This window comes from Stegodyphus dumicola, chromosome 5, assembly GCF_044657685.1.
Source record: "Stegodyphus dumicola isolate Sdum_Otavi_A_Nest chromosome 5, ASM4465768v1".
Classification (NCBI taxonomy): domain Eukaryota; kingdom Metazoa; phylum Arthropoda; class Arachnida; order Araneae; family Eresidae; genus Stegodyphus; species Stegodyphus dumicola.
In genome coordinates this window covers 139688619-139832797 of record NC_140772.1, presented here as the reverse complement: position 1 = coordinate 139832797, position 144179 = coordinate 139688619, and the positions used below count along the sequence as shown (strand labels likewise).

Genomic DNA, 144179 nt, shown 5'->3' with positions numbered 1-144179 from the left:
AATTCAAACATATGAACATATATATTTAATAAAATAAAAATATTTCAGCGCAAATAATTATCGACGTGTATTTGAAGAAGAAGAAGGAGAAGCAGAAATATACTTCAGCGAACAATTACTACAAGAATTGGATCCCCAGTGTTTAAGATTGCAATACGTGTCGGAGACGTAAGTCTTTTCGGAAAAAATAATAAAACAAAACATAATGTTTCAGGTCCAGTTTAATTATACATTTAATAATTTTTTGACAAAAACGCTGGTCTGGAAAAATAATACGTTTTCAGATTTATAATGCTTAAAGTTTTTTTCACTCCTTCATTACAAAAATAGATTATAAATGTTTAAAATGGAAAATTACATTGTGAAGAATTCATATTTATTTGATTATAAGGAAACTTTATTGCATTAACTAATGAAATATCTAAACAGGAAGCTAATATACAAAATACACGTGTTTATACGGCCAGTTTGTAAAATTTGTGAATGAGAAGTAAATGTCAAATAGTTGATATAATTAGAGTAACAAAGACAAAAAGACTTTATGTTTATAAATAATATACATATATATATATATATATATATATATGTAAAACAAATTAAGTAAACACTGAAATCCATCCCATACTCTATTCGGAACAAATCTAATATAAATTGTTCTCCTCACCTCTTTCTGTTAGACTATATATTTCTAGATTTACAGAGATTTATGATATTATTTAGCTCGAGTTTTGACAATGTACTCATCAAACATAATAAAAATTTCGAGATTCTAACTTTTCATTGCAATTATTGTTTTTAATATGTAATATTAAATGATTTTGAATTAATAGCAAATTAAAAAATAAAAATTAATTAATTAAAATATATGTTTATGTAGATATATATATCCCCATCACATGATTTTTACATAAAGATGATGACTTAGCTAAGTGGGAATATAAAATTCCCTGAATCAAATATTTCTCTTATTAAACCACAATATTGTCGAACTATGCACATTTTTTCTATCTCTGTCACCGCTGACACGGCGTCGTACTACTTTATTCCTATTCCAACAATATGAGAAATATAAATATTCTAGAAATAGGTAAGTTTGGAATTTCAAATGAACTGGGGCCGCAAATGTGAATTGAAATAAATCTGAATATTTTATCTTATTCATCTGCCAAATTTGCTCTGTATTATAGATCAACATGTGCGATCAGAATTCCTAACATTAATTCACACACACACACACACACACACACACATATATATATATATATATATATATATATATATATATACGTTTATCGTATATATGTTACGGTGAAACACCGAAATCTGGAGAATGTCGACTTTCACCGGTGAATGTCAACATTCGCATAGTCGCTTGTTGTATGTCCGAAATATTTTCAAATACTCTTATTTCTGACTTACACCGGTAAATGTCGACATTCGCCATCTACTAATGCTATATATATATACATATAATCGTTTATTGCAATGCATTGTCGGAAACGCTTTCCTGGCGCCATAGTGACGAGAGACAACACAAGAAAAATAGGGTACGAACAGTGTAAAGATATTTGTTTGTTATTCTTAGCGCGGCGGAAACTAAGAAATAAGAACAAAAACATTGGATCGTCATCAAAAAAAGTATTCGAAAGTTCCTTCGGGAAGTATCCTAGACATGGGTTTGGTAGGGGTAGTCCAGTGCATTGTTCAGCAAGATCACGAGCCCTCACTTGCATTATCACTTCCTCTAGGGTACGTCAAAACATTAGTGCACGAAACCCCCGTTAGAACTCCAACAGGAACTTGTGGCACATATCGTGTCAGCTGCTGGGAAAGTCCTGGGGGTGCACGGTATTTTCCAGAACATCTTATGTTCGATGTGCGAGAGATCTGATACCAGCATCAGGGTTCAGGTCGTAATTTCGAAGAATTTCATTGAGGTCCATAAGTGTCTAAATTTGTTCCTATTTTTTAATTTCTCTTGTGCTAAGCATAACTGGTGTCCGTTCTTTCTTGTGTTTCGTGTTGCTTGTACCGACCAGGAAAGTGTTTTCGGTCATGTTTTGCCATTTCATTTTTCGTCGTCGTCATCTCTCTCATATATGTGCATAATTACCTATGACTCAAGTGTTACTACTATATCATGAAATTTACAAGCATAGTGTTTAAAATGCTACATATTCCCATCCGAAAATATCTTTTTTTTTTCTCTTGCCCTTCAAATAAGAAATGTGTGTCCTTCATTGTATAACCTCCTGGAACTTTAATTCTTCTTTTTTCGAGGACTATGGAGAAAATATTTCAGCATAGGCAGCTGTCAATATTCTAACATTACATTTTAAAAGCCATTAAAGTCTAGCCGAAACGCTGAGAAAGGCTTAATTCGCTTAGGATTTAGGAAATACATTTTGTAAGACTTTGCAAATATTCCTTCAATAAATTTAATGGAACAGACAAAAGAAATTACAGGGAACAAAAAACATACGAGAAAACAGATATATCTTTTAGTAATTTATTTTGCTTTGTTTGATTTCTTTCATTCTTCCTGTATAAATAATTAAAACTTTAAGAATGCAACTGAAGAATGAGAATAAAATTTTCAATTGAAAACGAATGGTGGCAAAAATCCTAGTGCTCCTCCGCTGTACCACGAAATAGACCAGCAATATATTCCGAATTTGGAATAACGAGAAAAAATTTGAAACTTTTGCAGCCAGCGATGCAAAGAGATTGATCTGACAGGAAGATGACTTAAATGAGGAAACTCGGAGATAATTTAATGAGGTGTCAGGTTACCTCTACTGGGATAATAATAAGAAAAGGTTAAAATACAAAATACGTAAGTAAATTATACAAAAATTGAAGAAATTTAATATATCTGGCATGCGTAAGAAATAGTAATTGATTCAAAAATGTAAATGAATCCAAAGCTTTCAAACTTATACTCGTTTAAATACAGATTTTGCTGATTCAGAAAGTACGTTACTTGTATATCTTCTAAAATGCTTTTTCCATCCTTTGTTTGTAGTTGTTTAATTTTTCATTTCAGTTTCATTTTTTCCTCCTATTTTGCAATTTTCGCCATTCTTTCCCTCTACTTTTAAGCCACCTGTTTATTAGTACTATTATTTATATTACAACTTATGTAAAAATTAAGTAAGGAAAAGTAAGGCACTAAAACTTTGCAACTTATTACGCTCTACGTGAGATTCATGGTGGTCGCTTATTGCATACAAATCATGCCAAGTGCTTTAACTCTTTCGCATCGAGGGACGACCAAATCTGTTTTCAATAAACATCGAAAACGCCCGTGTTTACGAATTTGTTTTGGAATAGTTTTCCTTTCCCCCTCCGGTTTCATCCATTGTGTGCAGTTTCACCTTAGGGCCGGTTTGCACCTGCGAACGTCAATAGCTTTCCGTTTTTCTCCTTTATTTGCTTCAAAAGAATGATTGATATGTCTTTTAACAACTCGCGAAACCAATGAGCCATACATACTAACGTGGAGGGGAAAGAACTAGGTAGAAAATAAACGAGGCGTTGCGGCGGTTTGCTGTTGCCTGAATGGACGGGCGTTTCGGGCGACTTCGATGCGAGAGAGTTAATTTCTCTGCTTGGCTTTAGGTCCTAACAGTGAAAACTAAAAATTCGCCCTTTGTAGAAAAACATTCTGTCAGGCAATGAATCTACGGTTAGATTTTTCCCTATGAAACTGAGCCAAAAGTGTTATATAGTATCTAAATATCGAAGTGTTGTACATGTTAAACGTGATCTTCGTTGCATTACTTTCACTCTTTTACTACTGAAATAAAGAGATACTGATTATTTTGTAAATTGGAAAACCCTCCTTGTGATCATGAAAAGGAGCAAAAACTGGAAAACGAGAAAGAACTAGAAAAGAAGCGAGAACAGGAAAAGATGCAAGAGCTGAAAAAGAATCAAGAGCTGAATAAAAAGGAAGAACAGGAAAAGAAGGAGAAACTGGAAAAGAAGCAAGAAATGAAAAACAAGAAAAAACTGGAATTGACAGAAAAACGAGAAAAGAAGCAAGAACTGAAAAAGAAGCAAAAGCTGGAAAAGATACAAAAACGAGAAAAGAAGCAAGAACCGGAAAAGATACAAGAATTGGAAAACATACAAGAATTGGAAAATAAGCAAGAACTGAATAAGAAGCAAGAGCAGAAAAAGAAGCAAAAACTTGAAAAGAAGCAAGAACTGAAAATGAAACAAGAGCAGAAAAAGAAGCAAAAACTGGAAAAGAAGGAAGAACTGAGAAACAAACAAAAACTGGAAAAGCAACAGAAACTAGAAAAGAAGCAGGAACTGAAAAAGAAGCAAACTCTGGAATGGACTCAAAAACTTAGAAAAGAAAGAAGAACTAAAAATTCAGAAACAACTGGAAGAGATACAAAAACAAGTAAACAAAGAAGAACTGAAAAGGCAGAAGAAACTGGAAAAAATGCAAAAACTAAAAAACAAAGAAGAACTGAAAAAGAAGAAGAAACTGGAAAAAATGCAAATACAGGAAACGAAGCAAGAGCCGGAAAGGATGCCAGAACTGGAAAATATAGACGAGTCAGAAAAGACGCAATACCTGGAAAAGAAGCAAAAAACGGAAAACAATACAAATCTGAAAAATAAGCTGGAACCGGAAAAGAACTGTCAAACCCGAACAGGAAACCGAATGAACTGCGAAAAGAGCCAGAACTGGATAACGACTGTAGAACGATTGATTTAATGACCAAACGAAGCAACAGGAAAAGAAAAATAGAACAAATAAATCATATACCACTGCAAATAATAGCACTGCAAACATTAAATATCAACGTCAAAAAAGTAAACACCCTTCTTCAAGGGGGCCTTGCAATACACTGTCATAATCCAGAAGATATAGTAAAAAATCAGTTATAACCTCATTGCCAAAACAGTTGCAAAAGATATAGTTAACATAAAATTTCCTGAAGCCAGAATACCAAAATGCAGAATTCATAATATTCCAAAAAATTTCAACTCTGATGAACTGATTCAAATTATCGCCCAAGAAACATAATATTTCCGAGCTAAGACCTTTATTTAAACTGAATGATCAAAATAATAAATGGATCATAAAATGTCACGGTAAAACTTTTCAAAATTTTATGAGTAAAAAACAAATATATATTGGATGGTGCACCAATAAAATAACCGAGTTTACCGGTGTACGCAGATGTCAAATCTGCCAGGATTTCTCCCATAAGACAAACAAACCAAAATGCTCATTCTTCATCGGAAATTCTCATGTTTCTTGCTTTCTTCCCAAACTCCGTACTGCATAAACTGCTGGATTAACAATGAAATGTATGAAGGAAACTTTGAGTGTAAACATCCAGCTTTAGCTATTTGCTGGTCCACATATCAAACAGAAGTTAGACGAGTAAAATCCAATACATATTATCAACAATAATACAAGATCCTTCAGACTATATATAGACCATTTCCATCAATAAAAAGAATAATAATGTCATCCGCTTTCTCAAAATAAATCTTCAAAGAGAGAAGACCGCCACCGACCAACTAAGTCAGTATCAAGTAGATTATCTGGCAGATTTTATTATAACACAAGAATCTTATTGCTTCCCTGGCAAAGTAGGAAGAATTCCAAATAACTGGACAATTATTCAACGTCATGCTTCAACCTTTGTTTTATCTCCTCGTACAGCCATATTCATTCCAAACAATAAATGGAATTCTACAATAAGGATTAATACTCGAGATATAATCACAATTTCAATCAATACTAATGCATCTCAGCTTCTTATTACTAGTATCTATATATCTCCGTCAAAAATCCAAATTAAACCTTATCCATACTAAATGAAATCTTACAACAATAATAATAGTCCGCATGTTATTAGTGGAGACTTTAACTCCCATAGTACTTAATGGGGATACTTACAAACCGATCACAGAGGAGAAATACTTGAAGAATTTTTAAATGCAAATAATCTCATTCTACATAATCATTTTACTGACCGACCTACCTTTGATAATACCTACAATAAAGATTGGACTGATCTTCTTATTTCTACAACACATCTTGATAATAAAATTAACAACAGATCAATACTAGATGAACACTGAATCTGATAACAAGTATATCTCTTTTGATATAACTGAATATACGTCCTTTACTGCACTTACAAGATATAAAATCAATAATAACAAAGAAAAGAAATTTCAACAAAAGTTCAATTCAATTTCAAATGACTTTCTAAATTCTATTATTGTGTGTACAACAAAAACAGAACTTAATAATATTACAAAGGAACTTATCAGAAAGTTTCAAGATACCTAAGAACGTACCTTCTTCAAATGATCATCAATTCCCATTATAAAAATCAACTGGTGACGAAAGAACTCCGCAAAGAAACACACAAAACACGAGCATTACGAAGAAAACTCAAATCATCGCAAACTGATGAAGAACGACTCAACCTACTTCAAAAATACAAAAAACGAAAAGCCTCATATAAAAAGCAAATAATATCTGAAAAACGTTAAGCATGGTGCAACTATTGTTCAAACAACCAGGATACGTATGGCTCATTGTACAAAATTGAGACCAACAAAATCTTCCACCCAACGCAACTTACAGTCACTAATACGGGAAATAATGATAAAAATGTTACGAAGATCACTTTAGAAAACATCCTAGATGTTATTCTACCAAACGAAAGCATATATGATGATTCAACTGAACAAAGATTAATTCGTTTTAATCTACTTCCACGAAAATGATATCCCATTTACATCCATGAAACTCAATCGAATTATTGAAAAACTCAATAACAAAAATGCTCCTGGACCAGATAGAATCTGCATTCAAATTATACATAAAAGCTCTTGGAGAAATTCTTGAACGTTGTATTATAGGAAGACTTGAATACCAATTTCAACATCAAAATTTCATCAAGGAAAATCAGTATGGATTTAGGCAGCAAAAATCTACCATTCATGCAAACAGTGCAGTCCTAAATCAAATCGATGTTAATAAAATCAATAACCTACACTCCGCAATAATCAGCTTAGATCTTGAATCAGCCTTTGATTCAATATGGTGGCCTTCAATTAAAGAAGCACTTAGAAATATTGAATGTAATTATAATATCTATCAAATAATCAATAATTTCCTTGATAATCGCCATAATCTCATTTTATATAGTAATACTTTAATCAGAAGAAAACAAGTTCGTGGATGTTCACAAGGCGCATGTATGAGCGCAGAATTATGGAATATTCCATTTAATAAAATTATAAAAAGTGCCTGGCTTCCTTTTCCTAAAATTACTGCTTTCGCCGATGATGTCGCACTTGTTATCAGTGGAAGGTCCTACTTAATCCTTCGAAGAAATTGTCAAGAAATAATAGCCATATTCCAGCAAAAATGCAAGAAAATTAAACTTGAAATTTAATCCTTCAAATCTAGAATCATGACAAATAATAAACCTAGATAAAATCTTACTAAGCAACTTTCTGTTAAAATAAATGGCGAAAAAAATCAAGCATACTAAATCAATCAAATACCTAGGAAATTATAATACATGAAAACAACATCTTATCGAATATCTCAAAGAACTTAAAATTCGCACACATTCTATAAGTCAAAATCTTCGACATGTGCATGGCACAAACTGGGGTTTAAATCGCCATATCACCAAATTACTATATCGTACAGTAATAACCAAAATGATTACCTACGGCTCTGCCATCTGGGAATTTCCTATAACCACAAGAAAAAAAAATTCTTACCTCAACACAACGACAATTTAATCTTAATATTTTCAGAGGCTTTCGAAATACCTCCAGTACTACTCTTAATATCTTAGCTGGAACTATTCCACTCCATGTCGAATCCATTCAGGAAGCAATTGATTCTACAATATATGAACTTCGCCATAATATTACTTATAACAAAACCATATACATCACAGAGGATTACGAAATGTGCCCTGCTCCTTACAATAGACATCTCCTGCTGTATCACACACAAAAATAAAAACAGCAATAAACACTAAAACTAAAAACAATTCAATTGAAGTATTTAATTATAGAATCAAATATTAATACTGACCGTCAATCTGCCATCTATGCTATCTCTAACCCAGAAAATCAGACTTCTATTGTTTATGACATCAATAACCTCTCTAAAACAACAGATAATTTAAAAATTCATATATCATGGATAAGAGGCCATAGTAGAAATGTCGGTAACTTAACATTTGACAAACTTACAAAGAAGCTGTTCCTAATCAAGAAAGCAATTTTCTATATACGAAATTTCCCAAATCTTATCTTCGACTGCCCATAAAAGAAGAGATTACCCAAATATGCCAAGAACAATGGAATAATGCATCTACAGGTCGATGAAATTACTAGTTCTACCCCTATTGCAATACTGACACCAAGAGTACATAATCCTTTTTAACATGTAATATTACTGGCCATGGGCCATATCCTGTTTATTTTCATCAAAGAAACTTAATAGACACTGACTTCTGTATATGCTGCTAGAAAGGAGACAGTGATCACTATCTTTTCTCATCTCCTCTCAAGAAAACGTATCATATTCGCGCACCCAGAAATATTGATATATAATTCAAAGAACGATCAGCAAACTTCAACATCTTCATTCTAATATGAAACAAATTCACCAAAACTTAACACAATTGGATTAAATCTATGCAGAGTAACCCAATCTACAACAGACGAAATATAACAAAATATTTAATTTTCACCTTTGTAGAATTTTAAGATAATTATCGATCATTGTCACAAATACTTATTTGTACTGATCGTAATAAAAAAAGCCTTGCAAAATCCATAATAAACAGATTGAAATATAAAAATTGAGTAAACTAGAACTGAAAAGGTGAGTCATGATATTGATTTGCTGTGTCATGACAAAAATGAGCTATGAATATTGTATGAGTCATGTAAAATATATGAACTTAAACGAGAAACTTTTTATGATCTCTGTAATTATGAACACTTTAGTCACTTATGAACTCTGCCTAATGAATACTGAAAACTATTTGTGATCATGAACTCTAAAATACAATTTTATTCTCTTCTACATGTTATACTTCTATTTTATTAATTATATTATATGATATATCATATATTATCCTATACTTTAGCACTTTATTCAAAATTATAATTTTATTATATGATATATTATGTACTATTCTATACTTTATGTATTAAGCTATATTTTATTTCCCATATTTTAAGTATTATTCAGTATTTGTCATGATATATTCTGTTTTAGCATTTTATTCCAAATTTGGAAAATTCAAAATTTTGTTATAATGGCACATTATGTGTTATTGTATACTTGATGTATTATTCTACATATATTTTTCTTCTATTTTAAGAATTATTCCAAATTTGCCATATGATATCTCTACATATAATAAAAGAAAGAGTCTGTCTGTGTGTTGTGTGTGTTTCTTTCGTTCGCGCTGCGCGTAAGCTAATAGACACAGGGCTACAAAATTTGCTACATGAGGTGTATCTAGACAAGGGCCAGTGCACCTCGAAGCGATTTTTTCGAAATTCGAATTCGAATTTTTTTTATTTTATGTTTTGTGACGAAACCGCGTCATTTTGAGACATAATGGGCTATAGGAAAGCGAGATTTTACTCTACACACTCCATTTTCAAATCGTCATGAAACGTAAGCACTTAGATATTTTACGAACTTAAAATAAATTTCTTGTTTCAATAAATCGATTAAATACGAATTTATTTAACAAATGGAGCTTAACACATTTTCAACGGGATATTTTCTAAAAAAGTTTATTTTTAAAAATGTACAGTTTATTTTTCTTTGATTTTTGGACACGTTAAACATTCATCCTTGCGACTGCTTTTACAAAAAAATTTTGGAAAACTGATAATATTTTGTACTTTTAAAAATATGTTTAAATGAAGCTTCCGAGTACACTTCGCACATCTCACATCTTTAAAAATGTGATTTTGGCAACAATTTTCCTGTCTTATTGTTGTTGATATATTTTTGATGAAATCGCATCATTTTGAATAGTTTCATTCTTTTAGAAATAAGGGTTTGGCAACAATTTTTCATCGTATTTCTTATGTCACTGTTTTTAAGAAATCGGCATATTTCATTGTCATGTATATATATATATATAATACATTTTTATTGATTTTTTTGATAAAGTTGTTCTGTAGAGTAAAATTCTGCGCGGAATTTTATGTTTTTTGAGTTGTTTTCATGTTAATTTTTGCTTATTTCACTGTTTGTAAAATACTGAAAAGTTTTGCATATTTTTTTTTTCTTCAACGGAAAGTTGGTTAATTTTTTATTAGGATAATAATTATTTGCATTAAGGGTGTAGGGTTTATATTTATTCTCCGGTTATATTTATATTTATTATACTCAGGTCCTACAATAAATGTCAGTTAATAAATGATATTAATTACAGCCCGGCCGGTACATTCGTGCTACATTTCCGAATGAAATTTTAGGCATAGATCTTCTTGGTCCTTCCCCCCAGAGTGAGTTAAATAAAAATCGTTTTCTTTTAGTAATTGTAGATCATTTTTCAAAATGGCCAGAAATTCTTCCACTTAAACGCGTGTCAGCCAAAACAGTCGCAGATGCATTCGTACAAAGATACATTTTAAAATACGGTGCACCAAAAAAAGTACATAGCGATAACGGTAAACAATTCGTTAGCCAAATATTTGAAAACATATGCACTGGACTTGGCATACGCCATATGAAAATGGTTCCGTATAGACGTTAATAAAAACATTGTAAAAATAATTCGAAGTTATGTTAGCACACATCACAAGCGCTGGGATGGCTACATAAATATGTTAGCTTATGCTTTAAGAACGGCAAATCACGATACTACGGGAAAACCCCAGCAGAATTATTTTTAGGACGAAAGTTAATTACGCCATTAGATAAATTATTCTTTGTGCAACAAAGAGACCAAGAATTTAAACAGAAAGATGTGCAAACACTTATTGACCAGGCGGTTAAAAGATCGGATACGGCAAGAAATAGGCAAAAGTTATACTATGATAGAAAACGCCGTGAAGCAGATTTTAAAGTTGGAGATAAAGTGTTGAAGCGGAAATTTTCTTTATCAAGTGCTCCAGACAATTTTACTGAAAAGTTAGCTCCAAAATTTGAAGGCCCTATGTAATTCAGGAAATCAAGGGAGTCGTATTGTACCTTAAGAACGAGAGAGGGGAAATCTGTAAAGCAAGTCCCGACCAGGTGAAAAATATTATAATCAAAATGATTTTGAAATCGTTGAAAGTTTCTTGCAGGACTCAAGCGTAAAAGAAGTAGAAGGTCGAGAAATAACGTCACCCGTTCCACAACTCAAGAAGAGAAACCTAGCCGTTCTATAAGTCATGCGACGGTACCGAAAAGAAGAAATGAAAACGTCAGACTCCAGCATTTAAGAAATACAAGAAAGCAAAGCCGCCGCGTAAAGACACTTTGGTAAAGAGGAAAACATCACTTACAACTTATCGCAGTAGAAATTCTACATCGAGGAGAACGCTTCCAGGGCCAGAGAGTCAGGTGCAAACAAGGCCGCCGTTCCCGAGAACGAAAAGACAGCAGGAGGAACGAAAAGACCACCACCAACAGAAGAAATCCAAGCACGATTCCAGACCGGAGGACGCCAAGACCAGCCGTCCAGGGGCAAAACGGAAAAGACAGCAACCCGACGACTACCACTCCAAGAGGCCAGCATGCAGAGGGCGAAAAAGAAGAAGCAACGTGGACGACACTCGAAGGACCCTAAGGAGACGACTGACGTCGATGAAATCTATAACATGGGAGCAGTTCTGCCAGAAGAGGATGTCGGAGTTACAATCATCGAAAACTCAAAGATAAGTTAAAATCTTCTATAACATTTTTTTTCTTTTGTTCCGAAATGTTATGCGTAAATGCAAAGTTCTATGTTTTGACGGAAGTCAATGTGTCTCGGTTGAGATTTAGTTTTATTTTACTTTATTTAGCTAAGGCAAAAGTATCATTTTCTTTAAGTATAAAATCTAGGAACAGGCAGTTTCCGTTGGTCGAAAGACTAATTCTTTTATGTTAAAGCCAAAATTTGGCCGAAGATAAAAATAACTTCGTATTCTTGTATTATTAACAACTTTAGTTTCAGTGCCTCGAGCTTGGCGAAGAATGAGTAAAGTAAAAATTTATTTTTCTCTTATTCATTTTATGGTAAATTGTAAAAATCATATGTATTAGAATTTTGTAAATATACGTAAATGCTTGAAAGTTATGTAAAAGTAGAATTTAGTCTAGAAGCATAAAATTTTAGATGCTAAAAGTAAATGCTCAAAAGCAATGAATTCAAATTTAAGTATTAAACTGTAGATAAAATCATGCTTTAGAGCGAAAGCCTGCATGTCTAAAGATAAATGAGGGGGAATTTAGAATGAATGTGTTTTGTAGGGTTCTCCATCTACATTTGAATTTTAAGAATGTTAAAGTAGCTCATCGAGCCAGTGTAAAGTTAAATTCATGTTTGAATACTTGAATGAATGTGAATTAAGCAGTAACTAAGGAAAATAAATCGTTCAAAAACAAAAACTTATTCAGTGTCAAGAAAGTGTAAATTATAATGTATTTAGAAAGATACTGATACTTATTCCTTCCAGATACTGGAAGGAAGAGAACAGATTGATTGCTGAAGTCCGGGAAAGGTTGCTGTAAGAAGAGAGAATTAAATAAGTATCTACAGAAATTTGTTCTACCTTTTGTGAGATAACAGATTTTTTTTATGTCAACGAGGCTCTTAAAATTTAGATCAGAATTGCGGAAACTTTCCAATAGGTCGTTTCTAGGACCTGCTTCCAAGTTTTCCAAATTCTGGCAGCGGCAAATGTAGGGTTTATATTTATTTTAACTAACATTTATTTTAAGTTTAAACTATCTTTCCTGTTAAGCCTTACTTTCCCCTGGAATTGCCAATGCCAGAGTATGTAACTTTTAGTAGAACGCGCAAAGGATTCAAATTGTCAGCGGAAGTAATCTGAGTTAAATAGAAGGGAAACGAGTTCGAAAGTGTGTTTCTTGCTGCACGAGCGTGGAGGTGGCTAGTTAGAAATCGAAGAACCACGCGTTTAGGCCTGTGTGCTTGCCTCGGCAGATTGTTAATTTTTCAACCTAATATTCAGAAGTTTGCTGAATTATCAGCGGTATCTTAGAACGCGGTGAGGTTAGTTACGTATAGAGAGCCTCGTAGTTAATCACATGTTATTATTCTTTTTTTAGTTTTTTATTTTTATTTTACCGCCGGGTCAGCGTAGTTTGTGAGCGTCAAGAGCACGCATTTGTAATTTCTAAAGTTGAATAAAAAGGGATTTAAACCCTTCTCAAGGATTTGTCTACTTTCCAGTTCTTAGCAGTCACCACTATTGTTGCGTGCAGGTTGGAAGCGCGCAACATTACAAGGGATATCATTAATTATACTTTGCATTATCATTAATTATACTTTGCTTTCCAGAATTTTTTTTTTTTGTTTTTTGTATTCTTTTGTCTTCTTTGTTGCTCATTTCACTGATTTTAAGACACTGAAAAGTTTTGAGTGATTTTTTTAGGAAACAAAGTTCTTAACCTCCTTTATACCATTTGAGTTCTTAAGATTTTGCAAAGGGAAGTTGGTTAATTTATTTATTAGGATCATTAATATTTGAATTAAGGGATATTGCTTATTTCATGGTAATTTTGTTATACGTAATAACTTTTTTTTATGAAGTTGTTCTGCAGAGTAAAATTCTACGCTGTTTTCAAGTTTAAAGTTTTGTGTTTCTTTCAGCCATTTTCCCGGTACATTTAAAAGCCAGACGAAGGCTGGCAGCTAAGCTGCTAGTATTCTGTACAAGCTTGATATAAAACTTGTTTTATTAGATTTCCCTCCTTTCCCAACAGCACAAAGTTTAGAGATCTGGACTCATCCATTGGGCTAATAATTCATTTAGCCACTACAATATTATTACTACTTTCTAATGAACCTTTTTCTAGATTTCTTCATTTCTTCTATAACCCGTTCTCCCTTTTTGTCCTCCTCACTTAAAAACTAACTTCTAAATCTGTCTTTAAAGAACTACCAGTAGGATTCTTCCTCTTCTGGCCTTCCCTCCGTGCTGTATTCGGTTAGTTATTGGGATGTATACCTGTGCAATCTTTAATGAAGCTCCAACACTTTTAGCTGTACATGTCTGTACCTAAATGAAACTGGTTCGTTTTTATGTTATACTAGCGAAACACCAAAAAAATCTTGATTTAAATGATGATGATTTAAATAATTTAGCTGGTATTTTAAGGATGAGGATTTATACTAACAGCTGATGATTTTTTATTTAAGTTATCGTGATTATATGTTATAGTGATGAAGAATGTGATTAAATGAGTATGATGGTAATAAAACTTTAGGTGATAGTACTTTGTATTCAGGTGATTTTATTATTTGACGACTTCAATGATGATGGTGTATATGATATATAGTTTCGATTGATTAGTATGGAATGATGATGTGATTTGTGTGATGGTGGTTTATTTTATTTTGACGATGGTGATAGAGATACGATGGTTTAAAATGATGATGTGTTTTGTGTGGTGAGGAATATTTAGATGATTTTGATGATGATATAGATTTGGCTAATGACGATTTTATAGCTGATATGATAGTGATTTATAGAATAGTTTAGAGGGTTTCGGCAGTGATGACGATGGTTATTTATATTTAGATGCAGCGTCTAACAGTTTCTCCCACCTCAGACAAGATCTCAGTCTGTGTGCTTGTTTCCCTCGTTTTGGAAGCATCTTTGATAAGCTGGGTTGACGCTTTTTCCTTTTTGTACATTTAGAAAACATTAACATATTTATTTTTATAACCATGGGTCCAAAGAAGAAGATGATGTCTATTGAATTACAGCGTGAAATCATAGAAAACCATGAGCAAGGTGTGCGAGTAATTGACTTGGCGATGATGTACGGTCATAGCACATCAATGATATGTACTGTGCTTAAACAAAAGGAGTTGATAAAGGGTATAACGCCATCTAAGGCCGATAAAATAATGTCTAAACTCTGGACCTCTCTCCGTGAATAGATGGAGAAACTACTGATGGGGTGGGTGAGAGAGAAGCAGCTTCAAGGAGGAACCTTAACATAAAGCATCATATGTGAGAAGGCACGAGCAATTTACAGTTATTTGCTAAAGAAGATCCCACACACTTCTAAAAATGAGGAATCGGAAGACTTGTTTAAATCCAGTAGGGCTGGCTTGACATCTTTAGGAAAAGGACCGGCATTCACTCCGTCGTCAGACATGGTGAGGCAGCAAGTTCCGATGTGAAGGCAGCTGAGGTTTACATCAAAATGTTTTCCTAACTGATACTAGCCAAAGGATACATCCCCCCAGCAAGTCTTTAACTGTGACGAGACAGTACTTTTCTGGAAAAGGATGGCGAATAGAACTTACATAACGGCAGAGGAGAAGACGATGCCAGGTCACAAACCCATGAAGGATAGATCAACTCTAGTAATTTGCGCCAATGAGATTGGCGACTGTAAAATCAAGCCTCTGCTAGTATACCATTCGGAAAATCCCAGAGTCTTTAAGTCATATAATATTTCAAAAGAAAATCTGCCAGGTATGTGGAGGACAAATCCGAAGGCTTGGGTCACCAGGAAATTCTTTGTGAAGTGGATAAACCTGGTGTTTGGCCCTTCTGTTAAAAAATACCCACAGAAAAACAACCTACCCATGCAAGCCCTTCTCTTCCTCGACAATGCCCCTACTCACCCACCAAATCTCGAAGATGCTTTACTCTAATAGTTCAAGTTTATAAAAGTTCCCTACCTACCACCCAACACCACTCCTATCCTGCAGACCATTGATCAGCAGGTGATTTCTAATTTTAAGAAATTGTACACCAAGCACATTTTTTGGGACTGCTTTGAGGTGACGGAGAACACAAACCTTACCCTTCGAGAGTTCTGGAAAGGCCACTTTAAGATCGTCATATGCCTAGGAATTATTGATCAGGCCTAGCTGGGTGTTACAACGAGGACCTTAACCTCTGCATGGAAGAAGCTGTGGCCTGAGGCTGTTGCTGAAAGGGCCTTCGAAGGATTGGAACCCAAAGTGGCATAGGTAGAGGAGCTTGTTTCTCTGGGAAAATCCATGAGTCTGGAGGTGGATGGGAGAGATGTGAACGAACTCGTCGAACAACAGTCTCAGGAGCTGACAACCGAGGAGTTACACGATCTGTATTTCCAGGTGTAGGAGCCAGAGGTGCAGGAGGTTATCGCTACAAGAGATATAAAACAGGTCTTGGGAATGTGGGAGAAAGTTGTAGAGTTCGTGGATAAAAATCACCGCGAAAACGTTGCAACTAGTCGTGCATACTTGACACGGAGGAAGAAACAAACCTCCTTGGAAAGTTTTTTTAAATGATCTGCGGGTGGAAATAAGCAGATCATGACGAAAAAAGCGAAGACCAGTGACAAAAATTAAGCTCTTCCGTAGGCACTTCACTTTTTCTTTTAATTATGTTTTTATAGAATATGTATTTGTTATTTATAAAAAATGTTTCTTCTTGTTTTTGATTCTTACTTAAAAACACTTAAAAAACAACTGAGGTCGTGTTTTGGGATCTGGAACGGATTAATGGCATTTCGATTAATTTCAATGTGGAAAATTGCTTTGAGATACGAGCAATTTGACATACGAGCAAGGTTACGAAACGAATTAAACACGTATGTCGAGGTACCACTGTACGTAATTATATAATCGTTAGCAAGCAGATAGTAATAAATAATTTTAAAAGTCTGATGCTATCAATATATAAATTATGTTGACTAGTATAATTAATTTAGAATTATACGCCTACATATAATAATATGATGTATGTTACTACAGATACGTATTAATATATACATATATAAGTCTGTGCATATATATGAAATCATAATTCTATTTAAACAAGTTAACAGTTAGAATTACTGAACAACCATGAAAGATTTCCCAAAAATGAAATATGGTGTAACAATGAACACTTAGTTTAGAAATTAGATTCTATTGTATATTGTTGTAAAAGCCATTGTAAGAGTGAAAATTCTTCATTCTGCCTTAATGCGATTTTTTGCGTTTAATGCGTTGTTTGGAGATTTTATGATCCCGAATTATATTGATGTGATATATTAATACTGCATTTGTAGACATACGTTTTCTGAGAAACGAGTCAAGGCGATTGATTTTTTGTAAAAATTTGGATTTATCCTTCTTTTATTGACGTGCACCAGCACTGAATTGAGAATGGCTTGTGCTATGCTTCGATGGATGAAAAAGCGTTCGTAAGTAATGAATATTATGAAAGTTTCAGCATATTTAAATGAATAGTATTAAAAGTATATATTTATTAACATATATCAATAGTTTATGGTAAATTTTTCATTATAAATCTCATGATAGTTTCATTTCTCATTCTATTGCATTTCTATTGCGGTACATAAATTTTTTGGTATACATATTGTAGATTGCATCAGTTTTGCTGCGCAATTTATTCCTCGGTATGTTACTTGTAGTGTTATTAGAAATTCCATTATTTTTGTATTTTTTCTGCAATTTTTAGTATCTTATTAAGAAATTTATGTTTTATTTCAAGATGTATATGAAGTTGGTTAAATCAAATGTTAAATAAACGTTGTTATTCAGGCAATAGCGTTAGCTTTATCCAGATACATAAATGCATTTCTTAAATACTCAAGATATAAAGACACACTCGGATAGTAGATTCACTGACTTTACGTTTTTTAAGGGTTATATATATTCATTAAGGGCGTGTTCAAAACAACCATTGACGGGTAGTCTTGGCGTAATTCGGATTCATACCAAGCTTATCCATTTCTCAGGGCAATAATTTTCGTTATTTTTGCTAAACCATTTACGAAAATATAATTTTCCGAATGCTGAACTCTTATGCATGAAAAGACAGAAGTTAAGATATTTGTTTTGCAATTTGATGCAAAATTCTTATTATTAAAACACTGATGTATATGTTCTTAATTTAAAACTCTGCCAGTATATAACATTATATAACATTATTGTGTTATCTCCATTTATAGATGTCGCTTGCTGCACAGCCTGCTGAATGCATTTTACTTTCTAGCTATCTACAATTACATCATGTTGTTTCGGTATGAACAGGGGCGAAGTATTCATTACTTAGATACATTTAAAGATAATTAATTAAATTTTTCTGATTTTGATATCTATATTATATAGACAGGATTACTGATAAAAAATTTCAGAAAATAGTAAATGAAGAAGTAAATAGAAAAATTTCGTTCAGGTATTGTGAGATGCTAATATAAATTTCATACATTTTACTAGAGGGCTGTTGCCAAAGCAAAATCTTTACTATATATGTCTACGAGCTCTATGTATACAGTGTGTTGCTCAAAGTAAACTTCCTGCACTGTGAAGAGTACTACGTGTATGTCTTGATGCGTTCATGAGAAGCTTGTTCCCTCGTATACGCTCTGCCTCTTCGAACAAAAATTGTCCGTAAACTGCAGCGTCTTGAGTTGTTTATATAGGTTCTTGAGCTGTTCTGGTATTTCCTGTCGAATCTGACGATGACGCGGACAGTCTTGCATCCTTCGTTTACTTGCGACTTCTTCCCGTCATCGCGCATATTCTTTTGACGTTCCGCTTGCCTAATGGGTCTCCGTTTCGCTTCTGCTTACCTTTCCGGAGCACGCAGTGATTCTTGGTTTTCTGATTGTCTTTTGCGTCTGCTACTAGTTTCTGATACAGTTTGAGCACGCGAAGTTTCTTGAGTTGCTGCTTGTCTGCTGGAACTCCTATTCGTTTCTTCTTCAGTTTCTTGAATGCGTAAGCTTTCTTGTCACTATGCTTGCCTGCTGAGTTTCTAGTTGTGTCTTCATTCATTTTTGAAGCTCGCAAATTTTATTGTACTTGCCTGTTGAGTGTCCTAGTGTTTTTTACTTCATTTTTCTGTAGCTCGCTGTACCATTTGTGCTCTCTTCTTGCGTTCAGACATTTTAGTAAATTGGAAAAAAAATTATTTAACTGTAGTAAAGTAACATTGCATCTAAAATACGTTAAATATCTACAGATGTTTAAACTTCTACTCAGAAAGTAAGTATACAATAAAAGAAATTAAATTTTTATAAATAAATTTAGAATAGCATAAATGCATAGAAACATTTCATTATGAAGAAAATGTATTCATTCTTTCCAAGCAACCAGCGATTCGTAAATACATTTTTCTTGCCAACTCAGGAAACAAAGACCTTTGACACTTCAGGTAATACATTGGAAGTTATGATTTAAATTTATTTCAATATAACAAATTTTCAAAATCTCAATAAAGGAATTAACGTAGCGATAGCATATCGTGTCACGTATCCAAAGGTGAAACATAAAAGTTGCCAAAAGCAGCTATTCATTTAAAATACTGATATTAACGAAAGATTTTCGACATACAATGACGTTATATGGAATCACATGCTTTCTTCAACTTCAGAATATAACCGTAAATAATAATAACAATAAGTTTCACGTTTGGCAATACTATTTATTTCATATTTTTTTTTTAACTTAAAAATATCTCTTAAACAAACTCTACGATTTGAAAGTGAGAAGGGCGAACAAGTAAAGCATTTTGATGTCCAGTGCGCTAGACTTCGGCCACTTGGAAAAATAAATACGAAAAATTACCGTTTTCCGAAATTTTATATAATATCTCGAGTGATAGTCGTAGGAAGATAACAATAGTCGGAAAGTTTTACCAAGAAGTTTTGAAATCCGGGGGTACCTCCTTCCAAACTCAAACTCCCCGTTCCGGAGATATGATGTTACGAAGAAAAAAACAAGGAGGCAAAAATCCACAGATATTTATATTGTTGATTCCTGTGTACAATATTCAATTTCCTTTAAAACATTAAGCTTCATTTAAATAAAAGGAAATTAAATTCAGGCATTTTTATTACCTTTCAAGCTTTTATTGTATTTTTAAATATTCTTTTTGTCACATTTGCGCAAGTTTTCCTCGGCGTCATTAGGAGCCGCAGGTCGAAGACATTTAAGTATCATTGCTGTAAATAATGATCATATGTTAAATTGCAATACATATTCGATTGTTTTGATGAGAATTTGAGTACAATTCTTTATACATCAGCTACTATGCCCCTTTATGTAACGACAAATATTATTTTCGATGATTATCCGATGAGAATGATTCTTTACAATGATTATTTACAACGAACATTAAAAGCTGATGACTATGATTACTTAAATAGAATATGCATGTCATTTGATGACAGCGATTATTTCCAAAGAATCTTCGATCACGTCACTATTGTATATCGCTATACCCGTGGGGTTGGGGCCGGTTGTGAATTGTACTACGGCCCTGTAATTAAGCGTTTTAAATGACGTCAAATAGTCTCTGATCCAGATATTTTTCTAGTAACTGCCGCGTATTGTGATCAAAACCGTTATTTGAATCTTCTGAATAAAATTTGGGATAATTCCTTTTACATCAGAGAATAAAGCAATTTGTAACACGAATTTCGACAAAACTACATGCATCGAATAACAAGAATTATATAAACGGAAATATCAGTACAACAAATCGCTCCTTGCAGCTCCGCTTTTGTCCGACACTTGTTTTTCAGCTATCGTATCTACCCATTTGAAGATACCATGTGAAGAATACTTTTTTTAAGTGTGTAAATTAATTACATGTATGTTATGTATATATATGGAGATATTTTTTGAATTAAGAAAGCACCAACTTCTTTTAACGAAAACAACCGAGACATTACCTCCAGTCCAATTTAATTTTTCATCTAAATCATTTCTTAATTACAAAAGTTAATATTAATTTTCTTTGCAAAGGAGACTAGGTGTTGCTGGAAACAAATGAAATACCAAACATCATAAATTTATTGAAGTCAACAGCAGAAAACTGTTAAACAATTAATAGATCACTTCAATGAAATGTAATTGCATTTAAACGTATTAAATTGTTTTCAGCAGATGTAATAATCAGGAACATAGGAAGATCCGAAGAGATATTTTGCGTTTAAATACTTCTTTTGTTTTCGCTAATTTTTTATACATTTCATTTAACGTGTAAATCTGTGTTTTGAACGCATGGCCCGTTAAGTGAAGAAGTCTGTAGGAAGGCAATTTTTAATCCTGTGCGGAAATTGTCCAAATGATTGATCAGTCATCGACTCAGCATACGCAGCCATCAGGTTGAGATCCCAAACATTGATTAATTGCGCTCGACTGGAAATTTGATCAGCATGGTCAACGGAAGCCACCGTTTAAAAAATTTTCTTGTTCTTAAATATATGCTTATTCACTTTTGTAATATGACTAGATACTTATAATCACGGTTCCTTCACTTTCAATAATATATTTCATAAATTGTTGAAGTGCAGGCACACACTTCATATTGTAGAAAAACGTTTCTCTGGAATTTTGATGCAAATCCTGGTTATTTTTTCTAAGAAGGGAAAGTAAGGAAGTGTGCCATTTATAAAGCTTAAATTTTGCTAGATTTGCAGGTTTTTCGCGCTCGCATTTTACGTGCTTCTTAAGAATCTCTGGAAATAAAATGGGAACTTTCCATGACTTGTTGCCAATCTAATTGGAGAAAAAAATTATTCTTTATAGGGATACTTGCGGGAGGTAACTGTCGAGCAATCTTCTTGTATCTGCCTCGTCCCATCCTGTTTGTTATTTTATTAAAACGTGTTTGGAAATTATTTCCCTCATTGCAAGGTTTGATTTGAGATGATAGATGTCAATCAGACCTTTTAATATGGCATCTTGAGCTGCTGGTGCCAGCAACTTTATTTCCTATTATACCTGTATATCCTCATAATGGAATTTAGGCTAATAAGACGAATATTTATTTCCATATTTATTGTTTTTTAAAGATTTTGAAGAAGTAAAGATATTTTACAACATAGAGCGTTTAGAAATCTTTGACAATCTGTAAAAATGTTCGCAAACTGTAACTTACTACTTTTGAGAAAAAACGTATAAGCAATCATTTATTAAATTAATTAATTCAAACATATGAACATATATATTTAATAAAATAAAAATATTTCAGCGCAAATAATTATCGACGTGTATTTGAAGAAGAAGAAGGAGAAGCAGAAATATAGTACAGCTAACAATTACTAGAAAAATTGGATCCCCAGTGTTTAAGATTGCAATACGTGTCGGAGACGTAAGTCTTTTCGGAAAAAATAATAAAACAAAACATAATGTTTCAGGTCCAGTTTAATTATACATTTAATAATTTTTTGACAAAAACGCTGGTCTGGAAAAATAATACGTTTTCAGATTTATAATGCTTAAAGTTTTTTTCATTCCTTCATTACAAAAATAGATTATAAATGTTTAAAATGGAAAATTACATTGTGAAGAATTCATATTTACTGTAATACCTTTTGATTATAAGGAAACTTTATTGCATTAACTAATGAAATGTCTAAATAGAAAGCTAATATACAAAATATATGTGTTTATACGGCCAGTTTGTAAAATTTGTGAATGAGAAGTAAATGTCAAATAGTTGATATAATTAGAGTAACAAAGGCAAAAAGACTTTATGTTTATAAATAATATGCATATATATATATATATATATATATATGTAAAACAAATTAAGGAAACACTGAAATCCATCCCATACTCTATTCGGAACAAATCTAATATAAATTGTTCTCCTCACCTCTTTCTGTTAGACTATATATTTCTAGATTTACAGAGATTTACGATATTATTTAGCTCGAGTTTTGACAATGTACTCATCAAACATAATAAAAATTTCGAGATTCTAACTTTTCATTGCAATTATTGTTTTTAATATGTAATATTAAATGATTTTGAATTAATAGCAAATTAAAAAATAAAAATTAATTAATTAAAATATATGTTTATGTAGATATATATATCCCCATTACATGATTTTTACATAAAGATGATGACTTAGCTAAGTGGGAATATAAAATTTCCTGAATCAAATATTTGTCTTACTAAACCACAATATTGTCGAACTATGCACATTTTTTCTATCTCTGTCACCGCTGACACGGCGTCGTACTACTTTATTCCTATTCCAACAATATGAGAAATATAAATATTCTAGAAATAGGTAAGTTTGGAATTTCAAATGAACTGGGGCCGCAAATGTGAATTGAAATAAATCTGAATATTTTATCTTATTCATCTGCCAAATTTGCTCTGTATTATAGATCAACATGTGCGATCAGAATTCCTAACATTAATTCACACACACACACACATATACATATCTATCTATCTATATATATATATATACGTTTATCGTATATATGTTACGGTGAAACACCGAAATCTGGAGAATGTCGACTTTCACCGGTGAATGTCAACATTCACATAGTCGCTTGTTGTATGTCCGAAATATTTTCAAATACTCTTATTTCTGACTTACACCGGTAAATGTCGACATTCACCATCTACTAATGGTATATATATATATATATATAATCATTTATTGCAATTATTATTATTATATATATATATACATGTAATCGTTTATTGCAATGCATTGTCGGAAACGCTTTCCTGGCGCCATAGTGACGAGAGACAACACAAGAAAAATAGGGTACGAACAGTGTAAAGATATTTGTTTGTTATTCTTAGTGCGGCGGAAACTAAGAAATAAGAACAAAAACATTGGATCGTCATCAAAAAAAGTATTCGAAAGTTCCTTCGGGAAGTATCCTAGACATGGGTTTGGTAGGGGTAGTCCAGTGCATTGTTCAGCAAGATCACGAGCCCTCACTTGCATTATCACTTCCTCTAGGGTACGTCAAAACATTAGTGCACGAAACCCCTGTTAGAACTCCAACAGGAACTTGTGGCACATATCGTGTCAGCTGCTGGGAAAGTCCTGGGGGTGCACGGTATTTTCCAGAACATCTTATGTTCGATGTGCGAGAGATCTGATACCAGCATCAAGTTCAGGTCGTAATTTCGAAGAATTTCATTGAGGTCCATAAGTGTCTAATTTTGTTCCTATTTTTTAATTTCTCTTGTGCTAAGCATAACTGGTGTCCGTTCTTTCTTGTGTTTCGTGTTGTTTGTACCGACCAGGAAAGTGTTTTCGGTCATGTTTTGCCATTTCATTTTTCGTCGTCGTCGTCTCTCTCATATATGTGCATAATTACCTATGACTCAAGTGTTACTACTATATCATGAAATTTACAAACATAGTGTTTAAAATGCTACATATCCCCATCCGAAAATATCTTTTTTTTTCTCTTGCCCTTCAAATAAGAAATGTGTGTCCTTCATTGTATAACCTCCTGGAACTTTAATTCTTCTTTTTTCGAGGACTATGGAGAAAATATTTCAGTATAGGCAGCTGTCAATATTCTAACATTACATTTTAAAAGCCATTAAAGTGTAGCCGAAACGCTCAGAAAGGCTTAATTCGCTTAGGATTTAGGAAATACATTTTGTAAGACTTCGCAAATTTTCCTTCAATAAATTTAATGGAACAGACAAAAGAAATTACAGGGAACAATAAATATAGGAGAAAACAGATATACCTTTTCGTAATTTATTCTGCTTTGTTTGATTTCTTTCATTCTTCCTGTATTAATAATTAAAACTTTAAGAATGCAACTGAAGAATGAGAATAAAATTTTCAATTGAAAACAAATGGTGGCAAAAATCCTAGTGCTCCTCTGCTGTACCACGAAATAGACCAGCAATATATTCCGAATTTGGAATAACGAGAAAAAATTTGAAACCTTTGCAACCAGCGATGCAAAGAGATTGATCTGACAGGAAGATGACTTAAATGAGGAAACTCGGAGATAATTTAATGAGGTGTCAGGTTACCTCTACTGGGATAATAATAAGAAAAGGTTAAAATACAAAATACGTAAGTAAATTATACAAAAATTGAAGAAATTTAATATATCTGGCATGCGTAAGAAATAGTAATTGATTCAAAAATGTAAATGAATCCAAAGCTTTCAAACTTATACTCGTTTAAATACAGATTTTGCTGATTCAGAAAGTACGTTACTTGTATATCTTCTAAAATGCTTTTTCCATCCTTTGTTTGTAGTTGTTTCATTTTTCATTTGTTTCATTTTTTCCTCCTATTTTGCAATTTTCGCCATTCTTTCCCTCTGCTTTTAAGCCACCTGTTTATTAGTACTATTATTTATATTACAACTTATGTAAAAATTAAGTAAGGAAAAGTAAGGCACTAAAACTTTGCAACTCATTACGCTCTACGTGAGATTCATGGTGGTCGCTTATTGCATACAAATCATGCCAAATGCTTTAACTCTTTCGCATCGAGGGACGACCAAATCTGTTTTCAATAAACATCGAAAACGCCTGTGTTTACGAATTTGTCTTGGAATAGTTTTCCTTTCCCCTTCCGGTTTCATCCATTGTGTGCAGTTTCATCTTAGGGCCGGTTTGCACCTGCGAACGTCAATAGCGTTCCGTTTTTCTCCTTTATTTGCTTCCAAAGAATGATTGACATGTCTTTTAACAACTCGCGAAACCAATGAGCCATACATACTAACGTGGAGGGGAATGAACTAGGTGGAAAATAAACGAGGTGTTGCGGCGGTTTGCTGTTGCCTGAATGGACGGGCGTTTCGGGCGACTTCGATGCGAAAGAGTTAATTTCTCTGCTTTGCTTTAGGTCCTAACAACGAAAACTAAAAATTCGCCCTTTGTAGAAAAACATTCTGTCAGGCAATGAATCTACAAGCATGGTGCAACTATTGTTCAAACAACCAGGATACGTATGGCTCATTGTACAAAATTGAAACCAACAAAATCTTCCACCCAACGCAACTTACAGTTACTAATACGGGAAATAATGATAAAAATGTTACGAAGATCACTTTAGAAAACATCCTAGATGTTATTCTACCAAACGAAAGCATATATGATGATTCAACTGAACAAAGATTAATTCGTTTTAATCTACTTCCACGAAAATGATATCTCATTTACATCCATGAAACTCAATCGAATTATTAAAAAACTCAATAACAAAAATGCTCCTGGACCAGATAGAATCTGCATTCAAATTATACATAAAAGCTCTTGGAGAAATTCTTGAACGTTGTATTATAGGAAGACTTGAATACCAATCTTACTTAAAATACTATGCATTACCACTAATACCTGAACACTACTTATCATTCATAAAATTTAAGTAGGCATAACATTACCTTAATATTTATAAAGATGCATGCAGGGTATAGTGTAAAAGGTGAACACGCAAGATGCCACAGTTAATGGAGCAAAGAGGCTTATAAAATGAAATGCCATATGAACAAGAATTTTGCAAGATATTCCATCAGAGGATTCTTAACCCATTAGCGACTGACGTTGCATTTTCACAACATTACTCAAGACCATTTTTTTTAAATATTCTATAAAATGTTTTTTCCCTTAAAACTTTTGTATATTTTAGATTAAGCTTCATTGTTTCATGGGGTTCCTCTTTCTTTAAAATGTTTTATGAAAATAAAAGATCATTTTGATACATTTTTGCAAATTTCTTTTAATTTTGAGTACATCTCATAGAGGGTACAAGTAATCAAATGATTTTATGAACAAATGACAGTCTTGTAGAAACATTAGATGATAAAATGGCATCAAAAGGTAAGGTAGTTATTTGACTTTAGTGGGAATAAATATGTATTTTTTAAATGCTGTGAAAACGCACCGTCAGTTTAAAGTGGTGTCTTTGTAATGTTTACAAATTTCATAGATGGTGATATTTTCTATTACAGATTCCCCAAAACAACCAATGTAATGCAAGTTCCAAAGTAATGGACTATCAAGACAATAGTCTTCGACATTAAATGAAGCATTAGAATTTATGAAGGTGTTAGATGAAGATAATATTTCAGAACTTTCATGAGATAATGATGGTCAAAATGAAACAGATTTAGTTGTGATTCACCCAGACATTCTGACTGATGAAGAATGCATAAATGATAATGTGTTAGATGATAATTTGTCCATACCAAAATATGTATCAGGCGAGATCGAGATTTTTTTATCTAAAAAAAGTAAAAATACATCAAATTTATTAAAAAATTTTAAAATGTCCGAAACATCTAAAAAAAGATATTTGTGTTCCTCTAAATGCTATTTATATCATTTTGATATATACTCAATAAAATCTGCAAGGAAACTGACTGATCTTGGACTAGATGGAGACGTAACACATGTCTTAAGTGTCGCGGAAGTTCCTTCAAATCATTACATATGTTTTGACAACTTTTTTACGTCACACAGGTTATTGTCGGAATTGAATGAGCTGGGATTTCATGCCACTGGAGCAATTTGTGAGAACAGATTAGGAAATTGTCCTATTGTATCTGTAAACAAAATGAAAAAAGAAGAATGAGGAACATACGACACTGCATTTGATAAGTAGAATGGCATTATAGTAGTTCGATGGAATGACAATTCTGTCGTAACTATGGCAACTAATTTTGATATGACTGATCTGCCTTCAGTAACCAAAAGGTACTCTAGGAAAGAAAACAAATCTGTATCTGTAAAATGCATCAAACTCATTGGAAATTATAACAAATATATGGGTGGCATCGATCTTCTGGACAATTTTGCTGCGATGTATAGAGTGCAAGTAAAACGTAAGAGATGGTTGTGGAATATTTTTACGAATTTTATAGATGTGCCTAAAACAAATGCATGAAAACTTTATGAGATTGCTGTAAACCAGCGGTTCTCAATCTTTTGCCTAACGTGTACCATCTAAACAAAAACTGAAAATCTTTAGTACCACCACTACAAAGTTCTACTACCCCCACCACTCTTGAAAAAAGCTCGGATCACATAAATTTATGAATGTTGGAGAAAAAACGCAATTAGGATGTTGAGGTTTTAGTTTTTGAATTTAATAGTTAAAAGTACTTCGCTTCTTTGCGTACCACTGGCCGAGAAACCTTGCTGTAGACCTCAAAATTTCCTTGTTAGATTTTCAAAGAAGTGTTGCTCAGGCACTGCTGAAAAAAAAAAGGAGGAATATTTTGACAATTCACAGCCTTCAACTTCATGTACTCATAGAGTTGGACGACCATCTAGTGACTCAATGCAAAATTCCGTTTGAAAACTAACAGCCCATCTGGGGTTAAAAAAAAACTTCCAATTAACAGGCATGTTTGGCCCAGAATGCAATGCAAACTAACTTTATTATCTAAGGATGGTCATGCCATCATAAGAGTTACAACAATTATGCAGAAATTCAGAAGCCACTGGTAACCTTGCAAAATGCTCTCTATTGTCTGAAAAGAGGCACAAGGGAACTTTTCAAAATTTTGCTTCAGTCCATTAATTACTACTAAAAAAGCAAAGAATGCTGTACTAAAACATCTCAGACAATTATACACTTCCAATACAGGGACAGAATACTCTGAGAAAAGTTCTTTCTTTTACCAGGAAAGTAATTCAGCATACAATATACCGCATACAATATCAATACTCAGATCAATCAATACTGCTGAGAATACATTACAAAACACAACAACAATTTTTGATTTGAAGCTAAGGTATTCAGATATTAATATTACAAGATTGCATGTATATGATTAAGCTACTTTCTGAATGAGTCCTCAAGAGTCCATTTAAAGAGGCATTTATTGTGCAATTGTGAAGAAATTTTAATGAGGAATGGTAAAATATTTCTGCATTTGTCTAACTATGGCTATACCAATAAATCTGCTTATTCATTTAAAAGTCTTCAGAAACAATTAATGGTAGAAATTCTTTTTCAAAATTTAGATTTAAGTGAAAATTTCGAAGCGATAGCTTAACACAATCTTTTCTGAATGAGGAATGGAAATTTTGATCTTGATAAACTTTGGCAATCTAGGAGTTTTCACAAAGCTGAGAAAAAAAATAAGTGTATGGATTTGCATATAAGATACATTTTGAACAGAATAAGTGTTGATTAAAATCTATTAAAAAGTTTCACAATAATTTAAATGAAGATTTTGGATGATCATATTTTTTGTACATTTTAATATGAATTTCAGGATAGTGAAATATTAAGCTTTTATGAGTATAGTGATATATGAGAAACAAAATATATGAGAAAATAAGCACATTCAAAAGACAAAGTGAAATTTCATTTTTATCATACAGAATATCCAGAAAAGTAGAAAAAAATAATTCTGTTTTAAATTATTTAAGAAAATTTGACATTACAACACTCTCAAACATTGAACTGTTAAAATTCTTAAATGTTTATTGAAATATAAACAATACAATAAAAATAAAACATTTAGCGTCTATATGGATGATAACCAATATTTTTTGATGCTGATGCCACTCCTTGACCACTGTAGCCCATACCTTTAAAAAGAAATTATTTTCAAAACAATTTCAATTTAAAAAAATATTCTAAAATACATTTAAAAAGCTTTATTTATGATAAGGTAAAGAAATTTCTCAAATGACAATACTATCTATGATTCTAAAACAAAACAAAACATTAGTAGAATATTTTTATGACGATAAAAGTAACACTAATACAGCACATATGATTGCAAGTAAAATATTAATCTTTCTACTTTTTAAATGTTAAACAATATATGATTTCTTAAATATAAGTTTCTCATTCATGTCTCTTGTTTAATGCAATGCAATGTTCAGTGGTCCTAATAAAATTTATAACAAAATAACGCACACTAATTTTCATTCTGAAAATCTGGTTCAAAAGGCACATCTCCATTATGTGTTACAGAAATTCTCACTTCATATTTTTCATGGCAATCCTTCTCATTAAACACAGCATTTTAAGAAAATTCTGTATTAAAAGTGGTTTCTCTGTATACATACATCCCACACATTTCCCCACATTACTCATGGCTATTTCTAAATCAAGAATGCAGTGTGTTTTCTGATCTATCTTTGCACTGTACATCATTTCTAATGTCATTTTTATGATTTGCTTTTCCAAGAATCAAAGAAAGAATTAAAAACAACCTACCATTTGTCATTTCGATTAGATAGAATCTGACATACAACGAGACCCTGCAACATTACTTAAGAACAATACTAGTAACTGCTTGCCACTTCCCATACTAACATATACACGGATTCCCTTGAAACCCTCAACTGCAAAAAACCAATTTGCTTAACAAATGGCTAATAACAATGTGAGCTAACTTAAATCGCTCCTCTGAAGAGTAACTAAATACGTCATAAAAATTATATTAATTAGCGAAGATTGCACACTGTTACAAAAAGAAAAAAAATCGTTATTATTTAGAAAGTGTTTTATTTTCTAGCTCTCTTTTTTTAAAAACAAATTATTTAATTGTAGAATGTTAACATCCCTCCCCAAAAAGATAATTTCTCTTTTTTTTTTTTATTCATGTGATAAAAAATTTGTAGATCTTAAACAATTTATCAGGAACAAAATTAAAATCAGTTCAATGTATTTTAAGTTTTAAAATCAAATCACAGAAGTTTTTTTATACAAACTTTTATACCGAACAGAATTTGGGAATAATATTTCTTAAAACATAATTTCATTCATTAAACTCTTAAGAAAGGTATTTTTTTTTAAATTAAAGACACTTAAAAAAATTATGAAATTAATTCTACAATACAAGCAAAGATGGTTAAAAAATTTTAAAAATTGCATTCAGAAAATTTCAAATTGCAGGGTACAGAGTTTTATCATTAAGCACAAATTATATCTATTGCTGTCAATTGATAAAAATGAAATTTTACTGTTATAAAAAAATATAAAAGGATGGCTCAGATATTTGTTTATAAATATGAAATGGTATGAATAAATGCATTATATTAAAAAAAAACACAGTATTATATCATTTGCATATAATAAAAAGGAGAATAGAAGCACAAAAATATAGACAGGATTGTAATTCGTATATTATATAAAATTTCATTACTATTAGATTTTATTTATATACAGATGATAATGAATAAAAAGATCAGAGCTGGAAATTTTGCAATTGATGTATCATATGTTCCTAAGAAAAACATTTCGTTTTTCAGACTTATGGCATATAATAATTTATATTGTAATATGTTATTAAGACATACAGATAAAATTATTGTAAATTCACTTGGTTATGCTCATACTTTTACAATACATAAGATAGCTGAAAGATAATCATTAATTGGCATTAAGTTCTTATCTTCATTTATAACTAATAAAAACCACTAAATGAAATGTGAGTTCTCAAACTCATGTTAGCAGAAATTTATCTGCCATATATGAACATTCGCATTTTTTATACATAAACTTGTTTCAGCATCAATCACTAAACTTCCATTTTTCTTTCATTTATTACACTTTTGTAAAAGAATAGATGTCAAAGTAACAACTATATTTTTATTAGAAATTACTGACGGTTTTACAAATCTAACATATAAAATTTATTAAATGTTCAATAAATTCTCTTCTCAGTTTGTGTATATAAGGAGCTTGCACTGCAAAATAATATTTACTTTTATAAATAATGGCAAAGCATACTTCAATATTAATTAATACAATTCGGTGTTGGGTGACTAATATTTTTTTAAAATCTTTTCGCATCTCTTTCCTTCACTTTTCATTGTTTCCTACTTGATCAACACAAAAATTAATCACAGCATATAACTGTTCCACAATTCTTGTTACAAATTCTAAAAGAAAAAGCCACCTCATACTGCAGTATTTCAAAATCTTATGAGATTTTGGATTCTGTCCCAATATTTATTCAGCAAGTTTGAAGCTGTGCTTCCGTTTTGAGCTTTCCTCTAAGTAAAAATATTATCTATTAACAACATTCCTATTTCTGAACCAATTACATGTTCATTATCAGCTATATGCAAAAAAGTGGCTGAAGAACCTCAGATGATTACAGCTGGTTGATGTAGTTTGATAAATGATACTACACCTTCAAATTTTCCCAACATATTACTAGCAGTGTCTGAAGAAAATAAGTTCTTCCATTCTAAACTTTTGCTGATAAAGTATTCATTTATACCATTAAAAATAACCTTTCCAGTATTATTTGTGCATTCTAAAATAAAAATCAATGAAGTAATTACCTCTTCCTTTTCTTTGCTATAATATGTCATAATCAAAGGGTATTTAGAGCAAATGATACATTTTATAACATCAGCAACAGTACTTTCTGCAAGCATTTTCGCAAATGCAACACATTTGGTATAGTCGCATCTAAATTTTTTCCTAAGACTGACAACACAACTGAGAAGTATTTGCTGCATACACTGCAATGCATGATTAAGAAAATTTCAGAAACTCTAATGCATGAGAATCCTGAAAAGTATGAATTTTAATTTCTGGCTTGATAATTTTAGCATTTTGGTTTGAGGCAGCATAATTCACAAAAAAAATTCCAGCTAATCACAATTCACAAGATATGCATGCTACACGCTCACTGCAATTTAAACAAATGGACAAAGCAGGGTAATCAAGTCTTTAACTGCAGGGAATTAAATTACAGAGATTAAACTTCGAAATTTACTAATCTACAACTGGCTACTTTTCAAAATCATAACATACTCAATATGTAATATATGATGTCATGAGCATTCAGCCAATCATCAGATTAATTAGTTGATTCCATTTTGCATACTATTCTCCTGTCCTTTTTCTGAATAATCTGTAGTCTTTTTCTCATTTTCCATACCTCATATTTTTCCAGGAACTTTTGGAGAAACTATGAAAAATTCCTAGTATTTGGAGTCTGTGTAGATCATAACTAATATTATAACATTATGTCAAAAATAATTTATTATTAGATTACATTCAGGTAAAAATCAGAAACAAGAAAACAGTTCTTTACTAAAGTGCATAAAAGTATTTGGATTCTTTCTTCATAATGATTCTAAAAATATTCATTTTGTTAACGAATTACACTACTTTTTCATTAATGGGGCAGTAATTGACAAATATGATAGCCTATTTATTTGTATCATGAAAAACTATGCAATGGCATCAGGGCAAATAAATGAGAATAAGAGACATCAACCCAGGAATTTTCTCACATAGATTTCCAGTACTTAAGTGGATGAATTGGCAGCAGCTGCTGGATTCAAAACCTTGCAAGTTAAAACAAATTCAATGTTATTGATTCTCATATGAGTAGTCATATGCAAAATGGTGAAATAAACGGTGCTGGCTACCACTATCCAGATTCCAACATCATCAAATTCATGTTGTGATGACTGCAAGAAAAGACACAAATGCTTTCGGCAATATTAAATTGGCAGCGGTGACTCGTGTATAATTAGAAATTAATCTGGTAAAATCTATTTTGTATTTATTCTGAATATAACAAAGTAGTCTTTTTTTGTCATGAAACTTTATTTATCATTAGGACTGCCACCACTTAGTTAAATTTCATGTCACCGTTTGATGTTAAGTGGGATTCTATTAACAGAAAAGTACTAGAATTAATTATGAGCTTTCTAAAACTCAATTAAAATACATACCATCTGTACTGGCATAAGTTTGTGCTTTGGGGAAAGTTGAAGTATATGCTTTTGGTGGTCCATAACCAGATGCACTTGGAGCACTTGAAGCGGCTCCTAGGATATAAGAGGAAAAAAGACAAAAGTTTTAAGATGCACCATAAATAAACAAAAAGCATGCATAATTAACTGAGCAGAAGAAAAAATATAAAAATACAAATGAACACTTAATGGTAATTATCCAAAACACATGACTTTAATAATAATAAATAACTATACATTACATAAATACAAAACTGGGTTCGGTCATGAAACTAAAACCTAATTTTATATCTCCAAATTTCTTTATTTTTAATATTAAAAAATATTCTCAAGAAAAAAGGTAAAGAAGAAAGCTGTTTCCTTTCTTCAAAAGCTATAAATTTAACTTCATTGCATATAGAGACATAATGCTGTTAAGTTTAATTATTAACAAAAACTTGCAATTTTATTAATATGCAGTGAATTTAATGCCCCTGTACATTCAATACATAACTGAGTTTTATGTAAGTACAATATTCTACAAATTTATTATGAAATTTACTAGAATTAACAGCAGTGTTATTAACATAACATACAATTTAATTAGGCAGTACTTTAATAATTCACTGTCAAAATGGAATAATTCATTGTCACTGGATATGGCAGTGAAACTGTTTAAATGCCAGTAATTTAAACTTATAATAATGACTAAAGATAATTAAAAAATTGTATTTTGAAAATTTAACTAGAAATAAGTTTTTAATATAGCAAAATATAACCCGCAGTTGATAACACACAAAATATTTTATTTATAAAACATTTTCTATAACTAACCCGTACTTTTATTTCAAATATAGAAGGCAAAGACAGAAAAACAAATTGCACTAAATACAAATTTTTTCCAAATACGACTAATAAACAACAAGTAGTGTCACATTTTTTGACTAATAATTTTGGAAATACAATTTGAAATCATGTTATGATGCAATTTTTAACAGATGTGCGCTAAATTTCTGATTCTCTCTCTGTCACTTTCTGCTGTGCCGATGCTGCTTTCGGAATAGGCCATGGCTCAGGATAGCAGAAAAGACAAATACAGTACACAGTCTAAAATCTGAATGTCCAGTATCAAGACTAATCTAAAATACAGACCTCTGGAGTACAAGCAACCCTTTTTAATGTTTTACCCATGCACATTTGATATTTATTCACAGTAAAACACGTGGAAAGTCCTGATTTTTAGTTTTACTTTGGCACCAAATAAAATACCTCTATAATGAAAAAAATCATTTGTTATGTTAGCATAAATCTGTATGACCAACAATTTGTCTCTGCAGTTGCCATTTTGCTTGTCATATATCTCAAAACAAAACATTCTAACACACAACACACACACACACACACACACACAAAAAAAAAAAAAAAAAAAAAAAAAAAAAAAAAAAAAAGATTTTACACCTACTGAATAATTTATATCCCTAACAACAACAACCTAGCAAATCAGTATTTATTATTTTTTGCTTTCATCACCACATAATTATCAATACATGGCAGTTTGAGAAATGGCTCTTGCAGTAACGTCTTTTTATTATTATTATTATTATTTTATATATATATCTATACAGAAATTTTGAGTACAATTCCGTTTTAAGGGCCGTAAAAAAAATTGCAGGGAAATGTATGCGCAAAAGCGCCAATCTAGCAAACGCGCCCATTTAACAGAGCGCCAAATCTAGCGTACGCGCCGATTTCAGATTGCGTAAGTTTATATAGTTCTATAATTCTTAAGATGCCATTGAAATACTAGTTTAATTTTTAAATCCTTTTTTGATATCCTATGGATTTAACAATTTGAGAATCGCCCATGACGAAAAGTCTGCAATAGAATTTTGGGTAACGTGCAGAATCACCCACTGCTTGACGCGTTTTTAAGAATTGCACATACTTGGTATCATGTATACATCATGTATTTCACTTTAAAAAAAAATCCCAGAATTGCATAAAAATGGCACTGCGCACACCCTTTATGTGTACATAGTGTGACAATGTGACACACTATGTACACATCGACCTATTTTCACTTATAAAGTAAAAGACAATTGACAAAAATCCAATTGTTTTTACCCTTGTAAAAAGTGGAAAAAAATAAGTGGGCGATTCTGCACTTTACCGAAAATTTTTTCAAAGAAAAGGCATCATTCATTATAGAAAATTATGTTTGAACCAACGAGATGAAAGTATGCTTTAGCAATAACTCGGTAACAAAATAGTGATGCAGGCATCCATTCAGTTATGTTTAGCAATTTTTATACAAATTATAATAATGATCTGAAATAGTTATTTACTCTTATGCTTCCATTCAGTCATGTTTAGCCTTTTTTATATAAATTATAATAATAAAAAAAAAGTATTATATGAAATTAACCTTTCATCTAAATTAAAACATCAAGCTTAGATAGTTATTTACTATACTCCCTTTCTTGTGTTGCGGTTGCCACAATTATTTTTGGCAGCAATGGCATCAACAATAGTTTGGCAATTTTTTACGGCTCTCAAAACCGAATTGTGCCAAATTTTGTTTCATGCTTTACACATGAGCATCTGCTATTTTTTTAATAAATCATGTAGAGGGTCCTTATTCTTAATTTTACTTCAGCATTAAATAAAATACCTCCGCATCAACGAAACAATCATTCATTAACATAAATCTGTATATTGGTTCCATAGCTGCCTTTTTGCTAGGCATGTATTGCAAACTGAAAAATTCTCCATCGAAACATCAATTTTAGAGCTACTAACTTATACGTCTGACGCTAACAGGTGAATTATCATTCATTACTTTTTGTTTTCATCATTGAATGACTAGCGACACATGGCAGCTTGAGAAATGACTCATACTGCAATGTCTAAAGAATTTTTCTTTTAAATATTAGTACCTGAATATCAAAGAGCAGGGTTACCTTTTTACATTGACATTATGCTTGGCAATGATTACAAACTTCAGCTAAGTACACTGTAAAATTTTAACGAAGAGAAATTACTTTCCATATGGAAAAAGGGGAGATTTTGTAATGATACTCGTTGACCAATAGATTACATTTTGTGCTATTTGAACTGAGAATAACTAATTTGCTATTCAGATAAGCCCAGTAATGGCATCAGGGTTGGTGTGGCCGCACCGAGCAAGGATGCACTTGGTAGCAGAATTTAGGATCTGCAAAGGCAAGCTGCAAAATAGCACCAGCACTGGATAGCTTAAAACAGCACCAGTGCAAAATAGCTTCAGCACTGGATAGATTTAGTATATGTAGGAGTTTAGAAATGAATAACACGGACACCTAAAGTAGAAGAGATGGTGCTTCATTATGCAGAAGGGAATCCCCATGTCAGCACATGAGCGATTACTACAAACTTCATTGTTTCCCAAATAACAGGGACAATTCTGCATCTGAATCACTTGTATGTATATCAACTCCTTCCTGCTGAAAATGCATCATGAGATGCATTTGTTAAACGGTACCTGAAACTTCACTTTAACTGATAACCTATTCATCGCTAAGACATACTTTAGTAGGGAAGGCTGCTACAATGCACATAACACATATGTATGTGCAGTGGGAATAACTGCACATACATATGTCATACTTGCCAACCTATGACACTCAAAAATCAGGAGATTTTCCACAATGTTAAAAAGACTTTTTAAATGATAAAAATATGGTTTTTAATAACGAATTAACTTTAATAGTAACTAATTCTTAAATGCAAGCAACACAAAAATACCTTACACATAAAAAAATTTTTATTACTTGCATCGTTTACGGGGGAGGGGGGAAGAGGGAATTTTAGTTTAGAAAATTAGGAAGTTTCTTTGTTAAAGAACTAATTTTGTTCACTGCAATTGACACGTAGGCCTGCTTTCGCTAAGAAAAGTTTTTCTAATGTGTCATCACTAATATTAGATCTAAATTTAGTCCTCGTTTACGCAACAACATTGAAAATCCTCTCACACTCTGTACTACTATCGGGAACTGTCAAGATGGCCAACACAATTCTAGACAGTTGGCTATATTTTAAAATTCCATCAGCACCTTTCAGTTTTCCAATTAAACTCCACTGGGTGTCAATCCTAGCTGATTTTATAACTTCATTCAAGTTTTCTAATTGTAAACTGCTGTTATGCAGCTTTGGAACTGTTTCAATTTTTCCTTCCTTTTAGAACTCCTTTCAAAATAATAATAAATATCAACAATGTGTTCATCCACATTTATTGGTAAAGAAGCTGCCCCTTTTTCAGCTGCTAAATTTAAGAGGTGACAGGTGCACCTCATAATCTGCAAATCTGAATTTTCCTTTCTTAAGATGCCTGCAACACCAGTCTTCAAGCCTACCAATACTGGTGCATTATCGGCACCAAGTGCTAAGCAATTATCCAGAGGGCCTGCATTTTCTTTTAAAGTTTAATAATTAGCTGTGGTAAATTAAAGCCTGTCAAATGTCCTTCTAAAATGGGGACAGAAAATAAACTGCACTCAATTTCTTAAGAATCTGGATTAAAAAAGGAAACAACAATTGGATACAGTTTTGAATCAGTATTATTGCTTCTATCCGTAGAGAGGCAGAACGGAGCTGTTTTGTGCAATCAATAACTGAAGATTTATTTTTCAAACTCATTTCTTTAACAATTGCACCTGTTTTGGTTCTTGCACTTGAGTATTTCTTAGCAATTTCACTATCGGGAAACATTTTTCTAAATAAAGCTGCAGCGTGATCCGATGCATTCAGTGGCAGGTTGTGCTCCAGTAAAAAGGCAGAGAACAGACATTCTGCATTAATAACTTTTTGGTCCTTTGTTTCCGAAGAAAAATTAAATTTTTCGTTTTTTTAAAAAACAACTCATGTTATCCTTGTGTTTTTGTGTTCGCACATGTTTGAGAACATCCACCCTTCCACATTGCGAATTCGAAAAATCGCAACGACAGGCGGTGCACATCGCAAATTTATTACATTTCCTTGAGGAAATAATGGAAGGAAAGTCAACTGTGTACGATTTTTGAAACGTACACGAGTATTTCATTCTCACAGACATAACAAAAGATGATAATTTCTAAAACTATTTCCCGAAGGCACGTGCACTCACACAACTCAGCACAAATTGAACGAAATAACTAAAGAACATCCAAATAACAGCTTGCCTTGTCCTCATTCGCTAATATATGCCAGCTGACACGCAGTAGAGTTCGATGCCCATTGGAGAACTGGAGAACGACGTTTCTGAGATACGTATAATGCTCTCACTCACAAAGCAGAAGTTATCTGATTCGTAAGGTTTTGGTTTAGATATAATCTAGAGAAAATTCAATTGCTTTCAGACGTCCAAAATCACTTTTGTTCATATAACAAAGTATTAAGCCAAGTTCCATAAAAACCGTGAGAAATTTTAAGAATAAGAAAAAGTCGGGAGAAATATATTGTAAATCGGGTTGGCGGGAGATCGGTCGAAAATCAGGAGTCTCCCGCCTAAATCGGGAGAGTTGGCAACTCTGATATGTGTTATGTGCATTGTAGCAGCATGTGCAGCATGCATAGGAGTATCTAAGCATGTGCAGCATGATACTGGTTTTCTGTCAATGTTTGGTCAGGCATTGTTGGTGACTGCCTTATAGGCTCATATCTCATGCCTGATTACAAGATAATTAGAAGATTTTCTTGGAGAAAATCTTGCCCAGACTGTTAGATAAGCAAGGCATATGGCAGCTGCAGCACAACAATATGTGGTCAAACATGGATTGGCTGTGGTGGTTGTATTTAACGGCCTGAAATTCACTGAGCCTGTCCTGTCCGAATTTCTTTCCCTGGTGATACTTGAAAAGTCAGATATAAAAAATACCCATGGCCAATGAGTATGATCATTTCATGTGAAGTAGGATAGGATGATCATCCGTGAGACTCTTCGTGTATTCCATACAGTCCATGATTCTATGCCGCACCAGTATCACACTTATATCATAGCTGGTCTCTGTAACTTTGAACACTTACTATGACCTCTTAATATTGCAACTGTACAAATTTGCTGATTAAAATATTGTTATTCATATCACTCTTTTTTACATTTCTTGAGTTTTTTTCTTTGTACACTAACATGTGTAGATTTCATTTCCATCCCAACACTGTCATGCAATTCTGAATCATCTGAAATTTTTGTTATTTAATGCAAATGTAGTTTTTCTACTTTCAGGATAATACAAATATATAATTTCACTCCTGAATACTTCTGAATTCTGTCATGTAGCTCCTATTGATATTCAAGTTCGTATCTAGATTAAATATTTTCATTTGTTTTTCTGATATTAACAAAATTCTTTTCAGATTTAGATAGCTAATTCTTTCACTTGCTTTACCTGGCAATTTTTTGATAACATACTAAATCATTTCTTCATTCGTTTTTCTGATATTAACACAGTTCTTTTCAGATTTAGATAGTTAATTCTTTCACTTGCTTTATCTGCCAATTTTTTGATAACATACTAAGTAATCAACTGTCTTGTAGAAGCAAAGAACCTCACAGGAAATCTTAATTATATAGTTCACAGCAAGGTTGTGGGGTCAGAGTCGGGCACATTTGACGGTTAAAAGGAGTTGGAAGTGGAGTCGCTAAAAACAGGTCAATTCTGACTCCAGTTTTTATTGGATAGTTTGAATTTGAAAAGAAATTAATATGAATTGAAAAAAATTAATGACAAGCTGAGTTATTATTTTTATTTATGGACTATAGACATTAATAAATAGTTATTTTCTATTTCATTGACATATTAGTAAATAAATATATGGAAGAACAGATGTGATATTTGCCATTAGTGATTAAACTGATTCATTTAGTTACAAATCTCAATGGTAAATTCATGTAAGTAACAATAGCAGCAAGAACTCCCAAAATTGATGCCATTCTTAGGAAGCGAGCGGGGAAAGGAGCAATTATTGATCAAGCAACGCGATAAGGAAGTACATATTTGATGATAAAGAGGTTTTTAGAAGAATAAGAACTTTTTTAGAAGATGTAGATAACCCTAATGTTTCACTAACAGAAAGACTGTGGAATGATCTTGCAGAATTGAAACTCTTCTTTCTACACCATATATAGCCATAAAAAAGCTGCAAACTGAAGAATTGACATCAGGCAAGAATGGAAGAACGGGATGTTTGTTCTTTCTGAAATGGAGGGTTTATAGCCGAAGGAATCGTTTCTTCAATGAAGAAAAGAGAAACTAGTTTGCTAGACAATCAGATCTTGCTGGATTCAATATAAGTAGATTCAAAACACCAAATTTTCTTGGATGACGAACAAATTAAAAAGGCAAATAAAGCAATCTGTGAAATTTCATTAAGAATGAAATTATTTTCAGAACAATTGCAGCATTCGAAACAGGACAGTCAAACTGCAGACATTGCAATTGAGTCTCTATCATCCTCTTCCGGTGACGAATTAGGTTTTGAGAAATATTTTTGGATAATATTGAAAAGGCTAAGGCAAAGCGGATGAAAATAAAGAACCAAAAGCCTTTAGATATAAAAATGAAAAAATACAAACAAGATTTCTACACAGCCTTTGAAGAAATAGAGAAATATGATTGTGTTTGCAAGACACCTCTTTTAGAACTTATAAAAATATATCCTGAAAAGTTAAAAGAAGTAGCTCTAACAGTAACAGTTCTTCTTCCTACTCAAGTTAGTGTGGAAAGTTCTCAGCTCTAAAGTTTATCAAATTGGATCTATGGCTCTCCAACAAAGAAGATCTTGTTAAAGCTATACTGTTTCTTAGAAATAACTAATGCTAGTTTTTCCATTTCATAATAAATGCTAATTAATATAAATAATGTGCTATGCCATCATTTTTTATTCTGCAGCATCTATTACTTCTTTCATATTAACAAAATAATCTGTAACTCATGTGTATATGTTTACATATATATATCTTTTAAGCATATTTTATTTTGGAAATAGACACAAGAGGCATGAACAGCAGCAAATCATTAATTTTTGCAATGAGATACCATCTGAACTGTATAATGCAGTGAATTCTTGATAAACAAATTCCATGGGACTGCCCCCCAAAAAACTCAATTTATACACAAAAGATTTCATAAAAAGTTCAATTTAGCTTGAGACATATTATACTTCAGATTACTGCAAAGGAAATATTTGAAATTGAAACATCCAAAAATACAAAAATAATACACAACAAAACCAAACGAAATGTTAAAATTGCTTACTCTGCTTAGAAGAAAGTAAAATTCTCTAGCTTTCTGTCATGAAATAATATAATAGTAAATAAATTTTTACCGTAAGCTGAAGACACATTTGGAGCTTTTGCTTCTGGAACAGGAGCACCCTGAGAATAACTATTAGCAGCAGGATTTGAATAACCAACAGGAGGAGGTTGAGAATAAGTTCTTGCAGCAGGCTGGGTATAGCTACTGGCATTAGGTGTTTGTGCGTAATTGTACTGTGTACCAGTTCCTAAAAATTATTTTAAAAGGAACATAATTTTTATTAGACACTTAATGAAAAAAAAATAGAGATTCATTTTTAACAATTCAAGAAATAAAGCACTCATTAGAAGTTATGATGATTATTTTTAAAAATAAAAAATTAGTTTTATGTACAGCACTTTTTGTATTTCAGTATTATGGAAAAGTAAAATTATACATAGCATAATCTAAAAATAGCAAATACCATAAGATGAATAGGATGACTGAGAATACTGTGCTGATGGCATGCTATTATACGGTGGTGCAGAATTTGAACCATATGCTGGAGCAACAGGAGGTGCATTGTAATTTTGGTATCCTCCATATGCGTTACCTGAAACATAATGTTTTACAATATGACTCAGTTTTTTTAACAGCAATGATTTCAAATTTCTATATATATATATTTTTTTTAAATCTAAAATACACGTACTATAAAAACACATGCTTCTCCAACAAAACATGAGCCGGGGGAGCCTTTAGTTCAAATAAAGAGACTTTAGTTATAATTTTAAATTCTTGAGAGTTATAATTTTAAATTCTTGTTTTATAAGCTAAGCAAAAGATGAATGGTTTCTTGGAAGTACCTAAACTATATATCCCCCCCCAGAAAAGAAAGGATTTGTTTGATTTAGATGTGATTATTTAATGTTTTATTAGATAACATTCAGATGATATGACAAAACATTAACAGAATGGTTACTCCCCTGGTTTAATTCGTTCTAGTGAAGCAAAAGTAACTTTTTTCATCTTTTCTCCCTTCTACTGCCCCCCCCCTTTTTTTAAGCGTTGCTTTGATATAATTGATTACTTTTATCTGTATGAATTTTGCAATCCACACATATTCTTTTAAAAACAAAATGACAATATATTTGAGGGTTTGCAAAAAAGCTAACAGTTCCATGAAACTAGTAAATAATTTACAGCAAAGCACCCAATGTCAGGAAGAATTTATGGAGAACTCCCAAAGAAAAAAACTACTTAAAAATTCCAGTATGTCCCCCCCCCCAAAAAAGAAAGTCACTAAATTTAATAATAAAGTTGCTAAGTCAGCAATAGTACAAGTGATTAATTTTTTAGAATTAGTTTCTGGACTGAAGTGAAGAATAATGTCTGTTTTCATCAAGACTTGAAGCCAGATACTTTTTGTAATAATTTGCACATGTCAAGCTTGATTTTGGTCTTTAATATGTTAGCACACAGGTGCTATTTATAAGAAAATAAACTTTCGTTTTTATGATTGGCAAATAAAACTGCAGATATAGGCAAAAGTTTCACAAGTACATTTCATTATTTTATCTTTGTTTGGTTTTATACTGCCCTAAAATAAATAGAGATAAAAGTTTCACCCCATCCTCCAAGTTATAAGATATCAAGCAATAAAATTATAAATAATTTTATTTATTAGCCATCTGCCTAAAATAATTATCATAAAAAGAAAAATACTATGATCTTAATGAGTGCAGCTAGTGTATTTTCATAAAAATATTTAATATTTCTAAGTACCTCATGATATAAATGCATTTTTATTCATCAGATTAAAAAGCAGAAAAAACATTCAATTTATTGCTTTTAAATTGCTTCTTTTGTTACTCAATAACAGATTTAATTTGATATTTAAATATCTGATAACATCTTATGAATGATCTAATGAATGAACCTAATGAATGATAAATATCTTACATTCTGCCAAACTGCAATGAGTCTAGCATACTATATATATATATATTTTTTTTTTAAATTTTACAGTGTGTTACCATTTCTTGTTTCAAAGCACCAAGTATAATGATCATAAATTCTTTAAATTCATGCAAATATGAAATAAATAAAAAAAAATCAAAATTCAAGTTTTGAGGTTTATATTTAAGCCTCAATGTGTTCAAAGAACGGGTTCCCTTAAATATTACTTTGGATTCATCCACCTAGTGATAGCTTTCATCTTAATAACAGAGACAAACTCTTGCAAACTAGCAGCGAAGATCACACCAAACCCTTCCTTTCTAGTTAAACTTTATGTCAGCTCAATATAGGAGCCGAGCAATAACAATTTGAGGCCTACGGAGCAGTAGAGACAGCAATAAGAACGAGTAAAATATAAGTTACAGAGTAGTAAAAACGAAGATATATTATAAGATATTGTAATGTCAATATTATTATATTATGTCTTCTTATTGGAATGTTGGTTTTCTTTATAGAAATAATATTGAGATAGTTAACTATAGTTTATCCATGACTAATTTTCATTTGTATATAAAATGCATTGTTGTTAAATGTAATTTAATATTTTAAAATAGCTGTAAAACAAAACTGTAATTAAATTCTCTTTCTCTAATTAACATGAAATAAGGAACATAAATTCTTGAAATGTTTATATTTCACACTTATAATAATGGACATATATTTTAAATGAGATTTAAATTATCACTATTAAAAAATCCCTAACTTTAAAAAAAATTTTCATTAAAAAGCACTATTAAAATCATAATCGAAAAAATTTTGTATTTAAAAGTAATAGGTAACCACATATATAATTTACAATGGTAGTTTTAAACAACTATAGGAGCAATTATACATCAAAAGCTCTGAAATATCCATAACTCTAAACTATTTGTCTTTTTAATTTGAAATTTCCTAAATATTTTATATAATTTTAGGCATTTCCTCCTCTATAAAACCTTAGTTAATGTATTTTAATAACAAATCAATGTTTATACTAGTCTTTGCTTCATCGGCTGATGCTAATAATAGTATCTTCAATAATATCCTTTTGAAAAATAAAATTTTTTATATTTATATAATCAATTTATTCCTCAATAATATTTCCATACATCTCTAAATTTTCAGATTTAGTTAAGAGATGTTTGTTGTTCTAAAAACCTGCATATATTCAGAATCTGTAGAAGATATTCCTAATCTTGTTTCTTTACATCAATACTGGAAATAACTCCAGAAAACTAGTTGAAATTGTATAGGGTGTACTGAAATATAAAATGAAAATGCTTTAAATTACCAGTTACCAACATCGTAACAGAAGTATTCTCTTCTGTAGATGCCTGTTGACGTGACAAGATTAAAATCTTTTTGGCAATGTTCCCCACTTTGGCTTATAAAGAAAAAATTAAAATAGAAAAAGAGGAAATTTTAAAAAAAAAAGGGGGGTTGTGTCAATAGAAAGACTTTAATAGAAATGGTCAACATAAAGATAAAAAGTCATCAGAATCTTTCTGTAAAATACATCAGTTCTGTATTAATACCATGGAATTTGTCACAGCTTAGGTATTTTTGGATTTTCAGTCATCAATGATGGGTCCTTGCTTTAAATCTTGCAAGAACCACTCCAGTCTATAGACATAAAAATTGCCTCAGCAGCTAACCCATTGTCATATTTGGCAATGTCATCAGAAAAATGGGGGGGAAGGGAGACAGAAAGGAAAAGCATTTAAAAAATATTAATAATAATAGCATCCAAATAAAAAATTATGACAAACTGTAACTAAAATTACCAAAATCTTGATAACCTGCCATATTTAGCAAGACACAATAAAATAATTCACATTAAAAAAGGGATGTTCTTTTCAATATAATAAAGAGGAAAGAATTTCAATGGTAAGCCATTAGTACGCAAATTAAATACATATTTGGTGTTGAATCACTAAACCGGTATTTTTGGCACTTTTATAAAAACTAAAAATTTATTTTATGCATAGGATGGCAAAAACTACAGTAAACATCTGCAGATATGCATTGTTCCTAATGGCCCTAGAGCTGGGGTAGTTAAAACTGACTATGCATGAATTCCCACCGATTTACATTGTTCTAATATTAGCAAATAATTTCAGAATAATCTATCCCCTTGTCCCCCCTTCAATAGCCCATTCCATGTGTTTTATACACATCTGTGAAGAATTTTTGTATTCAATATTAACAGCTAATGGAAGCATGACCTTGACTAAAATCACAATTCCCCCTTTTCTAAGGTCACACTTTTGTCATGAAACATAATCATAAGGAAAAGCAACTTTTTTAAAAATACAAACAGATAGCTTTCTGTTAATAAGACTTGTTTTTGAAGACAGCGTGAACAACCAACCAATCAGGCACCCTGAAAATTTCATTCTGAAATGGCTGATTGCTCTTTGTTTACAAGCTAGCTTGCAAGCCTCTGTTAAGCCATGTGGTTTGAATTTCATATTCATTCAAAATACTATTTCACATTCCAAATAATAGTTATGGGAAAGAGATAGAAATGTCAGATGAGCAAAATTAAAGACCAATAACAAATGTCACACAAAACTAAGGACTGTTGCTAAACAAATTCTGCAATAATCGCATTTAATTTTTTTCTGCCTTCATAATGTAACTAAATGTAATCACCAATATTGATAGTATTACAAAATAATAATACATAATCAGTGAGTAAACAATCTGTACAATTATACTGTAGTCATAGTGAACTCTGTTTTGCATATGTATATTATTACCTTGCATCATGTATGGTTGTTGAGGTGCATTCCATCCAGGGGTCTGATAACCAGCAGAATTTCCAGGTCCAAAAGAGGACGGTTTCATGCTTCCATTCTGAGAATTTTGGTATGTGTTATAAGGTTGCCCAGCATTACGGCGATAAGAATCCCTTGGCTCAGCTCTTTTGCATTCAATCTTTAAAATGAAAATTAAGTTATTGACTTATAATAGAAATAAAACATTCATCCGGGCAAATTCAAGAGCAAACACGATCTCGCTTACATTTTACCACTTTGCTTCAGGCATAAAACTTAATATAGTCAATAGAAAGAAAGTTACAGCTTTAAGATAGTAAACTATTCGTTTTAGAATACTGATTGTTAACACAATGCCCATTAATTAAAGCATTTTAAAATTACTAAAATAAAACACATAATTATTTTGAAATATTTTAATACATTTAAAGCTCCGGCCTCAAATTAGATGGTAATTACAGACGAAAATATATTTGCTTAAACGTTCACTAAATTTTTATTCAATGGCATATTCAGTAGGTGCACCATCTATACCAGCGGTTCTCAACCTTTTCACTAATGTATACCATCTAAACAAAAATTGAAAACATTTAGTACCAGCATTACAAAGTACTACTACCACTCCTTAACAAAGTTCAGATTGCATAAATTTACGAGTGCTAAAGAAAAAATCAGGATGTTATTGTTTTAATTTTTGAATTTAATAGTTGAAAATACTTTGCTTCTTTGCGTACCACCTATTTTTCTCTTGCGTACCACTGGTTGAGAACCCCTGATCTAAACAGCGGTTTCCAGCATTCATTCTATAAAATAAATACTAAACAGGAAAATTAAAGAAGCCTAAAAAATTAGAAAAAGAGCTTTTAATTTAGCTTTATAATACCAATTTACAATGTGCAAAAAGCAAAACTTAAGTTTTTTATTTTGATAATTATATAATTACCGAAATTTCTAAACAGTCACATAAAAAATATAACATTAAATATTCCAAGATTATAAACATATAAAATATCACCAAATTTTATAATTACTGAAGAAAACCTAAAAAAACCTTAGTATCACACTTTTTTATGAGGCAAACCAGTTAAAATATTTCGTAATTCAACAAAAGTTTACCTTTCCTAAATGACTCAGATATGAATCAAACATTATAAAGCAACATATTACCTGCCAAAAACTAGCATTTTCAGTAATAATTTCTTATTGTATAAAATATTTCTCAAACACATTTTGGGATTTCAAGATTGAGAAAGGGAAGTTATGTAGTGACCTTCAAAATCAAATGAATTTAAAAGGCTTTCAATTCAAAATCCACAGAACTGCTTATATTATAACAAAGTAACAGTTCAAAATGTATGTAAATCATTATATTACAGCAAAGCATGCTATACCTGTATGGCTAAAACATAACCTGCAAGATTACAAATTCCTAGATATTGCAGATCTAAGATTTTTGATTCCAAATATTCATTCTAGTAATGAATGGCAGGATCATTATCACAAATAAAATCTTGCACCCATAGGCATTATAAGCTATTATTTGTAAATATTGCAGGCTCTGAAAGATCTTTTTAAGAAGATTACAGAATCAACGATAGGACATGTATCATAATGGAAACTTTAACATTTTAAGTATACTGAACTCTAATGAATAAAAGATTTATTGAGAATTGGAGAAGAAAGTGTAGAAATATTTTTCCATTACGTGTCTTTTATCTCATTCATAATGGTTATATTACACTAGGAAATATACTGTGAAAGATTTGCTAAGCAAAATTATCTTACTTTGCTAGCTTATTATTCATTATAAAAAGAAACATGCATGCAAACATGTAGCAGAATATAACAATTATTCCCCTTTTCCGTTTACATGGTGGTTACATAATTTTGCAATTCAATCAGTATTTGACTTCCATTGCACAAGAGATCAAATCATGTTTAAACTATCAGCATTCTGTAGTTTTAGCTGTGCAGCCAAAGATGGGACTGTTTTGACTTGTAAAGATATGAAAATTAGAACAAATTGTAACTTCTCTGCTATACATTTTTTTACTATATAAAATACTAAATGTAATCATTTAAATTCAGCAGGGCAAAGATAATTTATGCATCAATTTTGATTACACAGAATTTGTAACAAATTTTAAAGTAAAAAATGCTATTCAATAGAAAATTACGCTTTTAATTACATTTTTGATAAAAATACATCATTCAACAGAAACTATATAAGACAAAAGTTTAATTCTTTTAAAATATATATATATATATATATATATAAATTACACATTAATAATTATTGACAAGAATTAAGATCCATCCATCTCATTAACAACAGATAAAGCAATTTTTTACTAAGTATTTTATTTATGAATAAAGCTTTTGTAATAACAACCCACTTTGATCACCTGTATAAATGGAATCTTGCCAACTACATAAAAAGCTATATTTTTAACTGTAAATATATATTAAACATATAGCCCAATTTTCAAGTTATTAATATATAATAGAATAATATATTATTAAGAAATAAGTTTCCTGACATGGTTATAACTGAAACCCAGATTTATAGACATTTTAGTTTAACGGCTGATTTATCAACTATATTTAGTAATTCTCTTTATAAAAATAAAGAATTTATAAACCAGCTGTGCAACAATGCAGTGCACATAATGCCTCTCAGTGTTTAGCATATTCATGTGAAGATTCACAATAATAAGAGATAATGAAAAAGCTTAACTCTCATAATCGAAACTTATTTACAGCAACTCTACGCTCAAAATTATAAAAATATTATTAAAGTAATGATCTAATCTGCATTCTGAAAATAAATTTTTAGTTTCTACTTTTCTCTGGTGCATAATGAACTAAATGAGTAATATGAAATACAATAAAATAACTAAAAATATTTTTAAAATTTAATTTATCTCACTCATTACTGTGAAGTAAATAAAATATATATATATACATAGGAACATGCATCAAACCATTCAAAAAAAAAAAAAAAAAAAAAAAAAAAAAGGCTTTTAAAAAAGAAAGAGAATCCTGAAGGGGGAAAAAAATCATTTTGCAAAATAATTTATAAAACAGTATATCATCCATAATAAATTAGCCTATAGCATTTCCGAATAAAACAAAACTAAGAATTAAATTGGAAGGGGAAAAAGTATTTAATTAAAATAGTTATTGTAATATATAATTATACAATGTAATTGCTTTTAAATCACATCATTCAAAATCATGAAGGGAAATTACACTTCTGAAAATATGTTACAGTAAAAACCAATTACAATTCTAAACAGAAGAATATACTGTTCATTAATAGATAGAGAAGAGAGGAGCTATGGGTTGATAAAATTGTTCCAAAAACGTTCAGAAAAATAGTTTGTGCTGGGGCAGCCATTATAATAACTCTTTGTTTGCTTCCTTTACACATCTTTTGCAGTGGAAGCTATCTAAACATTTTTACATTATTCAATAGCTACTCACTCGCCCAAGTTTGATGCTTTCAGAGTAACACTAACACATGACTCACAATTTTCTGGACATGTTGAATGAAGTGTTATTCTTTCACTGTATGAGTATCTGTCTTATTTGAGTTACCTTTCCATCTCTTTTGTGTAGTAACATCACCTCACTGCTTATTGCTATTAAAACTCTGTGCTGCTGACGTTCTCCATTACAATCCACTCAAGGGACAAAACTGAAAACTGGCAGTAAATATGAACCTTCAAGGAAAATATCCACCTCAACTAAGTAGGCAATTGTTAACTTTCTGGGAATTTAACACTCAGATGACGAGAAATTTTTTGTTAACAGAAGTGGACAAGCACAGGTGTTTCAGCAGCATGGACAGAACATATTTGAAGCAGACCAATGTCAAAAAGGCAACTTTTGTTTATACCTTTCCACGTGTTTTTGTCAACTTTTTTCTGATTTCCACTTTAAATTAAGTTAGCTGTGAATAATAAATTAATTTGATGCATAACTTTTTATATGTAGAATTGAATATCTGTCCAAGGAATAACAAAAAGTTTTGTTCTAAAAGTTACTCAAACGTTTTCCTTCTTGAACAGATAAAAAACAGTTAAAGAACCTGGAGATTTTTTTTTTTTCAATTTTCTTCATAACATACATTATTTAATTTATTAAAAGGTTATCAAAATTTGCAATATATATATATTATATATACAGGGTGATTCTAAATTGTTTTTACAGATTAAGAGGGGTGATAGTACTCATCCAGATGAGCAATAATAGAACATAAGGTCACATTCCACTCTGAGAGGCAGAAAAGAGGAATATTAGAATTTCAACCTGAACTTACAACAGTGTTGGGAGAGCAAATGAACAAGACCAAAAGCTGCACAATCAGTTTAGTGAAAAACTCGCAGAGTTCACAAAACAGATAAAACCCGAAAACGTGGCTTTTGAGCGTTAATTATAGCTCAGACTTTGATGACAAACACTCAAATGCACATCTTTGGTTGGCAAGGTCTCAACCTAACAAGCGATTGCAACAAGTTAATTATCTAAATTGTTAGGGGGAAATTATCTATTAGGGGGAAAGTCTGCTACCTTGATATCAAGTATCAAGGTAGCAGTTTTCTTAGCCTTCGCCATCTTCCATCTTGTCCTCCTGGACTTACTGTGCTGCACTCATTCTACTTGAAGTGCTCTTCTATGGGACACTAAGTTCTGACAGCCGGAACACAACATGAACTTTTCAGATCTAGGCATACAGAGAAAGCTGGAGTTAATTTATAATATTTAACCCTTGATTAGATAATTAACTTGTTGCAATTGTTATCAAGGTTAAGACCTTGTCAACCAATGATGTGCATTTGAGTGTTTGCCATCAGAAGTCTTAGCTCAAATTAATCCATTTTGTGCACTCTCTACGAGTTTTTCACTAAACTGACTGTGCAACTTTTGGTCTCGTTCATTTGCTCTCTCAACACTGTTGTAAGTTCAGTTTGAAATTCTAATATTCCTTCCTCTTTTATGCTTCTCAGAGTGGAATGCCATCCTATGTTCTATAATAATTACAGCTCATCTGGATGAGTGCTATCACACCTCTTAATTTGTAAAAACAATTTAGAATCACCCTGTATATAATATATATATATATACATATCTATTCTTTTCTTTTCTAGAGGCAAATGACAATTTTTAGCTCATAGCTTTTTACAGAAGAAATTACAGATGAAGGTTTGTTTAAGTTTTTTTTTTTTTTTTTTTATTCACTTGCTTTAATTTTGGTCATAGCAAGACCCAAATTGATATGCTTTTAGTTTTAATTAAAAAGTTTTTTTCCTTTTTTTATAAAGTTTAGACTTTTTAAGCTAGTAGGACCTCCCTAAAAATCATGTATTAATTGACTAATAGCAATTTGCTATTTATTTTATTTTGTACATTTGCCTAACCAGGCTTGTTTGTATAATTTTTTTCTTACACCATTTATGTGTTTCTCATTTACTTTTAACCAGCAGACACATCGGGAAATGAAGCAGAGAAATTGAGACTTAACTTTTAATAGGTTATTTTGTCAGTTAAATAGTCATAACGTTATTTCGTGTTCAGTGTCAATTCTTCTGTTTTGATCAAACATGATATGGAATTAGCTGGATTCGAAGATCATTGTGTAACTTTCCCCTGAAGAGTCCGTACTGAGATTCGAATTAGGCAAATTTACCATTTACTGCTTCTTTGTATTTTTGCTTATGTCTTAAATAACTTTTGTGTTTATGTTAAAATGTTTTAGGATTGTTTAAACTTTAATCAACATTTTTTAACTTCCAATTTGATTGAGTTTTACATTCACTTTTTATTTGTCAGCTTTCTTGTATTTAAATTTTTAATTGCAATTTATTTTAACTTAAGGTTAAAAATTATTCATGGGAACCGCAGTATCACATTTGCTTTAAAGCACTAGCATGAAGAATTTCCTTTTTACCTTGTTTTCAAATCTTGCAGCTCAATGCACAAAATTCTTGATTGCAGGTCTTTTTTAGTTTGTTCTCTTTCTTAAATTATATATATATATAATGGTCCTTTGCTATTGGCCATATTAAATAAATACTTTTTATCACTTAAAAGCGTTTGATGCTGTAATGTTAGATATTTTAACACTTTACCGACTGATTGCCTATTACTCTACTTTTTGTCACCGACTTGGCTTTAATGGAATCCAGAAGCAGATGTAAAAAATCAGACTGTCTAATACGAAAGCCTAATTCAGTTGTAAATTATAACAAATATGCAAAGGGCATAGATTGTGAGGACCAGTAACTATTGCATTATTCCATTTTTAGAAGTAAAAAAAAAAAAAAAGAAGAAGAAAAAAGTGGGTGCTAAACGAGTTGCAATTTTTGTTTTTTCAATTGTGCACTTTTTAATTTGTTTAAAGCGTGCACAGTTCTGAACGAAAAAATATTAAGCAGAAAAATTTCCTGCACAAAGTGGCAGTTTCGTGGACAGAAGATCGTGAAACTAATTGCATGGAATAAGATGATGATCTACCCAATTCTGAGCCCACAAGGAAAAGATTAGATCACCCAGAAAGACTGTTGAATTTAGGAAAATAAACTTATAAATATAGTGACCAGCAGTAGAAGTGTAAAACCCCAAAGACAATGTAGAGTTTATGCAGTTTAAAAAATCTGATGCGTACACCACATGACTTCCTTGTACGAAATATTAAATTATACGCATTTTTTTCTTGCATTTCACTTAAACTTATTGTATTGAATTAAATCTACTTCGTCAATAGCACATAAAGCACAACAGAACAAATGCACTCTTTAAAATTCACTATATTTGTTTACCATAGCGCTAGGTACTCTGGGCTAGGTTCATACTCTGGTGCTAGGTTCATGTAACAGCGTTATATTTTGTTCATATTATATAACTTATGTCTTAACTTCGGGTAAGAGGCAATCGGCCTATTGCGGCCTTTACCAATATATTATTTCTGACTTTTTTAAATCTTGAGAATCAAGGGAGTTGAATCCACTAGAATGGAAAGTACATGTATACATACATACTGTGCTAGAACTCAGAGATTTTTAATGATCATATTATAACTCAGAATGCACAAAATTTATATCATTTCAAGAATTTATCTAATCACTGCAAAATGCTCTATTCGATTACTATAATAAATCTGGAATGATGTATAAAAGAAATTAAGGAAACAAAAAAAGAAACAGTTTTTCATAGACGATTCAGTATTTCTCATTCAATTAATTCAGTTCTCACTTCGCAACAAGGCAAAAATACATTAAAACTCAAAATATCTATTAAAAATTACGAAGTAAATCTTAAACACTTATTTCCTTGAAAAAATTCCAAAAACGATTAAGCAGGATTTAATTCACAATAATAAATGAAGTCGTTATACGTGTTGTTGCGAGGCTTAGTCTCTCTAGATTAGCAACAAATCTACTATTCTGCTGTTTCAAATGTAAACAAACATGTCTGCCGTGTTATTTAAAAATTAGGCTTAACCACACTTTACAAATACTACTTGCAGATTTCCTAAAGACATGAAAATCTTAACCGGAAGATAAGTACAACATAATTCAATCATTTTTAAAGCAAAAAAAGCACAATTTACAAACATATAAGAATTTAAAAAATGAGCTCACAGAGCCAGGTTACAGAGTGGATATATACAGTCAAAAGTCTTTAATCCGGACTCATCGGGACTTTGGCGATTCCGGATTATTGGTTTTTCCGGATTATAGATCATCAGTTTAAATCTGGTAAGATGGCATGCAGAAATTATAAAATTAAAAATATGAAACCGTAATTTATGAAATAAAGAGCAATTATGATCTAAAGGGTATCAAAATTTACAAGGAAAAAAAAAAAAAAAAAAAGCTTAATATTTATTTGTTTACTTCATTAAACATTTCTTTCAACGCGTGCCTGCATAAAGCATACATTATGCATAGTCGATATTAGAAAATTGCAACCAGAAAACTATTTGATGTGTATTAGTGATATTTATAATGACGAGGAAATTTATTAAAATTATATCGTAGTACATTGAGATGAAACACTACATTTAGTGAGGAATTATAAGCCGAATAAAATAAAACATCTGCCCTGAAGATGAGGATAGTGCTGACAGATAAACTGCCAGTTCATTGTGCGTCGCGGCGTCCCCCCCCCCCATCTGCAGAACAGCGAGAAATTGATAAACAGATTACGGAATGGTTAGGGAAACAAATGACTTCTCTGTCACTTTCTTCATGCCTTTATCCATTTTTTGCAGCAGTTCCACTTTTTGTTTAATGGACATCAAAACATGCTTTCGCTTTGTGGATCCTTTGGCAGCTCCAGCATCGGAAATTCTATTTGACATAATCAAAAGTTCAAGCTTACTTTTATAAAATTGCTCTAACACTGTGCAAAAAATAATAAGCAGGATCCAATTCAAAAATTAAGGAACAACGCAATCTGAAACTTTAACTGAAATAGATAATTAGATAATTTTAGCTTAGCTTATACCGTTCGTTATACATTAAACGCGCATGTGCATATGTACATGCGTAAAGGTATTACGCACATGCGTGAACGCATTATGCATGATGCATGCACAGAAAGTTTGTAGCTTTGAGGTCCGCATTATAGATCATTCTGAATTATGGGTGTCGGGATTAACGACTTTTGACTGTATATTCTTTTTTTTTTTTGGGAGGGGGGGGTCCAATTGCAATAAAAATACGAGGTGCACATCTACATATTATAGCAGTCCTATATATAAAATTTCAACGTTCTGAGGCTACTCGTTTTTGAGTTATGCGAGATATATACGTGCATACATACAGACACTGCGAAAAAGTCTCTTCACAATTAATTTTAAAGCAGTTTTATAATTTTTTTGGAGGAAAAGTGTGTTTTATTCTGTCCTTATGTACAGACGTTACGCAAAAATATCATTAAATTGCATTAGATAGTGATCAAAATGGATATTTTCGTTGAAATATGCTGCCTGAAACTTTTTGCGATTATAATACTCTTCGTACAAGAAAGTAAAAAAAAAAAAAAAAAAAAAAAGAAAGAAAAAGGGAGGGGGAAAGGTAGAACATGTTTTTGTCTACATTTTGCAATGTTTCACGATACAAAGGCGACTGTTTTTTGAACAATGTTATAATTTTTTAAAAAATCTTAAACTACTTCTTATTTGAAGTATGTATGGTATATTATATAACTATTAAACTGAAGGTATGATATATTATATAACTATTAAACTGAAAGCCCTTGTAATAAACAGATAATTTAACATTACTACCATGAAAATAAAAGATTTAATTAAATCTAATTATCTTATAAAAACAGAAAGTGAACAATTTATCTGAGTATACGAAAAGCACAGATACTTCCGCACAACAGCCTAAAACAAAACTGAGCACCCAATCGGGCATACATATGTTGTTGAACCACTAGCAGCCAGTCAAAGGGTAATGAATTAACTCTTCTTCTCATTTTTATGTTTTGGGATCAAATTTTCATTTGTTGTTATTTTTTCATATGTTTGATTGTTTCACCTTACATTTTTTTTAATCATCTTGATCTGCTTAAACAGAAAATAATTATTACGCTTTTAAGCTTTTTAATGAATTTTATGCTACAATTTTGGGAAAAAAAAAAAATTTAATCTCTGGTCTGTATGGTTTCATTTTATGTGTGTGTGTTGGATTTTTATGTGGTTTGATTTTTTGGATTTGGTATTGCTTAAAAAAAATTGCTCATGATTTTGATGTTATAATTGCACATTTTTTTTTCCTTCCACTACTTATTATCTAATCCATAGGGTTTGGACTGATAAAGATATGTTACTTTATTAATTTTCTCAGATTATTTTAAGTATTAAACTTTAATTTGTGTCTTTGTTGGTTCGAAACAGGAAGATGTATTTGCTTCTTTCATTCCAAAATATGAAAACAGATTGAAAAAAGCTTAACGTCTTGATTGGTAATTTAAAACCTGAGCCAATGAAATAGCAGAGAAAAATATCACTCGAATAGGAAACAATTTGTCTGAATCGGAGAACGTTTATGAGCAGTGCATGAGTGTTAATTGTAAGCGTCACTCAAGCATCTCTGAATATCGTTTTTTGGGTTTGTTTTCTGTTTAATATCATTGGAGTTGAGTTTATTACGGTTTTTGCATCAAACATGTACGAACGATTCGGTAACTCATCATGCCATATATTTTCTTGTGCATTCCACTTCTGTATGCAGCTGCAGTTGAACTAGGAGAACAGCATCGGAATGTCGCTATAGTGAAATAAACCTAAACTAAAATTCAAAGAGTTAGCATTAATTCTAAATGTGTGTATCTATCAATAGATTTGATATAGGCAATATTATTATTTTTTCAAATATTTTAATTTCAAATATTTGTACAAAGTAAAGGAAGTATTGTACTCACAAAAAATTTCACGTATCATTTTTCAATGAAGATATCTATTTTGACCACACTTGAATGAATCTGAATGATGTTTTTGCATGAAATCTGTACTTATGCACAGAATAAGAGATTCCTAAAATGGTTTGTAAAATGGATTCAAAAGAGATTTTTTTATGATGTCTGTACGTATGTATCTCCTATAAATGAGCTCCTATATATTGAAATTTTGTATATCGGACTGCTATAACATGTAATGTGCACCTCCCTTTTGGTGGCAATCAGCAGCACCAAAAGTGTACATATACTTCGCTCTGTTACCTGGCTCGGTAAGCTCAGTTTTTATTCTTATATCTTCGTAAATTGCATGTTTGTTTTCCTTAAAATGATTGAATCATGTTATTTTCATGTTCCGGTTAAGGTTTTTATGCTTTTAATAATTCTGCATACAACAGTTGAAGGATTATCAACAATTTAAAAGTTCAAGTGGCACAGCCAACCCTAATGAAGCCACCATTTGTTTACATTTGAAGCTCTCAGTAGAATAGCAAGTTAAGTTAGTTTCTGTACTTTCAGTGTCTTTTTGCTGAGTGGGACAAAAAGTAAACTTTCAGTTTTGTGCACAAAAATTTGCCTTCTTGCCCACTGGTTGGAATGCTTTTTTTTGCGTAAAAGCTATAATTTCAAATGTAAAAATTGTTTTTTCAACTGTATTTGGTGTTTTCTGTTTTGCTGTATTTTACAATTTTTAATGATGTTTTGAGTTTTTATTTATTTTTGCCTTGCTGCAAGTGAACTGAACTAATTGAATGAGAAATATACTTCTAATGAAATTCAAGAAAATAAGTTTAAATGAAATGCAGCAAAAAAAAAAATGAGTATAATTTAATAAGCCGTACAAGGAAGTCATGTGGTGTCCACATCAGATTTTTAAATAAGTCTTAGCATGTCACAGTTAAAACTCTGCCGTGCCATGGGTTGATCATCCCACATCTAAGAGGAGAAATGTCTTTGTGAAGATTCTTCTAGAAGGAACTGCCTCATATACATGTTATATGAGGCAGTTCCATGAAAACGCTTATGGAGCCAGCCTGTTTGCCAGGATTTGAACCCCAGACAAAACTAAAAGTGTTCAATGACTCTATTGCTCAACTGTTGATGGGCTCAGCTCTAACACACTATCGGATGCATTGAAGCATCCATATTTGATGACAGCAACAGCAATTTTGATTAGAATGATGGATAAACTAACTAATTAAATATAATATTTAATTATAGTGCAGGAAGAAAAATACTGAAAATTAGGAATATATAGCTACCTATTTGTTTTCAGGCATACCCATCATCAATACAGCGAATGCAAACCTAACTGGAATCAGCCATCTAGAGGCAGCTATTATAATTTGCAGTAGTTATGCAGTATATATACAATAATAAACTAGGTAATTTATTCAGTATTTAAGCAGTATACTAAACTCCTTGTTCATTTTGCAATTTCATTTATCAAAATACATGTTTATAACACGCAACCGAATTTTAGAATAAAAATTTAGGGAGGGGTGTTAATTTTTGAGCAAATATCGTGTATTCAATAATAAAAGAGTCTGCCTCCTTAAATGTTTAAACCAATTTGATATATTTAGCATGCTTCACAGAGATAAAATGAAACTACATTCATTAGTTGTTAGATCTGTACTGAATTCAGCCTAGTTATATGGGGAGCAGCATTTCTATCATAGGATATCATGTACTAACCAGGGTGTGTAAAATTTATATGGTTGTGGGAAAAAACTGTTAAAAATTATCTTGGATAGTTTTAGAGTGTCTAAAATTTATATGGTTGAGGAGAAAAACTGTTAAGCATTCTCTAGGATAATTTTAATTATCTTTCATTTAAATAATTAAAGCAAACAAAGTGCTATTTATAGACCATCGAGTTATTCTACAGTGTACCTTTCTAAATCACAAAGCAAAAAAACTTCAATACAAGACTGAACTTTTGTTTAAATAGCATACTCTAAATCAGTGGTCTCATAGCCAACCCTCCAATTGATTTTATACAGCCAGCGAAGACATTTCAATTATGAATCTGTTTGTTGCAAATGCATTTTAGAAAGATTTTAATTATCTAAAGTCCCAGTTTATATAATTTTTATTACCATTAAAAACTAATCTGAATAACACATCAGAAAATGGAGTTAATTTACAATGTGATATAAATCTTATTCAAAGATTTGAAGATACAGACTGTATTAATTTCTAATTATACTTGTCAAAAAATAAATTAGTTAAAATTTTTGCACCAAGAATAATTTCCATGCTCGGAAATATTAAACATTTATAATTATATGTAAGCAGCATTTTTTTCATGTTGAAAATTAAAAGAAAAACCATACTGGCTGATTAACATCTACAATCTGTGATAATTTCTGGTCAAGGCTACAAACTTTATCAAAATCAAAATGACATCAAATGTCAAGCGATATTAAAAAATAAAAGAAGTTTATAATTACTTACATAAGCTATTTTTATTCATGCATTGCAGAAAAATACAATAAATAAAGAAAGAAACTAAGCTGTCATTTTTTTATCTCATTTATTTTGTCTTAGAAATTTTCTCTGAAGTTACGAAGGTTTCATAATTTCTTTCTGTGTAAATTAAAATAAGTTATTTAATGATTAACTAAACAAGTTAGAACTATTTTAGACAAACATCAGTCTGAAAATTTAATACTTATCTGTGAATATATCTGAATTACCAAGCTTAATAAAAAAATTTCTTGATGGTATCAAACTTTAGATTTAAAATAGAAAATAGATAAAAGTTTGAATTGTTTTTCCTCTTTGCTGCATTATTATTGCCATTTATGTATATTTTATGGGGGGGGAACTTAGTAAAATTTTTTAATTATTCGAAGTATTTTTTATTTTGCTAAGAATTTTTTTAAAAATTTTGTTAAAAAAGTTCTGGCCTGTCTATTGTTTTCAAACATGCACGCCGCAGGCAATTTGAGTTTGAGACCACTGCTCTACCTAGTAGTCCAAACTCTGAACTTTATTCCACAGAGATTTTTCTCACTGCATTTTCTAAAAAGTCCTGCAATGCACATGCACTGAGAAATGATATCAATGAATTCCAGATAAATATATTTTGATTATACACTATTAACACATTCTAGTTTAAAATCTCAAATTGAAAATAAATTTTTATGAACAATTCTAAGAGTACCACTGACTTGAAAATTTCTTTCTTCCATATTTTTCTATTCAGTTAAAAAATTAAAAATTCACATCTGCATTTTTATGCCAGTGTTTTAATATGCTCATGTAAAAATTAAAGCTGTTATTAGAGACTGTAATAACAGCTTTAATTTTTACATAAATAAACTAATGAAATAATGAAGGGAAAATTTTGTAAGAATAATATATCTGATTAAAAGTACCAATTATTCGTCTTGATGTGATACACATTCAATACTTCAGAAGAAGAAGAAGAAGGGGAAGGGGGCACATCATAAGAAACTTAAACGTAATAAAGAAATAATACAACAATATTTTCAGAAACACTTAAAAATTAATGGAAATTATTTTGCATATAGAACTTTTCATAAGACAACTAACTATATGTAAAAGAACTCTTTTTTTAAATGCATAATATTTCTTAAAATTTTACAGGTATCATAAGTAAAACAAGTAAAAGCTTTGTTATCCTGCATATTTTGATATTTCAATCAATAATAATATTTTTTACTTACATGAAAAAAACTATTTATTTAGTATTGAATACCATCTAAAAGTAAACTCTATAATAATTACTTGGAACTAAAAAATTTCAGATCTTTTTTAAATGCAACATTCATTTTTTCAATTAAAAATACAAAATAAATACCCGCAAAAAATCTAAAAATGGTAACTTGAAAAAATACATTTGCTTTATTTGAATTTAATTTTGAAAATAAGAATTTATCAATAAAATGATGCATAATTTATCAAAAATAATTCTTTTAAACACTATCCAATGACTTACATTTTTCCTCTTCCATCTAAAGACTGCATTCAGTTATATAAGAAACATTAGCTTAATGATTTTTATCAAATTAAATCTTCCACACCTTAACTTTACACACTAGGACACAACACCATTATTAAAAATAATACATTCTGAGAAACTTCTACTCTAGATACATTTTAGTCAGATTGGTTTAGTATAGCAAGCAGCTTTCAAGTGTGCCAGTTTTCTCTAGATCTGATTCATTTAACGATTCCAATTTTTTTTTCCCTGAGAATAAAAATGTATTTAAAAGTCTGTCACTTTCAAATTACCTATTAATATAGTCTTATAAATATGATCTAATTTTAATTTAGCTTTCTAACTAACACATAAAATTAATTTTACACATCATTAATACTTGTCTGTGTGAATAAAACTGTTCCTAATAATAAAACGGATTTAAAAATTTTAACACTATAATTTTTCTACATAATAAATTAGCAGAGATAGAAAAGACATTTTTCCTAATTCAAATGCATCTTACATCCAAATTAAACTTGTTAATAAACTTCTGCTATTGAAGTTCACAGTTAGATTTTTAAAAAATACATACAGTTTTAACATTTTCTGCTTTCTAAACACTAATTTTTTAAAAATGGTAAATATAATTAAAATACAACTTACAAAAATTAATCATACCTTATAAATTTTTTAATCACATATTTTACTTTTTAGCTATTAAATGCCACATTACTGTTATTAAGTATGATGGCTAAGAGAAAAATGCATTAAAAAGCATCTTTTTAGTTTGTTAAACACGCTATCAATGGGAAGCAAGTTTTTTACATATATTTAATAACTGCTGACATTAACAACACATACAAAAAGTCACTGCACAAGTCTGAATTACAGATATCATCAATCCAATTCCTTAAAAAGTACTTTATTATTAAATTAGAAAAAATAAATAGTGATAACAGTAATACTGACATTTTAAAACACATCTTCTCTTAGTTATTGAAGATCATATTAAATGCCATCTGCAAACAAATAGTTTTGCCTAGAAGTAATGAGAGAATATTCTTACCTAAAAAATACACTGCTTTTGAGAATTCGATGATTTATTGAAATTGCCAGTTTAATTCAGATTTATGTATACTTTACTCACCTTTCGGAAAATACAGAGTGTCCTGTAAGTCTGGACCCATAACAGAAACATGCATGCAATTACCGAATCAGCTCAACAAAATCAAGAGCTGCACTGCACACACAACTGAAGATGAAATATCTACTCTGAAATTATTTTACAGATTATCTGTGAATGTGTGCTGAAATATCTACTTCTTTAGATGAAAAATTATCTGAATTATTATTTCAGATGATAGCAAAAATTAATATCACAGAATGAGATCAGAAATAGTAACGTAAGAAACTCCAGCGTGTCTGAACTTACAAGACATCCTGTATTACAAGCTTTTTTAATAGATTCATATACAATAATACTGAATTTCTTCTGAATGTTGCTATAAGTTTTCTGTTATACTTAAAGAGTGCTAGATAACAAAGCCTTCACTATATCGTGTAAAATTTGCATTTTCATGTTACACCTCCAAAAAGATGCTTTTGTATGCAATAACATAAAATTCAGAAAAATTAGTATAAATATAGATTAAATATACACTACACCTGCTTGCCGTTGATGTTCACAAAACGCTGACCACACACTTGATCAATGCTGTCTTCAGATTCAAAAGATAAAAATCCAAAGCCTAATTTCAAATGAAGCACATTTTTATATAGCTACTCTTCAGCATACACGTAGGCACCACTCGCTAAAGCATTATTTATTGCATTTTCCTGAGTAATAAACTAATTAAAATGAAATATAACAAGCAAAATACACTTAGTTCCAAATACCATAATTTAATGCTATGGTATGAAGAACATAGTGTTCCAAAATTACAAAATTCCTAGTAATCCTTTCCAGTTCCCAACAAATAAGTTTTTTTAAGCTATTATTATTTAATTTTAATTCAGTTTCCTATTTATAAAATAAGATTGTACCCATACAAAACTACACCAAACTGAAGAAAACCTTATAAATTATCAGTATTCTTAATAGTTAGCTTATCTTAAACTTAATGAATTTAAAATTTAAACTTAAAAATTTCAGTTATTTAGTTCAAAATGGGTTTAATAACCAAAAGATATAAAATATGAATACAATAACTGAATAAAATCTGTAGAATTACTTAGTTTTACTTAATATTTATTGAATGTCTTACATATTATATCCCATTTTATTTTACACAAAGGTAACAAGAAAATAAATGACCACACATATTCATTTCAATACATAAAGAAAATAATATCACACTAATAGAAACTTAAAATATTCAAAAAGAATAAACATTAGTATCATTACTTAGATACCCAGTTAAGTTTTGAAGCTGCTTTCTGTCAAATTCAATAACAAATAATATTGTTCATTTAGAAATACGTATCATAATCATATACAGAATATACCTATTTAAGAAAAATTATTTTTATGACTATGCAAAATTTCAAATTCACAACTTATTTTTTACGTGTGTAAGGTTTTACTCCCTACGAAAGCCAGCATTTTGAAATGTTTATGATTCAGTATGGAAATATCAAACAGAAACCTAAAGAATGTGGATTTAGGGAATAGCTGGTAAATATATTAATAGGGAATTTTCACAGTTAACATATTAAAATATTTACAAGATAAAGAAACATACATTGTTTGAAAAGAATATTAAAGCAAAAATTTGTGGTCTTTTCTATCAAACTACTATTTTTACAATGATAATCAGCTACTCTTTACCCCCATTCCAAAGAAATCTGGAAATGGTAATTGATAACACGACATGCAGAAGTTAAGAATTTTGTACTTTACAGTTCTATTTTTGCAAACTTAATGGCGGGGAAGTGACCTTGACAATTGCATGAACTGATGAGTAACTCCTCAGTTATCTAATAACTAATTCTTCTTGGATACTAATATTACAAAACAGACCTTCTTAAACAGTTAAATACTATGTGCACACACCGTAGGCATGATATACGCCTCACTACTATAGCTAAAGTTAAAAAAGATTCATCTGCATAGAACAAATATTATATCATAATGTTGTTTTCTTTGAATATAAAAACTGGATATATTTATTAGATCTGACTAGAATCGCTATTTGTTTCCTCATTACCTTGAGATATCAAATTATTTCTATGCTAGGAGAACAATTTTATCAATAAAGTATGGTTTTTGACTGTAACTTATGTTTCTGCTTATTGAATAAATACGTTATTTCATAAATCAATAAAATTGTCATTAAAAAAATGAGGAAAAACATTTATAAAGTCCTATTCTTAACAAATAAAAAAATAAAAAAGTACATTGTATAATATTCATTTAACAAATTAAAAAAAAAAAAAAAAAACCATGCTCTCATAAAGATAATCAGAAATGAGATGCGACATTTGATCTGATTTTACATGACTGTATTTTAAAAAGAAATATATTTTACTCTGCATCTACCTGTCAGTTTATATTTTGTCGGCACAAAAATTACATTTTCATAAACAATGGTATTATATTCATAATGACATATTACTAAATAAATTGCTGAATTCCTCAAGGCCAAATAAAAGAGAAGTAAAAGGGAAAGGTATGATCTACACAAAAGAAATATGTAAACAGAATAACTCAGAAAACGTAATTACTAATAGTAAAAAGAAAAGGCTGACAAGCAATTACATAAATAAACAACAAAGCTATAAATCTCGTTACTTTTTTTAAAGGGAGGTCTGAAATTTATAATTAAATTTCCCTAATATTTTAGTTACCGCAGAAATTTGTTCTGGTAAATTAGCATGATAACACTGGGATCCAATAAAGCAGCTACCACAATTAGCTTTAATCTGAAATTAAAATTTAAGAAAATGTACAGAGTCAAGCTAATATAGAAAATTCCAAACTAACAATTCAAATCAGTCATAGGCTGTAAAATCATCTAGGTAAAACCAAAGACTTGGAAGTTAACATCAAAATGTTACTAAAGCACAAGAAATAGATGGAACAACTTCAAGAGCAGCTACAAAAAGCAATTCCATAGGAAGGAAAGGAAAATAATCCTAGTTCTTTGATCCACAAAATATGCCCAAAACAGGATAAAGTACAGTGGAACCTCAAGATACAAGCACCTCTATATATGAGAAATTCGAGATACAAGGAAAGTATGAGTGAAAAATTTGTCTCTAAACATGAGCACTGACTCGAGTAACAAGCAATGAGCCAGGCTGTTGGTGTGTGTGGCGCCATTTCCCGATCCATCTCGACTCGTCAGATCACTCGGTGTTCTTTGATCTACATGTTTGTGCGCTTGTAAGTCAACTGTTTATTACATTTACGTGAAAATAATTATTTTGTGATGCCTCCCAAGAAGACTGTTGCCTCAGATAGTCTGCAAAGAAAAATAAGGAAGCCATGGCCATTGAAATTAAGTATGAAATCATAGATAAACAGTGTGTAAGTGTGAGGGAATAGGCGAAGACTTACAGCCTTTCAACATCGACGATTTGCAGTGTTCTGAAGAAGCAGGAAGAAATTAAGAAACTTAATGTAGCCAAACGAGTTACCGTTAATTCCAAGCACAGTCCAAAACTCCTAGAAGATGTTGAGAAGCTGTTGTTAGTGTGAATTAATGAGAAGCATTTAAAAGGTCGGTGTCAGAAGCTATCATAAAGGTAAACTATGGTTATGTTACTTATTAGAAAAAATGATTTTTATGATGATATTTTTGGGGATGTGGAACGGATTAACTGCATTTACATTATTTTCAATGGAGAAGTTTGTTTCTAGATACGAAACATTCGTTATGGGAGCTCAATGTTGGAACGAATTAAACTCATATCTCAAGGTTCCACTGTATAAAATTTTCATGTAAGAATATCACGATAAGCTGTAACAAGTTACAGTATACGTATTTTCAATGACAATGCCAAGCCTCTCTTTAGAAACAAACATTTTAAAATATAAACAACACATGGACAAATTCTGAGTAAAACAAAAGTCTCACACAGAATTGCTAAGTGGTATTATAAGGGGGGCATGATGCCCCAGAAAGACAATTACCTGAAAATTTTATGCATAGAACCTCTTCTTCCAAATAACAATCTCTACCTTACTACTTTCCACTTATGCTACCTGTTTTTCTTCATACAGTACATTAAAATTAAATTACATTTTCATCTTACAAAGTTGCCAATTTATCTAAATCAACAATCTGAATTTTTTTCAACAACAAACACTGTGCATGATTTTTAGGTATTTGTTTTTTTCACAGACATAACAAAGATGAAAGTGTCCAAGTTTTTAAAACGTGACACTTCCACCATCAGGGCTGACTGTAAGCATAAGTGACATAGGCAACCTCTAGCACAAAGAACAGACAAGCTATTTAAAAGTCACGGGGACTGGAGTACAATAAAAAAAATCATGAAAGTTAGCATCTTTGGTATTATTTTATAGCTAATTTATTCTGCACTTACTACATCTCAGATTTTATTATTTCCCTGGCTTTGCGATACGAACCTGTATATGGACTAGGATTGCAAATATTAAATAAGTAATCATGTGTGGCCCAGGAACCGATTAATCTGTTTTACATTACTGCTTACCATGAAAATAATTTTAGATTATGAATATTTTGGAATACAAATTTACTTCAGGAATGAACTTCATTCATATATAGCTAATATCATAGCTGCCAAATTATCATATATAGTCTTGTAAAAACTTTTAAAAACATATTGAAAGGATGAATATAAAATTAATTACATAGTACTTGTTTTGATAAATTTTACGATGTACACTGTGCAAAAAAAGGGGGGACAGTTCTTTATCTCCCGTTCTACTGGGCCGATTAACGAAATTAAAATTGTGTTTTTCATGTCTCGAAAGCAAGACTTAATATATATATTAGATTTATATATAGCATTGTTCTAATATAGGTAGGTGTTCTGACATAAAATTGGGCTTTTTCTGAAATAACATAGCAATATTTTCCATACTTTCTATGACTTAAATTATGTCTAGATATTAAATTTTATAATTTTTAGCGAGGAATTTAAGGAGAAATTTAAAAATTTATCTTGCTAGACATTTTTCAGTTTGTGCCAAGAATAATTTTTCCCAACCGATTTTCCTTTCCTTTTTTCACTGCAAATGAGCGGGGGAAAAAGTCATTGTTCATACTTACAATACAAATAATTTTCAAATAATAGTGCATAAACCACATTTGGCGTTATTATCACTTATAACAAATACACCACATAGACTAGAAGAGAAACACGCTAATGTGACAATCAAAACCGTGAAAAACAACCTTATATTTAATACCTACGCTAAATATAAAGTTGTTTTTCACGGTTTTGAAATACACCACATTTCAAAACACGCCAATTTGTAAATTCATATATATCACAGGAAATTTTGAATATAAAATTCTAATTTTTTGCAGGTGTGCTTAAAAATATATCTACATTAAAATGACAGTAAAAATATTATAGGTCACAATTCAAAAGTTTTTTTTTTTTTTTTTTTGAAAAAATTATTTAAAAATAGTAATTTTTAAGAATAATTCATAAAAAATATGCAAATTTTATTTGGAATGAACCTAAATTTCGATTTCTGGAAGAAGGAATCAAGTAAGTTTAATAATAAAAAAAAGAGATATTAATAAATATATGTCAATTTCAATTAACACTGAGGAGCTAAAATTTTGAGAGCTAATTTTTTAAAAACTACCTGTGTGATTTTTACGAAACTCGGCAGTTTGGCATAATAGTTGTAGAATCGAAATATAGAAAAAAATTGGCACGTCATTTCAAAAAAAGTACGATTTTGTGTCAAAATACGTATATTAGATGCTTTATATAAATCTAATACATATCCTAAGTTGCGCTTTTGAGACATGGAAAACACAATTTGAATTTCATCTATTAGTCCAGGTACAGAACTGTCCCCCCTCTTTTTTTTGGACAATGTACCTTATACTGAAGTAAAACAAAATTAAATATAAATATTAACTGATTAAACATTGCTTGACTCTTCACACAAAATTCTACAAATATTTTAAGTGGATTAAGACAATTCAGATAAAATGAAATTTTACTGCAAAAAGATGCAATAGAGTTTAATAAGATACAAAAATGTGATAAGAAAAAATAATACAATCAAAATTAAATAAAATTTAATAGGAAATATTATTCTGAAATTCGCTAGGAGAGGGGAAAACAAATTTGTAGAATTTAACTTGCATCAATTCAGTAAATTTCATTTACTGCAGGGCAACATTTCCCTTCCTAAAAACTAAAAAATTAAAAAAATGAGAGATTCAATGATGTACCAGGAGGTCAGGAGATGTGTTGAAAAACTGGGAGAGATGGCAAGTATGGAATATGTTTGGGCATTTAAAAAAAATCAGCAACTAATTTTTAAAAATTATCACATGCAATTAGATCGCATGCAAAAGATGATATGATGTAAGACAGAAAACGCACAGAATATGCTGTACATTATTTTACAATGTACAAAACGCACAACATTTAAACGCTGCAGTGAGTTTGTCATATTTTAGTTTAGTTTTTAACTAATCAGTTTAATATTTGAATTGCATCTTTCCTTTTTGCCTCATTTCATCACATACTCGCTCAATCCAGAGATGTAGTATGATTTGATTTGAAAGCAGTTAAGTAGAATGTTAAAGAAAAAATATGTAATCATATAAGTTGCAGCAGATAGATGTTTGACAGTGAAAAAAGCCTGTCACACTCACTAACAATTTAGCAAATACCATTACTCTGAAGAATAAGAATCATCAGATGTTAGCTTTAATGTAGTTAACTCTTGATTTAGATTTCAGTTGTTCAAACCAGAGCTCATAGCACTGATAAGAAATGCTTAGATTTGCATTCAAGAGGCATTTACATTCCATCAAACCTAAACAAAGTAAAGGGCTGTTCACAATGAGGTTTTTCTGAGTTAATGGAAAAACAGCTCCACAGTACTGGAAAAAAAAGTTTTTCTTCAGTTGCTAGAAAATTTTAACTACACATATAGTGCAGCTAGTCGACGCACGGAAGAAACTCGTAATAACTCAGATAAAACCAGTCAACTGCAACAGAAATAAAGAGGCAAAATAGTACACTGCACACACACACACACACAAAAAAAAAAAAAAAAAAAAAAAAAAAAAAAAATAGGGGACAGTTCTATATCTCTCGTTCTACTGGTCCGATTAATGAAATTCAAACTGCGTTTTTCATGACTCGAAAGTGAGACTTACGATATGTATTAGATTTATATATAGTGCTGTTCTAATACAGGTATTTTGACAAAAAATCGGACTTTTTCTGAAATGACATGCCAATTTTTTTCCATATTTTGTTTCTACAACTTAAACTATGCCAAACAGCCAAGTTTTGTAAAATTCGCACGAGTAGTTTTTAAAAAATTAGCTCCTCAATGCTAACTGAATTTGAAGTATATATATTAGGCTTGTTTGATTCCTTCTCCCAGAAATTCGAAATTTAGGCTTAATCCAAATATAATTTGCCCATTTTTTTAGAAATTTTTCGAAACAAATTTTGTATTATAACCTACAAATTTTTTAACATCATCTTAAAGTAGATGTATTCAAGGCACACCTGCAAAAAATTTAAGAGTTTTTTTATTCAAAATTTTCTAAGATATACATGAATTTACATATTGGAGTATTTTGAAATTTGGCATTTTTTTTAGCAATAATTACGGCAAAAGATAATACGCACTTTGTTAAAATTATCTGAAAGTATGAACGATGATGACTTTTTCTGCTGGTCTACAATGAAAAAAAAGAAAAGGAAAATAGGTTGCTATAAATTAAGAAGTTTGCCAAGTAAATTATTCTTGAAGAAAACTGAAAAAATATGCCGAATAAATTTTTCAATTTCTCCGTAAATTTTGCACTAAATGTTATGGAAACAATTGAGAAAAAATTGGCATGTCATTTCAGAAAAAGTCTGATTTTGTGTCAAAATACCTATGTTAGAATGATGCTATATCTAAATCTAATATACATACCCGAAGTCATGCTTTCAAAACATGAAAAATGCAATTTGAATTTCTTCAACTGGCCCAGTAGAATGGGAGATATAAAACTGTCTCATTTTCTTGTGTGTGTGCAGTGTATATTAATGTGCAATGTTGAATGAAAGGAATGCGCTGTCTTCTTCATAATATAAGAAGTTCAAAAAAAAGAAGGAGGAAAAAGGAAGAAGCTGAACTATCGAAAAGAATACTCGAATTTTTATAGAAGAGAAGATTAAAGAGACTCTTCAAATTAAAGAGAAAACAAAAATTAACTTAATGGCCTTGTGGTATTTAGCTACCATGCAGAGTTGTTTCATCGTAAAGTTGACAGCATAATTAGTTACCTAAGCATCAAACCACTTTCAGAATGATTTTCAGGTATACTTAATAAAGATTTAAAATATATATATATATATATAACTAAATAAAATATGTTATTATTAAGCAGAACCCTTCTCTAATTTCTCTGATTCCTAAGCATAATACTTTTCTTTTGGTTTTCTCTATTTCTTAATACAATTTAATGACATATCAATTAATACTTGAATATGGAGTAAATCAGATGACAAATGGAAACTTCTATACTAACATTCATTTACTCTGTAAAGTAATTAAAAGCTCAAAATAAATTTCAATTACCTCTACATTTTTTCGTCTCCTGATCACACATAATCATAACTTGGGACACCTGTTTCAAAAAATTTTAGATTTTAGTATAGCATAAACTATAAAACAAAATCAACAACTGTTATTATAGTATTTTCAAATATTTTCTGTCATCTGTGGTTATATTACATATTTTAAAAACTTCCAACTTATCTCTTTAAATAATAATAATCATTTATTGCATAAAAAATAAAACAAATTTACCATGACTAGACTTTAAATTTAAATTTGGTAATTTGAATAAGACAAACTGTGGTACATTCAACTTAACATTTCTCTATGCAAACATATTACTTAGTATTAAATGCAAAAATATCTACAGCGTTTAACATGGTTAACCTTATTACAATAAAAAGGATTAGTTTTTTTCTTTTTTATTAAAAAGGATTACTATTTGTTTATTTTTGGTACGACATGCATAAAAGTAGCCTAGTTTATCTTCTACTATCTAATTATTCTAATACAAAAGAATAGTTTCACCAGAGCCGTGACCAGGCATCTTTCCATCTGAGACAGAGAGATGAATGCATGCACTAATTACAATCAAATTAACTATATCTGTTACATTAAACAAAGATAATTATACTAAATCATAGCATAGATCTTATAATCAAGTTTAATCTAACTTAATGCATTCAGAAAATTATACATGTAATAATTTATAATTTTTACATGGAAATGTTAGAGTACCTTTTCCATAAATCACAAATTACAGTGAAAAAAAACTAAAGATTAATCCAATTAATATACAAAGTATTGTACTAATATTCAACTTTTTTTTAGTTTAATTTTTCTAATACTAATTTTTTTGTTTCAAAACTATTCGTTCATTTACATTCAAAAGAGAAAACAGTGATACTTAAAAGTTCTGCTCTGACTTGGTCAGAACAGAACACATCTTGCATACTACTTCTTCGTTACTGTTTTGAATTTTCTGGAAGAACTTTCACCCTAATGATAATACTAGCAATATTAAAAATATTTTTAGTGCAGCTTCTAAATTTAAATATGGTTGAACAAACTACATTCCTAAATCATCTTTAAAAAATCTGATCGTGCTTGACCAGCATTTTTGAAATTTCACAGATTTTAAAGCTAAGTATTTCTAATGGAATATCTGAAGCATCTCTACAATTTGGATATTTAAGTAACTTATACAACAACATTCATTTTTAGATGTTAGAAATTAGAAATTGAAAGCTTTCTCTTTTAATTTTTCATATATCATTTTTATAATTGTGAGATTAAAATACCTATACTTCTTTCATTTCTATAGTGAAAAATATTTTTCGGAAAAATTAGATCGCTTAGCAATTGATTCTTCTTGACAATATTTATTAAATTTTACTTTTCATTTCTCTTCATGTTTTGTTGATAAATCTTTAGATAAATTTTCACATTTTTCAAGAACAGTGCTTCAATAATTCCATTTCCTTACAAACTAATCCTTTGAAAATAATTAAACACTCTTTGAAAAAGTATTAGCAATGTTTAGATTTAAAACACTAAAGTCTCAAATTTTTATGAAAAAATGTTTTAAACTAGTTTATTGTAAAACACTCCACTAGAAAAAATTAGTAAATTTTTAATATTCTTAAGACATTACATTTTTTAAAATATTTCCATAAAAACTTTGCAAAAGTATTACAAAAATTTACTGAAAGACTAGCATATTTTTGTTACACAGTAGGAACCTTGAATAACATAAATAAATGATGCAATATTATCATGGAATGAATTTTTTTTTTTTAATTCCAAAGTTTTTTGGGGGGAAGACAAGGCATAATTTTAAAGTAATAATTATTTATGGAAAACATTTAATAATCAGTAAAATGCAATATTTTCATAAAGTATCTTCTAGAGTGACCTGCAAACAGCATAGAAAATCTAAGACTGCTTAATTTGTTTATTTGATGGCTGAATCTTGAGTCCACCACCGGAAGAAGTGGAGATGATTGATCTATGTCAGTGATTCTCAACCAGTGGTATGACCGGTTTTTAACTTAAAAAATCTCATGAAGAAAAAGAACAATTGATAGGAATTTCCTGTGATTGAACTCTAATTCAAGATTTCAAAAATAACACACTTGTTAACTTCTGGCTGAATGTAAAAAAGAATTTTAAAAAGTTTCAAATAAAGCTATTACATTTTTATTGCCTTTTTGAACAACCTATTTGTGTTAACAAGGATTTCCTTCAATGTTATATTTGAAAAATAAATACAGAAAAAATTAAAAGTAGATCCTAATTTACGATTAAAATTAAGGGAAATAAGACCAGACATAAAGAAATTTCTCTTAAACAGGCCCACATTTCATACTAAATTTTTAGAATTAAAGTATTATACTTAAATTTTGATAATCAAAATGGTAGCCAATATTTAATATTTTATTAGTGCATATTTAATAAAAATAGACAATATGTTGTGCAAGTGGCAAAATATATATTTTTTTAATATTTCTATTGAGAAATAATCATTGTAAAATGTAACGGTGGTACTTAAGTTTTTCAATTTTTGTTTATATGGTACACATTAGTCAAAAGGTTGAGAGCGGCTGACCTATGGTTTATCATAGCAGAGTGGGTATAAAGTTTACTACTCTTACATTTGGGGGGGGGCACAAGATGAGTTTTCATAGAATTTTGTATTTGTGATAGATATATTTAGTGACTCTCATATTTAGAATCCATGTAATTTATCCTTTGGGTACATCTGACGACTAAATTTCATCATGCACGTTTTGTTTAAGTTATCGATCCGTCATTCAAACTAGGAAAAAATTAAAGATGTACTTTCTTGCCCCTAGCAAAAGTTATTTGTAGCAGTGAATAGTTGCAGTGAAACATTTAGAGTGAACTTCCATTTTTATGGCTAAGTCTATCCACACAGTTAGTGACAATAACGACTGATTGTTCTACATGCATTCTAACTATGCAACTATGAATGTCTGTGAAAATTAGTTTAACTTGTAAGTGGATGCTGAACATTTATATTCTATTTAAGAAGAATTTGCTTATAACTGATTTTTAACACTGTTATAAAAGTGTTTAAATTTCATCTCAATATTGGTATAAAGTAATATGAGAACAATTTGTTTTTGAATTGAGCACTTTTGAGTAAACCTATTTCTTTTAAAACAAAAAGAACTGCGTTTATTGTCAAATGTTGTCCAAATCTTACACTCATGCTAAATTTGAGACCTAAACGGATAATTTTAAGTACTAAAAATACTGAGCCGCAGACAACTGATCCAGTATACATAAATCATCTGATTTCAAATACAGGCAAGTCAGTAAATTATTTCTGGGAGTAAAAAAAATTCCCAAATGTACAATCTTTAACAGATGAAGAAAAACAGGCCGTTATTCAGTAGCATTACCATTCAAACATAATAGAGATGGTTTTAGGTGATTCCTGCAAAATGGCAAACATAAGATTTTAATATTTAGAGATCCATGTCAGAAATTTACAACCAGTACATCAATTTATGAAAGAATATTTTTCACTGGAAAACATAGAACTAGTTCCAAACACAGATCGTGAATTAAAGAATAAATACCATTATATCATACATCAGTTCATATTGAATGAATCTAGCTTAACAACAAAACCGAGAATAATTTTTGATGAGAGTACTAGGACAATCACAGGTGTTTCTTTGAATGTTACATTACTGATAGGCCCTACAACACAAGACGTTTACTAAGATTTAGACTTCTTAACACTGCAATATCCAGATATACGAATAATGTATAGACACATAAAAACTTATAAATAAGATCGAGACTTCAGGAGAATATTATGGAGAGATAGCCCAGATAAACAAATACCACTCTGTCATTTAAACACTGTCACATATGAAACTAGTGCTATAGAGGTAACCCTCGTATAACACAGTAGATTGGTTCCTAGAAAATGTCATGCTGTGTGAAACCGTGTTGTACGAGACCCAGAACCAGTATAAAAAGGAGGGTTACATGCCGAAAACTTATTAGAAATAAATATTTTTTTAATTATACATAAACAACTTAATTTTTATTAAAAATATATACGTAAGCACAAGCCAAAACCAAAAAATATTACATATTTTAATTTAATGCAACTTTAATAAACAGTTGTCATTGCTCAGTATAATCAACAGAGAACGTTTTTTCAGTGGAATGAGATCACTTTCACTTTCAGAATTTCTTTCTTCATTTAAAGTTCTGGCATTTTCTTCCCTCTTTAAAAAATCTGTAATTTTACTTTGCTTACTAGTTCTTACTGGGTCATTTTAAATTTCTCGATCTAGAGCTAGACAGTTTTGCAGTTTTCTCGAATTTTCAGCTTATTTCAGCGGAAGAGTCTTCACTCAAGAAAAATAACTTGAGATTTTCAGCTAAGCATAGGCCTTCTTTTAATTTTTTGAATGTTATATTATTAACTTCACAATCTTCATCAGTGGTAGCGTCCTCAGAAATCGATTTTATTTACAACTTTGGATACCATCTTCGTCAATTTTTTCTTTCCACTTATAAACCTTCACCTCCGATTGATTTAGCAAGTTTTAATACGCCACCAATTTCATTTTCTGACAATTCATGCACGTTTTCTATTTCAACTGAAGAGGGCCATATCTTTTTCTAAGATGGATTTAACCTTGATGCTTTCAGTTCTTTCAGCGACAAAGATATGATGTCGATTCAGTTCTTGATTGAAAATGTCTTCCAAGCTACCATTACATTAATTGATTTTGAATCGATTATGTCTAAAATCTACTGTAATGTTCTTTTTATGTAATATGTTTTAAAGGTGTAAATAATACCTTGATCCAATGGTTGAAGTAACGAAACAGTGCTAGGTGGTAGAAACAGTATTTTTGACATTAGGATGATTCAAATCTTATGGGTGATATGGAGCATTATCTAAAAGTAATAAGCGCCTTGTACCTCAAATTTTTCTGACTTAAATAACTTTCAGAGTCTGGCACAAAACAATTTAAAAACCAATCTTTAAATACATTCCCAGATACTCAAGTTCTTGGATTTGCTTCCCAATATACTGTAAGGTGTTTTTATTTATGCCTTTAAGTATATAAGGATTTAAAGATCTATAAACTAACAAGGGTTTTGTTATAAAGTCCAAAGTCATACTGCACAAAAGTAGCATTAGACAATTTTTAGACAACTTAAATCAGGATGCAATTTTTTTTCTTTTTTTGATATAAAGGTTCTACTGGGCATTTTTTCCTCACCAAAGCCCAGTTTTGCCGGCATCAAAAACTTGAACTGCTGTGTATCCTTGTTCTTCTATAATGTTTTGAAATTTTTCAGGAAACATCCTAACAGCTTCATAATTAGCCAATGCAGAGTCTCCTTGAATTCTTATGCTATGAATTACAAAACGCTTCTGAAATTTTCGAGCCAACATTTACTTACCAAAAAATCTGGGTTGATAGAGGATTCTCCATGTTTTTTGAGGTGCCTGAAAATTTTGAGTGCTTTTTCTTTAATGATATTACCATTCAACAAAATTCTTTTTTTTTTTTTTTTTTTTTTTTTTTTTTTTTTTTTTTTTTTTTTACAGCTGTTATCAATCCAAGTGCTGAGTGCCTTTTCGATCTTCTCAACTATTGGCGGCCCCGAGGGCGAACTGCACATTATGAGGATGTCGAAGATCCTGCATCAACTACACTTCTTATTTCTTTTTCATTCTTCTTAATAATCTGGACTGTTTCTTCATTCCAATTAAAACTTTTTCCAATGTGAGATGCCTTTTCTTCATTTAAAAGATGGATTAAGATTTGTATCTGTACTTCTAAAGAAATGAATTTCCTCTTAAACTTTTTTTTTTTTTTTTTAATCTTTATCAGACATGTTTGGGGATTGAAACTTAATGTCTTAAAGCTGAAGAAAAAGTTATTCTTTAACACAGAGTGGCTCAACGCAGACTGCCGACCAGCAGCGTGAGACACTTGTTTTCAGACCATAAAGACGACGATTTGAATTTTGGAAGCCGCACGTGCAGGTTGTGCGTTTTAGAGCACTTATTGTGATCTTGTGTTGATCACCTTCTGCAATGAGGTTTCTTCATTTTTTATCTAGAGACATTTGTTCATACGAGTCATATGAGGACATTTGTTCTTACAGGTAACAACGATCTCGGAAGACAACTGGCAGAACTTACGAAACAAGGATTCTTATGTGTTAAATGACTATATGGGTGCTTTGCACAATATGGAAAAACTTCGTTCGGAGTTCTTTAAATTTCTTCAGATTGCTTGGGCAATTTTCTTGTTGTGTTAAAGCGAAACCGTGTTGTAAGAGGGTTCTCGCAATTTATGAATTGTGTTATAGCGAAACCGTGTTACAGGATGCCATTTTGTAGAAGGGTTACCTGTACATCTTGAAGCCAAAGTTTTTATTTTCTGAAGGCAAAAAATGTAGTTTTCAGAGATTTTTACGCTGATGATTAACTGGTGTTTAGGATATTCAGGATAGGTAAATTGCAGCAAATACTAAAAAAAGGGTGGCTTCGAGTTCCACAAATGCACAAGTGAGCCATCATTGTTAAAAAATGCTGGTTTATGAAACTCAGATAGGGACAATATTCATCATGTAATAGAAAATAAAGCTATAAATCCTTGGATTGAAATGACATCCAGACAATAAATGCAATTTTGGTATAACAGATTATCCAAGTGTCTCGACTAAAAAGACTGTTCTGTCATATGAATCAAAATTATTCAATCCACTGGGATGGATAGCTCTTTCTGTAATTCTAACTAAAATGATCCTTCAGCAAGTATGGAAATTACAGTTATCATGGGATAACTCTGCACAAGAGATTGAACAAAATTGGAAAAATTTATGAAAAGAAGTTAAAACTCTTGAATTTCAAAAATATACCTAGAAATGCAGTATTACCTGATTATTCTCGATGTATATTTCATGGATTTTGTGGCATGTTTGAAAAGGTCTACGCAGCAGTTATTTACACCAAGAACAAGAACTCTAACATTAATATAAAATTTTTGATAACTAAAACGCATGTAGCACTACTAAAGCCTATCATGATTCCAAGACTTGAATAATATGCAGAACTATTATTGACATCCTTGATTCAGCTGTTAGAGCTACATTATTTATAAAATTCAATTCAGTGAAAGCATGCAGTGATTCATAAATTGTGTTGTCATAGCTAAGGTCAAATCCTAAAAGGTAGCAAGTATTCATATCCAAAAGAGTTTCTGAAAGACAGTCCACCTTACCAGCTGAGAACTGATGTCATGACAGAAAAGGAAATTTTGCTGACTGGTGATTCAAGTGGGTTATTTCCTGCAGAATTATTCTCTCATGAATTGTGCTGGAATAGACTTCTTTGGTTAAAGTGCAATGAGGTTCTCCTGTCTAAACATACTGCTATAGATGAAAAGTATTACCAGAAGCACATAAAACAGAATTTGTAGCTTCTGTATCAGTACAAGAACTTACTGCTACATCAAAGATATCCTCATTTTCAAAGTTATAATGCATAATTGCTTGGATATTAAGATTCATATCAAATTCAAAAATAACATATTCAAAAAAAAATATTCTATCTAGCAAAGAAATTCAAGCTGCAACACTTCAATAAAGAAAGTCAGTGTTTGGAGATGGGAAAAGATTAGCCAACAAATAGCAATCTACTTAGTTTGTATTCATTTTTAGATAATAAAATGTTATGAGTAAGAGGAAGACTGAAAGACATACAACATCAGAGGATGAAAAACATCCAATATTACCTTCAAAGCAGAATTTGACAAAACTCATAATTAGAACAATTATCAGAGGATGAAAAACATCCAATATTACCTTCACAGCAGAATTTGACAAAACTCATAATTAGACACTTTCATAAAAACATCAGCATGCAGGACCAGAATTTTTTAATCAAATAGAAATTTTGGATAATAGCTGCTAGGTGTGTTATTTGGAAATTAGTAAGAATTTATGTTATGTGTTGCAAATTTGCAGCTCAAACCACAAGTCAAAGAATAGCTGATCTACCAGCACCTAGAGAAACACAATCTTGACCATTACATCCAGTTAGAGTACATTTTTCAAAATCATTCATGATCAAATATTGTGCTGGACATGAACAAAAATCATATAAATCAAAGGAATACATCTTCAAGTGGTAGAAGATCTTTTAACAAAGGCATTTTAAGTGCATTAAAAAAATTTATTAAAAAAAGAAGGAAAACAATGGAGATTTACAATGACTGGAGAACTAACTTTTTAAAGGTACAGAGAAAGAAATCAGATAAATGCTTTTTGATGTACAAACAAATTAAGAAATTCAAGAATTTTTCTCTAGATGAAATAAAATGGATATTTAATCTGCCATCAGCTTCCCACTGTGGTGGACTGTGGGAATCAGCTATATGAAATTTCATTTAAAGAAAATTGTTGGTGATACTGTGCTGATGTATCCTAAATTTTGCATTCTGATAACATAAGCTGAGGCTTGTCTCAACTCTAGGCCACTATGCTCAACATTATTTGACCTAAATGATTTAACTTCTTTAACACCTGGCCATTTTCCAGTAGGAGTATCTTTAACTGGAATACTTGAACAAAATCTATATCACACAGTTCCTTGAATCATCTTGACAGATGATATGTGAGACAGTTTATTTTTCAACAATTTTGAAAAAGATGGAGTTGGAAATTCCTGCCTTAACTTCAAAGATCAGAGTGGCAAAAATGTCAAAAAGATTTAGAAGTTAACGACTTGGTTCTCATCAAAGATGACAACCTTTCAACACTTAAATGGAGGCTAGGGAGAATAATTGCTGTTTATCCATGCTCAGATAATAGTCAGAATTGTTAGTATTGAAACTGTCATGATGTTATAAAACAAACAATCTGTTGCAAAACTGTGTCAAACTAAAAACTGTGTCACATCTAATATGTTTTTGTATTCTTTGCAGTACTTTTATGTTTTATTAAGTCTTTCAGATTGAAGTCGCCCAAAAGAACTGACCATTCGGACATCAGCAGGTCGCTCATATGTCTGAATCATTTTCTACCTGGTGCTTTCGCACTGGGGGAAAGAAATCCATTCCAACAAAAATACATATATAGGGGCATTTCAGGAGTGAAACAGATTTTGGCCTCTACCGATACAAAAGACAGTATTTTCATTACAGAATAAGAAGTTGCAGGGCCAGGATGTTCATGCGAATACTGCAAGCATAATATAAAGTCTAATATTGCTTAAACTGTTTACTTGATGACCAAATGTTAGTCCACCCCCAAGAGAAGTGAAATGATTGATCTATGGTTCATTATGGCAGACTGTTTGTAAGTTTTCCTAATGCTTCTTTTATATGTGGCAACAAGTTTTTGATAGAATTGTGCATTTGTGACAGCTCGCTTATTGCATATTTAAAATCTATGTGATTAAAGAAAATACAGTACTGTGAGAATTATTCAAAGAAGTGGCCACAGTGAAACATTTAAAGTGAACTTATTGACATTAAAATAATAGCTTACCCTTCCAAATTTTGCCATTGCATTGCGAATATCAGTTTCAGTTACGTCTGGGGGGAGACCTCCCAAGAATACTTTGAACTGAGGTGCAGCTCTTTTATTCTGAAAAAAATATTAAATGCAATAGTAAAGGTAAAAAAAAAAATTCTTTAGCTACAAAAAAAAAAAAAAAAATTTGGTACTTTGTTACATGGGTGCAAACACAAACATTGACACAAAATCTAACTAGATAATGACCTGTATGCAAGGCTTCATGGAAAAAATTAATTTGCATCATAATATACATTAATGTATGCATCGCCAAAGCTGCGCTTGATGCCAAATTCATGCATTATGATTTCTTTCTTAAGCAAAAACTGATTACTGTGCACATAGAAAAACAGTAATTTTCATATATTCAGTGATCTGTTTTCACTTTAAAAAATCAGAGATTTTCATAAATCTGGCATTGTGCACATTAAACATTGTACAGCTGTTCATTAATACAATATAAACAGGCTACCACATTTGGAACCTATTAGTAGAAAAGTACCAACGATATTTTTAAATCTATTTTAAATTATAATTCAGATTCCATCGAAACTTTAATTTTCTATTTAACAAAGAGAGAAGGCAGAGATTTCAAAACTTTAAACTATAAGAAATATTTACTATATATATTATCTTATTAGATGAATGCAAAAATTATATCTTAAAAAATAAACTTTAAAAAGCATATAATGATTTTAGGAAAGCTTACCTATGATTAATAATAAATAATAATAATAATAAAATAGCATAAAAACTAACAGCATAAAAATACTATGAGACCAACAAAATTTCAGATAAAGGCTTTAACGCATCAAGTGCTTAACATGTTTCTCCCCACTTGAGATAAATAGAACATTCATACAACCTTATAAAATTGTCAGAAATGTCCTTGTCTTGGATGTTACTCAACTTACTGTGGCTTAAATGTTATGTCATCATAACATTGGCCTTTCATGAGAAGTTTGATTTTCAGGAATAAAAAAAAAAAGTCACTTGATCAGGGTTTGTACACATTTTTGCACATAGAAATTAAGTACTTTTAAGGACTTTTAAGGACCATTAACGAAAAAAATTAAGAACCTATGAGCAAATGGTAACTGAAAAAATCCAATTAAAAATATTATGCATGCCTGAACTTCACTCGTGTAATACCATACTAAAAATAAAATAGATCTGTAAGTAGGATGCATTATTATTAAACATGACTTAATTAACATAATTATTATCAAGTTTGAGAATAAAATAAACTTTATGAAATTTATCAAGGAGCATTACATATTTTACACTTATAAAAATGGAACATATTTGAAAGGAGATAAGTGACATTTTATTTATGCTTTACTAACAGTTTTATGCTGATTATATTTTATATCTCATTTTGTCACATACTTGCTCAATCTAGAGCTTCAGTATATAGTAAGCAGATTTTATGTCAAGCGGCATAGGTTAAAATGAGAAGTAAAATCATAATCAGCATGATTCACAACAAAAAAAGACTGGCTGTTGTCATTGCTGTTGCTTGCCTAGAGAGAGACCTGCTGATCAGAACAAACCTGAAAGGCCTGATGTAGGCACGGTTGGCCAGTTCTGAAAGACAGCTGGGCTCTGTCTGATGAAATTAGTGTCGTAGCTTCGTGTAGAGTTCCAGGGGTTGACTCAGTTAATATAATTTAAGGTTCTAATAAGCCACTAAAGCACCATAGGATGATAAGTTGTTTTGAATTATTTTAAATCTCGCTAGATGCGAAGAATAAGTTTTACATGAATTTTTACATTTTTGCGTTTTATCTTGTGACCACAGTAAGGTAGTTTAAATATCACACTGAATAACCATCATCAATAATCTTAATGCTCATTTGCACTTAAGCAGATGTAGAAGGTAATTCAAAAAACAATCGAAACTAGTACGGCAAAAAATTTTTAACAATTTATGCTGATTTTCAATGTGGGACTTTGTTTTTGACCATGGTAAAGGTTAATTCTAGGCAGTAACTCACTTTAATATGCAGAGAAAATTTTTAAGGGCAAGCAGTTAGTTATAAGTAATTAAATTTTATTTATTTTTAACAATATTTGTTAAAAAAAGGTCGTATTAAAATCCCAATCTAATAAAATTTCACAGTTTAAAATACATGTAATTTATGATATTGATTCTTAAACAATATTCGGATAATTACACATTAAAAGCTACAAAACATTTATGTTTTGGAGCACCAATACTCAACAAAATATTTATGCGTCTTTTTAATTTGAAACCTTCCCAGACATTTTGGCTAATTTATATTGATTTCCTTCTCTTTAAGCATCTTTTCTAACAATTAGAAATTTGTCTCAATACACAAAAGAATGTTCTCACTAGTTTCTGCATGTTTTAATCTCCTAACCTGTCAACCTGTCCTCAACGTACCTAAGAGGGTTTATTTGATCTGGTAAAAGTTAAATAGACCGAAAGCCATCAACAGATATGAAGCAAATTATCGCTATGTCTGAAAGTAACTACAATATCCGACAAAGAGTTAAATAAACTTCTTTAAAAGGAACTTAAAAAATAAAGGCATGTTCTAATGCTAACAAAACCAATTACAGCTCGTAGTAATGTAATTAAACAAAAAGAGTCAAATTCAAACTAAAAATATGGACTAGTGGTCAAAGACTTTTAATTTCATTTTAAGCTGGCTCAATAACTCTATCATCAGAACAAACTCAATTGTCGGCAATGGTAATGCAAAGACGAATAATTACAAATTATCCGAGATGGCAGGAACTAATGCAGGGAGCAAGTGGAGGTCAGAAACACACTCTTGTCTTACACTCCAAAAACCTCAGTTTAAAAACTGTCTAAGTGATTTGCATTCTGGTGAGAAAATAGAAATGGGAAATTATAGTAAGGGCTGAAATTGTAAACACTTGGGTAATTTACATAATAATAACTCTACATATCTTTGAAGAATAATGTTCTTTTTCTTTATGTATTCAGTTTCTTTCCTTCATGTTTTCTTTTCATTTTACAGTTTTTGGATTTAATTAAAGATTTCTGTTATTCTAAATAAACTAAATGCATTTAGAATGTATAGAAAAAACTGCTAATTTTATTTCTTTAGTAATATGAACATTCAGAAGAAATATGAAATATATATGGTAAGGTTTGGTTAGAGAGCTGATGTGGCACAATTTTTAGAGTTCAGTGATACACTGAGCAACAAAGTCTAGAAATGGCAAAATTTTTAGAATTTAGAATAGACACTGGAAGCAGAATTTAGAAAGGCACCAGGCAGCGGAATTTAAGATCCACAGCGACTGCATCAAGTGGGAAAATGCCTAGTACCAACACTGCATTAAGACATATTAGATGAATCTTTTAAATTGTCAGTTTTCAATTTCTTTCTTTAATGCCTGCCCATATGATAAGATTAGAAGCATTTTTGATATTTTCCATGTTTGTGTCTAGTGAAAAGCAGAGAAATAAAGGGAAGATAAAATTGTTAAGAAAAAGATTCTAGTATCAGAAGTAAAACATTCAACTATAATGTTTTCATTGTTCTTTCAGACATTCTCCAAAATGTAAAAAAATTATGTGTTAATACTATGGAGATATTTTTCATTTTGTCGCATTTTTCTGGAATCTTCTAGAATCGTGGGTCTATAAATCTTGCCTTCATATTTTTCTTAACTTTCAAGCTGCAATGTCTAAAATCCTAAAAACAAACTACCCCTACCAATTCTTTAACAGCATAAAGACAGAAATATTTTGAAAAAATCTGAGAAAAAAGTGTGAAATTAATTTTATAGACAAAAACAGGGATTAACTTCTACAATTATACGTGCAGGAGCCCTGTGGAACACTGTCAGGAAAGAGGTACAAAAATAAATAAATAAAATTCCTAATAGTGAAACAATTAAATATTAATTATTAAAATAATTCAAGAATTAATGCTTAAAAATGTTACAATGTTCTAAAAAAACTGTCGAAAAATTCCTAGATCTCAGCATTAAAAATTTTCTATAGAAACAGATCTTAAAATTGCCAAAATGTTGATAAGTCGCCAAATTTAGAACGGTTTACTTAAAGAATTCACATTCCAAAAAGCGAAAAGGTTGGTTAAGAGCTCTTCATTAGGAACAACAACAACAAAAAAAAAAAAAAAAAGAGTCCTTTATGAAGGCAGATAGCCTTCGAGTGCTTTGCCGTAATCTAATAAACCAAACCAAACCAAACCTTCATTAGAAAAAATGAAATGATTTCGAAATGCTTTTGTTTACTTCTTACTCACACACTCGAGTTTTCCATCATTTCTATTAGAAATCGGAACAAATTATAACCTATGAACGCATTCAGAAGATAACCATATTTGTCAGCAAATCACCAAGAATATTCCTCTAAAATGATAATTCACACTCAAAATGGCAGTCATAAACCTTCTGCCGATTTTGGCCGAAATTAAGGACTTTCAAGAACCAAAAATAGATTCCAAAAAACTTACGGACTCTTAAGGACCATAATGAACCCTGTTGATGTCAAATCGGGTGAATATGGAGGATAGTTAAAAAATGGCATGTTCTCCCTAGAAACTGCACAACTTTAGTTATGTGAGCAGGCACATTTATGCCGTAAGAAAAAAAATCCCTCTCCTTCCACCATACTGGACCTCTTACACAACCAATTTATAACATGCCGGAGGGAACAAATTTCTTGTGGATGCCATGAGCAAGAAAAAAAGTAATGAGCACAGTCTTCCATTTTGATTTTGTCATTTGCACTTTCTTTGGCCCTGGCAAACCATCAACCCATTCTGCACTTTGCCACTTTTCATACTGATAACACCAAGTCTCGTCACCTGTGATGATTTTTTCCAGAACATAATTGTCCGAGTTTTTCATTTCTATCGCATTATCACAGGCGTCCACGCATGTTTTGTTCGGAAGTAAAGGAATGTGGGATAAATTTTTCACACACTTTTGCCTTCATCAAAATTCACCAGAATATCATGAATGCATGAGAGATGATGGTTGGTTTTCAGATGATTACCAATTTTCTCAACGTTTCTGTTGGATAAACTTATGGTGAGGTGCCTTGTTCTGCCATCATACTCGAGTGATACACGTCCTTCTGTAAAATGCATACTTGCCAACCTATGACACTCAAAAATCAGGAGATTTTTTTAAGAAATCAGGAGATTTTTCACAATGTTAAAAAGACTTTTAAATGATAAAAATATGGTTTTTAATAATGAATTAACTTTAATAGTAACTAATTCTTAAATGCAAGCAACACAAAAATACCTTACACATAAAAAAACATTTTTATTACTTGCATCGTTTACGGAAATAAAAAAAAAGGAGGGAATTTTAGTTTAGAAAATTAGGAAGTTTCTTTCTTAAAGAACTAATTTTATTCACTGCAATTGACACGTAGGCCTGCTTTCGCTAAGAAAAGTTTTTCTAATGTGTCATCACTAATATTAGATCTAAATTTAGTCCTCGTTTACGCAACAACATTGAAAATCCTCTCACACTCTGTACTACTATCGGGAACTGTCAAGATGGCCAACACAATTCTAGACAGTTGGCTATATTTTAAAATTCCATCAGCACCTTTCAGTTTTCCAATTAAACTCCACTGGGTGTCAATCCTAGCTGATTTTATAACTTCATTCAAGTTTTCTAATTGTAAACTGCTGTTATGCAGCTGTTGGAACTGTTTCAATTTTTCCTTCCTTTTAGAACTCCTTTCAAAATAATAATAAATATCAACAATGTGTTCATCCACATTTATTGGTAAAGAAGCTGCCCCTTTTTCAGCTGCTAAATTTAAGAGGTGACAGGTGCACCTCATAATCTGCAAATCTGAATTTTCCTTTCTTAAGATGCCTGCAACACCAGTCTTCAAGCCTACCAATACTGGTGCATTATCGGCACCAAGTGCTAAGCAATTATCCAGAGGGCCTGCATTTTCTTTTAAAGTTTAATAATTAGCTGTGGTAAATTAAAGCCTGTCAAATGTCCTTCTAAAATGGGGACAGAAAGTAAACTGCACTCAATTTCTTAAGAATCTGGATTAAAAAAGGAAACAACAATTGGATACAGTTTTGAATCAGTATTATTGCTTCTATCCGTAGAGAGGCAGAACGGAGCTGTTTTGTGCAATCAATACCTGAAGATTTATTTTTCAAACTCATTTCTTTAACAATTGCACCTGTTTTGGTTCTTGCACTTGAGTATTTCTTAGCAATTTCACTATCGGGAAACATTTTTCTAAATAAAGCTGCAGCGTGATCCGATGCATTCAGTGGCAGGTTGTGCTCCAGTAAAAAGGCAGAGAACAGACATTCTGCATTAATAACTTTTTGGTCCTTTGTTTCCGAAGAAAAATTAAATTTTTCGTTTTTTTAAAAAACAACTCATGTTATCCTTGTGTTTTTGTGTTCGCACATGTTTGAGAACATCCACCCTTCCACATTGCGAATTTGAAAAATCACAACGACAGGCGGTGCACATCGCAAATTTATTACATTTCCTTGAGGAAATAATGGAAGGAAAGTCAACTGTGTACGATTTTTGAAACGTACATGAGTATTTCATTCTCGCAGACATAACAAAAGATGATAATTTCTAAAACTATTTCCCGAAGGCACGTGCACTCACACAACTCAGCACAAATTGAACGAAATAACTAAAGAACATCCAAATAACAGCTTGCCTTGTCCTCATTGGCTAATATATGCCAGGTGACACGCAGTGGAGTCCGATGCCCATTGGAGAACTGGAGAACGACGTATCTGGGATACGTATAATGCTCTCACTCACAAAGCATAAGTTATCTGATACATAAGGTTTTGTTTTAGATATAATCTAGAGAAAATTCAATTGCTTTCAGACGTCCAAAATCACTTTTGTTCATATAACAAAGTATTAAGCCAAGTTCCATAAAAATCGTGAGAAATTTTAAGAATAAGAAAAAGTCGGGAGAAATATATTGTAAATCGGGTTGGCGGGAGATCGGTCGAAAGTCGGGAGTCTCCCACCTAAATCGGGAGAGTTGGCAACTCTGAAAATGTTTAAACCATTCAAATACTCATGCACAATTTAAAAAATTACTGCCATCAGCTTTCTTTAGAGACACAAATGCCTCCATAACTTTTTTCCCAACTAAAACATTAAATTGAATTTCTGTTCATTAATCCACTGCATATAACTGACTGACCACATGCACATCTGTTGTTTACAATTGTTAGTTAAATCTGCCACCACAGTTATAATGCTGACATTGCTTGTATGCCAGGGAGCCTTCTCAACTTTAGATTAAAATTTTAATGCTATTGCAAATATTACTAAATAAAATATAATTATAATGTCATAAATTAGAATTATGTAAAAATACTGACTATACATTATATAAAAAATACTGACCTGAAAATTAATCTTCACTTCAACAAAAATTATCATCCCAAATAGTTGGATACAACTGGATTTTTTTACTTCCAAACAGAAAACTAATTTTCCCATGAAATCTTTATAATTAAAATGGGATTTTTACAACTTAAAATAAATTTCAATTACTGAAAATATTCACATCTTGTTGTGTGCCTACTAAAATTAGACATACAACATTAAATAAGTTACACTTCTATTAAATGCCTGATTTTCAAATAATCACATTCTCAAATAATGTCACTTATTTTTAATTACTAATTATATAATATATTTAATCCATTGCTAGTCTCTGACTCCCAAACACTTTTTTTCCATAAATGGTTATCGTCATCAACTATTCTTATGAAATGTAAAATTTACCATTATTATAGTGGCCAAAAACCATACTACATTCCTTTGAAAATTTTTCATGACTCTTTAGTTATCTTCAGTCTACAATTCTTCTCATTAACTTTATAAGGTATTTCTCCCACCTTCCTAGCATACCTTCATGGTGTAGTGCCTTCGTGGTTAGTTTTTCGGCGGAAATCTTTTGGCTATTGCTTTTAGCACTGATTGAAAACCGTCTTCACCATTAACAGCTTGAGCTTGGCGCCATATAAATTCGATAAAGTATGAATCAAGATGATGACGGGCTGTTCCTCTCTGTTTTTTGTTGTGCCATTTGGCTGAGCTCCACATGCACTCTACATGTTGTGTGTGAATGCCCGTGTTGGGATCCACAAAGTTATATTTGTGATTAACAGTTCAATGCAGAAATCCAGCTGTGGTAGTACACGCCCAGTGTTATTTTTTCTTTTTACAAAACTACGTATAACACGTAGGGTTGCCAAATTTGGCGATTTATGCGAATTTTGGCCTGGTTGCGTTAATACGCAAGTACCGAATTTTCTTTTTTACCTTGTTTTCTAATTTTGCAGCTCAATGCGCAAAATTCTTGACCACGCAGGTCTTTTTTAGTTTGTCATCCTTTATTAAATTATATATATACATGCATCAATACGCTGCATCAAAAGTATATACATATATAACAAATATATAATGGCTTCTTTAAGAATAATTGGTGACCTGAAAATTAACTATTATAGATTTGGTGCTCTCCCCTTAAATTCATCTGTTCTCTCAAATTCAAGATCCTTTCATGTTACATAACAACTTAAAATTAACCAATCGCAGATTAACTGCACTTAATGCATCAGACTTAGTATATAAATACTCTTGGCAGAATAACTACGTCATTCATCCTTTCCCTGACTTCTACCGTGCTAACACCTTTGCTTTGCAGCTTTGCTTCTCAGACTAATTTGCTTACATCGTACTTTTAAAACCAGTGTATATAAAAATTACTGCATTTCATTATAATTGGATAAATGTCTACTAAGATGGTTTTATATACATGAAAATAAAGATTGGGACTTCTTCAAAATTAATTTTTGTCAGTGTCATCTTTTCATCTTTCCACTCAGCCACCTAAGACTGCAAGCTGTTAGGGTATCTAATTCTTCCTACACATTAAATTATCACAGCAAAAAGGTCAGACAGGATGATCCAGCGAAAATCCCCCAATTAGATTTTCAAGCTCCCAACTATTTCCAGTCATTGCCAAAGAAAAAATTAGAAAAGTGATTTATTGCTGTGTGTTGAAGGTCATCATTCTCTGCAACATGATGAGTGCGCTGTTCACTCCATGGCCAGTTACGTGAAGTGATTTTTTTTTTTTTTTTGGATGAAAATTTCAAGTGATTGACTCTGCTGTATATCAATGGGTTGGTGTTTTTCGTTTCCTGAGGGAGGTGCCTTTGCTAAAGTGTGCCACTGGCTGTTCAAACATGTAATTAATGAAAAGAAATCTGTTTTTAAAAAATTAATCTAGTGAATTATCAAGATCATCTAAAGCAGAAAGAATCTATTTTAATGTGCGATATGTGTGTGCATATCAAGTGTTTAGTGACTACTTTCACAGTAGTATTCTAGGTTGGTCCACAGAAAATTTCAGTAATGATTTGATTTAAATCTCAATTTTTCTTCTGTGTATGTTGTAATTTTAATTTTGGAGATTTTTTTTCACTCAAAACTTGCCCTAAATATGAAATACATATTAGAGAAAGTTTGCACCTGATCAAACTGTAAACAAAATGTACTGATAAATTATGACAACGGGGAGGTAAATCCAATGAAAAGTAAAGTACATACTAAACTGAGGAAATTTCTAATATTCTGGGACAACAATATATTTTTGCAAATGTTTAAAAACAGGTTTTAGAAGTTTATGTTAGGTAAAACTACATCAAAGTCCAAAAAAACAAGGTTTTTCATAACAGTTTAGATCTAATCACAAAAATCTCACTGCCTCATTTAAAAATGTATATACTGTTCATCATAGTTGCATCGCCGTGGTATGATGAATTAACTGGATCTTGGCCATCAAAGCTTTGTGAAAGACTAATACGGACTGCAGGGTGAATGGTTTGGATATCCCTGACAGGATTAGTAGCCACATTTTAGTTAAAAAAACAAGCACCTATGAGCACTTTTCAAGCACATTTTAAGAAAAAAATAAGCACCTGTCTAATTACACTATACAAAATTGCATAACCTTAAAAGAAAAATTAGACTTGTAATTTAAAATATGAGAAATTTATTAAGAGAGAATGAGTATTTCTCAACCATGGAAAACTATTACTTTTTTTTAAATTTTAAATAACAATTCAATTTACAGAATTAGTTTACAGTGAGTGGGGGAAAAAACTATGCAGAACTAAACTATATTACAAGACTTAATGATGAAATTTCAGTTCAAAATAGAAAAAATAAATAATAACAAGCCATATTTATTATGTTTCCTTGGCATCTAAAAATAAATACCATTTATTTTCCCACTCATATTAATTTTTAATAATTTAACTTAAATCAAAATTCTGAGCATTTTCTAAATTTTCATTGTATAACAGTTTTCCCTTCACATATATCGCAAGCAAAGAAAAAATAAGTAAAAAGAGGAACATTTCTGAAATCAGAAGACAGAGAAATTGCTTCATGCAGTCATCCTTTAACAGTAAAAGCTTAACTATCCGGCATACTCAGAAACTGCCGAATATCTGAAAATTTCGGATAGTCGAGCATAACTGGAGAAAGAGGAGGGATCGTAGATTGATTATAGCCGTTCTTTAGATTTTTCAGCTAAATAATACTTTTGACATTTCGATATGTGCATCATATAAAAATAGCCCAACAGAACTGAAAAATATTCTGCTTAGCACGCACAGTAAAACTCTTTTTAAGTGCTCATAAACAAATCTCAGACTGAACATCAAAATTAATTAGCTCCGCAAAATATCGCAAACATTATTGCACAATACGTGCGCCTTAATTCTTCTGTATGTGATATTATACAATTGGAATCAACAGCTGCCAGTATTCAGAGAATAAATAAAGGGAAAGAAAGAGACTTACTAATATGGAGTGTTTTTCATTCTAATTTTGTTAAATTTCTCGAATAGAATCATTCTTCACCTGGGTTGGTAGACCGCAGAACGTTTAGTCCTATTCAATCCAGTTTGGAAAGCGACAAAAAAAAGTCCGTTGCTTATTTTGCTGCGAACTCTAACGGTTTCAATATTCAAGATTCTACAAAGAAAGGGGAGGACACCCAACTTCCGTACTGTATCATGCATTGGCAAAAAAATGAAATTATTTTGACTATTCGATTACTTTCACTTTATTTAAGCCATTCCAAATATTATTCTTTAGAAAGCTAATTTGTGTTAAAACACACTTACTGATTTTTGAAGTTTATCTATACTCCAGCAGTTACTGCAAATATATTATTATAAATATTCATACATACGCTCATAATATAACCATAATGATCATAATAAACGTGAATATGAACCGACCACGTGGAACAAGAATGCAAATTATTAAAATCTTGATAGAAATTCAAATGTGTGTAATCATGGGTGGGAGGAAAAGAATACGGAATGTACCGGAATTTTCTAACGCTTTCGCAATTCTTTAACCAATAGCTACCAAATCATGTGCACAGCTTTAGGTACTAATGTTGTATCATATGACACTGTGAACGTTTGCAAAAGTATGTTCAAAAACAAGAACTATGACATTCAAGAAGCAGAACTCTCTGGCCTGCCTACTTATGTTAATAAGGCCCACCTGCGAGAACTTGTGGAAAAATATCACTATGCACCACTCGAGAGCTTGCTAAGGAGTTAGATGTTAGTACCATGTCGATTAGTTGTGCTATGCATTGCATAAAACTTGGCATACAAGTTCAACTGCTGGGTGCCACATGAGTTGACTCAAGCAAATAAGGACATATGTGTTCGGGCCTGCACTAAACTGCTCAAATATCAACACAAGAACAAAATTCTGGATCGGATCGGCACTTATGATGAAAAGTGGATTTACTTAAACAACACAGTCCAGAAAGGGGGTTGGTCGGGGCTGGATGAACCCGTCATCAGCGTCGCAAAGCGCAATTTGACTGACAAAAAGATCATGCTTTGTATCTGATGGGATTACCGTGGTATTACCCACAAAGAGTACCTGGAAAAAGGTAAAAAATCCTTGACAGTAAGATGTACAGTGAGATGCTAGTCTGTGTTGACGCTACTATCAAGGAAAAACATCAAACTGAGTTCCAACTTAGAACACTTAGTGTTCCATCAAGATAATGCAAGACCACAAGTGTCTGCATTCACCAGATGGACTCTGCACAACTAAAATGGGATCTTTTGCCATCGCTGCCATCCAGCCCCTGCATCGCTTCTTTGGACTTCTTTTTTCACACCTGCAGCTACATCTTGCTGGTGCTATCTTCCATTCTACACAGGACATCTGAAATGAGGTTGATCTGTTTTTGGACTCGTGGCCACCAAGTTTCTGAGCAGAAGGCTTTGAAAAAAACTACCAAAATGTTGGCAGAAAATGATAGATTTTGGTGGTGATTACTACCCGCACTAAAGGTACTGCATTCATGCTTTTTTTCTAACTTTGTTAAGAATGTTTTTAGGTGAAAAACTTTAATTACAACCAGATATAAAAATATTAGAAAAACTTTTCTAAATACAGGATGTAAAACGTTTCAAAAGTTTACATATGGCATCAATACAAAATATATATTTAAGCATAAAAGTCCATTTGTTAGCCATCAGAATACACAATCTGAAATGGAACACTACATGCACATGAATGTGGATTATATATATGAATTATCCAATCCCTCGTACATTAAAAAAAAATCCACTGTCATTAGATTCGTTATACCAGGGCTATTGAAAGATGAACTAATTTTTTTATTGCAAAGCCAGAAAGGCAATTTTGTACATCCATACATTTGAACATATATCCAAATGTACAATATCGTTTTAAAAAATATGAAATTAAAGAATTAACTATTTCTTCAATATATTTTCCAGAGTGGACTATTGTCTTCCTTTAATCCCTGTTCTGTTTAGCCAGTTTTCCCCTACGTGGTAATTTTAATAATTTTACAGTCATTATCAATTCAGTTTAACCAAAGTTTAAACTTTCTTCCAATTCCACACTAATAGCTATTCTAATGGCGTATAGCTAAAAATTTCAAATGTTAAAAAGAAGTCATTCTGCAAATGTGACCAAACATTTCATGCACTCAGTTTTATTGTATTTTTTTTATTATATCACATTCTTTATTTAATTTATGTAACTCATTACTGTATCTATGTTGTTACAAGCCACAATATTTACAGCACCAAATATAAAAAAAAAAAAAAAAAAAAAAAAAAAAACCCACCAAATGAATTTTCTGTAATTGACTTAGGTCAGGTTTCAGAGCATGGATGTAAATAAATTCACAAATAAATCTTATTATAGCCTCATATAGTTGTAGTATCATGACTCTTTTAAGTAATTTGGAGTGTAAAAATTTTCCCAAATCATAACGATTGGCAGCAATAACACTTTTCTTAATTTCTTCTTTAATGGAAATCTTTGTTCTGAGTCAGATAAGCAAAATTATTCACTGATTTATACTTATAATTTCTTATTTCAAGGTAGATTTAGGTTTACTGATTCTTTTGTAATCGCCAAATATTTGATTTGCTTTTACTGATATTCAAGTGAATTGCATTTGCTGCTTTCAGCATAAAAAGCCCCTATGATGATCTCTTTATCAAAGTAATTATGACATCATTCGCCTAGGCAAGAATCTGAATCATCTTTGTGAGAACATTTTAAAGAATTAACTTACCTTCTGCATACTTCTTGGTGTACATTCCTTTGGATCAACCTACAAAGAAACAGTCTCATAAAAAAGGTCTACATTATTTCAGATGCAAGAACATAGTGTTAGTAATAGATATATAATATAACATAAGAACATAGTGTTAGTAATAGATATATACAGGGTGAAAAAAAACATGGTGAAAGGATTACTTAATACATCATTTAATACAAACTGATTGAAATTGCAATAAGTGATTATAATAAACAAAAGGAATATCTCAGATTAATTTTAAAAATCAATTAAAAACATTTAAAGAAGAAATTAATATACAGTCAAAAGTCTTTAATCCGGACTCGTCGGGACTTCGGCGATTCCGGATTATTGATTTTTCCGGATTATAGATCATCAGTTTAAATCTGGTAAGATGGCATGCAGAAATTATAAAATTAAAAATATGAAACTGTAATTTATAAAATAATGAGCAATTATGATCTAAAGGGTATCAAAATTTACAAAAAAAGAAGCTTAATATTTGTTTACTTTATTAAACATTTCTTTTAACGCGCGCATGCGTAAAGCATACCTTACGCATAGCCAAAATTAGAAAATTGCAACCAGAAAACTATTTGATTTGTATTCGTGATATTTATAATGACGAGGAATTTGATTTAAATCATATCAAAGACGGAGTACATCGAGATTAAATACTACATATAGTCGAGATTAAATATTACATATAGTCGAGATTAAATACTACATTTAGTAAGGAATTATAAGCCGAATAAAATAAAAACATCTGCCCTGAAGATAAGGATAGTGCTGACAGATCAACTTTCAGTTCATTGCCGCCGCCACGTCTCCCCCCCCCCCCGCGCAGAGCAGCGTGAAATTAATAAACAGATTTCGGAATGGTTAGATAAACAAAGGATATGGTTTTATCCATTTTTTTGTAGCAGTTCGTTTTTTGTTTGATGGACATCGAAACATACTTTCGTTTTCTAGATCCTTTGGGAGCTCCAGCATCGGAAATTCTATTTGACATAATCGAAAGTTTAAACGTACTTTTATAAAATTGCTCTTACAGTCTGCAAAAAATAATAAGCCGGATCCAATTCGAAGATTAAGGAACAACGCAATCATCAACATTAACTGAAATAGATAATTAGATAATTTTAGCTTATACCGTCCGTTATACATTAAACGCGTACGCGAAAACGTATTCTGCGCTTGCGCAAACGCACATGCGCAGTCGTAAATGTCTTGCGCATATACGCAGTCGTAAATGTCTTGCGCGCGCGTGTAAAACGCCTATGCGCATACGTCCACGCGGCGCATGCTCAGAAAGATTTTAGCTTTGAGGTCCGGATTATAGATCATTCCGGATTATGGGTGTCCAAATTAACGACTTTTGACTGTATTATATAATGCTAAGGGTCTAAAATCATTACAATTAAGGAAAAACAATCACTATCTAACCTCTCTATCTCTTCCCCCTTTTTTTTTTGGTGTGTGTGTGTGTGTGTGTGTGTGTGTGCGCGCGCGTGTGTGAAAAAGTCAAGTAAAGATACCAAATAGTATTTCACTTTTTCATCTTGTTATAGTATATGGAACAGTTGGTAAATACTTTAAAAAGATTTCAGCAGATTCTGAACCTTCATTCCATATCAGGATCAAAATTTTAAAATTTTCTTAGCATAAAGAAAACAATTAAAACCTAATCCAGGGTTTTTTGTTCTCCCACCCCTCAGTTAATTTCTATTCCACATCTTCATACTTCCTGTATACATTCTATTTTAGTTGAAGATCATTTTCACTTAACTATTCTCAATATGTGTTCCTTCATCCCCCTTAAATTTAAATTCAAGTTTTTATCCAGGCCATGCTCATTTATTCAAAATTAATATTATTAACTAGAATTTTAAAACCAATATATAGCCATTTATCACAAGTTCATGACAAATATTATATAATACAAATATTGTATTGATGTATCCATCACTGAAAAAGATGAAAAAAGTATTTCACTCAATTGCATTGATCACTCAGAACCCATAATTTGCACTATGCATGATTTTCCTGGACACTGTAATGAAAACAGGAATAAGTTCATGTTGGCATAAGATTAAAAATTACTCAACCAATTTCTTTTCACAAAGGTAAATTTTAAAAATCTAGATAACATACAAATGTTTAGTAATGTAGCAAATGATTTATTCTGGAGGGGTGGAACCCTTTCTAATGTAAATCATAGCAGTAGTGCATATATATATATATATGTATGTATGTATGTATAAAATAAAAACATGTAAATCTCAAAATTATTATTTAAACTAGCACCTTCATTCCCCTCTCTATTCTAAAAATAGTAATAACTTCTCTGGACTGCATCCTTTCTAGATCATTCTTGTTGCATGGATTGCGTAATGCTGATGACGTAGCTAATTCGAAACCCGAACTCAAAATTTCAAGACTTGAACCTTTTTCTTAAAAAGCAACCTAAACCAAAGCCTTCTCTTGTTGAACTTCCACAATGCATTTTAAATGTGCACTTTAGCTTCTATCTCTCTTCCTGTTAAGATGCTACTTCACTCTCTTCTTATCGCAACAGTATCAAAAATGTAAATGTTCTTGAATAAGCACAACTAAATTACCAAGTAAACTGTGGCTGTGTATGCTAACTGAAATAAAGTTCAATATTTAAATCATACTTGGCTGACAAGTTTCCTTTTTAAGTATGGATCTACATTCTATACCAACAACATTGCTATGTCTTTTTCATATATATATGAAAGTGCAAAAATGTTTAAATGTTAAAGTTATCAAAAAAAATTTTAAACAATTACCTCCCACCCCTTAAAAAATACAGTTACATTCTAAAATGATCTCATGTACTGTATTTGTTTACATGTTTTTTATCAGCCGATCAGTCGGTAAAGTGTTAAGATTAAAATAACGCTTATCGTATTTCAATAATTTTAATTTAATAAGTATTTTTCAACAAAATATAAAGATATAAATAATCACAGTTTGTGATAAAATGTGGTTGATATAATACATGTGGTTTTGAAATCAATGAAATAAACTTTTAGTTTATTATAGCTATCTATTACAAACAGAAAATAACACAAAAATAACATTTTAATGATACGTATGAGATTAGGGTAAGGTTATGCGAGTCATACCGCTGCTCAAGTCGTACCTTTTAAAGATTAGGCATAACAAAAAACTATGCCTCTTCCAGCAAAATGAATTACCCTCTATTCAACCATATTTTTTTCACATATGTTCATCTCCCTGCAATATTTGTGAGGAACACTGCAAAGAGAATATGATTCAGTGACTAAAATGAAAATGATGGGTACAAGACAGGTGGTATGTCCTAGAATACTGGTTGTCTAAGTCCTATTAAGTTCTTGTTCATAAATTTTATTTATTTTATCCAAGAGTACGTAGTAGCTGTACGGAAGACCCAAAGACTCTATGGAATTTTATTCTAAATATATATCAGCAACACTACCACCAAGATTTTATTATGACAACTAATTTTTATTTTTTTCATAGATCCTAAAATTTACACCTATTTTTCTTAGGCAGTATAACTTATGCAACTTTACCCTAATAAGTGACGAGATGAAAAAATAAAAGTAAATTACATATATTTTAACACACTTTTAAATAATTTTAAATATTTTACATTTCTAACTATATCCTTCAACATAAAAGTACACTTAATTCATATAAATCAATTATATTCAATAAACAAACCAAAAAAAAAATACTCAAAACATAATTCCATATTTTCTAATTACCGTGCGTCCATTTAATTCATGAGGTTTTGATTGCAATACAGCAGTCACGCAACTGGGATCTTTAAAAGTAACAAACCCAAATCCTCGAGATCTACCAGTTTCATTATTCTTCATGACAACACTATCAACCACTTCTCCAAACTTACTAAAATAATTATGTAAATTCTCTGTAAAACAAAAAGACAAGATTAATATAAGACCAAAATGTTTAATATTATTACATTTCATTTAATATGATTCAAGTTCTTTCATTAAGAATAAAATTTAACCGATTCAAGTTCTTTCATTAAGAATAAAATTTAACCAACTCATACTTTCAATGAATTAATCTGAAAAAATTTAGGATCTATTCTTGAAATTTTCTCTTATTAAAAAAATAAAGATAAGAAAAAAAAAAAAAAAAAAAAAAAGAGGCAACAGAAAGATTATATTATTAATCACACCACACTTCTTTTTCTCTAATCCGTCAGGATTTACCCATTTTTCAGATAATATGCTAAAACACAGTTTCTCAAACTGTGGTCCACAGATCACAAGTGTTCCTAGAAGCCTGCTCTTGTGCTCCTTCTATATTTACAAAAATGTCCTGTTATTTTTAAATTAAACTAACAAGATGGCCACTCTAAAGGAAACTAATTCTACGCATCATTGGATGAAGTGGTGCTTTTATAATGATGCATAAAACTTTGATGGACAAAATAATTTTTTTTTACTACATGTATCCAAAAGAATAAAACTAATTCTGATCTAAAGATAGATAGATATAAGTATATGATACTGTACAAACATATTACATGACATTAAAAAAATTGTACACAACAGAAAACAAAAAAATAATAGTGACCATACACAATTTTTGTTTTCTTTTATATGGTAAGGCTTAATGGGTTATAAGTTATCACCATACATTTGGCAACATATGCCTTAGTTAAATTATCTGACTCGGAAGATATTTGTAGCCTTGAGTAGGAGCACTGGTATTGCAAACTCACCAGCAGTGAGAAATAAAGTTAATATTTAACTTTTCCATGCCAGTTATTTTCACTTTAAGTGAAGGGCAGTAATTCATCATTACAGAATAGGTAAGGTCTGAAGGTGAGTTGTTGGGAGAGCTGTTTAACTAGCTAGCAGACCACCTCTCAATTATTCTAAATTGACACTTTTATCTTAAAAGAACAGATTGATAGATACTTATGAAAGATTTGTAGGATTTTATGTAGATTTGTAGGATTTTATCATAATTAACCAGTTATTATGATTTAAAAATTTATTCCTATTTCTTTCAATAGAGAACACAAATTTGAGTATTTAAGCCAAAACATTTTAAAGCAACATTTTAAGAGATTTTGGCAACCTTGCTTGTAATTCATGTCCTATTGCCAGCTCCACCAAAGTTTATTCTGGCATTAGCCAGTTTGGTACGTAACATTAAACATATGATATTAAAAACTTAAGTAGATCATCTTGTGTAGTCGGAAGCTACATTACTTGAAGTTAACTTGATCATATGTTATTTTAATACCTGCAAGTAGCAAAGTTACGGCCTGTAGCATAAGTGGTGGCTTTTGTAATTTAAAAAGTCCAATAAAAATATCATTTTAATCTTAGTAAGACTTTGCCATCTTAATACAGACTACAGTAATATTTCGCCTGTCAAACTAGTATGATAAGCAACTGCTGGCACTCCAAGCAAGTTAAATTTTGTCATCCCTGTGAAGTATAATTGTAAAATTTTGGTACTTTTCTACTATCGGGAAATATTATTGCATTCTAAAATGACCAAAAATTAGGATTCAGAAATGCATGTATGTACGTACATATGTAAGCATTTTTACTTATGAATCACATACATACATTTCTGAATCTGGTTCTGATAACAGAAACTTACCAAAATTTTTACAAGGAAAACACTGAAAACATAGAATTGAGTTTATTATCTTGGTTGTTCTTTAAACATATGTAGAAACTGTATTTGAACCAGATGGCACTGTGTGTGCCTGAATTCTTTTCAGTTTTTCAAAACATTGATGACAGTAAGTGATGTAACAAAATATTACATTAAGTGCGAATTGCGAATTAAGTTTACATGTGCTTCTTTATTGTAAATGTATTTATTGTGTCGTCAATAAAAATTGGATAAAATGACAAAAGGCAAGAATCCTTGCTGCGTCTGACAGGTAAGCAAAATTTCTTTACTATTATTTGATTTGAATATTGAGTTTTAGAATAAGGCGAATGCGATATTAGATGTATATGCGTATTTACAAATCTTTGGTGCCAAAAATCCGGAAAAGACCTTTAGATAAAGTAAATTGCAAATTGAATATTCAAAAAAGTATTTAGCGAATTGAATAATTTAAATCATTATGATGGATATTGAAGCTTTAAAAAAAATTAGAGCACCTGTCAGACATGCAGCAACTGACACTATGAAATTGTTAGAAATTGAAATAAACAGGAAAGATCAATTGATTTAATTGAGGAACTTTTAGCGAAACATACAGATAAGGAAGCTAACTTAGAGTATCTTAATGAGGAAATTCTAAAATTGTGCAAAACGGAAGAAATAGAAAAAGAAACTGAAAAACAGCAAGAATTTATAAAGATAACATCATTACTTGGAAAGTTTGCACGAATAGAATCCTGAAAACAAAAGAAGCGAAGTTGTTTGCGAAATTGAAAGAACAAATGTTGTAGAAACCAGAAGTGAGCAGCAGAATACAGTAAAGCTTCCTTGCTTGCAGACACCTCAATACGATGGCAATATATTAAGGTTTAATGAATTTTATTTTCAGTTTGAAGTAGCTATCCATAAAAATGTGAATTTTAGTAATGTTGAGAAGTTTAGTTATTTAAAATCATACTTAACAGACAAAGCTGAGGTAGGTTTACATGGTTTAGCATTAAGTTCTGAAAACTATGAAATTGCCTTGAACATATTAAAAGAACGCTTTGGTCAAAAAGATATTATTATAGATGCATATATGGCAAGACTTTTAAAACTAAGTCCAGTACGAAAATCATATGACATTGTAGCGTTGCGTAGACTTTACTCAGAATGCAAAAGACATATTTGAGGATTAGAAAATAACAGAATTAATCCTAATAGTTACAGTTGTCTACTGTATCCCGTGTTGTTAAAATCAATACCCAAAGATTTATCCTTAGAATTTTCTTGTAAAACACATTCAGAAGATGAAAACAAAATATCTGATTTATTGGAATTTTTAAAGATTGAAATTCAATGTCGTGAACGTAACGAGTACTTAAGTAGAGACTTTAAATACTTCAGATTCGGGATTGGAAACTAAATTTAATCCTTTACAAAAACCTAATCAAAAGTATGGCAGATTTAATAAAACCAAAGTTGATTATAAGTGGGAAAAATAAATAAAATTCGAACATTCCTACTACTTCTGCATTTATTGTTGATGTGAAAAAATGTAAATTTTTTACAAACCCGAAAATAGATCATAATTCTACCTCTTGTCCCTTATCAGTAGAACAGAAAAAATTAATCCTTAGAAAAAATGGTGTGTTATTCCTGTCTTTCTAATGGACACGTATATAAGCAGTGTAAAACAAAGATTATTTGTGGAATTTGTAAGCATTTTATGCATCACGAATTTCATGTCTTCCGTAGCATGTGTCAATAAATCAGATGATTGCGACATACTACTTGAAACTTGCTCAGCAGTAATAAAAGTAAAGAGATTAACATTTTGTTAGATAATGTGCCACAGAGATGTTTTTTGAAAAAAGAATTAGTGGTAGAAATGAAACTACCCATTATTAGACAAGAAAGTCTAGCTGTTTACACTTTTGGCTCTAGAGTGCCAATACAAAAAAATCTGATGTGTACACCATAACTTCCTTGTATGGAATATTAAATTACACACATTTTTTCTTGCATTTTATTTAAACTTATTAGATTGAATTAAACCTACTTAGCCGACAGCGCATAAACCACATGAGAATAAATGCATTCTTTAAAATTCACTTTGTTTACCATAGCGACACTCTGGCGCTAGGTTTACTTAACAGTATTATATTTCATTCATATTATAACTCAGAATGCACAAAATGTATATCATTTAAAGAATTATCTAATCGTTGCCACATGTTCTATTCAAATACTATAATAAAGCTAGAACTATGTATAAAAGAAATTAAGCAAACAAAACAAAAAAGAAACAGTCTTTCACAGACAATTGAGTATTTCTCATTTAATTAATTCAGTTCTCACTTCGCGAGAAGGCAAAAATACATAAAAACTCAAAATATCTATATTAAAAATTACGAAGTAAATCTCAAACGCTTATTTCCTCGAAAAAATTCCAGAAAGAATTAAGCATGATTTAATTGGCAATAATAAATGAATGCGTTATCTTTGTTGTTGCGAAGCTAAGTTTCTCTAGATTGGCAACAAATCCACTAGTCTCCTGTTTCAAATGTAAACATCAATGGCCGCCATAAAAACAGGTTTAGCGGCAATTAAACAACTTTAAAATTGCTGATAATTCTAAAAATATTGCACACGGATTTACTAAAGGCATAAAATCCTTAACCAGAAGATAAAAACAATATAATTCAATCATTTTTAAAGCAAAAAATGTACAATTTACAAACATATAAGAGTAAAAGAAACTGAGATCACTGAGCCGGTAATAGAGTGGATATATTTATAAATATATTTATATACGTTTGGTGCGGCCGATTACAACCAAAATATGAGGTGCACATCTACATGTTATAGCAGTCCTACATACAAAATTTCAACGTTCTGAGGCTACTCGTTTTTGAGTTATGCGAGATACGTACGTACGTACGTTCGTACAGACACCACGAAAAATTCTCTTCAGAATTAATTTTAAAGCAGTTTTATAATTTTTTTGAAGGAAAAGAGTATTTTATTCTGTCTTTACGTATAGATATCATGCTAAAACATCGTTAAATTGCATTCGATAGCGGTCAAAATGGATATTTTTGTTGAAATATGCTGCCTGAAACTTTTCGCGATTACAATACTTCCTTTTTACTTCGTACAAGGAAGTAAAACCTTATGACGTAGTTCAGTTTACACTTTGTAATTTATGTGATTCGGACAAGAAAATAAGGATTGAAGCATTTTTAACTGATTGTATTTCTGGTTCACAGTTTACATCTCAGTATCTCATAACAAATTAATGCAAATACTTTCGAGGAGAAACATTCAATTGTCAAACTTAAGTAAATCGTCAGGAAATGAATTGTCTCTGCTTATTTGAGCACAGTATTTTTGGAATATTCATACTGGAGAAAAAGAGCAATTTAAGAAATCTTTGTATTTGATTGATACTCTGTTTGGAAGGGTTGTTCAAGGTTAAATCCCTCCATCAGATTTAAATGCGAATTGGGATATTTCTATTATGAAAACTGAATGTTGCGCCGCATTAAATGAAAAAGTAACACAATTTTGGCAGATTCAATGGGGATAAATGATACTCACAGCGGAGATTTCTAATTTAATGAGGAATTTATTTATCAATTCGAAAGTAATTTAAAATATGAAAATGGAATGTATACAACTACCTTAATCTTGGATGGTAAACCAGAAAACTTGTCTAACAACTTCGCAGTAGCAAAACGAAGATTTCGTAACTTTAAGTGTAAAAAATGAAAGAAAATAATTGGATTTATAATGAATACAAGAATATAGTTAAGGAGCAATTAAAACTGAATATCGTTGAAGAATGTCCTTCCAGCTTGGACGAGAATTCTTATTATATGCCTCATTCAGCTGTAGTAAGATCAGATAGAGACACTACGAAAATCAGATTGGTTTTCGATGCATCGTCAAAAGGTAATGGGTGCAAATCTCTTAATGAATGCTTGAATCCTGAGCCACCGTTAAATCCCAGAATTTTGGATGTAATCTTGCGATTTCGCAAATATGAATATGTATTCAGCTGTGATATTCAGGGAGCATTTTTGACCACAGGAATAGTGGAAGAGGATAGAGACTATTTACGTTTTTTCTGGTTTCCAGATGAAAGTGATTCAAAAACTTACAAAATTTTACGAATGACTCGCCCTTTGGAGTGACATCAAGCCCATTTACCCTTGCTGTGACTATTAAATACCACATTAGAAAATATAAACTTGAACAAAGCGAAACTTGTGAAATGCTTGACTCGGCACTTTATGTAGATGATCTTTTCTATGGAGCAAATACAATAGAGAAAATTTTAGAACTTTCACAGAGAGCTGTAAAAATTCTAAAATAAAACGGGAAAAATGGCTACAATTTACTAAGCGGAAAACTGCTGATTCGCAAGTGATGTATCCAGGACAATCTACTAGCATTACGAATACTGAAAAGAAAAGGAAAATAGTTTGTAGAAAATATAATGAAAGTTATTTATCAATTGGGTTTATTCGGAATGGAGATGAAATGGACCCTCAACCTCAGTGTGTTTGCAGTGAACTATTATCCAAAGCATGAAACCACCGTTTCTTAAAAATGATCTTGAATCTAAGTATGACAATTTAAAGGATAAATCTGAGAATATTTTAAAAGGAAACTATCGGCATTCAAAATTAGTAAACAAGTAATGAAAGGTTTCGTTACCTCAAGTGAAAAAGCTTTGGAAACCCAGTAAGCCTAAGAATTGTCAAGACTCAGCAGGCTCATACTATTGGAGAAAACCTTATATTACCAGCAGTTAAAGATATCGTTCTAACATTTTGAAATGAAAAGCAGCTAATGAATTTTAATATTTTGTTATTAAATGATACAGTAAGTTGACGAAATCATGAAAGGGCAAATTCCATAAAAGAGACACTTATTCAAAAAATAAAACACATTGAGTATTTCCCATTGCAATTAGATGAAAATACCGATATTACAGACTTTGTTTCAATAATTTGTTTACGTACGTTTGGAGGAAGATAAACGAATTGCCGAAGAGCACTTATTTTGTAAATCTATTCATGACATAGCAGCTGCAAATGAAATTTTCAAAGTAACTGACAATTTTACGTCTGAGATTGATATTCCTTGGAATAAGCGTATTGCCGTTTGCAGTGACGAAGCTCCAGCTTTAAAGAGAAAACATTGCGGTGTTATTTTTCAAATGAAGAAAGTCGCACCTGAAACTAATTTGCTTCCTGCTCCATTCATCGTGAAACTTTAGTAGAGAAAACAATCCCTGAAAACCTGGAAATCATTTTGAATCAAGCTGTGAAAATTATCAATTTTATTAGCAGTCGTGCTTTAAATTCAAAAATATTTGCAATTTTATGCCAAGGGACGGGCAGTGAACATGATACGGCTTTGTCATATTCCAGTTTAAGATGGTTATCAAGAGGCAAAATTTTAAATCGTCTTTTTGAACTTTGATCAGAATTTCAAATTTTTCTCTGTGATGCAAAATTTTTTATTTAGAGAATTATGGCTGGCAGATTCAGCATATTTAGCTGATATTTTTGGATTATAAAGTTAAATGAGTTAAATTTAAGATTACAAGGAAAGATAAAATAAATGCAATATTAAAAAAAAAAACTTAGGCTAATAATATTTTAAGCGGTGTACCACTTTTAGAAAGTTTTCTAACAGAAAATAATTTGAAAATAAAACAATTAGGATCTGCCATTAAAAATCATTGTTTTTCTTTGATAAATAATTTGAACATGTATTTTCCTGAGGATTATGGATAGGAAAATTGAGTAGAAATCCATTTTGTTCAAATGTACCTGTAACTTTATCTCATGAAGAAACAGAACGACTTGATCACAGAAATCTCCTGCGATCAAACTCTAAATGAAGACTTCAAAAATAACACTTGTTAAATCTCCTGCGATCAAACTTTAAATGAAGACTTCAAAAATAACACACTTGTTAACTTTTGGTTGAACCGAAAAAAAAAAGAATTTAAATGCATTTCAAATAAAGCTATTTTAAATTTTTATTGCCTTTTCGCACAACCCATTTGAGTGAATAAGGATATTCTTCCATGTTATATTTCAAAAATAAATACAGAACAAAATTATGAGTGAATCCTAATTTACTGTTAAAAACTAAGTGACAGACATAAAGAAACTGATCTCTCTTAAAGAGGCTCAAATTTCACATTCAATATTAGAATCAAAGTATTACAGCTTAAATTTTGATAACCAATTTTTAATCTAATATTTCTATGTGTGCATAGTTAATACAAATAGTCAACAGGTAGCGCAAATGGCAAAATAATTTTTAATATTTCTATAGAATAAATGAAAAATAATCATTGTAAAATGTAGTAGTGGTGGTACTAAAGTTTTTCAATTTTTGATTAGATGATCAGAAGGTTGAGAACCGCTGGTCTAAGTTGCTATTTCTCAGAAAATCAAGTATAGTTTCATACAATCCTTCACCCATGATTTCTATATAATAGCCAAATGGTCTTCTTATGGTAATATTTTTTCATATAAAAATCACATTGTAAACAAAAGCTGCTCTACATAATTTATATATAGTGCACAGGATAAAAAAAAGACTAATCTATTTCTGATCTAGCCCAATTAAGTATATTTTGGTAACTGCATATTTGCGCAACTCACCCCCTTGTGCAGTCTAGCGATTTTTTACGAAAGAAAAGATGATATGGTGAACTTTTAGACTGTAACTTATAATGTATATGGTTACCTAAGAACTGTTATGCACATGGTTGCCAGAACTTGATACTTTTACTAAGGTGGTTGCGATATTATGCAAATACCTATATTTTTCTGAACAAGTTTTCCCAACAAATTAATTACCGTATTTGCCGGCATATGAAGTATACTTTTTTTTTTTTTTTTTAAATAGGTCTGAAAATGGGGTGCATCTTATATGTCAATACTCAGTTTTTGATTACATTCATTCCTCTATTTAGAGTTAAGCGATTTTTCTCGTTTCCTTGCAGAGTACGAGAATATTACAGTTACGTAGAGTGAATGTACCAAAATTATGGAACTATTAGGCTAAAATTCAAAGAATGTAGTAGCAGATCATGAAAGTGACAAAATTTTAAAAATATCATAATAAAAATTTCAGATTGTAATGGTAGATCATAAATGTGACAACTGTGAACGTAGTATAAGATCAAGACAGTGTATTAACAAGTTATGATAGATAACCTCAGACTGGTTCTAAAATGGACACATATCATGCACATCAGTAACTCAAGGCTTCGATGCTGTGATATGGCTTTCTTTTCAATGGCTGAAGGGAATGTGAAGACAAGCCCTAACTTTTTTTCACTCCCGAGTTCCAGTTTGACTGGCAATGAAAGCTGGCTAAGAGACTATAAATGATCCATTTCTGGGATTGCTCACACTCTTACTTCTATGTTCTTACCCCTTTATCTCACTGAATGGAGGCAGGCCAGAGAAGGATGTCATTTACAGCACTTCTTTCTCATCAGCTCTGCTTTCTGAAGAAAAAAAATCTAGTGCCTTTTAATGAAATGATTCATTTGTTTAACCTGTGAATATCTTTAATATTTGTCCATCATGAAAACTGCATTCCTTGTCAAATACCTTATTATGATGAAATTTTATGTAAATTTAGAAGGACACTACAGGCAAACTCTTTGCATCATTTTTTACTTGACACAAGGCAGCAGATTCAAATGTGGTCAACCAAGCAGTGTAGTTTGGTTAAAAAACAAATAGCCATTTTTCATACCTATGAAGTCCTATAAAATTCTACATGCATTCTGTCAATAAATAATTAATGATGTCTGCGATGCTTTAAGATATTTACATTCTTCTGTGTCCTATTCTTCAATAATAAATTCAGAGTGTCATCATGAAACTGATTTTATGTGTTTGAATTAGTAGATAAATTCCAACTGCAAATTAGGTTTCTCAATAAATGTTAATTTTACATGCACAGATTTTAGGCTTTTGGCACTTACGATATGGGCAAGTTAAAGTTTATCTATTATCCTGCTTGAGTTAGTATGGCATCCCATACAGAACCTACTGCTTTTTATATGGATGATAATGAATTCCAATCTAATCATAGCCATAATCTTAATTATCTCTTTACATGGGTTACCAATTTAAAAAAGAATTAAAATATGTATATTTATCCATATTTTACTACAGCACCACATACTGCATATTGTTCAGGCACACTAGGTGATAGGGTACTTAACAAGAGCTAAAACAAAAGCTGGTTCCCATCTTGCCCTCAGATCATGCTACTCTTTTGATCTGATAATTTAAGAACAGGTTTAAAAAAAAAAAAAAAAAAAAAAAAAATTGTTTCCAATTTTGATGTTGCCCAATGAATTCAGCATTTTGGACTAATATTAACATCAAGAGTTGTAGAGTTTCACTAATTCAAACCATCACTATTCTGTTGCTATCCCAACATTATTTAAATTTTTATCTCCTTTTCACTCAATATGGAAGATATTTTCTAAAAGAAGTTACACTACATTTATAAAGGTGTAGAAAAATTTACATTTTTCAGCACTAAAAGAATCATTTGGTACTTTTCGGTTTCGACGGCGCTAATCTCGCCAAGTAGACTTTATTGGCGAAAACACACAGTATACACATAAAAGGTGTTGACAAATACTAATTCAGAAGTCAAACAACAAAAATGACAAATGTTAGTTCTAAGAATTATTTATTTTGAAGGTATAAATATTTTAATGTAGTTTAAAATTTTGTAAAAGAGCCAATAAATAAAGACAATATATTGGTAAAAAGACATTAATTTAAGAATTTACTATGCTTTCATCGTACAACATCCTGATTCACTGGTTCATATCGCATGACCCCAAGTGATCTCATCTCACGTAAACTACGCTACAAAAATCTAATTCTCTCAGTAAATTATCTACATTAATTTCAAGTTAAATCTTAATTTGGAATACTAGTTTGGTTAATCTTTGGATTATAGTAAATTGGCAATTTTTTGGCGACCAACCCTGCTACAGCAACCTGCTGGTTTTTGTTTGGACGCCATTTTGTTTTCACGAAGTAAAGGCATTTTTTTTTTTTTTTTAACTCAACATTTTTTCCAACAATCTGGTAGCCGAATTAAGCTTATTCTAGAACTTTTATGGAACAAAAGTGCTTAATCATGACGAAGATTAGGTGCGAAATTCGGAGAAAGTGCAGAATCGCAAACTGCTTGTCGCGTTTATAAGAATGGCACATACACGGTATCATCCATGTACACGTCGACCTATTTTCCCTTAAAAAACATTCCAGAATTGCACAAAAATGGCATTGCGCACACTCTTGACTTTATCCTTGTACACTGCTAAAGTCCTAGCTAGTAACCTTTATCGCCTTACCAAAATGTCGCCAAAGTATCTGTTACCATATTCCAAAGATTAGCCACTAGTTTAAATGCAAGAATTATTTCAATTCGTACGAATAGCTTACTCAGAAATTAAACCCGCAGTGTTTTACTTCACATTCTCATTAGAATTGATGAATTTAACCCTTGATTTTGCATTTTCTATATTTTCGCTATCAGGTGAGCAGTGTGATTGCATCCTAATTGGCTTAATTACTGCCCACAAATGGCGTTAGGGCATAAAATTGAACTATCTGGTAAAAATTCTATGTAACTGTATGCCAGTATTGAACGAAACAATCGATCTGATAAGAAATGGCTGCGACTAGTTTTGAAAATGTAAAAGTAAAAGGTTAGCAGCAAGGATATTTCGTTTGGCATTGGTTGCACCATTACTGGTGACTTTATCGCTTTCACCGGCAAAACAGAAAAGTACCAATCATTCATTCTTTTCAATTATTGATTTGCAATAAATAGTTTAGGTTTAATTATTTGAATATGGAAACGCACACAATGACCATCTGCCAAAGGAGAGGGATGCCTTCATGGAAAACTCTCTAACGGAAACTGGCTCATATTCACGTTAAGCAATGGGAAAACTGCAAAACCAACCATGTAATTAGCTCATTGCCTGGGTTCAAATCAAGGTCATATTCCCAGTATTCAGCGGTCTTAGAAAATTTTGAGGCTACAATAAATGAGTAGCCAAGTATAGAAACTAATGTTCCATTTGGATATACTTTATATGAAGCATATGACAATAACTTATTTAAGGTTACAGTGAAATTTAACTTGTGGCATTTAATTTTTGAAATCTTCATTATTTGCTTCCCGATATATTTGCTACATAATTTAAATTTTGTTCATATTGCTGCATAAAGAGCAAGTATGTCTGGAAAAATTTTAATATCTAATTTACTACAATGTTAATAATACATTTCAAACTACTACATAATAAAATCAAGTATTAAAAAACATACCTTTAGTTGTTTCCCAACTCAAACCACCAACAAATAATTTTCTGAAAACAAAAAAGAAAAGTGTAAATGGAATAAAAATGTGTGTACAAAATTTTTGGGGATTATAATTATTTATATATACACTCACGTTTGTGAAAATTGCAACACCAAGAAGGAATCGTCATAATTGAATGCAATTTAATACACAGTTGAGTGGTAGTGGTACAAATAAATGATTAAATGTTCAAAGCAAACAAACAAGAACAAGAGATCAGAATCAGTATTTTGTGTGGCCACCACGCGCCGCAATAAGTGCTGCTACACGACGTGGCATGGAGTCAAACAAAGTTTGAATGTCTGACTGAGGAAGAGCATTCCATATCGTTTGTACACGTACCCAAAGTTCGTCTGCAGATGCAACAGGACGAGGATCACGAGCAAGACGCCGACCAATGACATCCACACATGTTCAATTGGCGACATATCGGGGAACACGCAGGCCAAGGAAGAAGCTGTACCTGCTGCGCTGCAAAGGATTTAACAATCCGAGCAGCATGAGGGCGGGCATTGTCCTGTTGAAATACAGCGCCTGGCAAGCTTTGAAGGAAGGGAACAGCTTCGGGCTGTAGAACTTCACAGATATACCGGTTGCTGTTCAGATTGCCCACAATTCGTAGCAATTGAGATCGTCTATGATATGCTATGGCGCCCCAGACCATAACTCCGGGTGTTCGTCCACTGTGGCGTTCGATAATGCACTCCGGAAGGTGGCGTTCACCGGCATAGCGTCTGACACAAATGCAGCCATCATGGTACCACAAATTAAAGCGGGATTCGTCAGAAAACACGACATGCTGCCAATCAGCACGCCAGTCTCTATGCTGATTGGCCCATTGTAGCCGCAGGCGGCGATGGTCGTGCGTTAGGGGGATCCTGTATAAAGGAGTCCGTGCGCGCAGTCCACACTGCAGCAGACGTCTACGAATTGATGAAGCACACAATGAAACACCTGTAGCTATTGACCACAGTGCTGCCAATTGTCTAGAGGAAGCTGTACGGTCCGTCCGCACCATGCGGACCACGTGTCTATCATCGTGAGCTGACGTCACATTTCGGGGTCCACTCCCGGATTTCCAAGTTGTCCGACACTCGTCTGTCCACTGCTTCCAAAAGCGCATCACTGTGCTGCTGTTACGCTGCACACGAGAGGCTACTGCACGATACGACAATCCAGCTTCACGAAGGCCGATGATTCTCCCTCGTTCAAACTCTGTAAGTTGTTCAAATCTCGCTCTCTTTCGTCGACGAGGCATAAGTACAGATTGAGTTAATGTTTACCACTAGCAGATAACCACCGATAACCATACACGCCTCGCTACAGCCGTCTATTTATTCGGATCCATCAGCCGTTCAGAGGGCGCTAATCATTTGCATATCATGCGCTACTTTGCATTTCCTGAAAATTTCAGCTCACTCGCGTAAGTCCTTCATGGTGTTGCAATTTTCACAAACGTGAGTGTATATTTATTACATATATAACTTTCCAGTTAAAAGTACTAAAAAATAACCTAAATCAGTGCACATAGATTCAGGCAGCTAAGCTTCACAAATAAGAAAACAGACAAATGTGATTCTACAGCCTATGAACTCTTTTTTTTTTTTTTTTCCCCAAAATGCAAGAGAAAATACAGCAATAACTGTTAATTTTTTTATATCCATAAAAATGAAAGATGGTTTATTGAAAATCAATATACATCAAACTAAAACGCAGATGTTACGAGGGTGCTGTGATGTCATGTTTATCCATAACTGCCACTCTGCTTAGTGATGGCAACGCGGTTGAGGGCATAATAAGTAACCATTTTTGGCTAATCTTTGGAATATGGTAACAGGTAGTTTGGCGACATTTTGGTAAGGCGATAAGGTGTACATGGATAAAGTCAAGAGTGTGAGCAATGCCATTTTTGTGCAATTATGGGATGTTTTTTTAAGTGAAAATAGGTCGACATGTACATGGATACTGTGTATGTGCAATTCTTAGAAACGCGCTGCAAGCAGTTTGCAACTCTGCACTTTCTCCCAATTTCGCACCTAATTTTCGTCATGATTAAGCACTTTTGTTCCATAAAAGTTCTAGCATAAGTGTAATTCGGCTAGCAGATTGTTGGAAAAAAATGTTGATTAAAAAAAACATGCCTTTACTTCGTGAAAACAAAATGGCGTCTAAACAAAAAATAGCAGGTTACTGTAGCAGGGTTGGTCGCCACAAAATCGCCGAGTTACCATAATCCAAAGATTAACCTAATTTTTTTTTTTTTTTTTTTTTTAAATAGATTAAATGTCTTCAACACAAAATAAAATTGTGTAATGTCAAACAGTTCAATTTTATAAAATTCCAAATACAATACAGACTGTATTTATAATAATATTAGTCTGCTGAAAGCATTCACAAAGCTAAGAGTACAATTATTAGCTTCTATACATAACTAATTATTCCTAGAAGATCCAATAACCATCTGCTAATTAATTAACAAGCAATTAAAAAATTTACAAATGAGATTTAAGATATGATTTAAGACATACACTATTGGAGGAAATGACTTTAGTCTATTAAGAAAGCAATGAAAATCACTCTACATACACCATATAAAGATTAAACTTATTGTGAAATGCCTATATTATTTTGCTTGTGTAAAACATTCAATTTAACAACTAATTTTAAACTAAAATTTTACCTAGTAAGTATGTGTACATGATTTTATGTTTTCATATATGTACATATAGAATCTTATTTTATGTTTACAGCTCCCAGCTTTAATTTAATATATTTCAAATAACTATTATTTGTGAGGATATGATTTTACACAAGTTAAACTAATTTTATTAGATGCCTACATAAAACACCTATGAATAAACAGACTCTTAAAATAAGCACCGAGTATAATACCATCTCAGAATTTACCAAAATTAATTATATTAGGCTACAAATACATATTTTAGAGTTTCACTAACTTACAATCAGAAAGCTGACTCGACTAAAACATTTTTGCGAATTTTAAATGAATACAGTTAATTTAGCTTATGATTATCAGAGACAATTTCATAATTAAACTAATAAAGTAACGTAGATGAGTAAATTCATGAATTATAATACTTAAAATGTAATGAAGAAATCGGTATCAACCCTAAGTACGCAAATTTCAACCACCATTTTGGAACCAAAATTAATGTTAACAAAATCTGACATTTCCTGCGTTTAAAAATCTGCTTTTAATCAATAACACAATTGAATTTGATTCTTATGGAATAATGAATCATATTAATCATATAATTCAAATTAGCCGTTTACTATCCTTAATGCCATTTATTACATGTTGCTTCCCAGGAAATCTTAAATAATGCATTTTTACCTCTCCAATAAGTAAATGATTTTAACGTTATAAAAAAAAACATACCCAACATCATCGTTGTCCGTCATAGTCATTTCCTTCTTAATTAACTGTCTCAAACAATTCTAAAATTTCAAAAATACGGAAGAGACAACAAATCTTGGAATGTTAACAATTACGAAACGACAAAATGACTGTTGCCATAGTGTTTATTTATCTTGATATAATTTATTTTAAATCAAAACACATTTTATTTATGCTGATGGAATAAAAATTAATTTTAATCATAAAAATTATATTTCTTTTTAATAAACTGTTCTCGTGTCTTCAATTTCGTATTGAAAATACGTAGAGTAATAAAGCAGTTTAAGGTAATAATGCAAACAATTGACCTTTGAATGTTGGCAATAATGTTTGCACCTTAACGTTAAGTCTTTTGGGAGTTTTATGACCACTTGGCAGCTTGAGAGGGCAAAGTGAGTGTAGTGTAACTATATGTTAAATTAGTATATATTTATTTTTCTTCATATCTGTTTGAGCTGTGTTATTGTATTTTACAGGTCTGACCGCTGCGATGTTTTCCTCGCTTCTAGAGACCGCTAAAAATAGTCAAATTTGTTCCCCTTTCCATGTCCGCTGTGAATCTGGTCAAGGTGAAAGTCGGTCAATGGATTTAAAAACTAGTATTGTTCCCGGTAGAATAATTTCTGCCGCTTCAACAGCAGGTATGCGTAAAAACAACTATTTGATAGCATTTTATGAAGATTTATTATTTTATTCCATGAAAATTTGATTATTGAGTTAAGACTACTTAGGGTTGAATGTGTAATTAAATCAGCTACACATTTTTATGAAATATTTTACAGTAATTGTAATGATCGAATGTTTCGTAGAAATAAGTTTGAAAAGGGGTATGCATATTTTAATTAATATACAACCATAAATTATAAGATTATTTTGGGATGAAATTGAATGGGAGTGTTATAATACGATCTTTATGATTAATTTAATTGTTTTTAATTACCTTCTTTTAGATCAAGCTACTGTTGAATATGGTACAATGAAATATTACGCATTATGTGGCTTTGGTGGAATTCTGAGTTGTGGAATAACACATACTGCTGTAGTACCATTAGATTTAGTTAAATGTCGAATCCAGGTATGTAATTTTAATGTTGTGCTGCAACTTTCAGATTTTATTATTTCCTGCAGATGAAATTATTTTTAAGTAAACATTTGAAAAATTTTATCTTGCATTAAATTTTTGAATAGTAATTTTATCTTGCATTAAATTTTTGAGCATCATAACAGTTGCATTGCTCATAATTTAATAGTTGCAGCCTAAGTGAGATAAGCGCCGACAGTGCATTTGTGGGGTATTTTAACACATTCACATGTGCACTTATTAAGTATTTGGTTTAATCCTAGTATCTGGTGCACACGGGATTAGGCGACTTTATAATGAGCATTAAAAATGGGACGTATACGATGAGTAGTAAACGGGTCATTCAAAGAATATATATAGTTATACATAGTATGTACTATGTATATAGTGTATATACACTATATACATAGTATGTACTATGTGTATAGTGTATATACACTATAGTATGTGTATAGAAGTTCTTTGAATCATGTTTGGTGTTGGCGATAATTTTCAAAATCGCGCCAAGGCTGCACCGTATACTAGGAATTTACCAAGTATTGTAAATAGTTATGAAAATTATACATTTAACCTAATCATTGTTTTTAAATTACAAAATAAGATTTTCTGTATTATTGAAGTGAGATAAAAATATGGGCAACGTGCAGAATCACCCACTGCTTGGCGCATTTTTAAGAAATGCACATACTCGGTATCCATGTACACGTCGACCTATTTTCACTTAAAAAAATCCCAAAATTGCACAAAAATGGCAGAGCTCATGAGCGGTAAAGACGCTGAACACTGGCAGTTCGGTCCGAGGTTTGAATCCCGCAAACGGGCTGGCTGCATGGGCGTTTTCATGGTTTTCCTCATGTGTAACATGTATACGAGCCAGTTTCCCTAAAGTCCTCCACACTCCCTTTAGGCAGATAGCCCTCGTGTGCTTTGCCATAATTAAATAACCCAGTCCAATCCACAAAAATGGCATTGGGCACACCCTTGACTTTATCCATGTACTCATCTACCTATTGTCACTTAAAAAGTCAAAGAAAATTGATAAAAATCCAATTCTTCTTACTCTTGTAAAAAGTGCCAAACAAATAAGTGGGCGATTCTGCACTTTAGCCAAAAGTATAGCTATATTACATTTAAGCTCATAATATCCTTTTAAATAAGTAACGGTTTGTGTCATTAATGTACTTTTATGTTATTGCCAGTTACTGCTGAAATTTTGTCAAAGTTTTATCCATGTGATAATTTATTTTGATATTGCTGGTAATTAAAATAGTTTTCAAACATATTGTAATTATAGAAATGCAGTCTTTTAGATCTGATTGCATGAGAAACAAACATAAAAGTAAACAAAAGGAAGGTGGAATTCTGTTTAATGAACTGTTTCGCAATAAAATACACTCATGTCCATAAATTAAGGATAATGCAAAATCAGGCAAAGGAAGAGTTAGAAGCAAAACAAATTTTACTTATTTGTAAAGCTTATTTATTAAACAAAAGGTAGAGAGCAAAAAAAGATGCTATATGTTTGATATTATTAATAAAATTAGCGATTTTTTTCTCCCAGGAGTAAATTACAAAAAAAAACCTATTTACAAAAAACCAATATTACATAGTTGGTATGATTGTTAATACATTATATGTCTCCCAGACGATGCAATACAGTCCGTACAACGCCTAGGCATGCTGAGAATTAAATTATCGATCTGATCTTGGGGTATATTTTTCTACTCAAAAAGCACTGCTCTCCGAGGTTCCGGTAGACATGTAGTAGGAGGTTGACGGTCTGCAACTCGTCAGCCAAGCATGTCCCACACGTGCTCTACTGTATTCAAGTCCGGTGAGAATGCTGGCCAGTCCATATACACTATATATACACTATATACATAGTATGTACTATGTGTATAGTGTATATACACTATAGTATGTGTATATCCTCCGATTGAAGGCATTCGCTTACAATGTTTGCACAGTGAGGATGGGCATTGTCATTCATAAACACAAATTGTGCACCAATGGTGCCCCAAAACAAACGTACATGTTGTTACAGAATGACGTCCCGATAGATTTCGCTTGTCATGGTTCCAATTTGAACATGCAGGTCAGTTCTGGAACCCAGAATAATTCCACCCCAAACAACCACTACTGCACCACTGTGACGGTGTCGTTCAATGATGTTTTCTTTGTGGTAACGGCTACCTGTAGCTCTCCATATGAAAGTCCGTCGAGTCAGACTGCAAGCTAAACCTGGACTCGTTGGAAAACATCACACAAGCCCATTGTTGTGGTGTCCACGATACATGCTGTCTACTCCAGGCTAACCGCAGGCGACAGTGAGTTGCAGTAAGTGGAACGCATCTGACAGGTCTACGAGCATATAGACCAATCTGCCCTAATCGTCTGTACACGGTCTGACTTGAAATTGTCGTACCAGTGACTGAAGAGAGCTGACGAGACAGGTCTAAGGCTGTGCTCCGCCTGTTTCTTTTGGCAGTAACTGCCAAACATGTTTCCTCATTCGGCGTTGTAACTCTGGGACGACCTGTGCTGTAACGTCTACTCACATTACCATCATCTTGGAATCATTGCTAAAGCCTGGAGATGACACTTTGGCCAATTCCAAGTTCGTCTGATTCTTCCAGTTGGGTACGCCCACATTCCAGACGGCCAATAATTTTACCACGTAAAAAATCATCCAAATGCGTCCTTTGTGTCAGAACTATTCGGTTATTGCACTGAAATGCTTATAAAGCGCCTGCGAACAATTTTACTTCTTTGCCTTTATTCCTTATATATCGCTCTCTTACACTCTCGTCATTGTGACGTACCATCGGTGTCATCTGATTACTTCCTGAAATTTGCATATGATTCTTGAAGATGTGTGTAGTGATTTTACATGTGATATATTTATTTTAGAGTTCGATTTCCGCGTGACTCCGAATTATCCTTAATTTACGGACATGACTGTATTTTTTATGCAATAGGCATGGAAATGAAAATTTCATGTCTTGCTATTGGGTGTTTGCTGTTGTTCTCTGGAGTTTTTTTATATGTGCTATAGGGATTGTTTTTCGGATGTTTTAGATTTTAAATCATGTTACAAAAAAGATAGGATTTGTCAGAGGTGAGTGGTGATTATATTACAACTTCTCTTATAATTTTGGAAATGCAAGGGAACAACTATTTTATATTTGTGTATGAAAGTGAGTTTGATTGCATCTGAGTATCTGAACTGGGAAAACAGTATGCAGTAGGCAATTTAATGGATATGAATGACGTTGTCGAAAGAATAGTGCAAGTCTGCGGGATGTTTGTAAGGTCCCGTTCAGACGAGGGCGTAAGGGACATAAGTGGTTAAAGCCGAGTTCCAATGCCAAGGCAACCAGTCTCTGCTACGTCACAGAATCTGGTTTAGGGCTCGTGGCATAGGGTTTAAAGTTTTTAACTTTACGCCGAGTTTGGGATAAGCGTCTACCAATCAGAGCGAAGCAACTTTCTTTAAACGATTTCACTGTCACATCGAAGGCGACGTTTTTTTTAATATGGAACACATCGTATCTGAATGAGTTGTAATCGTATCCAAATGAAATAATGAGTTGTAATCGTATCCGAACGAAATAAAGAGTTGATCTCGCAAGAAATCTACAATGATGACATGCATTTTTTAATGAGTTTTTCAATTTATATTGAAAAATATGGATAAAACTCTTAAAGCGAAAGTTCTTAAAGCTCAGGATTATGCACGCTGTGTATGATCCTGTAGATGATTGATCCCATCCAATATTTTTCATTTTATTGTGAAAATTCTTTAAAAAATGCATGATTGCAAAAATTTTATTTTTTCTGTTTAAATTATTATTATTACTTTCTTTCTGTCTATAATTTTAAAAAAAATATTACTATAATTTTTTCCTGTTTAATTATTTTTGTATTTAAGAATAAATTTATTGAAAAAGCTGGAAATATTGTATTGTTATTTGCTTCAAATGCTGATTTTCTTTCAAACTTCATGAATTAATTTTACTAAAACATCAAATCAATATCAATAATCTGCTGTTTTTTTAACAGTAAAAATATTACTTTAAAGAAAAAAGAAAAATTTATTTTCACTTATTTAAGAATAGTCACAATAGTCAATTCAATGGTGTAAGCTTTGTATAAGTAATAAAAGATTAATCTTTTGAGAAAATGCTCTTATGAATTCCAAGAAGAAAAAAATGTTGTGAAATATCCTTAAAACAGTCAAGAGTCTAGACAGTTTTGTCTCCTGTTGAACTTCTGTTCTGTTTTTTAATTACGTTCTCCATGAAAGGAATTTACTTTTAATGAAACTGAATAGCACATATAATTCGTAACATGGACTATAATTTAATGAATAGTATTTATATTATTATCCACTCTTTATTACTATCATTTGAATGGAATTTTGATCATTAAATTCATGCTATTTCTCTGGTAGAAATTCCTGGTTAAGGTATGAATGTTTATAATTTTGATGTATTTGAAGACTTGGGTACCTAAAATTTGTCAATGTGAAATTACTTTTGAGATTTGGTGGTAAAGAGAATTGACAGCATATGTTGAAATTAAATTCAAGGGTGCGGGTTATACATGCAAATTAACAGAAATAAGTGTATACAAACAGCTGGCAACATGGCAAAATGTATTTAATGATTGAGCATGAAATACATTGTTGGGTGAACGTTTCCTAGTATTGTACTAGTTGTGGTTGCTGGTCATTGTGACCAGTTGTGGGATACTAGTACTAGTGATAATTGATACTGGTAGTGCAGCAAATTACTATAGTGATCGACAGGGACAGTGAATAAGGAGTGCTAAGCACACATGTTTCACTGGCATAGAAACATGTTCCTTTTGATTGAAAATTAAAATAATAAAAATAATAATGTATGGTAAGTACTGTTTTTAGCTTAACTGCTTTCACACCTGCAAAATGGAAAAATATTATATACAGGCTATCTGTTAGTTATCCTCAAGATTTTTTTTAATTAGGCATATTTAGAATATTGTATTTCTCCTAAGAAATTATATATAAAAATTGAAGGTTTTATATATATAAATATGCATGTGCATGTTTATAGTATAGAGAGTACTACAGTACAATGCAGAAATATTCCATACTGCTTTGCACAGAAATATATGTGCCAACCAAGTATTGGTCTTTCAAAAAAATATCTCTCGACCATTTTGTTCTTTTTCGTTTTTTACCTTCTTCCGTTGCCTCTTGGCTAATGAGAAGAGCAGATAAAAGATCGTTCTGTTGAGCCAGTAAAACTTTGTGGCAAGCTGAAAAAGCCATGACACGACGAAAAAACAAGCAGAGCGAACGCGGGAAATCAATCGAGCGGGAAAACAGCGCAGGAAAGTTGTAGACATTCCACGCATGCGCAAATTTAGCTTCTCTCATTGGCCACGGCTTGCACCTCGTTCTCGCAGGTGTGAACAGGTCTCCCGTATTTTATGCCTCTATGCGCTTTACGCCCACGTCTGAACGCACCTTAAGAGTGTAAGAAAAGGCTTGGGGTTCAAGCACAGTCATTTGAACATTTGTGGATTATAAGATTTTTGTTTGGAAGGTGTTTGTTATGAATGAGATTGAAGTTCACGAATGTACTGTTGTGACTAGTTTTATGTTTTTCAGAAATTTGTTGAATGGCCATGATTAGTAGAGTTTTTCTTCATAGAAAAGTTATTGAAGTGGATGGAAATGAAAAATGTAAGGGATAGGCCAATAGATGAACACTGGGTTGTTGGTAGAATTTAAAGAATTAATAGATGATTTTTGAAGTGTTGAGAAAAAAATAAAAGAGAACCTACTTGATTAAATATTTAATTTCTAATAAAAAGTGGCTGAGTAGTAGTTTTCAAAATGAAAATTTAAAATATGGGCAAACTCTGATAGTCATGTTGCATTTGCGAGTATAATAAGTGAATAATTTTTAGTATTGTGCTGCCTTTTGAATGTGTGCGCCCTAATAATAATAATAATAATAATAATAATAATAATAATAATAAAACTTCAGAATAGCTTTACAAAAAATAGAAAAAAAAAAAAAACTGAATTTCTCTGAGCTGAAGGTGATATAGAAATGGCATTTAGACTTGTCTTGAAAATACTTGAAAAATACAGTCTTGAAAATAGTTTATGCACAATGAATAGAAGTGCTAGATTTGAGAATTTGAAATTCTTTTGAAAACATATTTGTTGCAGATAGCTCTGTTTTACTAGCTTTTTAATTCGAACAAAAAAATGGTACAAGTTTACAATTGGGTGAACCTTGTTTTTTGGCGGTTCTTTTTTGACGCCAAGTTCAGCACCGGGAAGGCACAATTTCAAGATGGCCACTACGCAAAACCAAAGAATTGTGCAAACACTGTGTCCATGTACACATTGATCTGTTTTCACTTAAAAAAACTTCCTAGAATTGCACAAACTAGGCATTGTGCACTGCCTTAAATTTGTCCATGTACACATCAATCTATTTAACTGTAAATAAAATCAGGAAGCTAAAACTATCATAGTAACCAGAAGAGAGGTTTTATCACCAAAATTTTTAAAAAATTGTCACTAATCGAAGGGGCACCCAATTCTACACTAGATCCAAAATTTATCCTCCTATTTAGGTAGCATGACATAATTCCTTATCCCACTATGTGTTGACTTATGAAGATTTTGATGTAAGGAGTAGTAAATATCTAGGATCAGTGTTTAAAGTAATAAAGCCAGCAGATACCTTTCTGAATAAAAAAGAAACTTGTTGAAACACTTTCTGAAAAATCTTTGTTGTTGTTATCATATTTATATTACAAATTATGTAATTGATAAAGTAATCTTAAAAGTTTATTTATTTAAACTGATAGAGCTATCAATTTATTTTTTTATTTAAATTTTTTTCTGCTCTGATAATGTATTTTCTTATCAGTCGTCTTCAGTCCAGCAAGTTAACTATGATTTTACATGTAAGAGCTGTCTTAGTGTATAAATTTATACTAAGTGGAATATAAGCTTTATATTAAGTTAATTGAAAAACATTGAAAATATTTCTATTGTAATATAAATCTGTATTACATTTTTTCTTTACAAAATAAAAGCATTTCATTTAATAATGTAACTTTATTGTTAGAGTTTTGTCAGCAAAAGTTTTGATTATTGATTTGTTGTCTAAATTCATACTTTTAAATTAATGTATTAGGCAGCCATTAGCTTAAAAATAAAAAATAGTACCATACTATTAAGCCTGCAATAAGTTTTAGATATAAAAATTGGAAACTGTTTAAAAAAAAAAGCTTGAAATAACTAAAACACTGAAAAAAATCTGAAAGGCAATCTTCTCAATTTGTCATATCAATATTCAGTTTTCTCAGTAAGTTGGCAAACAGAATTTTTTTTGTCTTTTTTGTTTTAATTCCATTTATTAAATGTTGTATTCTTTGCATTTATGCCACATAAAATTCATTTCAACAGCAAAGTCACAAAATATTTAAAAACAACCTATCTTTAGAATTCTTGATAGAGTGCCAAAGGTTGCCATACATATTTTTATATCCATCCTGTTATTTCTTTAAAAGCTAGCGATTCACACAGCCTACTGCCTAAAATAGTTTTCATGAAAAGGAAAAGTGTATAATGATTTTAACAAGTCCAGCTAGCATAATTTCATAAAAGTATTGAATATGGTTGATCTTTACAATATGGTAACTGGTAGTTTGGCGACATTTTGGAGGCGATAAAGGTTACTACCTGGGACTTTGATAATAATGTGAGCAGTACTCAGATTGTAAGGTAATTTTTATTAATTTAATGTATGTGCTCATTTATATTTTAAGTAGTGTTTTTGAATTTAATTATATTTTAATGAAATGATAGTTATTTTGTGAATTTTATGTTTGTAGGAATTTGGTATACGTTTAAGTTGAAATAAACGTGCATGGAAATAATTTAAATATTTGATACTAAGTATTTGTAATACTTGCGGTATGAATTCGTTGGTGACGTGTATAATGTAATAGATGATTTAGAGGTAAAAGTTTTTGGATATTTTATTTATTTTATATGTGGAAATGTTCATATTTGTAAAGGGTAAATACTTTTTCGCGATCAGGTAATTTCATATATGTTCTTTTTACCGGGTTTAAAGATTGAGAAAATTGTCATGTATTTTCGTGAAATTTTTCTAATTTATGAGAAAAAAGCAGTGTACATGGATATAGTGAAGAGTGTGCGCAATGCCATTTTTGTGCAATTCTGGGATGTTTTTTTAAGTAAAAATAAGTCGGCGTGTACATGGTTTATGTGTATGTGTTATTTTGAAAAACGCGTAAGGAGTATGGTATTGTGCACTTTTTCCCAATTTTGCAGTGAATATTTGTCATGATTAAGCAGTTTTGTTTGATAAAATTTTTAGCATAAGTGTAATTCTGCTAGTAGATTGTTGGAAGAAGTGTTCATTAGATAAGAAGAAAAGAAACATGTCTTTACTTCGTGAAGACAAAATGGCGGCGGGGAAAAAAAAAAATAGAGGGTTGCTGTAGGAGAGTTGGTTGCCAAATTTTTGCCAAAAAATCGCCAAGTTACCATAATGTAAAGATCAATCTTGAATATTTCTAATTAGACATCTCACAGTACAGGTTTATTTAAATAAATCGTATTCAGAATTAGGGGGAAATTATAAGGACTGTGTTTACTGCTTTTAAATTGCTTAGTTTGTTACTCGGTAACTTTTTAATCTGAAACCAGATTTTACCAGATTTAATCTGAAAGTATTTTAGGCGTTATTGAATGGCATAGTGCTCAAGTGTAGGAAAAAAATTATTTTATATACAGCTGCAGCAACACATTGCTTTCATGGAGTCAAGTTAGTTAAAATTGAAAGATACCTTTCATTTTTTTTCATATGGCAACAGTCTCGCACGCTGGAGATAAAAATGTTTTATTTCAAGCGGTGTTGTCAATGCTAATTTTCAAATCATTGAGTTTGTTAATCAAAAATTCATTTAAGTTTTACAAAATATGAAGTAAATAATAAAACAAATTCAAAACTTGACTTCTCAGGTGCACATGTAGAAGTGGAGGACTATGTTATTCAAAATTTTATGGCTGTGGGTACTCTCTATGCAAGGAACATGAATGCATGCACAAGCAGATTCTTCATTCTCTAAAAATTAGACAACTTTAAAAGTGATCTTCCGTTTACAGCGAATCAATGCAAAATCCTGTTCTGAGATTAATAGCCCCTTTTGGGTTAGTAATTGTAAGAACTATCCGAGAGTCTGCTTCCTTCATGATAGTTTTTGTAAAGTTATTCAGCGTTCAATGAAGAAAACCCTGAGAAATCCCTTTGAGCTAATCTGCTTTGTTAGGAATTAATGTTCAAGATGTAAAACTTCAACATTTAGATATCAAACGATTTTAAGATTTAAGTTCATTTATAAGCTTTACATATTTATTAAAAGGAAGATTTGTGACTGTATTGTCTTCATAGACACAAGGCAATTAATTTGTTGATGTGAAAGCCTTCTGCAGAGCACTGCAATGAGGAAAGCTGAAATGTGAGAATTTGCAGGTGAAGTTGTTTAACATTTGCTACAGGTATAGTGAATGTTGATAAATCCTATTTCTGGCCTACTCATGATGACTATATGTAGCCTGATTATGGTTTAGTGAATAATGCATACTTTTCTCTTCTTAATTTGAATTCAAAAATCAAAGAAAGAATGTAAATAGTCCGACAGAAACAATTTACCATTTTATTATAGGTCTTGCAGTAATACTGCATAGCAAATGTAAAAAACAAGATTGGTAATTTATAAGTAACATAATGATATTTTATGTTTTGTTTATTTTTTGAAAATCACCTCCGTGAGATAACTGTCATGACCACTATTCTGCAGGTTAAAAGGAGTTTGTTATATATGTAGGCAATGAAAACTTTTTTAACATTTTAAATAATTTTTCAAAATAATCTAACATGGAGTTACATGATCAATACTGTGTAGTTTTTATGTTTAAAAAAGTGTTCATGGTGTGTGCCAGTTTTTATTTTGTATACTTGATTGGTTTATTATGACAAAAATTTGCATAATGAATTCATAAATTTTCAATACTTCTATTTAGACAGATCCTGCTAAATACAGAAGTATTTTTAATGGATTTGCAGTCACTATAAGGGAAGATGGTATGCGTGGTCTAGGGAAAGGTTGGGCCCCAACAGCTATTGGATATTCTTTGCAAGGCTTAGGAAAATTTGGTTTCTATGAAATATTCAAAAATATTTACAGCAATCTTTTAGGAGAGGTAAGTAAATATTTTCTCTAGATATATCTTTTAGTATAAACGTCTTATTTGAAATTAATGACAAAATAATTATATAGGAGCTGTCTTATACATGGAGAACATCATTATATTTGGCTGCCAGTGCATCTGCTGAATTCTTTGCAGATATTGCATTGTGCCCAATGGAAGCAGTTAAAGTTCGTATTCAAACACAGCCTGGCTGTCCTCCTATGTTAAGGAAGGTTGCTCCTGCTATTTACAAAGACGAAGGATTAAGAGGGTATTTCTTTTTCTTATTTTTTCCTCAGATTTTATATGGTGAAACCTGTTTCTAAAATTTGTGTGAAGTGTAACTCTTTGATGATAATTAATTGCTTTTTTTTATATATTGAACAGTTGACTTCAAAATTACGTATGCGCATGTAAGAGCTCAGTTATGATTTTGAAATTACCAGTAAATTTCAAATGAAAGTAATTTGTTAAGAAATTATTAACATTTAATGAAAAAAGCCACCTGGTAATTTTATCACAAAGCCTGTCAAATCATTGTGGCCCACCCATTTTATAGACTTAATGTTCTGTACTTACTTTAAAAAAAAAAAAAAAAAAACCTCCAACCCCTCCCCCTTTTTTATATATTCTTGTTCTGAAACATGGTAGGGTTTTATGAACAGGTATTTGGCTTTATGAAGTTGCAGAATGAGTGGAAGGGCTTTAATTATCATTAATATGTCTGAAAACAAATGGGTTATACTGCATCATTAACATCGTTGTTGTTCCCTCTCTAATGGTAGTGTTATTTGAAGGAGATTATGAAGGAAGGGAGAAAAACTCAAATTGTTTTTCTTAAAAGTTATCCAAAAATGTAAGGAGAGAATCTTATTTTGAAATGAATAACTGCGTGTGTGTGTACATGTCTGTTTGTGTTTATGCACTGCCATGAAAAGTCTACAATTCAAAGTATCAAAAAACATTTGTTTGCCTAAAAATACAATTGGATTCATAAATAATGATTTTAAAAAAGCATTTTCTCAAAAAGACGTTTTATGAGGGAAAAAGAAAGAAAATTCTATGTGGTCGTTGCTTAAATTTTTACAGCGGTAAATATTGTTCAGCAAAATGGTTAAATGTAAAGCATATAAATTCATGTGCACTCGCATATGTGTGTTGGCATTTGCCATGTGTTTTGCCCAAAAATACTCAAAAAATGCAACAATCTTAGCATCTGTTGGCTATTGTCAACAGATGCTAATAATCTTGTTTTTTAGTCATAGCACACCAATTTTACCATATATTGAAACTAAGAGTGTGGGTAATAAGAAAGTACCATCCCCCCCCAAAAAAATTAGCTTTGCACTTATTGGAAATGAGAAAATATTGCATCATCCCACCCCCCAAAAACATATTTTAAAAATTCTTGAATAATTTATTACCTAAAACCAACCATCTGTTATGAAATCTCTCTTGTGGCAATTATATTAAAGCAGAAAACCAGTATATGGAAGGAATGTATTGTTGGAATAGATCTGTATTCATTAAATGAAATTTATTTAAACTTGTATCAAATGCACTTGAGAAATTGGAGAAATAAGTTGTTATAACACAGTGGAAAGCAAATGCATTTAAACTCTTATAAATACACCAGCAACATCTAGCAGATCAGACCCGCTGAAATGGATCGTCGCCACCGGCCCGTGCATTTTCAGCAGTTAAGCCCAATTTTACAAAAAAAATCTTATAAAATCAGCATTTTGATATTATGGCTTCAATTTTTGAAGTTGCGTATTTAATGTGCTTATTTTTAATGTGTATTAATATAAAGAATATCACATTAATAGAAATAAATTAAACAGGCAAAATACTAAAATATGCACACACAGAAATAAGTACTGTAAACATTTAAAAAAATTACAAATAAGAAATTAAAAAAAAAAAACTAAACAAGAATTAACTGTAGGTAATTAAATTCCAATTTAAAAATTCTGCTGTGTGTGAAATAATTCAAAACAAGGATCGACACACAGTCCTACATTGCATATTTCGCACTCAAATAGCGTTGTTTGCTTTCACTTTTCCTTGGTTTTAGCGCATACAACGCATCTTCTACTTTTATTACCTTTTCTGTCAACATAAATTTTCGAAAACTGTCTTCCAGTTAGACGGAAAGGTGGAGCGTCCGGTGATTTTGGACAAATCTTTAAGTTTTTAAGTAAGGTCTCTTAGCCATGGCTAATGAAATGAAACAATATAACCCCAACACATATCCGAAAACTTCTTCAAAAGACACTCAGAAATATGTCATCCTCAAACCCTGTGTTACATCAGTTTTATATTAGAAAACTTCCTGTTTTTCTGAATCGAAAACAGCATCCATGATGACCAGAAAGTGATTAAGGGAAGATCCCCCACTGGCGGGATATACATTACTGATCACGTCAATCTATACATTATATATAATTACATGTAAAGTAAATATGTTATATACCAAAATATAATGTCTGAGTCATTATATATAATGACCATTCAGAGCATTATATATAATAATTTGATAAATCATGTTAAAAAAAAAAAAACGCTGGCTCTTTCCTGAGAAATGTGAGCAAGATGCATTACGCATCAAGAAAGTTGATAGTGTTTACTATTCTGTAATAATGTTGTAATGTTATTTTTTAATTAACCAAGAAAGCTTATGCTGAGTTTCAAAATAAATAGAAAAACAAAAAGAAAAAAAATCCTAACAAAATAAACAAAACCGCCTGTGCCCCTTTAATTCACAGGCAAACTTATAAAGAGCTGTGATTTCCAGTTTGTTTATTTTAATAAATCTCTCAAAACCAGAAGCAGAAAACAGAAACTAATGCCTGCATATGAAGGTCAAATGTCGTATGAATCAACCTATGTGAAAACAATTACCACTTAGCTCCACATTTACTGGCTTTTAAAAATTCAAATAAATCGTTCCGTTTTAATGCCTTGTATATGCGACGCTGGGCTCATAGGAGCGGAATCGTTGTGTCGCGTATACGCGCTGCTGGTCCTAAATGGGTTAAAGGGCTGAAAAGGAAACTAGAGTATACATTTTAACCATAGAGTTAAAACATTATTTCAGTTTACTTTTCTAAGTGGTGCTATTTTAATGAGTATTTTCATATCCAAAATATACATTTAACTTTTTATTAAAGTATTTTTCTCAATTTTGTCATATTTGCATATTAAATTTCTTGTGTGATGTATTTATTTCATAGATTTTACAAAGGGATATCTCCTTTGTGGATGAGACAGATTCCATACACCATGATGAAATTTGCATGCTTTGAAAGGACAGTGGAAGCATTGTACAAATATGTTGTACCAAAGCCTAGAGACGAGTGTTCCAAACCAGAACAATTAATTGTAACTTTTGCTGCTGGATACATAGGTTATTTACCCTCTTTTTTCATAATATTTAATTGAATTTAAAATTTTGATTTATATATTTTAAGCTGTAATAAATTAAGCTTGTACATGTTTTAGTTTTTTTACATCCTTAATATAAAATTTGTCAAAAATCAATTTTAATAATGGAGATAGTGTTAGAAATTGTTATACTTAGTTATAAAATATTTTGATTAATTACATGTCTTTAAAAAAATCAAAATCTGACAAAGGTAGAATGTAGTTATTTTATTGAATTTTGTTTGTGAATGTATTTGCTATAAAAATATTAGTAGTAAATCGGAGTTAGATATGCAGTATTTAAAGAAGTAAATTCAAAAGAAATTTCATTTGCACCCCCTAAAAAAATTCCAGACATTTTTTAAAACATAAACATTTGCAAGCATCCCAACCTCCTCTACCCCTGGCTCGCATGAAATATGCAAAACAAAAAATAAAAATTTCAGGTGAATTTTTTGACATATCCTTCATAATCACATTAAGAGGAATAACCTAACTCAATGGCCTCAAATTTCAAATGACCTGAAAGTAACTGTCAGGCCTGAGTTTTTTTAAAGCAAAATGAATATTTATTATCTACAAAGGATTTTACCTAAATTTTAAAATTTTCTTGCTAAATATTTGTCAAAATGTACATCAACAAAAATAATAGTTAAAACACTAAGGGAAAATATTCCAATTTATTTTGTATCTGAAATCTAAAGTTTGATATTTGCAAGATATTTTTCTTTAATATGCTTTGCTATTCAAATGTATTCATAGCTAAATATTAAACTTTCATACTGATATTTCTTTAAAATAGTTCTAATGTGTAAAATTAATTATTAAATAATGTACTTTAATTTAAACTGAAACAAATTTATAAAACTTTCCAAGTGGGACAAAAACTTTAAAATAAATACAGCCAGCCTAATCTCTTTCTTTTATTTATTAAGTTTTTTTAATATATAACATAAATTTTGTAAAGAATGTCTGTCTACTGGAGAAAAATTATTAGAAATTATCTTTAAATGCTAATCAGTCAGATTTTCTTATTGATTTTTAACTTAAAAAAAGTTGTTCACATGTAAATATATTTCCAAACAAAGCAATATTTTTAGTGCAAAATTACTTACTTATTTTTTGACAGTTATGAAGACTGGTTAATCAAAACTGTACCCTCAAATGACTGCATATTAATTTGCTCAGTTTATAGATTTTTTGATGCGTTACTCATGCTCGTTTTTTATGGTAAGAAAACAGTATAAACTTGGACTTCAAATCTTGAAATCATTGCAACAAATATATAATTGGAATGTATTCGCAGGCCTCAAAAAATTGCTTCTTAGGCCGTTAATTTGAAACCCCTAACTTAGTTAACTCTGGAATTCAGGCAGCTGAAAATATATTTGCAGGCTTTAGAAAATATGAATTGCATTTTTAGTGTATAAATTGCTACTTTGTTGACATCATTCAAACCTGGGAACTTAATAATAGGTATAAAGTAGTAGTTACACAGTGTAAGGATATTTTTGCTCAGGTGAACTTTTGTAGCAATTCATAAAGTATTATAAATTATTTCAAGCATTTCGAGAAGCATCTCAAAGCTACAAACTTTCTGCGCATGCATTAACGCATGTGCATACCTTTACGCATATGCATGCGCATAATATGTTTACGCATGCACGTTTAATGTATAACGGACGATATAAGCTACGCTAAACTTATCTAATTATCTATTTCAGTTAATGTTGCAAATTGCGTTGTTCTTTAATCTTCTAATTGGATCCGGCTTATTATTTTTTGCAGACTGTTAGAGCAATTTTATAAAAGTAAGCTTGAACTTTCGATTATGTCAAAAAGAATTTCCGATTCTGGAGCTACCAAAGGATCTATCTACAAGTAAACAAATAAATATAAAGTTGTTTTTTTTTTTTTTTTTTTTTTTTTTTTGTAAATTTTGATATTCTTTAGATCATAATTGCTCTTTATTTCATAAATTACCATTTCATATTTTTTTATTTTATAATTTCTGCATGTCATCTTACCAGATTTAAACTGATGATCTATAATCCGGAATCGCCGAAGTCCCGACGAGTCCGGATTAAAGGCTTTTGACTGCATTTGCAGGCAAATTATATTTGGTTGAAGCATTCCAAAAATAAAATTATCAGACAATTTTATTGTTTTATTCATAATTTCAAACTACCGTAATTTCCGGAAGAAAGGCCGCATCAGCGTAAACGCCGCACTCGAGAAAAATGGCAGGAAAAAAATTAAAATTGCACAGAAACGCCGCATCAGCGTAAACGCCGCAATAGATTAAATTGTGCGTGACATCTTCGTGGGCCGTATAGATGCAAAAACTCAACCTAAGTGCTGATATATGACATACCAATTAAGAAAAATGCATGAAATGAAGCCATAATTCAAAAATAAATTAAAGGTAAGAAATGTATAGCTTCTGTGCCATTTAGAAACATTTTCAAAAATTTTCCGCTCCCTAATTAAAAACTATGCAACAAGTACTTGTACCCTAACTGATGGGATCTGTATTTGGCAGAATGCCAAGAAAAATCCATTCATGCTGAAGAGGAAATACGTCAGAGTTCGTTATTGCGAGGCAGGTGGAGTCGTGTCCGCCTTTGAAAAAAATTGCAGAAAAGGCAGGGGTGGAAGAGGATGGGTCCTGGAAGATTCATCGAATGGCAGAGGAGAGAGACTATTCAAACTGATGAGAATGTTGATTTGAAAGGGGGAAGAATGTTATTGTTCTGAGATCTCATTTAGGGTGAATAAGGCATGTAGGTCTGTTCAAGGGAAAGAATGTAAACAAAATAACGTTCGCAAAAAGCAACTGAGTGGTCTTTTGTGTGGGAACAGCACCAGTCTATGCACAATGACAAGGCCATCCAAACTATGTACAATGACCATCATAGGAAATATTTTATTTTTAGTGCACCTAAACGCCGCATGGGTAGAAACGCCGCACCCGCTGAAAATTTAAGTTTTAAACACATAAATGTCGCGGCGTTTCTTCCGGAAATTACGGTATATGTTTTAAAGTAAACCAACAGGTGTTCTGATATTTAAAGTAGGAGTCAAATATTCACATTCAAGTGTTATATTCATATTTCCCACAAAAAAAAAAAAAAAAAAATTTGTGTATTGAATAGTAAATGCAGTTTTTCAAAAATTATATTGGTTATAATTAATAAGTGTTTAATTTTTTGTATGAAATGCTCTTAGGTTAATTTTATTAGGTAATGCTGCTTAAAAAAGTTTTGTTTAATATTGTGGAAATCGTCAAAAAGTTGGACATGTATACTATAGTTTTTGTCTATGTGTGTGCAACCACTACTATTGAATCATTTTCTTTACTAATTCTTATAGTTAAATTTAAAAATAAAAATTAGAAATGCATTAAAAGTAATGTTCATTTGTAAATTTTAAAGTAATGCTTTATTCTCGGAGGGCTTTTTTTTATTTTTTTCTAAAATGTTTGTATTTTATAGCTGGAGTTTTCTGTGCAATAGTGTCACATCCAGCTGACACTGTAGTCTCAAAATTGAATCAAGATAAAGGTAGTACAGCTATCGAAGCTGCGAAAAAGTTAGGAATGAAAGGTAAGTTTTCTGTTTTTACATTTCTTTATGTATGCATTTTTATGTATTTCTTCAGTTGTAAATGCTTTGTTTAGTGCAATTTTTCCCCCATAACAACTGTAAAGTATTAGAATCCTCTGAATTTCTATTTTACTTATGCTCACTAGCTTAAGTAAGTAGCTATGTGAGTTAGATTGTGGAGCATTTGTAATTTATTCTGGATTTGGTTTTTACTGAATGTGCTAGTTGCTATGAGTTTTTCATGATGTTTTCATGTATAGCTTGAATATAAGTAAGTTTCCCTTAGAAAGTCCCCGACAGAGGTATCTCTTCTGTAGGTAGCTGTCTTGTATATCTATAACAGTCAAATTGTCATCTTCCAACCCTGGTCTAAGAGGAGGGAGTCTATCATACGTTGGCTCGAATTAATCTGAATGAGCAAACTCAATTAGCAAGAAGTTAACACCGGTCTAAAATGCTTATAGAATTGGCCAGGCGAAGCTGCCAAATTGCTTAAATTTCATGAATGATGTCCTTATATGCAAATATCTAATTTGCATTGTGGTGAGAGCTGGTGAAAACAGAAGTGACAGTAAAGCTAAAATAATAAGGTAATGAATTAATTGACAAAAACCTTAGAACTATTTCAGGAAATTTGAATGCCCCAGAGTAATTAATCATATTATAAACATATATAATACATTTCAAAGCAAATCATAATATTCAAAACACACAAACTAATTCTTAATTTTTCTTTTTTATATCATTTATCGGAAGTTTGAACAGAGCTCCAGGTATTGCTGTTTATTAAGCCCAATGCATTTAGGTGAAATTTATTATCAAAAATATTTTGTTCTATTACTTGAATAAATTACTTTAAAAAGATAGTTCTTTATCCGTTAAAATTTAAATTGTGTTCTCCATATTTCAAAAGATGAATGTTGCATCTGTTATAGTTTAACCATGCCATTCGGAACAGTTTATTGATGAAGTAGGGTAGATGGAACTGTAGTAGAATTTTTTCCCCCTGTTTATTTTTATTACTTTCAAAGAGCACAGAGACATGGATAAAATTACTTTTAAGTAATCTAAAGATATGCTTATTATCATTTGTATTTAACAGTTTGATTGAACTGTGTTTAATTTTGTGCAATTATATATTGGTAAAATATGAATGTTTTCAAAGCTTAATTTTTCTGTATATATATAATTTTATGTTAAAAGTGTAATAAATAACTTTTATTGTATAATTTTCATTGCAATGAATTCTAATTTTATAATTATTACATATCTTTTTATCTAAAATATTTTTAACTAAAATATATGTACATGGAATATACACTGGGGAGAAGAAATTTCTTAATAATTATATTTCTTTTTGATTTGTGAGGTGAAAATATATATGCATTGTTGCACATAGTTTAATTGGGATGGGAGAACCAAATATATTTTAGAAAAAAAGAATGTAAATAGTTCTTGCTAAAAGATCACAATATTGGCAACTATCACATTAAATCAATTATGATCAGAGGAAAACCCACAAATGGAGTAGATGCCTGTTGTCCTTTTTATTTACTTATTTATTTTTGCTACAGAAAGAATATTTATGCTAACAGATATAGTTCCATTATTTTTAGGCATCATATAATTTTAAAAGTAAACAATGCATGAACAATATGCATTGTTCATGTAAAATTATGTTTAAAAAAAAATTCAGCACTTTTTGGTTTCTAGCAGTGGACATCTGTGCAAATCTCTATGCATTTATTTCTGCGAGTATAAAATAAAGGCGCAAAAGACAACTGATAGCAGGATTACCTAATGATACAAGGGCTTCCCTTTTTCCGCAGAAGAGCGAACTCTTGTGTGACCGTCTTACTCTGCAACATGTAATTAAACACCCCATTAGTTTCTGCAAAATGCCAACCAAGGTTGCATGAAAGTCCAGCCCTATGAGGACATTCCCTCTTTCCAAAGAAGAGCAAACTCTCGTGTGACCTCCTCACTTGCCATGGGTAATTAACACTCTATTAATTTTTGCAGAATGCCACCCAAGCTTGCATTTCACATGGTCAAACTATACCAGCAGCATGAAAATCCAGCATTATATATAAAACTTCATGGCTGGTATTGTATGTATCAAACTTAATCCAATCTAGGGCTTTTGTCATCTCATTCGCTCAGGGGTTCCGGGGATCGTCGTTCAAAAGGAAGTAGGAATAATAATGAATTATTTATTTTGATCTGGGTAATTTTGTTTGCTTTGAAAGCAGAAAACGCAAGGTCAGTGCGTTTGGTGAAAATTTTTCCTTTCTTTCTCCAAAGGCAGTGATAATGCGTGAAAAGGGGGGGGGAAACTTCTTTTTTTGTTCTTTCCTTATTGCGAGTTATGACTCATTCCCCCGGTTCTCGGACATTCTCTTCTGGATTCTTTTCGGCAAGTAGGCGCAGCAAAAAAAAAAAGGGGAGAGATTTCGTTCAACCAAATGTGCGATCACTTGACTCTGGGTTCAAAGGTCTTATCTCTCCTGGCGTGGCGCCAATAAGTAGAGAAGGGGGATTTTTCGCCATATTAGCTATTTGTCATTGATCGCTTCTCAACTTTTTTTTCTCCGATGTGTAAAATTTTCGTTTCATTTATTGATGCACATGTAAATTTTTGTTTTGTTTATTGAAATATTCTTTTATTTATGTACGCAAGAGAATTTCACTATGAAATTTCTCGATATAAATAGTGATATTATACAATTAGAAGAAGGTGTCCTGAATGCATTTAGGTGGGATTAGATTGAACGGAGAGATGGTAATGGGGATACCATCGGCACATGGTACAAGAAAATAAATGTTGCTGGACAAGCATATTGTGTTTTTTGTAACTCACTGCTGAAGTATGGTGGGGAAGGATTCAAGGCTTTCACAAATCATTCTAAAACTGTGATGCACATAAAATATTCAAAGTGCATTAGACATTCAATGACTTTAAGTAATTATGCTAATTCAAAAAAATACTGACGACTTACTGGAGACTGATGCACGGCCATTGGATATAGTGACAAGAAAAGCACGCCAAGAGGTATTAATAACTTCGTTTATCGCCGAGAATTCTCTTTCTTTCAATGTAGCTCCCAATTTAATTGAACTCTGCAAACAGTTATGCCGCGATCAGACGGAACTAAACTCATTGGAAATGTCCAGGACTACTGCATGTTATAAGATGAAATATGAACTATTAAGGAAAATATCATTAAAACTTTAAAGGAGACTCCATTTTCTCTAAATTTGGATGAAAGTACTAGCATTGCTCAAGAAAGTATACTGGCAATATTGGTGCAGTTTTATGACAACAATCAAAATGAAGTTGTAGTTCATCATTTTGCATCTCTAAAGATGGAATCTTGCAATTCAGAAGCTGTTTTTAAAGCAGTTGTTAATACTATTGAAGATAATAATATTCCATGGGCAAACTTAATTAGTGTATTAATGGACTCATGTAATACCATGCGTGAAAAAAAAAGGATGTTGAAACCAGACTACGATCAAACAAAGCACCCCACTTATTAGATATTGATGGTGACACATGTCACACAGCTAATAACTGTGCAGAAAAATTTGCTTCATGTTTTGATAGATACTTAGAAGATTTGTTTGATGACATCTATTTTGATATGAAAAGCTGCAGTAAAAAAGAAAATATTTTCAAAATCTGTGAATCCCTTGCCATTAAAAAACTTAAGCCCTTGAAGAGACCAGACCATAGGTGGGTATACATTTTGTGTGTTTTAGAAAGAATCAAAGATCTGTGGGATGCTCTTATTGCATTTTATTTTCACTACTTGGATAAAACTGATTAAGGGGATTATTTTTCTTATGTTGAAACTGTATGCAATAAAAGAAATATTTCTGCAGCTCAGAAAAAAATTGTTGAAGGGGTGTATTCTTGCTTGCATTCCCAACAACTCACAAAGGATGCTTTAGGAATCGGAAAAAAAGAATACTAAATGGGTTATTTGTTATGCAAAACAAAACTTTATTGCATATGGCATTATATTCAGCAGTATTACCAGAGTTCAACACATATATTAAATTATTTGAAACAAAAACACCAATGCTTCATTTAATACATTCCAGTATTTATAAATTGATGGCAAAATTTTTCTCTTTTTTTATGAAGCCAGAAAATACAGAGTGCACATCTTATAATGATTTATTAAAGGTTGATGTCACAAATCCAGAATTCCATCTACCTAGCAAAGTAATATTTACTGGTGCAGAAGCTTCCACTCTCCTGAAGAAATTATCAAAAAATCATCCAATAGCAAAAGAATTCCAAATTTCTCTGATGAAAGCTTATACTAATACAGCACAGCATATGAAATGGAAATTACCCCTTAAAAATTCATATCTAATTAGTTTTACAGCATTAGATCCAGAGCTAAGAGGTAAAACCAGTACAGTATTAGCTTTTGAAAAATTATCATCTTTTATGTCCCATATTTTTAGTGATAATGAAAAGTCAAAAGTAGAGGCTGAAATAAGGTTATACCAGAGTGATATTGATATCACCAAAGAAATGCTCTACACATCTGATGAAAGTGGAAATCAAGTCAAGTGTACAATTGATAAATATTGGTCTAAAGTTTTTAATTTAAAAGATGATTTCACAAATGATTATAAGTATCCTACATTGGCTAAATTGGTCAAAGCCTGCCTTAGCTGCTTCCATGGCCCATTAGTGGAAAGTGCATTCAACTTAATGGATACACTTGTCACTGACTATAGAACCTCTCTTAAGATTGATTCCCTAGATGCAGTGCAGACTATTAAATATGATTTAATGGCTTCTAAAGAAACCTCATGTGAAAAATATGGCTAAAAAAATCCAATGACTGATCCAATTCACAAAGATCTCTTACTGAATATGAACAGAAGTTGGAAAACATATCAAGATGACTTAAAAACATGTATTTCAGATGAGTCACCTATAAAAGTCTCTGAAAAACCTTCTACATTAGCAGAAAAGCAAACTGCTTCTACCTCTGCATGTGCAGTTCTCGAGGAAATTCCTTCAACTGTAAATGAGGAAAATAAAAGTCAACCTTCCTGCAATTATGAAGTTCACCACAAAAGAAAGACAAGCCCACAAACATCAGAAAATAAAAAAAAAGCAGCAGAAATTAGATAATTTTTTTTAAAGAATTAATTCAAGTAATTTAAAATATTTATATAAAATGTAGTAGTTTATATGTTTGAAAATTATTTATGTTTATTAATTTTGCAAAAAAAGTAATTCATTGAACTTTTATAATTAGGTCATTCAATACTTCATAATTTTAATTTTTCATTTCTGTCCCCCCCCTTTCTTGAAAGTCCAAAATGTCGGTAGTAAGTCCGTAAAAGTTTCAGGGGATTTTTTTTGGGGGGGGGGGTCCCACAAACACCCCTGTTCGCTTGCCTGGCGCAGTAAGAGCAGGCTGCCAGTGCTGTTAGCTTTTCATTGTTAGATAGCAAAATCTTCTTGAATTATTCCAAGTGCCAATATAGTTTGTTACCTTTAGGTTACACAAGCATTATGTCCTATTTTAGAACACCAAATCACCCTGATGATGAATTAAGTGATTATGCAGAGTCTAAATTCTTCGAAGTCGCAGTTCAGCGTTTCACCTAGAGATGAGTTCCTTATAAGTCCCACAGCACAGGGGAAAGCTAAAGCCAAAAAGAAGTTGAATACCGATCCCGAAAGAACAACATCCCATCCGGAAACTCGTATGAACCCAGAAAACTAACAATGTTTAAGCCAATTTATCCAAGATCGCGGAGTTGGCAATGTATTGAATTTATTCTCACCCAGCAATATGGAAAAATATTGTAAAAAGCCTTGTACTGATGAACCCCTGCTGAAGAAAATTCAGAAAAGGAATGGATCACTCCTAAGAAAACTTCTAAAATCCCAGATGAGCCAAAACCATATAAAAATTGTCCAAGATAATAGATTTCAGACATTACTAAAATAACCTGCAGATGATGAAGGAGGAGCAAATTATGAAGAACTGTCCTGCCAATTGTATTATCCCATGATGAAGTGGATTGAATTAAAATTTACAAATTTTCTAAGAAAAACTGTTCAGAAGGATATGAATCTAAAGTCATAATCTATATTTGTCTACACAAAAACAGTGAAGGACTACAGAAAAGTATGTAAAATACTGTTGGAACAGAGCATTTCGTTCCACTCTTTTCTTCTAAATAGCGAAAAACCACTAAGAGTAATTCTTAAAGGTGTTCCTGCATCAGGGAAGGAAGATGCTATATTTAGCGATCTTGGAGAGACGAAATTTCCCGATATTAAAAGTAAAGCAATTCATCAGTAGACGTCAAGATAATATCATAAGGCTGCTCATTTACTTATTAGAACTTCATAAAAATGCAGACTATGGCATATATAGATTGTTAATTCTATATATCCGAGTCCACTGATTGGCTTGGGATTTCTCTAAAAAAGTGCAAACTTCCCAAACCTGCTACAAGAACAAGGAGTTTTCTTGATTTTAATGACAAAATGCCCCTAGTATGTGCTTTTAATATATTGCCTTGATTTCTTGGACGTATTTCAAGATGCATGTGTATATACTTTCATAAAAATATCACAAGGTATTCTGAACCATATACGTATGGCCTTGCTAGCAAAGGGTTAAAGATCTCATGCTTCAGGCAGTATTATAACTTGTTGTGTCGTAGGAATGATAAATTGCTTTTTAGCATAGTGTCATGATGTAATGGCAAAAAAAAAGATTTTGCTAAAAAATGTTCAAAATATTTGTCTTTTTTTAACCTTAGAAATTTTTTATATTGGAAGAAAATGCATTGATTACATACATAGTATTCTTTGCAGACAGCTGACACGTATCCACTTTTATATTTAAAGTGATCGGGCATCAGCCATCAACAAAAAGTTATCGATCTGCAGCCTATAGATGAATAATTTCATTGATCACCTATTGATAAATTCCTTTTGTATTTTATTTGCAGGTTTATGGAAAGGACTGACACCCAGAATCATTATGATTGGTACACTTACTGCATTGCAATGGTTTATTTATGATGCTGTTAAAGTATGGCTTGGTTTGCCTCGTCCTCCACCACCAGAAATGCCAGAAAGTCTGAAAAGAAAACTAGCCGAACAACAAAAATAATTTTTCTTCTCTTAGAAATCATAAGTTTCATTTTATGGTTGCACTTATTTTGTATTGCTTATAAAAATATGAATCAAGATCATTAATAATACAGAATTTTTATGTATAAATAGTTACTCTCCAAGAAATTTTGCATATTCTAGAATTCTTTTGCTGTAAAAAATCATAGTTTGAATTCAATTATGAATAAAAACTTTTCACTTTCATTTGCAGTATCCCTTAGCATTAAAAGAAATACTGACAAATTCTGTATTAAATTATTAAGAAATTAATATATTGCACCAATTTAAACAGCATTTGGTATAGCATTTCAATCAAAAACTTGCTTTATTGAAGTTGCATTACTTTTAATCTGCAATTAAATTGCATTAATATTACAAAAGTATATTGGGTCTGTGAATTTTATTTATTGTTAATATTAAATATAAATTATAATTATATAAAATTTGTGAAGTTTGATATATTGCAAATCAGACTGAATTTATATTCTCTAACTTTCAAAAGGAATTAAAATTGTTGCTAACATCTGAAATAAACTCTTAAAAAAAGTGTATCATTTTTACTTAATAAAGATAAATTGTATGATAAAGTTTATGCTGAATATTTAGTCTACTGCACTGCAATTTGCCTTTTTCCTATTTTCACTTTTAAAAATTCAGGTTGCAATGTGTAATGGACATTGCACTAAGTTCCTTTTCTTAGTTAATGTCAGTTTTTCTAAATAACTTTCACTTTTCTTTTTTGTTAATATTTTGTGAGAAATACAAGAGGGTTAGCAAAACAGTTACTTTAGAACAGAAGGTACTTTGCGTAATTAAAAATGAATGAAAAGGTCAGAAGGAATGTGATGTAGATTTTAAAATAAAAACTGATTAAATGATTTTAAATGAATAGATGTATCTTTTTAAGGCCAAAACCTACTAATAAATGATTTTTAAAGACTTGAGAATCAAATCAAATGTAAATTATTAGTATATTTCTTTGAGAGAAATTAATGATTTTAAATTAGAACACTATTTTGAGGAAGTCATTATGTAAAAAATTGTCATTTTATCAAGCCTGAGAATATGTTTCAGAAAATGTTTATTGCTCTTCGGGTATTTTCTTCTTAATGCCTTGCTGACTTTGAACTTATTTAGAAATGAGTATGCATAGCTGAAATGGAAATTTTTAAAACCTGAATGCAAAACAATATGAGCACTGCAACAGTTTGTAATGTGTGCTTTAAAAAATATTTAAATATTTATGAGCAATGTTTTTCTCTTGTATAAAGCATGTAAAAGCTAAAAACAAAGTTATCAGTTCATTGTATGATATTATCAAAGATATAAATTCTATAGTAACAACTCTCCTGGTTTTACCAAGAGACTTTACTTTTTTAATTTGTAACCTTTTATGTTGTCTTTACGTATGTCATTTGATCTTTCGCAAGTTAAACTACCATATGAACCAGACTAACCAATACTATAATGTGATACTGAACTATTCACACGACCCACTAGGTGAAAAAGAGAAGTTTTTTGTCCAAAATAGTAATTCTGTGTCAGTGCTTCAGTCAAAGCAAAGTGGAGGATCTGCAAACTTAACTCATATGGAATGAAGAGACTGTTTTGTTTTTTCCTGCATTTGTCTGACTGTGCAATATTTGAAATCTGAAGTTTGCTATTATCTAAGAAGTTTTAATATTTGCCATTTAACTGAGTAAGCTAGAATGTTTTAAGAGCTGTTAACAATCTCGTTCAAAAGAATTTAAATTTATTTCAAAATCATCAAAAGGAAAAGTACATGTTTTCTGTTTGATTAGGTTAGTGCATTTCAAAATTCCTCATAGTGGAAAAGGAGACGTTGCTGCACACTGCAAAACCAACAAACATGAAGGACAAATATTTAAAGAAACAAAAATGCACAAAAAGCAGTTTTAATCTTAAAAAAAAAAATAAATAACTTAAGTTCTGAATAGTAAATGACATAATTAAAGCATAATTTACCTCTGAGTTGTACAGACCATGTAGGCCATTCACTAATGAAAATGTTTCTTAGCAATGAAGTGGCAAAACAGTAGGCCTGTGCAGAGCTAAAATAGTAAGTATAATTAACCCTTTGCGGCACAGTGTGTCCGGTCTGGACACACTAAAAATTTCCTTCTGTATGCACAGAAAAATTGAATGAAAAAGGATTTATAGGTTACTCTGAACCTTTTTCATTTATAGTAGATGGCAGCTCAACGTAAACCAGACCATATATTTTAGCCATGTTTAGTTTTTTAAGACCCTCATTGTTCAAAGAAATCTTCTAGATTTATTTTAGGGTATAAAACTAATTGTTTGAAAAGAAGTTTCTATGTTATTTTTTAGCTGTATGCTAATCTCCTTATTCTTAATTAGTTTTAAATTTTTACCTTGAAATCTTGCCTAAAATCAAATGATGAATCCTAGGTGTGCCCAGACTGGGCTCACCGATAATCTAGGACAACTGAGAGTCTCTATTCTTTGTTTCTCAGCATCTCATTAGTCAGTTCATTGACAACAATGCTCATTTCAGCACTCTTTTCGAAGCTCTATTCAATCGGTGTGCCACTTTGGGCACACCCACAGAATTAAAACTATAAGTGTTCACAAAATTTTTCTTGTGTACTCCTTTAGGCCTAATTAGACTGCCTACTTTTTTTTAATCAAAAGTCTGACTTTAAAAGGTAGCATGCTGGAAGGGGTTAAACAGATGAGCTCAGAAGTAGAAAATGGTGTTAAATATTTGCAATCCAAAAGCCCTTCAGAATTTCTCCTGATGGGGATAGTTGTAGATAACAATTTACATTCTCTAGTGGTTACTTTCTTTGGGGACTATTCGTTAAAACCTTGTTTTCTTAGTCTTTCAGTCTTAGAACATGACTTAATAAAGGTAAATATTAGTACCGTAATTTCCGGAAGAAACGACGCGACGTTTACGTGTTTAAAACTTAAATTTTCAGCGGGTGCGGCGTTTCTACCCATGCGCCGTTTAGGTGCACTAAAAATAAAATATTTCCTATGATGGTCATTGTACATTATTTGGATGGCCTTGTCATTGTGCATAGACTGGTGCTGTTCCCACACAAAAGACCACTCAGTTGCTTTTTGCGAACGTTATTTTGTTTACATTCTTTCCCTTGAACGGACCTACATGCCTTATTCACCCTAAACGAGATCTCGGAACAATAACATTCTTCCCCCTTTCAAATCAACATTCTCATCAGTTTGAATAGTCTCTCTCCTCTGCCATTCCATGAATCTTCCAGGACCCATCCTCTCCCCACCCCTGCCTTTTCTGCAATTTTTTTCAAAGGCGGACACGACTCCACCTGCCTCGCAACAACGAACTCTGATGTACTTCCCCTTCAGCATGAATGGATTTTTCTTGGCATTCTGCCAAATACAGATCCCATCAGTTAGGGTACAAGTACTTGTTGCATAGTTTTTAATTAGGGAGCGGAAAATTTTTGAAAATGTCTCTAAACGGCACAGAAGCTATACATTTCTTACCTTTAATTTATTTTTGAGTTATGATTTCATTTCATGCATTTTTCTTAACTGGTATGTCATATATCAGGACTTAGGTTGAGTTTTTGCATCTATACGGGCCACGACGATATCACGCGCAATTTAATCTATTGCGGCGTTTTTGTGTAATTTTAAATTTTTTCCCGCCATTTTTCTCGAGTGCGTTTACGCTGATGCGGCCTTTCTTCCGGAAATTACGGTGATATAATTTTAAATAAATTAAAATATAAGTGCCTGCCATTTGAAAATTTCATTGCCTTTAGTTGCAACAATGTACCTATCATAGCACAGAACCATGATGCAAACAAAAAAGTATAACCTGAATTATATGCAATTTGCCGTTTTATCAGTCTAGCTCCATAAAAAGGCATAATTTCACTGCCACTAAAGGTAGATAAAATTTTTGTATTTTGTCATGAGGAAAGTTTTGCAGTTTCTTTTAATTACACATCGGTACTCGAGCATAAAAAAGTTTCATTGAATCATGTAAATACCATTTTGTCTAAAACCTTTACGCCATCTCTATGGCAGCTGGAAAATTCGTTTTTCAAAAAAGTCGTTAGGTTTATTTGCAAAAAAAGTTACTGAGATGTTGTTTAACAGTCTCCAAAGAAGTAAACTCCAGGCCGTTCAGAGAATTTTGAAGAGACGAATATCTGAGTGGGCAAAAAAAGTCCTAGTGAGTGTGGGGAGGAGGACACAAAACATTTTAGCTGAGTGTTTCCAACTGTCCTGATTTAGGCGGGAAACTCCTGCCAACCCGATTTTTAACATATTTCTCCCGACTTCCTCTTATTCTTAAAATTTCTCATGACTTTTATGTAGCTTGGCTTAATACTTCATTATTTGCCCCCAGAAAAGTGATTTTTGGCACTTGAAAGCATTTGTTTTTCTCTGGATGCATATAAAAAAATTCAAAGTTGTTTCATCACTGAGATATGCGTTTTTGCTTTGTGTAGGACAGTCCGACACACATCCGAAAACTTTATGTTCCAGTTCTCCAGTGAGAATCAAGCACCGCTAAAGTTCATCAGCCATATATTAACTAATGAGCACAAAGCAAGATGGAGGTTGTTTATTTAGGTGGTCTTACCAGTGGGCAGTGTTTGTTTCGCGAGTTTCTAAGAAACTACCATCTTAATTTTGGCTATGTAAAATACTCATGTACTTTTCAAAAATTGTACACAGATGACTTTCCTGCTATTATTTCATCAAGGAAATGTAATATTGCAATGTGTATTGTTTGTCATTACATTTTTTTCAATTTCGAAAAAAGTTTTTTGGGCGACAGCGCAACCACTCGTGCACCGCGTTGCGTACCTCTTCATCAGAGTGGAACTTCCTGCCGCCCATTGCTTCTGGGCTGCTAATCCATTGCCTCTTCAAACAGAGGGAAATCGCTC

The 144179-nt window shown here is 31.4% G+C and overlaps 2 protein-coding genes across 2 annotated transcripts; one reads left to right on the top strand and one right to left on the bottom strand.

The window, feature by feature from the left end:
• Positions 1-29271: 29271 nt before the first annotated feature.
• Positions 29272-113786, bottom strand: LOC118184956 (DAZ-associated protein 1-like). Its single transcript, XM_085817118.1, has 12 exons — positions 113645-113786; positions 110211-110251; positions 97908-98074; positions 94123-94161; positions 80418-80516; positions 70872-70920; positions 62765-62847; positions 46654-46831; positions 42378-42506; positions 41985-42161; positions 33645-33740; positions 29272-29519 (listed from the first exon to the last, which is right to left on the bottom strand). The coding sequence occupies exons 1-12, from the start codon at positions 113671-113673 to the stop codon at positions 29449-29451; spliced, it is 1158 nt and encodes a 385-aa protein (XP_085673244.1). The 5' UTR covers positions 113674-113786; the 3' UTR covers positions 29272-29448.
• A 116-nt stretch (positions 113787-113902) lies between these two features.
• On the top strand, positions 113903-139446 carry LOC118184953 (phosphate carrier protein, mitochondrial-like). The gene is made up of 8 exons (XM_035354715.2): positions 113903-114054; positions 114139-114303; positions 114613-114737; positions 124873-125052; positions 125130-125311; positions 128277-128449; positions 131961-132071; positions 139077-139446. The coding sequence occupies exons 2-8, from the start codon at positions 114153-114155 to the stop codon at positions 139238-139240; spliced, it is 1086 nt and encodes a 361-aa protein (XP_035210606.1). The 5' UTR covers positions 113903-114054; positions 114139-114152; the 3' UTR covers positions 139241-139446.
• The last annotated feature ends 4733 nt before the right edge of the window (positions 139447-144179 follow it).

Coding starts and splice junctions, on each gene's coding strand:
- LOC118184956 (XM_085817118.1), bottom strand. CDS start 113,673: ATGACTATGACGGACAACGATGATGTTGG. Junction 110,252..113,644: donor ACGGACAACGATGATGTTGG/GTATGTTTTTTT, acceptor TTTTGTTTTCAG/AAAATTATTTGTTGGTGGTT. Junction 46,832..62,764: donor TGAACATCAACGGCAAGCAG/GTGTAGTGTATA, acceptor TTCATTTTAAAG/ATTGAATGCAAAAGAGCTGA.
- LOC118184953 (XM_035354715.2), top strand. CDS start 114,153: ATGTTTTCCTCGCTTCTAGAGACCGCTAAAAATAGTCAAATTTGTTCC. Junction 114,738..124,872: donor TAGTTAAATGTCGAATCCAG/GTATGTAATTTT, acceptor ACTTCTATTTAG/ACAGATCCTGCTAAATACAG. Junction 125,312..128,276: donor AAAGACGAAGGATTAAGAGG/GTATTTCTTTTT, acceptor TTTATTTCATAG/ATTTTACAAAGGGATATCTC.